This window comes from Echiichthys vipera (assembly GCF_963691815.1).
Source record: "Echiichthys vipera genome assembly, chromosome: 20".
Classification (NCBI taxonomy): Eukaryota; Metazoa; Chordata; class Actinopteri; order Perciformes; family Trachinidae; genus Echiichthys; species Echiichthys vipera.
The window spans coordinates 17711325-17855503 of NC_139845.1; the positions used below are offsets into that span (position 1 = coordinate 17711325).

A 144179-nucleotide genomic window follows, 5' to 3' on the forward strand; every position below is an offset into this window, starting at 1 on the left:
GTAATATTTGGGACGAATAACCACTTAATATCTGTCTATAAAAAAGAGAAATATCCTTCAAAGGAGGTTAAAGGTGCACTTTTTCAGTGGTTTATGGTTAAAGCTGTATTGTTTTTATTTATTTATATAATATGTTAAATGCACTATGTGCTGCACTGCTGTAAGGTTGTGCATTTTGTAATGGACTTTTGTGATGCACCCTTGTGATGTATTTTGTAATGTTTGTATAATGTATTTTTACTGTTAAGTTGATGGAATGTGGACCCCAGGAAGACTAGCGAACTGCTATGGCATAAGCCAATGGGGCTCCTTTAATCTAAACTAAACTAAAGTGCAATTCAGCTAGTTAAGATTAGAGCGGTCCCCACTTAGTTAACTACTCAATTTTATGCTTTTTTCAGGTTGGATGACTTTACTTGTAACTTATGAGCACATCTCTGGAAAAGACAATATTTAAAGATGTGCTTTTGCATTAAACTTTGAGGAGAAACGCAGTTTTTGCAGATCTGCCGATTAAATCGATGAATCAATTAGTCGAAGAAATGGGGAGTGTTAGTTGACTAAGATTTTTTTTTTTTTTTTTAAACAAGGACCGCCCTACTAAAGATGGAGCTGAATTTTGTCATATGTTCACATATATTTCCCAACAAAGGCCACTTAAATAGAGTGTGTGTCGCTCTCCTCTTACCTCCCAGAGACTACCAGCGTGCCATCGTCCAGTAGGTAATCTATTACATTCTGAGGCAGTGGGAGAATCAGACTGCAAGGAAGAAGAATATCCCCTTTTAATACATAAAATACATAAATAAAAAGAACCAAAAACAAACAGACACACGTGAGAGGGAGACAGGAGGTTTTAGGAAATGCTTAAGGATTAAAACACAGTTATTAAGTAATACATAGGATCAAATACATATATAACACTAGGCAGGGGGGTAGAGGTGACAGCTCGCGTTAGCTGCTTCTGTTTGTTTATCCACCGCTATCTGTTGGATGAATTTAATGTTTTACAGCAACAACAATGACCACAATTCCTCTTGTCTTTGTACAAACGCCAGATATCTACCTTTTAATCGTGTGTTTCTTGAATATCGGATACCAAACCGAAAACTGACAGTTGACAACTTGCTCCTTCTTCATGCTGCAATATCCTGTAACGGAAAAGAGTCCGTCGGTAAATATCTTCCGGACTCCCTGATAGTTTGGAAATTGAAAATAAAGAAAGAAAGAAAGAAAGAATACTGCTCTCGGTTTGCCCTGTTATGAATTGACTGTAATCTCTTATAACCCCATTGGTAAACAGTGAAAGCGTTGTTGCAACAGGGTTACAGAGCAGAGGGGGAAGCTTTAGTGGGGTGCACATGTGGGCGTGATGCGTAAAACCCGCTGAGCTGCGACAAAGATCGTTTAGTGAAAAGATGAATGACTCAAAGTAATAATGCCGCAGTGTAGAAATACTCTGTTACACGTAAAAGTCCTGCAATCATGCATGTTACTTTAGTAAAAAGCATCAAAATGTACTTAAAGTACACAAAGTAAACGTAGTCAATATGCAGAATGGCCAGTTTCAGCACATTATTACTAGTTTATAAATATTGATAGATTAATGTAAATATAACTTGAATATTGTAGCTGATTAAAGTGGGGCTAATTGTCTTTACTTTATATACTGCTGTGTAGCTTAATCTATAACAATATATGTTATTTAATTTGTTATATAGTATCTTTAATATGCATTGATAATCAGAATCTGTAAAGTCGCCAGATTAATATAGTAGAATATTTTATTATTATTATTATCAGAATTTCCTCTGAAATGTAGTGGAATAAAAGTAGATTAAAATGGAATTACTCAAGTAAAGTACAAGTAACTCAGAATTGTACTTAATTAAATGTGCTTAATAACTTTCCTCCACTCAAGTAGTAATACCACAGTGTAGAAATTTAAAAGTCCTGCATTACAAAGTGTATGAAAGAACGAGGTCGCGGGTACAAGCGGCTGAAATGGGTTTTCTCAGGAGGGTGGCTGGAGTCTCCCTTAGAGAGAGGGTGAGAAGTTCAGCATCTGTGAGGAACTCGGAGTAGAGCTGCTGCTCCTTTGCATTGAAAGGAGCCAGTTGAGGTGGTTCGGGCATCTAGTAAGGATGCTCCCTGGGCGCCTCCCTAGGGAGGTGTTCCAGGCACGTCCAGCTGGGAGGAGGCCACGGGGAAGACCCAGGACCAGGTGGAGAGATTATATTTCCACACAGGCCTGGGAACGCCTCGGGATCCCCCAGTTAGAGCTGGTTAATGTGGCCCGGGAAAGGGAAGTTTGGGGTCCTCTGCTAAAGCTGCTGCCCCCGCGACCCGACCCCGGATAAGCGGATGAAGATGAGATGAGATGAGATGTAAAAGTAAAAGTAGCCTATACTCATCATGCAGGATGCTATATATTATATCATTGAATCATGTTATTGATGCATTAATGTGTTCATCACTAATGTTTTATTACATATGCTGCTGGGTAGTTATTAATTGACTTGCCCACAGTTTGACTCTACAAAGTAACGAATGTTGTCAGATAAATGCCGTAAAGTAAAAAGTACCAGTAGTAATAGTGGAGTAGAGGCAGAAAATGGAAATACTCAAGTGAAGTAGAAGTACCTCATGTTCCACCCCTGATTCTGACAGTTCACACATCAATATTTTCAAATGTAACATAGTTGACCTTGCTAACAGAGTAAATAAGAATAACCAATAAGACGGGCATGCACATTCGTTTATTCATTATTGTAAAGTATTACAAACCCATGCAGTATCCCCAAAAATGTATTAGCATGTTATTGAATTTATTTAATCTACAAATGACGTGTTAGTTGTTACTTAATGAAATCATTAACGATTGAATAAATTATAAAGTCTTATTAATAAAAACAAAAAAACTTTCCTTAGTGTAATAGAAAATAAAAAGAGGACAAAAACAAAATGTCATTTACAATTGATAATGCCATAGTTTGTGTTATAAAGATTGTATTTTAATTGTTCGATTACTTAAAGATCTGAAAAGCTTTTTTGGATTTAAATATTAGACAGCCTGGAGCTTTATTATTTAAATGTATTAATAAAGGAAAGTTGGTTTAGTTTCAGAGCTTTTATTTCATGAACGTTACAGTCATCTACTTTGATGACATAACATGGGTAAACTTAAGAAGAGTGAATATTTAAATACAAAATAAGAGAAAAAGGAGCAGAAAATAAAACAAGAAATATAGCGTAAATAAATAAACATGGTATGAAATGAATGGTAGACAATATAATCACATGTCCTTAAACATATTGCAGTATATCAGCTGTATATATACTTTTCTTATTAATAATCATTTGGATGGACTCAAAATAATTCTGAATCTTTTTGTGTGTGAAATGTTCCTTGTGGAATTAAAACTACGCCCGGGGGACGGTGCCCGGAAGTGGCGACAGAGTGAGCCCTCGCTGCTTTTTTCCCATCTCTGCTAACGTTACTACACTCTGTTGGGGTTTCACGTGAGTTAAGTTTAATTTTGCTCATTTTTAATCATTGTTTAACGTTTAAAATACACGAGCTCCGACACCCGTTTGTTTTGCTAGGCGCGAAACAGCGCGTTGGCTTTAAACGAACAAAGATACGAAGATAAAAGCCAAAAGTGTAAATATAAGGCGGGCATTTGAACTTCGTTAGCGTGGACTGGCTGAAAGTTAGCCGCTAATTGAGTAACTCCTGATCAGAAAGGGCTCGTCTCTTCAGCAGGAAATGCTCAAAACTCTGCGTGTTGTTTTCCAGCTGAGCTCGGAGTAAACCCGTTTGGATCTAGAGCTCTCTGACTCCACTTTCCTCCTTTTTAATTGTCCAGATATACAAGATGAGCAACTGTGAGGAGCCCAAAGTGACTGCCGCCCCACACATAGTGAAGGAAGAGGTAACGGTATTTTGGTTTATTTGATTATTTATCCGACAAAATTGTGACTGAAGCTTTCAAATGTTCCACATGGACTCTGACTTGAAGCTGTGTTTTACACGGACAGTTCTGTGAAGTTAAAGGTCCCATGTTATGCTCATTTTCAGGTTCATACTGCTATTTTGGGTTCCTACTAGAACATGTTTACATGCTTGATTGTTCTCATACTGACTGTTTGAATGTACCTCTATTCACCCTCCGTCTAGTTTGTCTCACTGCATGTAAACTGTTTAGTCCAGGGGTCGTCAACGTGTTTAGGCCAAGGACCCCTTAGCTGAACAAAAGATGAAGCAGGGACCCCCTACTACAAATACTGTGTCAAAGTGAAGTGAATAGTAAACTGGTCCCAACAGCTAGGGCGGCCTGGAGCCTATACACACAGCTTTTTATGGTGCATACAACACTAAGCTATTACAATTATCAATAATAACATATTCATATGTTTCAACATAATATGTTAAACGTATCTGTGCATCGCTACCTTAGTGGCCACCTTAGTGGCTACCATAATGACTACCTTAGTGGCTACCTTAGTGACTACCTCAGTGGCTACCTCAGTGGCCACCTTAGGGGCTACCTTAGTGGCCACCTTAGGGGCTTCCTTAGTGACCACCTTAGGAGCTACCTTAGTGGCTACCTTAGTAACCACCATAGTGACTACCTTAGTGGCTACCTTAGGAGCTACCTTAGTGGCTACCTTAGTGGCTACCTTAGTGGCTACCTTAGTGGCTACCTTATTGGCTACCTTAGTGGCTACCTTACCTTTGGCGCACCCCTGCAGTAACTCTGAGGACCCCCCGTTGAAGATCTCTGTGGTGGACATTGGCTGCCCCTTCTCATCCTTCCACTAAGCTAGCTATTACAAGGGCACCATCGCTGCGTCCATTTTTGAAGAAAAAAAAAAATTCAATGATTAATCAATTATTAGAATAGTTGCAGATAATTTTTCTGTCAATCCACCAAGCGTTGCAGCTCTATATGAATCTCTCATCCCAATGCAAACACACATTATGAAGCAGTGCTGTTAAACATCGTTCTGATTATTCATGAGAGAGATTTTAGTATAAGTTCTACAGCACATCATACACCACTCGGATGATTATTAAGTTTGATATTTATTAAGTGAAATGTTCGTATTTGATTCGTTTTTTTGCAGAATACCCTTGAAGTTTACCACATGAATGCTTCTCTGTAAGCTAGTTTCCACTCTTGGTTGTTGTAGCTGGGAGAGATTAGTAAAGTAGTAGCCCACATACTTTATGTTTCTTTACCGAGCTGTTGAGTATTGGGTTTTTTTAGCAGCATGTTGGATTTGGTGCTATTCAGATCATCTTAGCTCAATGTGTTCACTCTCCGTGTTGCAGCTCATGGCAGCGGGAAAGTGGGTGAAGCTGGAGAAGACGACATATGTGGACCATACTGGAAGCACCAGGTACCGTTCTGTCTTGGACTGAAGCCATTTCACAAAAACACACACACACACACACACACACACACACACACACGCATGGTTTCACCCCCCGTTTGTTTACATCCACCAGAACCTGGGAGACCGCGAAGAGGACGACGAGGCAGACCAACACAGAAGCAGATGGTGAGGGCTGCTCAGTGGAGCTTGCATTGACAGTGTGGTCAGAAATGGAGGTGAGCAGGCTGTGACGCGCTTTCCCTGCAGGTGTTGGAATTATCGCTCTGCTGAAGCGGACGCTCCATAAAGACTGCGTAGTGATGGTGAAGCAGTTCCGCCCTCCTTTGGGATGCTACACTCTGGAGTTTCCCGCAGGTCAGAAGGTTCTCTGCGGATTGGGCGCAACTTTTCGCATCACACAGTTTTGTTTGTCTCCAGAACATTTGACATCTTTTGTTATTGTCTGTTGGGACTTTTGTTAACTCTTAATGCCACGTCTGTGTTTTCCGTCTGTGCTGTCCTCAGGATTGATTGACGAGGGGGAAACTGCAGAGGCTGCTGCACTGAGGGAGCTAAAAGAAGAAACCGGCTACAAAGGGGAAGTAGTAGGAGTCACTCCAGGTAACCTCACGAAACTGAAGCTGCAGATGTAGTTGCTTTCTAACAACACGTCCGCGTACACAACCGGCTGCGTTGTGAACAGAGGGGTGTTGTGTACTTTTATTGACTACCTTAGTAGGTGGGGGGGTGATCTAATCATTCTTCTTACTATTTTATTATTCCACCTACCTGCCCAGGGACTACGATCGGAAAATAGCATTTTGATAAAAGAAACAGTACAGTACATCTCTCCTTGTTAGCTCCACGAAGGAGGTCATGTTTTTGGCCCAGTTTGCGTGTTTGTCAGCAGGATTACAGAAACACTACTGGCCTGGTTTTCATGAAACATGGTGGAAGGGGGTGTAGCATGGGCCAAGTAAGAACCCATTACATTTCGGAGCGGATTCCAATCACGGGACGAAGCCACAAATTATTTTTCACTCTCGTTATCATCGCAACATAGGGCGAGGGAAAGGAAAATGAGTTCCTGACTGGAAACTTACACTGCATCATGCGCCTAGTTTTATATAAGTGAATGTTTTTTGTGCCTCGTCCCTGTACAGATCAAGTAATCTGACGTAATGGCTCACTATGCACTACGCCAGAGGGCACTCCAGCGAACTCGGGCCGCATCCAACTTCTTGATTTGCACGATTTGAACAATAAACATGGCGATACTCGAGGAGGTTGCTATTCTGAATTCACGGCAGAAAAGGCGATAGTGGCAACATTTCAAATGGCATGTTTCCATTTAAATCAATCATGTCTCGTTCATTTCTGTACACACGATTGCATAAGCTGCCTCTGTTGGCTGTATCTTATCTGTGCATGTGTGTGCTTGAGGGGTTCAGAGGTTAGTGGTACAAAGTGAAAATAAGTTCAATACCCCTTTTTACTTTAGGAACATACAATGCAAGTAGGAATGCTATTTTTTTTTTTGTCACAGTGACCTGTCTGGACCCCGGTCTGTCTAACTGCACCACCCAGATCATCATGGTCAACATCAACGGAGATGAAGGGGAGAATATCAACCCAACGCAGCAGCTCGGTGAGAAGACAGGATCCATTCATCTACACCCCCACTCACATCATCATATCCTCTTTTGTTCTTTCTCAAATGGAGCAATTCATTTATTCACTCATTCAGTTGTTCACGCTGTGCATCATCCAGTCCTTTAATTGCTTCGGTTGGTCCCTTTCACTCGTTGGTCCTTCTGCAAAATCACTTGAAAACTAATTTTTCCTTGAATGGCACAGAAGAAGGATTTAAGAGAACATGTCGCCACCATCAGTTTTACAAGTAGTTTGTCTGTAATGTGAAACAGATGTTGATTAATCTTGTTCTTGTTTCTTCTTCCACAGGCGATGGAGGTGAGTTTTTGTTCCTTATTCTATCAGAAATAATCCTCGTCTCTCAAAAAAGCACTCACACAATCCTCTTTTTGCAGAGTTTGTCGAAGTGATTCTTCTACCTCTCGATGAGTTCCAGAGGTCAATAGATGGTGAGTGATGTTGTTGTTATGAGAGCGATACGAGCACCCTGACCAAAGTAAAACACACCGACTAACGCTTGTTCCTCCGGCAGATCTGCTGAAGAAAGAAAAAATCGTGGTGGACTCTAAAGTGTACATCTTCGCCATGGGGATGGTCCAGGCCTTCTTTAAGCCGAGGGAGCTGCCTGTCCTGAAGCAGTGAAGGAAAGCGTTCCTGCATGAGAACGAGAGAAGAAGAAATCGTCTTTTCTATTACGTAGGGCTCCTGCACGGGACGGGAACATCTGGACTGAAAAGGACATGGAGGACCTCAAAATTGTCATAAGAATTCGTCTGAAAAAGTGATTTTAGACGCCATAATATTTGTTTGCATGAAGTAAAATGAACATCCAGAGAGCAATATGGAAATTAGAAGATGCATTACAGCTTTGTGTGTTAATCATTCTGAACAAAAACATCAAATTATGAATTCAAAGCCTTGGATTTAGAAGGTGAACCTATGAAGGAGCCCTGTTTACGCAGCATGTCCTGGACCACTGGAGCTAACATACACCTCAAGGCCCGAAACACACTCTGGTGGACAACAGTTCATTGCTCTTACACCTAACACAGAATATGTTTCAGCCTTTAATCTTGAGCGTGCTACTTGACAGTAATTTCCAGGTTTTTTATGAGATTACGTGTAGTTTGATGAGATGCAGTCTGTTTTAATTTTTATTTAGTGATCGTACGACATTCCTAACATGCTGTTTTGAGGAGAAACGGATCGACCTCGAAACCCTTTTCCTGTTCAAAGTACAATGCCCGCTTCGTTTAGCTCGACGTATGCCTTTTCTCTTAATTTAAACCATACCTTTAAACAAGCTTGGTGCTGATACACACACTAACTTATAACATTTAGTGTTTGGTTGGTATGTTAACAATAGCTTTTTTCCCAGTGGAACTCCACTGTACTCTACGACAGAAATGCTGCCGTGATAATAAGGATTAATTCATGTTGCGCCTCCAAACGTGTTGCGGTGCAATTAACTGGACATTGATGCTGTTCTTAACCTGGTAACTAGAAATAATTAACCTGATTGACCGATGAATAAATGTGGTACTACTCACACTCTTAACTGAATCTGTGTTTCTGTCTCTGTGGTCAGCAAACACTGTACAAGCAAATGTTTGTTTTGCTATTTTTGCTCTTTGGCATTCTAGGAAGGAAGAAACTTCTCCATACTCACTAAGGATAATTGCCGTGACCTTGAGAGTAGGGCAGAGATTGTGCATTATAGAGAGGGGATCCATTTTCTGGCAGGTCGAAAATGCAGTCTGACAATTTTTGTGCAGTGGCTCAGAAGGTAGAGAAGAGGAGCATTAATGTTGGAGCTTGTTGGTTTGATCCCTCCACCCTGCAGTCTATGTTTGAATTGAGTTGTCTTTCTTGTCATTGTACCAGTACAACGAAATGTACAGTACAATCCCTTAAATTTCAGCAATAATTTAACATTAAAAGCATCAAAAAGAATAGGCTAGACCTTTAAAAGACACATTTAAAATGACAAGCTTACACACCAACACACACACACACACACACACACACACACACACACACACACACACACACACCGTAGCAGCTTAGGGAGACAAAACAAAAAGCAGTAGATTGCAGAGACCTTGAGCAAAGATCATCATCAGAGAGAGAAACAGTAGAGTGCACATTTGGTGATTATAAGAAAAAGGTGGTGTTGAGTGCATGTACTTTGCATGTCAATACTATAACACAGATGGAGATTTATAGGTAAAGGTATTTGCGGTGTTGAGCACTGTTATAGCTGTTGGATAAAAACTGAAACGTCTAAATAACTCAAAGTGTTGGTGGCCTGGGTGGGACGATTCCCTTAGGATGTTTTTAGATCTACTAAGACAGCCAGAGCTGCACAGTTCTTCCAGGGAGGGGAGTGAACAACCAGTGATCTTTGGGCTGTGTTAACAACCCTTTGGAGGGCTTTCTGCTCAGCCACTGTGCAGCTGGCAAACCACACACACATGCAGTAAGTCAGGATGCTTTCTATGGAGCAACGATAGAAAGACACCAAACGTTTCTGAGTCAGACTGTACTTCCTGAGAACTCTCAGGAAGTACAGTCTCTGTTGTGCTTTCTTGATGGTGGTTGTGGTCGCTAGGGCCAGAGGTAATAAAGATAATGTTTTCACATTGTGGGACGGTTTGTGGCAGACTGGATCATTACTGAAATTGTATCCCCTTTTATCTTTAGCTAGGAAAGTAGATTTATCTTAGGTTGATCATTTTTTACCCATCACTGTACTCTGTTTAACAGACTCGGTAGTTTCCCTTAGACAAAAGACGTCAATTTCATTTTTACACTTTTTTGTTTAAATATGTTCATTTTGACTATCCCTAATGCCTCAAACGATTTTTTTGTTCCCTAAACATCTAGATTGTGTTCAGCTCTGCTCAATCGCTTTTTACAGTTCCGTACACTTATAAACTATCTGGTTAAATCTGAATCTAAAAAGCAGCACAATAATACAGACACAAAACATTATACAAACATTATACAAACATAATAAGACAGATTAAAAAAAAGATCAATGATTAATAAAACATAGACCTGCATATAAGAATAAGCATAAACATAGACCGTGACGTATATATATATATAAATATATATATATCCACCCAGGATATTAGGCATGGCTTGAATACGCCACTTGATAGAGCAATGTCTGCATTTTAGAAAGAGGATACATCTTTTGGCAGGCTGAAATTACAGTCTGACAGAATTTGTATCCCCTGTAACTTTTGGTAAGAGAATATTTCATAAGTGGTTGAGACCATTTTATTTATTTTTTTTACCAAGAAGACAAAAACATCTGGTTTTCACTGTCCAATGAAACAATCTTGAGCTCATCAGTGGTCACTTCTCCATTGCACTGACACTTTACTTTATATCTTTATTGTGTATGCAAGTTATTACCACCTGCGCGTGTATGTATTACTTCTCATTATGCATATACATTTACTACACACCTGTATACATTCAGTTTTTTCCTTTGTAAATACTGTCGACACAAATGTAGATTACTTTATTCATACATAATTCAACTGTGCTATTATGTCTAGGATTCTTATTTTGCTTTTACTTGTGTGATATTCTTTTTTTTTTTAAACATGTACATATAAAGTATTTGTATTTAAATATTAGATTATTATATGTTTTTTAATTTTCCTGTAACGCAAGTACTGAAAACCATGCTTTAACTTTTGGGTTAAATAGGGTGCAGAGTATTTGCACCCTTATATCGTGTTTATTGTAACGTCGCACTAATTGTCGTTGTCCCCCCATTTTAGTCCAACAGGTGGCGATAACGCGCCATGAAGATGCTTTGTAATCCACCAATAAGATGAGACGAAGAAGAATAGCCGGCCAATCACGTGGCTCAGTGAGCAACACACAAACAGTTGGGAACTTCTTGAGTTATTGCTAGCTACAGCTAACTTCTAAACGTTTTATAAACACGACAGGAATAAATGTCAGCGTTTGTAAATTAATTGCCTGTTGTGGGCGGTACATTTGAGTTGTGTCTACCAACTTGTGTGAGAAATAACGTTAGCACAAGTATAAATGAGCTCGCAGCAGTCGTTGTTTACTGTTAGCATTGTTAGCATCGACGGTTTGACTCCGTATGTGTGCGTTAAGTTACGACGACAGCCTTTGTACCCCACCAAGTTTGAATTTGCCTCAGCAAACCAAATGATGGGTCCTTGACGCTAAGTCACGTATGCTTGTGACTTAAAGACGGATGCACCTGACACGAAGATGGAGCTGGCTCGCAAACGTGAGTTCAAAGTTGAATCGAGGGGCTACAAACAGCTGCATGTTCCAACGTTACATGATGAATGTGTGATGTAGTGTTAGCCATTAAAGGACAAATGAAGTGCTTCATTTCATAACTCGAACTTTTGGGCTGAAAAGGCATTTGGCACCACATTTAGATTAAAATGTGACTGTTCTTCCTTTATTTACGCATAACTCATAGGTTTTGTAGATTATAGTTGATTGGCACTCCTTAATAGGATCTTTAAGGGGAAACCAGGAGACACAACGCAGGGTAGAGGCCAAATGAATGTCTAAGCTTACACTCACGTTCGTACGCACGCACACAGTCGCTCCCTAATATGTGTTGGGACATTTCCTATATGGGGTCATATTTGAATGGGAGCAGGAATCAAAATGGAGGGAAACTGTATGGCCAGTTTTACACCTCAAGAACAGGAAACATTCTAGGGAAAGTGCTGGTAAGGCTGTGTTGTGAATACCACCAGGAACATTAGAATGATAAGCACCTTTGCCCCCCACCCCGCCCCCTTTATCCTGGCATTGCCATTGCAGATGTGAAAAGGTACACACAGCGGGAATCATCCTAACTGTGGCTACATATGTGGATAGCGAAAATCACTTGTGGTACCTTAAAGGGTAACCCAGCTATTCACTGGGATCTATGTGTAATAGAGGTTAAAACCCTAGCACTTCAAATAACACATACCACTACAGATAGGAAATGAAAAGAGTGGCATTCATTGAGCATGGACAATACCAGTTTCGTTTTTTTAGAGATTATTTTTTGGCAGTTTTCAGGCCAGATTCAGTAGGACAGACAGGAAATGGGGTGAGTGAGAGGGGGAGACGTGCAGCAAGGGGCCGAGTTGAACCTGCGGTTGCTCCCTTGGGAACCTTCTGACTCTTAACATGGGGCAACTGCTCTAACCACTCAGCCACTGGCCATACCCAATACAGTGGTTTTTGTTGTGCTGACATGACTTGTTGTCATTTTCCAGGAAAGGCCAAAAGGAGGCACCTAAATGCAGAGGAGTGTGATGAAATGAGTGCAGAAGGCACTAAAGCCCTCACCCAGCCCCACACCGTCAACCACGCACAAGGCAATCGTGATCCCAACTGGAGGCTTTACCCCAAGACGCCCACCAAGCGACACAAGTGTGGTAATCTGCTGTAATCCTTCTGCTACAAACATTTTGACAAATGAGTGTTCTCAGGGTAACACTGAAGACAGACATCTGTGCATGAACATATTAGTGTTAGCATGATACCAAAATTATGCCCTGCCTAAAATATCTCTATATACCGACACTGAAACGATACCATGGGGGGGGGGGACTAAAACAAAAGTAATGGAATTTAAGTTATTCGTTTCTTTTTATTAGTTTAGACACTTAAACTTAAAAAGTCAAAATAAAAAAATATTTTTGTAAAAGCTGCAGAGCTTTATAGCTACTTAACACGTTCTAACAAAAATGAAATGATTCTGTCGCAGCTGTTTATTTGTCTGTGTGGGCTGGGGAGGACAGACAAGGATACATTGCTTATATTTCAATACTATTATTATTATTATTATTATTATTGTTATTATTATTATTATTTCCGTTTGATAGGAAACTTAACTGCCAATGTGATTCCAAGCATCTCTGTATCCAAGTGTCTTCTTGTTTTGTTCATTGTCTTGTTTGCGCTCAGAGATTATTAAATGACCTGATTTTACATTAAAAGCTGGGAAAAAATTAACAACACGTTAACTACGATTTTATTCAGCATAAAAATAATTACTCTAAATACCATTAACTGCATGTCTGGCAATTCATAAAATAAGATAACAAAGGTGCAATGTGCATTTCATGTTGAAAAAGATCAAACCTGGCAAACTACAGTAGTGCACTACAGTACAACACAAATGACCCAGACCTGAAGGAGGTCTGTGCTCTAATCAGACCATTTTCTACTAATATAAATTACAATATATAATATACTTTTTTTTTTTACAACAATGTACATACTATGATTATATTACCAGCACTGATCCACTTAAAATTGATCATTTTTAAGTGGTGTTGTGGATGAGCATACTTTTGAACACAAGTGCATTTTATGGTAACGTTAATGTCACCAGTGTTAACTGTTTGCATACAGAGATGTGTGAACCACATCGGACAAATAAACAGTTAGCTTTACCCCTGACTGCCTCGTGCAACTTTTTTATAGTGAAAAAGTTCACTTCACATCTGGGGGATATTTATGTTATCTATCGCCAACCTGCAGCCCTCTGAACTCTTTGAACTCTTTGAACAAGTCCCCATGTCTGTCAGCTGGATGTTTTCCCAAATTGATCTGTATCGATTTAAAGCATCGTTTACAGATGGGCTTACTGTCTGCTACGTTTTCGCTCCGTACGTCTGTTTATAAACAAGCCTAGGACGGTTGACAGGAGCACTCGTGCCACTTCCAACCATTTCTGTCTTGCTCTGTGACTGTCCCTCTAACGTTTCAGAAATGGCGGCAGGCAGTGATGAAGCAGATAGTAGTTGAACAGAGACACGCTGCCCCGCTGTCGCACAGAGTTCATATATTACCGATACTAATAAAACGTGAAAAAGTATAGTTTTTTACGGTTGGGTACCACGGTACCTTTCTAGTATCGGTTTGCCATGCAACACTGTAAGTACATGTGTATAGTTATTATGTTGTTCAGTGAAAGTCCTGACTCGCCCATTTTTGACAGTGATACTTTCTTTCTCTCTCTTATACCATCAGCGTCTGCCTCAGGAAGTCTTGCTGGGCAACAGAAGGCCATCAACAACTTCTTCTCGGTGAAAGGAGTCATCAGTTCCAGTCCGAACAAATCCTCCCAGCCCTGCTCGTCCACACATACAAATAGACCCAATGGAGAACTTTTTCCAGAAGAAGAGTCAAAGGTTGTGGAAGAGGAGGAGGAGGATGACGACGACGATGTGAGCCTGTTAGCTGCCCCATTGGCGGCAGAACCTGCATCAGAGGAGGAGGTTGAGGATTTAAGCCTGTTAGCTGCCCAGAAGATTCCAGTACCTGCGACAAAGAAGGAGGAAGTGGGGGATTATCTGGAGGGAATGACTGCAGAGATGTTTGGGGATGATGATGAGTTTGACCAATGTGACAATCATAATGTGGAAGATGAGGTGGAGGCTCTCCCTGACGCCCACTATGGGCTCCTGGGTAGCAGCAAGGTCCTGCTGCAACCCCAGGGCTGTATGGATGATCTTCCAGACGAGGTGCTGAGACAAATACTGTGCCTCATCCCTGCCCAGGACCTTTACCACAGCGTCAGCCTTGTCTGCCATCACTGGAAGAACATCGTCAAGGACACCAAGGTTAAACAAACCACAAAATTACATTAAGTTATATATCAGCAGCAGGGTCAGGACGCTAATGTTGGAATACGTAATATTATTTTAGTGCAAGCGATGTGGGTACTTGCTGCAGAAATGAGTTTCAAAAATGAGTGCCTAACTTTGTGTTTACGCCGTTGATTCTTCAGAGAGTATTTTAACATTGCCGTTCTAGTCCAGGCTTTGAGGTAAATTATAGCTCAACAAATGAGCATAGTGTTTTTGTCTTGCAGTTTGTGCCCTTCAAGAAACAATATTACCGCTACATGTTGAGGGAGAAGGAAACTGTGCAGGAGATGAGCTCCCTCCTGAAGAACAGCAGCATAACGGAGCCAAAATCATTACAGCACAGCATACGACACCTTGTTCTGTAAGTCTGCCTTTCCTTTCTCTAACATTTCATAGGTAAAGACGAGTCCCTGCAGTGTTTTGTATTAGAGTTGCACCGATGTGGCATTTCAGGGCTCTTTTTTTTCTTTCTCTGTGACATGAAGCCTCCTTCAAGTGTGCTCGGAAATGTCGAGATCATAACAACGACCCAATGGAAAACAATAATTGTGAAATATATAAAGTCTGCTAGTGTGCTACATTAGGGGGTTAAAGAACACAATAGGTTGTCACACAGACAGGCCGCTGCCGCACAACGCAAATTGCCAGCGCTGGCTGAGGCTGTGTGAATGCGACCTAAAGCATACCGGCTGTTGTTGCGGGGGGGACTGGGAGTGGAATGCGATCAAAGTTGCATGTTTACGTTCAACAGTGGTCGGATGTTGAGCTCACCATTATGTTAAAACAGAGCTGCTTAGTATTATGGCTCAAGTGTAAGCTCATGACAACTGTAGTCATTTCTTTATTTTATTTTGAAGCTTTTTTGTCGAATCTTAGTATCATTGCAAGTGGAATGAATTAATATGATTAATCAGTAAAATGACCGATAACAAAAGTACATGAAGGCAGAAGTGCGTAAATTTTTAAAAGTTCACAGTGGTAATGTTCTCGTCTGTGTGTGTTTTGGTCAGATTAATGGCCCAGCATAAGGTGGGAGAGCGAGTGAGGCCGGAGGACGTTCTGGAGTGTATAAAGAAGCATCGTCTTTTTCCCCAGGCTGAGGCCTCCATCAGATTACGTATTCCTGATATTCAGAAGTTCTTTAACCTTGGCATTGAGGTATATCTCACACACAAATACCCACAGCTCCTCCTGTAATGACATGGAGAAAATGGAGTGCACAAGCACTGTGGAAGTTCCTGACATCATTTGTGTCCGATCTCCAGGGTCCCAACCCGTATGCAGCCATGGCTGTCATACTGATCCTGAGCGAGAGTGTCGGTGACGTGCAGGCCTTTGTGTCTTTGCTCACCGGCTGCATGTCGCACACCGCCATTACAGAGTACCTGAGCCACATGGCCATGATGCTGCTTGCCATAAAGAGGAGCGACATCAAGCTCAGTAACAGGTAAGAGCTCTGAAAGTGTCAGCACGTTTTTTTTTAACTGCAGCATTCTCATCAGTCTCTTATACGATTATTCTCTTTCCGCTCTATCCAGGTTGCATTACAACATCTACTACGTGCTTCACCTGATGGAGAACGGACCCTTTTCTGTCTGCTCCAATCAGAGCGGGTGAGGACCAAAATGCATTAGTTTGACTCATGTGCATCTTCTTTCTTTATCACCTTTAATTTCTGAATAATGATGGACCCATTTAAGAGTCTATAGCGTGATACAGGTCAAGGACCGAAGAACAGTTTCTCATTTTGTTTGTGTGACATTGAATAAAAGTGATGATATCTTAGGACTTGACAGCAATTTGTGTGTGTGTTTCTGCTAGGAAGCCTCAGATTCATCTCACACGTGAACAGCGGCAGATCCTCAGCCACGACATCCAAAAAGACCATGTGGTCAAGATCGTGGCTTTTGCAGGTACAGTGATAGCGGCTCATGGCAACATTACATCCACATACTATAAAGTCATTTTTATAAAGCATTCATTTTGCTAAGTTTACGCCTGGCGTCCACATTACTCTGGCGTCCCTAAGCTCTTAAGACGGAGACTTTTTGAAAAGCTGCAGACCATGTTTAATTTGAAAACTCTAGGGTTGAGTTTTGGTGTGGATGGACCTTTGAAAGCAATTATGCAGACACCCATGTTTGCTTCATGATTGGGTCTTTTCAGTCACTGTCCGTCAGTCTCATCAGTTAGGTAGGCTGACATAGGCTGCTCCTTTCTTTTTTCCATGGCTTCCTCAAGCGATGGATAATGCTCCCGTTACCACTTTAATATGTTGTTGTATTTGCTTTGCAAGAACTCCCAATCTTTGTTTTCTGCCGCTGTTCCCTCCTTATTCTTGTGTTACTTTAAATACAAGCGCTGCCTCATCGTCGGTGCAAGTAAAGAAATCTCTGGTCTTACTTTTCCCCAATCTGCTTGCAGTTTACTGGCACATGCATGCCCAGTGTACATGAAAGGTCTGTAATGTGCATTCTGATACAGTGCTAAAATGCTCATGTGGACGGGGATCATTTTTAGGAGGTATTAGTGTGGATGTAGCCTTAGTCAAGACAATCTAATGTAAAATAATGAAATAAATAATGCTGAGTAAAAGACGATCACAAATGTCAGTATACATTTTACATTATTATTGTTATTTACACCTAACCTGGCTCCACCATATGTATTGATTCGCATATTACGCATTTGCTCGATCTGCGAGTAAAATACAATGAAGCTATTTTACACAGACTCAGACACACTATTAGCCCTCCTCCACATTTAAAGTATGTGTACATAAATGTGAAGTGTCTGGAACATCACCAGGGGGAACCCTTTCTCTAGATAGTTTTAAAATAATTTCACTTTTTCACTTTTCCAGGAACCCAAAAGGTTCAATGACCTATTTCTTTAGATTGCTTTGACGTTAATTAAGAATATGTTTTATGATATTTTTAAATACAATGTGGTTTCATTATATCCCCGATTAGTTACATTGTTTCTTCTAAACTCTTCTTGAATACAACTGATTGTTTTTAAGATTAATGATGTATTTTGTCAGTGTTGCTGTGTATATGAGAGGTGCTGCTGTATGCCTCAGGCACAGGGAAGACGACCACGTTGGTGAAGTACGCTGAGCAGCGGCCACACCTCCGCTTCCTGTATGTGGCCTTCAACAAGTCAGTGGCCAATGAGGCACTGCGCCGTTTCCCCAGCAACGTGGCCTGCAAGACTGTCCACTCATTGGCCTTCAGTGAGGTTGGGAGGAGGTGAGTTTCCCCTTAGGTGCTTTTGAATTTTTGCTATGGCACTTAAATCTGTGATATCATATGTTACAAATATACCGAGTGCTGTTCAGTATTTCTTATAGTCTAACCCAGAGCACCGAGATTTAAAGTAGACTCAAGTCTACTTCATTCGAACTTGCGGTGTCTATGAGGCCTTTCCAGATTTAACAGATTTCTGCCTATGACATTTTGCATGTTGGCATCTAGAAGAACAGTAAACCCCTCTTCACCCCATGATACATCTGTGATTATATCTATGGTCAACAGTAGTACCTTTTATGTAGAAACTTCTGTTTTCCTCCAGTTATTAGTTATTAGAGTTGCACCGATATGGCATTTCAGGGCTCTTTTTTTTCTTTCTCTGTGACATGAAGCCTCCTTCAAGTGTGCTCGGAAATGTCGAGATCATAACAACGACCCAATGGAAAACAATAATTGTGAAATATATAAAGTCTGCTAGTGTGCTACATTAGGGGGTTAACGAACACAATAGGGTGTCACACAGACAGGCCGCTGCCGCACAACGCGCTGGCTGAGGCTGTGTGAATGCGACCTAAAGCATACCGGCTGTTGTTGCGGGGGGGGACTGGGAGTGGAATGCGATCAAAGTTGTTTACACTTCTGCATGTTTACGTTCAACAGTGGTCGGATGTTGAGCTCACCAGTTATGTTAAAACAGAGCTGCTTAGTATTATGGCTCAAGTGTAAGCTCATGACAACTGTAGTCATTTCTACAAACAGTCAAACAGTAAACCCCTCTTCACCCCATGATACATCTGTGATAATATCCATGGTCAACAGTAGTACCTTTTATGTAGAAACTTCTGTTTTCCTCCAGTTATATCAGGTGTTTGCTATTTTAAAACGGCATCCCTTGTTGTGCTTCTGTGATCTTCCCTGCTGCAGATACCATAATCGTCAGAAGCTGACCTTTATCTTGAAACCATTCGCCATCAGCTCTGTTCTGCCGAAGGGCCACGGTGGCTTTGCCAAGGCCAAGTTGGTGACCACAACGCTCAGCACCTTTATGGCTTCAGCAGACGAGACTATATCTCTCAGACACGTCCCAGAAACCCGTAGGAGCAAGGATGGCTGGGAGTCTATACGAGAAGAGGAAAGAGCGGTAGGAACACATTGAAGGCCCCTACACACGATTCATTCATTGATCTTCAACCGCTTGTCCCTGTCGGGGTCACAGGGGGCTTGAGCCCATCCCAGGTAATAAACGCTTTGCGCTGGGTGTTCCATTCATTTCCTATGGAAGAGGCTATGTCACCCAAGGTAGCGTCGCGCGCCGCTCAGATTTGCCTCTCTGCCGCTGCGCTCAAAGTTCAAATCAGTTGAACTTTGACCTAGTTGCCGCTGACCTCTCAAAGGCGCAACCAATGAGATAGAAGCTTTGAGCGTGACGATAACGTTTCCTAGGCGGCCAGAAAGAGGACAAACTTATTTTGTGTGCGAGTTTCCCCGAACTATTTAACATTACATTAAAATCGTAGCAAGATCTGGGAAGAAAACGTAATGCTTGGAGGTTTATAAGCATCACACCAGGTTTGTGAATAGGCAGTTTACAAGCTAATGGTTGTCATAATACTAACGTTGATTTAGTCGTTTACTGGATCTCTGTGCCCAACCTTGTGGTGAGCCCAGCGCAAAACGCTTATCATGTGAAGGCCCCTTAACGTTTACAAGGGACACACTGCATCCCTTTAGTTCGAATAAATAAGAACATTAAACATATGTCTTTTATTGTGCAAACCTAGGTATGTCTGCATGAATCACAGAAGATCTGGAACAAAATGAAGGATCTCAATGAGACAAAATCGGACGCCTATTACATGACCCACGATGGTATGCCAACTGCAAATGAATGAAATAAACATGAGTAGTTCTCTTCTAATAGTAGATGGAATGTTGCACAGGTGGTCAACAGATTTTTTTCATTCCCAGGTTACCTTAAGCTGTGGCAGCTCCAAGTCCCAAAGCCCTGCCTGTCTGACCACTACGATGCCATTTTCATCGATGAGGCCCAGGACTGCACTCCAGGTAACGATGCAGTAACTGTTTCAGTCCTGTGGATTGTGGAAAGCATGTTTTTGATTATTTTGCTTAACTTTTGTGATGGTGATCTTCCTTCTCCCCCCCTCTCCAGCCATCATGGATGTGCTTCTGTCACAGCGCTGCGGGAGAATCCTGGTTGGAGATCCTCATCAGCAGATCTACACCTTCAAAGGAGCAGTCAATGCTCTGAACGCCGCTGGAAACACGCATATCTTCTACCTGACACAGGTATACACAATCGCACAAACCAATAAAGGTAACATTTGCACAGAAGCGAGCAAAACAAGCCAACTTATCTTTTTCTGCTCATTGAGTTGGATAAAAAATGTTGATTGAGGTATTTTCGTCAAATATCTGTCATAAATTGGAACATACTTACATCATACATAAGCATCTGGAATCAGATCGCCTTACTATCCAGTTTCTAAGTCTTTCCAGTAATATTAAGTTGTAATAGTAATAGCATTCAAAACATGTCCAACTCTTCTTTTCCTAGTTAAACAAAGTAAGCCACAGGGGATAAAGAGGTTGTATTTAGTCTCGGACATGAATTACAAGTGTCACCTTCCATTGGGAGTGTACGTGCGTTGTGAACCCATCTATGTACGTGCATCTTGCTCTCTAAATAATTCGCCCTTTAAATAGCAGGAAAAAACTGGATCGCTGGCTTTAGAGCAGGTTTCTGTTGGTCAATGGTGCAGTCTGAGAATATTGAAACAATAAAATGTCCAGCCCAGAGTCCAAATTTTAACCCCATAGAGAATCTCTGGAAAATCCTTGGCAACAAAGTAATGGCTAAGAAACCCACTCCAGTTACTGAACTGTGGAAGAGACTGAGTCAGAATGGACCAAGATCAAACCAGAGCAGTGTGAGAAACGAGTGATGTCCTGTGGGCGCAGCTGTGCTGAAGTCATTCAAAGCTGTGGCCTCTACACTTCCTATTCAATTTTGAATCCTATAGCCCAAGGAAATCATTGTTTAAATCTTCTCTTCTGACACACTTTTCTATAGTTTTTCTCACTGTTTTTTTCCTGCCTTGGTTATAGTACAGCAGTACAGCAGTGGTATAGCCACAGTGGAAATTCTATCAAATTATGAACAGTAAAAAACAATATTTCAGAATAAATAAAAAATGTATAATTCGTTCTCTAATTTTGATCTCAAGTGTATGTGCAATATCTCAAGTGCAATAATATGTATTAGTGATCTCGTATTTGTAATTACTGACATTATTATTGATTTATTTCAGTTTGTAAATATATTCATCCATTCATTCATCTGGTGGGGTCTGAGATTGCCTAGAGTTGAACTCTCTGCAGTTTATTGTTAATCAGAAAAATGACCCCCCCTTGCTGCTATTGTCTTTGTTCAGAGTTTTCGGTTCGGCGCTGAGATCGCCTACGTGGGCGCCACCATCCTCAAAGTGTGCAAGGGAGTGGAGAAGATTCTAGTGGGAGGAAGGCAAAAGGGTAATGACTGCAAAACCGTTAACAAGGTTGTCTACATACAGATACAAGAAGAACAATCTAGATGCTTTTACCGACCTGGAAACCGATGTAAAATATTAGACTTTCATCATCAGCATGTGTGTGTGTGCTACATGTCCATCTATAGGCGGTGTGTGTGATGCAACTGCAGACCAGATTAGAGCATCTATAAGGACGGGTGTCAGTATTCACCAGGGGACAGTGGCCATCTTGTCAAGATGCAATGTCAGTGTGTTCAACGAAGCCGTTCGGCTTACCGATGCCAACCCGCACTGCCGGATCCACTTCATAGGAGTGAGTGTATTTACGTATATCTTATTAACAACCAAAAACCCATATTGATCAGCACTGACAGTTCTGACTCCTCCTTCAGGGGGTAAGCGGTATTGGTCTGAACAGGATCATGGACATCTGGCAACTGATGGAAGGGACACAATGTGAGATTCATACACATTCTCCCTTTTATTTTTATCTTTATTTTTTAATCCTGACACTTTGAAATTAACGTTGACTTTGCTCTGCCTTCAGTGATTAAGGATCCCATGATTCGTTCCTTCGCCAAGAAAAATCAGAGTGGCGCCTTCTGGGCGCTGAAGCACTACGTCACACAGACTGAGGACAAAGAGCTGGATGCCAAAGTCAGCATCGTTGAAAAATATGGAAAGCGCATCCCCGAATTGGTAAAGCGCCTGGAAGAGTGCTTTGAAGGTGACCTTTGTGAAGCAGGTATGACATTTTTTTTTAAATGGTAATGACACGTTGGTTAAAGTTAAGTTTGTTATCTATGAACCCTTGGTATTTGAAACTGTTGACCTGTTCATCTGGTTGGTATGTACCTCGGCTTTGGGATCATTGTGGTTTCAGACAACATTTTTTCATTTTATTTGAGAAGTGTAATCATTCAACAGTTGCTCATTGGCCATTATTAGTACTTTAACAGTTAAGAAACTCAAATTCTGGCATATTGTTAGCAAGACAAGATATTCAGTAATCTCCCGTCATAAGACGACTCCAGCCTGTGCTTGTTTATACAGAGCTGGCACAGCGGACTGGTTGAAAAGTCAAATATACACTCACACAGTCTTCCAGTCTGTTCTTGTTTCATACCACTATTCAAAACATTTGGTTGATGCTGTCATAAATAAAAAGTTTGAAGTGTTTATGGGGGCTGGGCCATACGGCCAAAACGCGATTTCACAAGATTTCTGGGAATTTTCACAATATCGATATCATTGGCGATATCTCCCCAAAGCTATTTCAGTCAAAGTCAGCTCATGTACGCATCCTGGTCAGATGCGTACATGAGCTGATGGAGTAGATTGGAGTAGAGGTGAAACGTCGTCCTAGACAAATAACGAAGTCCAGTTGCTTTTGACTGAACTTGCTTTGGGGATAACGATGACCTGGAAAATTGAGAACATTCACAGGCTTATTGTTTTTTTTCTTGTTCTTTTCTTATTCATTTAAAGAACATACTTGATCAATAGGCCAGCATGAATGTAATCATTTAACTTCAACACATCCAGTTAAAACAAACATTCTGTTTCAAATATTACAATATATATAAACCACCACATCTTAAAAGCACTGCACAGTTTATAAACACAATTTCCCTGAAACTAATTGTAATTAGTGGTGGATACAAAACCAAAACATAACCGTTCATATCCACTAAAAGCTAAGAGAAAAATTCTCTTTCAATTCACTGGCAAAACTTTCCAGGTAAAATGGTGCTTCAGTATTTTTGTAGTAGACATAACATTGTTGAAGCAGAGCAGCCATTATTGGCAGCAGAGCAACAATTTGGGGGTCTGCTGAGTCGCAGCTCAGTGCTATCCACCCAGCCCCACTGAGTACAAATGGAAACGCTGTGCTGCGACACGTCTTTCGGTTTAATTAAAGGCTTTATTTTTGGCAAAAACACCAAAATTGAAAACGGAATACCCACCCAACGGACAAATATCCGAATAGTCTTGTCCAGCACTAACTGATTCAGTTTTGTCCTGTACCGTTTTCAGCCCTAGTTGTTACTGATGTTTGTGTTTTGTTCCAGACTTCATTGTTGGAACAGTCCACAAGTCTAAAGGTCTGGAATTCGACAATGTGATGGTCACCGATGACTTTACCAAGGTTCCTGCTTCAAAGCACAACCTGCGCTACAGTCCCAGCTTCTCGTTTGGTATGTTTCTTTGCACAAACCTTTCTTTTTCTCTTTTTTTTAAACATATTTTGCATTGTCCTCCAAAAACCTACACTCTTGGCTATTCTATACAAGAGGAACTGTATCTGTTTCTGACAACTCATGCTATCACTTGCATTTTGGGGTCGCTTTCCAGTTAGTTAGTTAGTTAGTTTGTTTGTTGAATGGTGCTTAGCAAGACTGCTAATTGAGCCTGGCTAATATATCAATAATTGTCTTCCCTGCTCAGATGATATTCATGATGATGAGTGGAACCTGCTCTATGTGGCCGTGACTCGTGCCAGGACCTCACTGATCATCACTAACACCGTCCGTCGCATCCTCACAATGGCCGGGGTAAGACTTAATCACACCACAGGCTTCTGCTGGTTCATTTATGTCTAAACATGGCCACTGTTAAAACGCAATGATGCACAAACATCAGCACATTATCACTCATCACATTATTTCAAGGTTTTTATTTCACTTTTGATCTCGTCTTATCTCGCAGTTATTCCTCTTGTTAAATAAAGTGTGAGCATCTGATTTTTTAAAACCTGTCACTCTGTTTTCTTCAGCAGTCTTCTCGTGTAGCTATCAGGATGTTGTTGTTGTGTTAGAGATAAGTGAGCTGATGCTGTGGTTCTTAATGCAACATGATCTACACTAACTTTCTACTCATTATCTGCTCATCATCACCCACTTCCTGCTCCAAAATCTTCAAACTTGTTGTGTGGCTATGGACTGCATTCAATTTAAAGTGTTTTATAGTGTTTCAGTGCTTGTAATGGGAGTCAACGTTTGGTAATTTCATAAAATCTTACAATTCTGCAGGATTAAAACCGAACTGGGTTGGCTTATTGTTTGCATTGTAAAATTGGTGTTATAAACCAGGAGAAAGGAGCTTAATGAGGTGCTCTTATTCAGGGATTTTATTGGGATCAGTAGCATAGCCACCGCAGAAGCAGTGAGTCAAACACATCTTGCTGTTTAGACTGTAAGATTTATCCACCAAGAGGTGCTTTAAGAAAGTGGACTTTTTGCCAGCTGGATTCACCGTCCAGTTTGTAACATCCAACAAGCAGCTGTGGTCAATCAAGCCACGCTCAAAGCTAAAAAAAAACAACGGAAGCGAGGGCCACACTGAAGTGTTTTGGACTCTTTTCTGGGTTCCATTATTGTCATGCATATTTCAACGAACTGCTGTTGTTGGCGCCTGAACAGTGCAGAAAAAAACAGCCACCACAGCCGTATCCGTAGTTATTATCCCCCATTAAAGATGCACATGAAGGACAAAAATGAGCTCTGCACTTACTTACCTACTGAAAAACGATTTAAAAAAACAAAAACATTTCTCCCTGGACCACAAGCTTCCAACATGGATTGATTTTCTGTCAATGGACTAAAGGATTAATCAACTAACAATCATTGCAGCTCTACTTGGAAGTCTGCGGAGGCTCAATGTATGAGAATGGTCAGAGCCTGTGTAGGACAAACGTCTTTCTCACAGAAATGTGTGAGAACTATGTTTGAGAACAATAATACACTCAGATGCATCTGCAGGAAAACATTAGACACATTAGTCAACAGGCCCACCAGCTGGTTCCTCCTATGAAGCCTGCGTGTAATCCGAGCTAAAGACCAAAAGCCTTTTGGAATATGAAAAGCATGATGTTGGATTCTTGAGGCTTAGGTTGGAACAGAAACGGTGCCATATCAGAAATATGTGTCGCAATAATAATCATTACTTCCTGTCATTTCCAGGAATACTTTATGAAGTCGGAGATGCCCAGCACCTTGATGAAGGCGGGCGATCCTCTCCCATGCTGCGTCGAAGACTGTCCCAACTGCACCACACCCGGCTCAGCATTCATCATGTGCAAACAAGAGATGATATGCGTAAGAAGAGATCAACTCCTAGATATTACAACCGATATTCAAATGCTTTTTTATACAATACAGCACAGTTGCTGTCATGGACACACTGTATTTAAAGGGTCACAGACAGCCTGTAGCCAACGAGGAAGGGCCTTAAACCTTCATTCTCACTTCTGTCCAACAGAGGGCTGGCTCCAAAAAGAAATGTGACTGTATGGAAGTCAATGAGGAAACGACTCTATTCTCACTTGATTTATTACCTCAGTAAACATGTTATTAATAGGTTTATGGTCTCAATCGCTAGTTTTAAGTCTTCTTCAATAAAGCACGGTGTTCATTTAGTAAATTATGCTCCCATTTGGAGTAAAATAGATTATTGTCCACATATACTGTATTTTCCGCACTATAAGGCGCACCACATTATAAGGTGCACCTTCAATTAATGGCTTATTTTGAAACTTTTTTCATATATAAGGCGCACCACATTATAAGGCGCATAGAATAGACGCTACAGGCTGGGGTTACGTTATGCATCCATTAGATGAAGCTGCGCTAAAGGGAATGTCAACAAAACAGTCAGATGGTTGTTGCTTCCTCCACTTCCGCACCATTGATTCGTTAATGTTAAACTCTCTGGCTGCTGCTCTATTCCCGTGTTCTACTGCGTGACTATGGCCTTAAGTTTAAACTCTGCGTCGTAAGCGTGTCTCTTAATAGGAGCCATTTTAGGGTCTTTACACAAAAACACAAATGAAAATGAAACGCCACGCTTCGCGCAGTCATATATCTTAACATGCACGCTTCGCGCAGTCATATACCTGTATCTCAACATGCATGTTACTTCTTCTACAGGGGAAAATAGAGAAAATAGAGTCGGCGGCTGCTTACCGTAGTTGCGAGACCTGTTGTGGCTCAATATTGGTCCATATATAACGCGCACCGGATTATAAGGCGCACTGTCAGCTTTTGAGCAATTTGAAGGTTTTTAGGTGCGCCTTATAGTGCGGAAAATACGGTACTTTGTAGTTTTGGTCAGTCAGAAACAGAAATTCACAACAGCTCTAGTCCCCTCAGACACCGCTTGCTATGATTTTTAAGTGTCCCTCTTTTTTTCTTTGTCCAGGCTGACCACGTGTCTGCCGGGGGCCCGTTGTGTGAGAGGTGTGTGTGGACACGCATCGGGCCGACCGCCTTTCTCATGACCGACGACGTGCTCTCGATGGCTGAAATACCACGAAGACTGGGCCAGCATGTCCACCACGTGATGCTCCTGGCACTTTTCTAACGCCGCTCGTCTCCAAGGACTTAGAATAAAAAAACGTCTTCTTTTGAGCATTGTTGAAAAAGGACTCAACAGCCAGGCATAATGTTCGCTCACCCAGATACTCTGAAAACAGACTAAAGACGTGTTTTAAATTGTCTCTGTAACAGACAAAAAATGTTTGCAATGTGACTGTTTTTATTACAACTTTTCTCTGTGAGATGAAGGGAATTAGATGTTGGAATATCCAGCTGAGATGTCCCTTAGAAAGGCGATTAAAAGCCTATAGCTCCCAGTGGGCGTCAGTAGGAGGACTGACGTTTAACCCGAGAGCAACGTGTGATTGTGTGACAGCTTGAAATCATAAAAAAAAACAAAAGAAAACTGCTGGCAGACTTGTAAGTTGTGTGTGTCCTTCCTTAATCAAGCATGATAGTTGTTTTTGTAACATGTATGCAGTTCATGGTAAATTATGACCTTTTTAGAGTATCAAACAAGAAAAACCTTGTCATCACCACACACAAAACTCTTGGGTGGTGCTAAACCCCGGCTGTTGCAACAGTGCTCTGGAGGAACAGGGGACAAATGTCCGGCTTTACACCCGCTCTGCACATCCGGTAATACAGCTCAGTGCAAGGCAGACAATCAACAGTCGACTGCACTCAAACTTCCTGAAGTTCTTCTGCCAAACAGCTGCTACCAATCAGCCTCAGCCTCTTTGGAACAAAGTCAAACAGCATTAAGCTAAATAACGGCACATCACAACAAATTTACATCTACATTTAAATGCTATGTCTTGTTCTAGAGGCTACCCTGAACTGTTTGACCAGAAGAAAGTATAACACCTCTTCACCAATGCAATTCTCTGTCACTGTATTGTATTTCTATCATGACTTATGTTTCAGTGTTAACAAGAGTCGCAGGAGATTAGAGGAACTGTTGCCTGGAAAATGTTTTAGTGTTACTTCATACTTGCTTACTGGGAACCGGAAATGTAAAAGAACCCTTTATTCCAGAGGAAATGAACACCATGTGCTGCTACTACGTGTACACATACACAGCTCTACATCGTTCTAAAGTGAATGTTGAATCTTTAATCAGGAGCTATAGAGGTCACTGTCCTTTTATTCACAACACTGGACTCAATTATTTCAAAGAATATTTTTTAATACATAAATGGGACACTTGGGAGCAAAAGAAAATTACAGGAAAAGATGATTGATGAGAAACAAAGGCCCATAATTGAGTTTTAGCCCAGGGTGAGATAATGCCACTAAAGTTATCCACACTGCTGACCCCTGCATATTTCATCAGTGAGGTTTCAGCAGAAGTTGTGTAAGGGGAGTATTTTTTCACACAGACCATTAAACAACTGAGGATAAATATTTAGATTTGCATAGAAATGGGAAGTAGAGCTCATAAGTAGGCACACAGAAAAACATTCACACAAAACATAAAACGGTTGATTGAACAAGTCCATAAATATCAGGTCTCTGGAAAATGACACATATTTCAGTTATTCAGTCAATATTTAAACACCTCAATCTCAAAGGGGACATATTATGCTCATTTTCAGCTTCATACGGTTAATAAGTTTATTTTCTGTTTTCTGTCTTTTTGTATTGTGGAACAATCCGATCACAACTGTTCCGAGGTTCATATCCGATCATACTGGCTTGATCTTACATTGAGATTATTCTGAAAGCAGTTCTGTGTGCCAAGAGAGAAAAGTGACACTAAGCATGTAAACACAACACACATGTTCAGCTCTTCCCTATAATAAACAGAGATAAGAAAGGGGCACCAGGAAGAGAGAACTGGGTAAACACAGAGATAACAGGAGCAGGAGTGAAACAGAAAATGTATGTCCCGCAGTGTGGTGAGGCCACACTTAGTGAGAATATTCAGTGTACAAAGCATGGAATGTTTACAAGTATTCCTATCGTTATAATGATTTTTCTCACACGGTCCGTCTGAATATACCTATATTCAGCCTCTGTCTGAAACACAAGTGCCTGTCTCTTGAAGCTGTATGTGTTGGCCAGCGTTTCAACGTCTTCCTTATCTGTGCTATCTGCGTCTCAGCACCATCATTGCAGTCAGGGAATGGCTGTAATGGCACTGTGCATTTTCACAGTCTCTATATAGCTTAATCTGCTTAATAAAACAGTAAAAAAACCAACAACTGTTGGATGTACTGTTGTAAAAGCTAAGAATCCACATCTTACATGATCAGAATTTAAAAAAAGGAAGCTTTCAGTGTGAGACAATATCCAAAACAAACATAGTGTATCATTAAGGTTTTGTCTGGGGAAGTGGGGCACTTTGTGGGGGTGTTCACTTCCCTCTGCATTAACTTTGTACATCCATTGTGCTAATGGTCACTATCTAAATTATGCATGAACAAACCACTGACTGACATCAGTCATTGCTCTAACCACAAGCAGAGTTGCTTCTTCTTTTTCTCTCGCACCCAGGATTTTTGTTTTGTTTCCCCCTGAGAATTGTTTTTTTAAACGACCTGGAGACTATTCATTTTCAATAATGAAAAAAAAGAATTCCCCTATCTTTCTGAGTGGTTAAATTACATTACTACAGCCCAGCTATTCACAGAAAGCCACATCTGCCTGTGGAAACCCTGATTTGACATTTGAAAAGACACCTTTGATAACCCTTTTCGACTGACTGGGACTGGGTTTCGTTCCGGTTTGCGCACAAGAATTTGATCTGTTTGGAGCATTTCCAACAAAAAATACGGCTGAAAACCTGAAAAGTTGGTTCCAGACTGGAACCGGAAAATTTGCTGTTTTTTTTTCAGTTTCAAACTGGTTCAACGATGACGGCATCAGTGGTGTGCATTGTGCATCGCCCTCAGTAGCTGACGCATTGAAGTTGCAGAACCCGTCCTGTCAGTCGAAAAGTGCTACTGTTGAGTTTTTCTAATGCTCTTTTTGGTGCTCTTGGCACACAAAAAAAAATCCTTTAATCTCCATTGTACTGAAATGGCGGCAAAGTTTGAAGCTGGGTACTTCAAAATCTGAGATAAGTACTAGGACTATGGCTAGTCCCCATTAATAATAATTTGGGGGAACTGGGTTGCAGTGCCCCACCCCTGCTAATCCGGCTGTTAAGTCGTGACGTAACGCCCTTTCAAAATATGATTCCCGGGTCCAAGCCTTTTATTTCTACAACGCCGCAGTGCCATGTTCCCCGTTGTTTGAACAGATCTGAGTTTTTAAAAAACAACGTAATTTTCATTTTACCTCTTTCTCATCATTTAAAAAGGTGTTTAACAGACGAAAGAGGTGATGTAATGGTTCACATGTTTGACCTTTGTGTCTGTTTTGTTTCAACGGAGCATTTGGACCCAGAAATCTTATTTTGAAAGGGTGTTACGTCAGACTTAACAGCCGGATAGGTAAAGCTGCTCAACAAAATAATCAGGGGGAGTGTACCTATGTTCCAAGGGTCCTATGTTCCCCAATTTGTATGTGACTGGGAAACATTGGACCCTACCCTATTTTTTCCACAATCATTGCCGAATTCCACGGCAAACAGGCCTATGTGGACCCTATCACTACCCCCTAACCCTGACCCTTACAAAATGCTGACTTAATTCCGCGAAGGCACGGGTGTACGCAACCGCAGAACATAGGGATAACCCCTAAGTGGGTCTCTGGTTCAGCAATAAGCCCAGGGATAACATTTTGACACTAAAGATATATATATATGTTTGCTAAGCTAAGCCTTTGGCTATTTAGGTAGCTACTATTGTTTTATATATATATATATATATATATATATATATTGTTTTGTTCTTTGCTACATTTATTTTCAGTTCTACATCTGACAAGTGGTGTACTTCTCTGTTGCCTATAATATCAGTCAGAGATCAGTCTTTTAATTTCCTATGTCTAATGGAAATACCTCTTAACTGTTAAATACTCCAGTTTATTTATTTCCAAAGACACAACTACAGTGCAGACTATCCATGGCCTCAATACCGTCCCAGTATGCTGCACAATAAACACTGGATAAGGTTGGAGATAAAAGTAAATAAGTCTGACTCTCAGTACTTTCCAACTTCACAACTTACACACAACGTAAGATGCAAATCTTGAAAAAGACGTCAGGGATTCTCTCAGATCAGGCCGAAAAACTCCATCAAACTGCTGAGAAAACTTGAGTAAATTGTGTTTTAGTTTGGGGCTATTCTCAGATGCAGATTTGTCAAATGGGGACCATTTAAAGCAGCAGGAATGTTCATTGTAATGAAAGACACATGTCCAGGATAAAGGTGCGGCCAAGTGAAGTTTTCAATAGTTTGTAGAGAACAATGGATCCCCATGGTACAACAGAATAAGAGGCTAAACAGACCATACTTGTCGGAAGGGTTAATTCATATTTGGCTCTGGTATTTTTTCATGGGATTTGATGACAACGAGAAACATACAGAGAATCGCCAGATGTATCCTTCGAGAGTAGAAAAAAAAAGGACTAGCTGTTGTAACACCAGATGGTCACAGGGTGTTAAAAAGTAAAGTTCCTTAAGTGCAAATGTATTGGCGAGATCTGCTCGGAAAAAGGTTGTAAGTTCAACTTCTTGGCAATGTGCAAACAACAAATGTCAGAACAACAAATGTTCTCGGACGGAGGCGACCACGTGTCTAATAAGAGCTCTTCGGGGCGAGGGGGTGGTCCCTCCCGTGAGCTCCAGTATGTGTGTATCATGTGTCACTGATCTGTGTGACAGTGGCAGGTCAAACTCTACAGCGCCTGTTCGCATGGTTCTTGATTCATGGGTATCTCTTCTCCTGCTGATTCCTGTGGTGGGGTGTAGTTTTTTGTCCTCCTAAGGCATTAAGGAAATAGTGAATAAAAAAATGATGAGTGCGCACAGTTTCACCCACTGTGATCTCTGATGGATAAACATGCAAAAGAAGGTTCAAGGCACAACAAGCTGCCCTCTTACCTTTTATAACAAAAGATGCTGATCCCGATCGACGCGCAGACGATCACCAATGAAGCACAGCCGATCACCGCTGTCGATGTGCTGCCGAGTACTGCCAATGAGAGAGAAATACTCAACCAGACATTGTCTACATTGTTGTAGAAACAATGCAATTATAGGGCTACGACTGCTACATCACCAGTCTGACTTCTATAACCGTGGACGCTCACTTAGGGCAGCGGGCTGGATCACAGAAGGATTCACTGTGCTGCTGTTTGGAGGCTCAGCGGTGATTGACGTCGATGTTGTCTCTGTGGTCTCCTTCAAAACATATTCTTTTCCTGCTGTGAAAACAAAAAAAAAAAATATATACCGTAATTTCCGGACTTTAAAGCGCACCTGACTATAAGCCTCACCAGCTAAATTTAGGGGAAAATACAGATTGCTCCATATAAAAGCCGCACCCGACTATAAACCGCAGGCGTTTTGATGTGTAATTACCGTAGTATATAGGGGTTCCTGCTACCACGGAGGGGATTGTCGGGACAGAGATGACTGTTTGGGAACGCAAAGCGTCCCATTTATTAACAATAAATCTTTCAATCATTCAATCAAACGTTCACATCTTTGACATGGCGAACAGCATTCGTGCAGAGTACAAATAATACAACGGTGCAAAGTAATACAAAGTGCTCGCCTGTAACACGGCAGTAAAAGTGCAGTCCCGCGGCCGTTTACGTTATCAAAATAACCAGCCATTCAATGATGTCAAGGGTACGTGCAGCAGCTCTATTTCCTTCTTTGACAGCCAGATCGATTGCCTTTAACTTAAAAGCAGCATCATATGCACTTCTCCGTTTGTTTTCCATGTTGAGGGTGTTTGCATGAACACTTCCTTCGCGCAAACTGTCGCTGACGCTCTCCTACTCTTTGTTTTGCTCTCGTTACCTGGCGCCAGATGTCTGCCTCGGTCTCGCGCATCCTCGGTAGTGCGCGCCCCTGGTTACCGTAAGCCGTAGAAAAGCTGCACCGTTGTATAAGCCTCAGGGACCAGAACGAGGGAAAAAAGTAGCGGCTTATAGTCCGGAAATGACGGTATATATATATTTACCTGTGGAACACTGACTGAAGAGTTTTGATGAAGAAGCCTGAGTTGCACATTCCCAACATCATCCCAGTTTTCTATCCTTTTAAAACCCATATCATAAAACAACAGGTTCCATTTATGTTCTGTTTTGTACCATTTTACAAATTTGAGTAGAGCGATGTATAAAGCTAAACACTCGCAAACCAGCCGAATAAATATGAAGTAGATCTGATCACGTGTAGGGCTGGGTACAAAACTGAGATACTTTTGAGCACGGACGGAACTGCCTCCAAAGTACTGAGTATTGGAAAATGTCATTCAATACAAAAAATCAATACCTGAGGATTAAATCTCATCAGCGTCAGCAGGCCAGTAATTATAAAGCGAGCTTCTACGAAGATCTAATAATGCTGCTGATTGGAAAAACTCAATGTTACACACAGAGACAGGACTCACATGTGTGTGTGCGTGTGTGTGTGTGTGTGTGTGTGTGTGTTAAAAAGGTATAAAAAACGCTGGAAAATAAAAAATAAGGATTTGCACTGTAGTGTGTAATGTTCTTCCTTTATTATTAATATCCAAAACTGGATACAGTGACTGATGGGTAATCTTGTGCATGAACCTTAAGACTCTTTCATAGAGGCTTTACAGTTATTAGCAACATACAGTGCTATCAGTATAGCATGCATGACAATAAGCTGTTTACCCTGTAAGTGATCTGACAGGCCCTGCAGACCAGACTCTGCCCTGTCTGTTACTGCAGTCCCTGAAGCTGAGGGCCGTATACCCTGGCTCTTCTGTGGGCCGGAGGAAGCTGCTGCTAATAAAAAAAGACATTTACTTCTCCCAACTACACTGCTGAGAGACTCCTTCTGCTAATACTACTTATACTACAAATACTACCTCTGTGCCTACTTTATAAAACTACTGTTGAAGAAAACATACTCATACTGTGATCTTAGGGGGGTCCAGGTGTATGGATGTCTGTGCGCATGCATGGACAGAAGTGATGTTAGTACATTCTCCACACGCATTTGTTATGATATTTACTCTGAAATAATATGCCACACAACTAATAACAAAAGATGCAAACCACATGCAGGGTTTTGTGTTAGTTTCTTACACTGTTTAATATTGTTACCACGGATACAACTGCTTTTCCTACTTCTGCTAATAGTGCTAGTGCTACGACAAAAGCCTCTGCTGCTAATGTATATCTAGAGTCATTAAAACTACAAAAAGATTATTCAATTTATTACATTTTCCATTTAGATGTACAGTTAGTCATTCAGTCAGTCTATTTGGCATTTATTAAATTCTCTCTCCACTCAAAAATGTATTTTTATTATGTGTATGTCCTCTAAAATGTCTGACCTTGATTATACTGACTTGTATAAGTTTGTCACTAGAGGTGTTTTACCATTCCCATCGTTAAGAGGAAGATGTCTGTGCACTGAAATCTGAGATTCTAACAGATTGTGGGCTGGCTTCATTAGGTGCGACTCTAAACCATAAACCAACCGCTAAAGGTGCACGGTAGCCTGTTTACTTTGTTGGCCAGTGGTCATTGAGAGAAATTGATAACTGCTAGTGCAGCTAGCGTCAAGCGTCCAATGCTGGGGTGAGTGTCAACCTGGTGCAGGCAGCGGTAGGTGGGACGAGGCCAGATCCAAAATTTCTCAATGAAGGAGGAAGAGCAGATGTGCTTCCAGCCCAACTTTTAAAGTATTTTTCTAAAACTTTTAATGTGGGCAAACCATTTTGGACAAATTCTTAATAACATAACAAAGTAGTTTGTGACGTACTTCAAAATCGTGTCTGCGTGACCATTTTTTGGTGAACATGTTGACTTTTGAAACATGGGTGTAATTAATGACATTAATGCAGCGGTGGAAGAAGTACTCATTGCTTTGACTTCAGTAAAAGTAGTCAAACCACACCGAAATAAGTCCTGCATTCAAAATGTTGCTTAAGTCAAAACACAAACGTATTAACTACTTAAAGTATAACAAGTAAAAGCACTCATTATGCAGAATGGCCCATTTCAGAATATTATATCATTAAATTATAATTACTGATAGATTAATGTAAATATAACTTTAATGTTGCAGCTGATAAAGGTGTGGACACTTTTGTTTACTTTATATACTGCTGTGTAGCTTTATCTATAACAATACATGATATTTAATTAACAACTAAAGTTACCAAATAAATGTAATGGAATAAAAAGTACAATATTCCTTCTGAAATGTAGTGGAGTAAAAGTTTAAAGTAGATTCAAATGGAATTACTCAAATTACAAGTGCTTGAAAAAGGACAGTACTTGAGTACAGGTACTTCCACCACTGCATTACTATAACGACATAGTTCTGGTACTACGTGAACTGTGAATGCTCTAGATAGATGTATTTTTTTTTTTTTCATCATTAGTACTTATTTACTGTTAGTTTGTTAGTATTATTGTGGTATTTTTTCTGTTCATTCATGCATGCGATATCGAACTCACTGACTGGGGTGGTGACGGTGGAGACATGGGGAATACCAGTGTGTCCCTCTGCAAGATCAGACCATTAATCACAAAAAGTGAGGAAAAAAAACAACTTCTCTGCGGCTCATATCAAAACTGTGCTGTGTACAACTATTCTAGAGTTTTGTGTTAGCGTACACTTACTTGTTTCTGTGATTTTTGGAGTTTGCGCTGGGGGTCTTTTTGGGTCCACTGAAACACAACAAATAACCAAATGAGCAGTTTGCTCATCATCTGAAACTTGACAGTATGAACAAACTACATATAAACATTGCCTTCAACTATATATATATATATATATATATATATATATATATATATATTTTTTTTTTTTTTTTAAGTTGAAGAACTTGCAAATCTAGTATAGATCGAGCTCAAATCTGCGGATCCTCCTCTTCCCATGCTGCAAGTTATGGCATTTTTAAACCAGTAGTCATCGTTTGAAAAACAGGCTTTCTATAAATGTGTTCACATGGAAAAGAACATCCTGTTCATGCTATTCTTCGAGGACCGACGTGTAGGATCATGTGAGAGATGCCTCAATAGTGTTACAGTATTTCCCCCACCCAGGTAGTTGGCACTGGCTGTCAGGGCTAAAGAGAAATAGGATGATTATGGAGCTTGAGGCTTGAGTTATAGCTGATGTTTCCATGAACTGCTTTCATACTGGATTCAGTATTTGGCAGGACTCTGGTCTTGAGCCCTATGGTCCTATTATCTGAGCCCTAGGGTAGCATATCGTCATATAGATCCTACTCAAAAAGCTCAATGTATCTGCACAATGCATTTGGAATTTGTACTTGAGTCTGTAAAGACAAACAACAAATAAATCTTACCTATACACTGCAGAGTCGGGGGGTTCGGAGACCACTGTAGAGGACCACCGTCGGTTTGCCTGCATCGGATGAGATTAGAAGTTCCCACCTTCCTCACGTAGCCTCCTATGCACTTGTAGCGGAAACTGTCGTTCATGTGGAAGCAGGTCTCTGGAGGTGGAGGTTCAGTTAGAGGCCTCTGAGGGATCTTTGGACATGGACAGTTGATTTGGTCTGGAAGAAAAAAACATCAAGTTAATTACAACATGAATTCAGAGATTGATCAACATAGAGATAGCAACAAGAGAGCATTAAAAAGCTTCACCTTGGTAAAATCATGTTGTTTTTGTAAGGCAAGTGTCCCAATTTTTGGTTTTATTAACCTTTTGCTTTATTGCAACTCTGTAGTCTGTTTTTATATTAGGCCTGCAGGGCTAGATTAACACATGAACACAGGTAAACAGAGCAACATACACACATCATCCATCTGGTTGAGGCAACGGCTAATATTCTGGGCTTTACAGTGTAACCAGGGGCTATCCAAAAACTTAATTAGCAACGGGTCGTATATTATACGTATACAGGTCCTCATTATTTTATTGAGTGTTGCTGCTTTCCTAATAGACTATCAAGAATACACCTTTCCTTTATAATATGATGTGGAGTTCAAAAACCTCCTGATCTGAAGATAAAGATAAAGGTGTGTTCAGGGGAAATTAAATAATTTTTTGTAATTGGTGAAACTAATAATAGTATATAATAAATATATATGTATATCAGGATTTTTTCTCAGAGCTACATGGAGCTTGTTAAAAAAGCAAACAAACAAAAAGGAGGCAGGGGCTGGGCTTTCATGCTGAAAATGAATGGTGCGTGAATCTGAAATATCAATATGAAAGAGGGCTAGTTCTCCTTGACCTCACCACTTCAAATGTGTGTTGCTTCTGCACATAGGTCTATTTTGTTATCATAGTGTGTGTGTGTGTTAGGTTAAAATATGTGTGTTTGTTTTTTCTACAAAGTTGCAGTCACGGACAACACAAATCCTCTCAGATGGCAGACACTGGAAAGGAAAGTGAAAATAATAATAATAATAAAAATAATAATAATAATAATAAAAATATGATAATAGCCTAGTAAGGATGCCCCCTGGGCGCCCCCCTAGGGAGGACTTTCAGGCACGTCCAGCTGGGAGGAGGCCTCGGGGAAGACCCAGGACCAGGTGGAGAGATTATATCTCCACACTGGCCTGGGAACGCCTCGGGATCCCCCAGTTAGAGCTGGTTAATGTGGCCCGGGAAAGGGAAGTTTGGGGTCCCCTGATAAAGCTGCTGCCCCCGCGACCCGACCCCGGATAAGTGAAGTAAGTTGAAGATGAGATAAGATGAGATGATAATAGCAAAAAAAAAGAAGAAGAAGAAGAAGAAGAATTCCTTTATTAGTCCCGCGAATGGGGAAATTCTATACTAAAAAAGCAAATAACATGATTGTTTTCTAAGGCTATAATTTTTGTATTGCAGTGCAGTGGTTTGGACCAAAGTAGAGTCAAAGTTAAGACTATGTAAAGGAAGTTGTAAACATTAATGTATGTGTTAAGTGGGGTTTTGCACTTACTGGTGTCGCAGAGCGCCGCTCGGAGCAGACAGACCATCATAAGGCAGAGAGAGAACGGAGGGGGACACGGATCCATCTGGCAGCTCTGTGGGGACCACGGACCGTCTACGGTGGAGACTTAACTCATGTTCGCAGAGGAAACCCGGACCCGTGAAGACCATCCTCTCAGCGCGACGGCCCGCTGCAACTGGAGTCCGACACGCTCCAGAGTGCGCTTTCACTTTCACCTGACACTCCTCTCACACTGGCGCGTCACGTGGTCTGCGCTCGTTCGTCTGCAGGCGCCATGTTTGTAGTTTTATTACAATACATGTACTATCCACATCAAAGAGCCTATAATAATTATTATTATATTATAAAAACATATATAGTGGGGATAGATAAACTCTAATAATACAAAATTATGACAAATGGAAACATGAAATAGACACAAATATCCAGTGAAATTGGAGGTAACTTTTTATTTTGCATTTTATTTTGTAAAAATGACATTTGATTCAATGTTTTCGTGTTCAGTATGTTAAATAGCATTTTTACACTCAATTTTGATATTACGATTAGTTTTGCACAATATATAACGTAGCCTTCGGGTCCAAAAAGTAACTGAATGGATTCAATGATAAATCAAATGTATCTTAAGATCTGGACCTGGTTCTTCAACAATTACTTTTGCTTTCATGATCTAAGAATTTGGAGAATTATAAGGATATATAGGATGCCAGGAGGTTGATGATTAGTTTTTACACAATATATCATGTATTCGAGTCCAAAAAGTAACTAAATGTATGCAATGGTAAATTCAATGCTTCTAAAGATTCTGGGCTGAGGGTAGAGAGGAGACAGAGATCAGCAGCCTAACAGCCTGGTGGACGAAGCTGTTATGGAGGGTCCTGTACCTCTTTCCAGAGGGCAGTAGGCTGAACAGTTTGTGTGGGGTGGCTTGGATCGCTCACTATTGTGACCGCTTTCCGGGTGAGGTGGGTGGTGTACAAGTCTCTGAGGAATGGGAGTGGGGCACCAATGATTTCCCCCCACTGTATTCATTATGCGCTGCAGCTCCCGCCCCATTAATACAGCTGGAAATGATGCTCTCAATGGTGCCTCTGTAGAAGGTCGTCAGGATGGGCGGTGGGCAGTAATTTCAAGAATCAGATTTCGACACACTGAAGAAGAAGAAGAAAAAGAAGAAGAATTCCTTTATTAGTCCCGCGAATGGGGAAATTCAATTTTCACTCTATTATTTTTTCATTTTACACACACACAGGCCTGAAATATATACATATACATGCAACCAATGCCAGTGACCGGCGCCCCGAGCAGTTGGGGGTTCGGTGCCTTGCTCAACAGCACCTCAGCAGTGCCCAGGAGATGAACTGGCACCTCTCCAGCAACCAGTCCACGCTCCATTCATGGTTCACACAGGGACTTGAACCAGCAACCCTCCGGTTCCCAGCTCAGTCACCTATGGACTGAGCCCCTGGTCTGAACTTCACACCTTTATTATAATAGGCACACATAATAGAGGCAGATGTGAACACGGTGCGCAAGAAGGGACTATAGAGCATGTCATTTTACACTGTGAGAGGTATGAGGAAGAAAGGGGACAAATGACTGAAGGATTACAATCATTTCCCTCGGGATAAATAAAGCTTCTTGAATCTTGAATCTTGATTCAGAAAAGAAAGGGTACGGTTTGATTTAGATATTTTACAAAATAGTTGAAAATTGAAAAAAATGCTCTCAAACTATACTGCATTTTCTCAGGGTAAATTATAATTATTTATTTTTTTTGTTTTGTACTAAAACATAGCTAAAAAGAGTGCAGGGGTGACAGTGGTGCAGTCATCCAGCCACTAGATGGAGCAAGCGCGGGAAAAGTCTCCTAAAGTCGTTGACTACTCAACTATTCTGTTGTTGTTGTTTCCGCCTCCTGACGCGAGGAGGCAGCTAACGCTATGAACGTGCCGCTAAACCTCTTTATTTGACAGAAACGTACATTTACTTCTTGTCCGGGTGTTTTTAAAACCGACAGTTCAAAGGTAGGTTAAACCCGAGCTGAAACCGTGTGTTTGTTTTAAACACAGTTCGTTTTGGAGCCGACAGGGAAGTAGCCATGTTAGCATGTAACGCTAACCTAGCGTCCCTACCTAAACACACAGGGTGCTGGAAACCACTGGAAACAGTTTATGTGTAATGTGGTGTTTTCAAATGTTGAAAATACTTCTATTTTGAATAAAGTGCTTGAAATATATGTTATATAAGGCGCCAAGTCTCCTTACAAACATGATGTGACGTGTTTCCCTTTAATTTGGCACCATAATGATACAGAAATCAAAGAAAATGACTAAATAAATAAAAAAACATTAACAATAATATACAGAAATAGGATCAATACAACTTACATATTACAAAATTAAAATAAGGGGAACACATGGAAAAGAGGATGACACAAAAATCCAGTGAAATCGGGGTGCCTTTTTTTGGCATTTTGATAGTAAAATTTAATTCAGCGTTATATTTCTCATGCTTAATTTGAAAAATATCATTTTTACACTCAATTTTGATATTATGATTCACACAGTATCTAATATATCCTCCAAGTCCAAAAAGTCACTGAGCACTTACACGGGTAAAATAAATTCGTCAGAAGATTAATCAATGTCATTTCTTTAAATCTACGTTAATTAACTGAAACAAATGTAATGTGGTGTTTTCAAGGGTTGAAAATGCTTGGATTTTGGAAAAAGTGCTTGACTTGTTATTGTTGTATAGAGCAACAAGCCGGCTTACAAACAGGTGATGTGACGTGTTTTCCTTAAATCTGGCACTCCTGTAGAATGCTGCCATGAAGCATAATTTGATCAGTGCAATAATCAGTATACTTTATATACTGCATTTACCATATTAAAGTATGTAATTTACCACGGAAGAAGCATGAAAAAGTACCCTGAAATGAATTTAACTTCGGGAAAGCTGTAGGAACCCTGAATATGGCGAAGGTCAAGTGACAAGCATTTAATGAATAAACCACTGAGTACAATAAAAGAAAACCAGCATTTCAATGAGCCTCCTGCCACATCCTTAAATTAAATCTCAGATATTGCAGAACGTAATGATGCTCCTGAAGCCAGTTCAACGTTAAATTAACATCTGTTTACATCTGTTTGCAGGATTCAGAGGCACAGACGGGCAGCGATGTCGCTGTATGATGACCTCGGTGTGGGTGCCAGTGACACCAAGACCGAAGGCTGGTCCAAGAACTTCAAGCTCCTGCAGTCCCAGCTGAAGGTGAAGAAGGCGGCTCTGACCCAGGCCAAGGTAGGTAATAAAATATAATACTGCGTAGGATTCATACAGTCCTTTCAAAGTATTCAAAGACACGTTACAACTGTAGGATACACACATAAATACAAAAAGGTACATGCATTACAGGTACAAAACACAGGTAAGATACATGGACGTGTGGCACATTGAGTAGGATAAACACATCTGTCATAGAGAGGACACTTCATTGATTCTGATGAAACAAGAGAGTGCATACAGCAGAGATTTATAAGCAATAAAGAATAACATGAAATGTGTGTGTGTGCGTGCGTGCGTGCATGCATGCATGCATGCGTGCATGCTTGCTTGCGTCTGTGTCTGTGTGTGTGTGTGTGTGTGTGTGTGTGTGCGTGCGCGTGTAGACCCAGCGGATGAAGCAGACCACCGTCTTGGCTCCAGTTATTGATCTAAAGAGAGGAGGCTCCAGTGATGACAGGCAGATCATAGACACGCCTCCACATGCTGTCGCTGCAATTAAGGTGTTTTATTCAGTGAACCTGCTCATCAGTGTTTATGAAATCTTCTACGTTTATAAAATGCTTACAATATTCAAGCTCCTTGATTTGAATCGTCTAGATCTTAGCCAAAGATGCAGAGGGAAAATATTAGTATATAATGTTAATAATGTAATACAGAGCAGTGTTTGGGGGGTGTGATGCAGCCATACATTTTCTGCTAAAAAATAAATGTAAAAATCCTTATTAAAATAACTTCACAGCTACGTCTGTGGATGCACTCTCTGTCTCATTATTATAATTTGGACTGGTCCTGTGTGCTTCAGGACACTGTGGTGTCCAGCGGTTTCTCCTCTGGCGATGTGCTGATCCCGTTGGCAGATGAGTACGATCCGATGTTCCCCAACGACTATGAGAAGGTGGTGAAGCGGCACAGAGAAGAACGACAGCGTCAGAGGGAGAACGAGCGGCAGAAAGAGATCGAGGAGAGAGAAAAGTACTGTCCTGATTGTTCACTCAAATCATTTGTTGTCTTTTCCTACTTATTGCTATTCAGAGTCCTGGGGCATGTTGATGCATCTGTAATTGCATGCTTGTAACTCGGAACCAAACCCAGAAAAGTGCTGTAGGCTTAAGCTATTCGTCTGCTGCACTGAATATTTATAGGAACGCAGGACCCCCGTTTAAAGCTTGAACTTGGTGTGTTGCAGGAAAAGGAAAGACAGGCACGATGGTGCCGCTCCAAGTGGTTTCTCCCGTTTCCCTGCAGCAGAGGGCGAGTCGGATGAGGAGGAGGACTTTGAGACGGAGCGAAGGAAACGAAGTGAGTGTTTGACTCCACTTTGCTGACATATAGAGCGCCTGTAGAAATATTAACCATCTTTGGATGTTTAAATGTGTTCAGAGCTGTAGCCTGAAGGCCATCTTTGCAAAGACGACCTTGTCATCATCTGAGTTAAAACCTAAGTACCTCCAGATGATTTTGGTCCACTTTTAGAAAGATATCCGTTTTAAACATGGGGGCTAGTCTTTCCAAAGATTTTGAGTGTGAACTTTACATGTTTTTCTTTTGTCAGAGGTTGAGAGTAGGTATATAAATGAATATACCAAACATTTGAGCATTGATGATTACGGATCGTCCGATAATGTTTTTTTAGGGCCGATGCAGATACCGATTTTTTTTCCACAGCCTTGGCCGATGGCCAATAGGGACTGCCGATATTTGAAGCCGATTCTATTTTTTCTCCCTCAATTTACATCATAAAATTTACTCAATGATGACAACAAATGTTACGAGTCTCAATTAAAAAAAATAAGGAACATTTCTTGAACTTAAAAAAGGTGAGGTAGAACAAGTAAACCATATTTAACAAATATTAACAAGAGGTGAGGTAGAACAAGTAAAGGGGTGAGTCTAAAGTCCTTAAAGCAGCGGGCCGGGTTTGATTCCCACCTGTGGCCCTTTGCTGCATGTCACCCCCTCTTTCCCTTGTTTCCAGTCACTATCAATTAAACCCACGAAAACGCCCCAAAAATAAACTTTAAAAAAACTGTATTAACATCGTGTTCAGCTTCGCCGGCTGTTTTAGTTTACGTGTTAAGTGACTGCAGGTGAAGCCCATTTCCTGATTTTGCTGCTTCACAATAAAAGCATTTGAAAATAAAACAACGGGGGTCTTTTATTGTGAAAAATGTATAGGAAATAAATGTTTATCAATTACTAAAACAGTCATACTACAGTCAATATCAACGGCTAATGTTACAATAAAAGTACAGGAATATCTGGCGTTGGTCATGGTTTGGAATGAAGACGTTAGTTAAGGTGGCAGGTGTGTGTCGCTTAGGCGGCTGCCTAAAAGTGCTGCGGGAATCCCTGATTTCGCAGAGTTTTAAAAGCTCTCCTCCAGTTATATACGTGGTAATGTTTGTGTCCCACTGAGTTAGACGCGCACACACACACACAAACACACACACACACACACACTTCTGACCGAAAAATGTAACCACCATTGAACTGGATTGCTAACGCCAACGTGTGCTAAGGGCTCTAAACCATACTCTAGTAAGGCCACCATGGTGCACTTATCTGCTGCATGATAAATGTTAACACAAATTAATATTCAATTAACTATCTCTCATCGTTAAAGCTCCACTTGAGGAGGGGTTACAGTGTGTGTGTGAGTCTGCATTACTTAATCCTATGACCAGTTTTCGGTAACAGCTACCGTATAAATACAAAGAGACACAATGGCAGCGGTTTTATAGACGAGGCTTTTTGGCATTCATGTTTACATTTGGACCCACAAACTAGCTTAGCTATAGTTTCAAACAAAACACATACAAAGCATGCATTTGGCATTCGTGTTTCCACTTTTAAAGTGTATGGCAATATGTCAGCTAAATTAGACAGTTAAAAGATACTTTGAAAGTTTAAAACTTACAGTTGTTTTGAAGAGCAGACTTCCAGCACTCTACTAGTGGGGGAGGGGCAAGTGAACTGCAGCGTCTCCAGCAACACAGCGCTGCCTGTGGACGCATGTCTGTGAATAATGCTGGAAAAAACTATCGGCGAACGCAGCAGCCCGCATCGGCCGATACGATACACGTAAAAATGAACGAAAGAAGTGCGATGTATGATGTGATACATTACATTTAGCAGCGGTGTATCACAGTCATCATATTTCAACCAAGACAAAAACTAAACTTCTTTTCTCTAACTTGATGGATCTCCTGTTTCTCTCTCCCAGACGTGATGGGAGCAGCTATCGCCCCACCTTCTTCACTTGTGGACAAGGATGGTAAGTATGACCAGCTGGTTTTAAACCATTGAATAATTTTAAGAAAACCAAAAAGAACAGGGACAGCAGTCTGCTTCATGGTTATGCTGTGTGATCCATGTTCCTAGGATTCAAATAGTTTGTGTTAAATTAGGCTTGTTATATTGTAAGAATCAAACAACCAGAGCTCGTGTGAGGAACACGTGAGCACTGTAGCCTGCAGTGTCAATATGAAGTATTAAATTGCCTGGATCCACAGTCAAACTATCAGCCTCTGTTAGTGATGTTAATGGTCAAATAGCATTTTTAATTAGCATTACTTTGTACAGCAGAGGGCAGCATTGTCTACCCTATCACCGCATGAGGTGTCTTTTTGCTTCAGTATCTTTAGTTCTTCACAGAGGTGCTGTGATGTTACACCAATGAGGAACCACAGAATACAAAATATATGCAAAGAATAACAGTCTCGAGGTATGAATTTCATGTAGCTTTTGTGCTTTTCTGTGTGTTTAGGCTCATACAACTACGAGGATGAAGGCCGTCCTCCCAGAGGCTCAAAGGCCGCCATCCCTCCGCCTATGTACGAGGACTCGGAACGGCCACGTTCACCGCCCGCGCCGACCAGCTCCTTCCTGGCCAACATGGGGTTAGTGGGACGCACACACACACACACACACACACACACACACACACACACAACCGACGGATGAGGAATTAATGACTTAAATTAACTTCCAATAGAATATTAAAAAGTACTGTCATAGGGGGAACATTTTCATTTTGAGTATTCAGTACGTGTTGAAGCTGTATGTTATGTATATGAGTTTTCTTTGTCAAAAGATTGTAGATTTGTTGCAGTCAGCAACAGTTTAAGAGAGATGATTCAAAGAACAATTTGAGACAACGTGGACCAATACCTTTAATATTACAACCAATCACACTTTCCATATCTCCACCCACAGAGGTACGGTGGCCCATAAGATTATGCAGAAATACGGCTTCAAAGAAGGCCAGGGCCTGGGGAAGCACGAGCAGGGCCTCAGCACGGCGCTGTCTGTGGAGAAGACCAGCAAGAGAGGAGGAAAGATCATCATAGGTGACGCTGCAGAAAAACGTAAGTACTCCCTTTATGTGTGTTTAATTTTTCTCCATTGATTAATGCTGCGAATGACACACAGTTTTTTAAGTTTCACTGTGCTATTCTTCAAGTGTTTTTTTCCTGCATTGACTTTAGGTTGCAACTGAAACGTTTGTTCATTTTGATGCTTTGAGTTTTTATAAAGATTTATTGTCTCTTTGTGTGCACGTCTTTGTATTTATTAATTGTGTTTGTGTGTGCGTGTGTGTGCGTGTGTATGTGTGTGTGTGACTGAGCAGCAGGGTCCAGCCAGGCAGGTGCTGCTGAGACTTCGGTCGGAGGCTTTTCAGGTTAGCCTTCAATTCCATTTTCTCTCTCTTCCAATACGCAGACTGTACTGTCCTGCTAGTATTTTATTCACGAGGAGTGTGTGTTCGCATGTCTTTTTATCCATGTTAAAGAGATGGGCACCAGTAGTTCATTCCAAGATCGAGGGATCGCATCAATGAATGCCGCATCAAGGGCCAATCGAGTACTCGTTTTTCCAATTCTATTTTTAGAACACAACGCATCTTCCTGCAGGAATAATGATGCACAGAAATACAGCCTACATAACACCTAATGCTTATTCTCAATCAAAACAGTCACAGTTCCTCTTTAAGGATTTACTTTTCACAACCACAACACCAAAACATTGTTTCCTGACAAAAACGTAATTAAATTCGTGTTCACATTCTGGTAATGATCCGCCCTGCTGTGGAGAACAGGTGCTCCGCTGGCACAGAGGTGGCAGGTATCAGCAGGTGCTGCTTTGCCAGAATGCTCAGTTTTTTGTAACTGGTGACTGTTGGATTTCCACCACTCCAGTGGGTTTTTCTGAGGACCAATGCATGGTTCACTGAAACAAGCTTCTGGACTTTTTTTCTAGATGCAGTGTTTGCTTTTGGCCACTAGATATTGTAGTTGGATCACCACTGCTTTTTTTTCTGAGTTTTTTTTTTTGAAGGGATTTAAAGCCAATCAGCGGGAATCCCTGTTATCAGTACTGTATACTGTACAGAACAAGAGTTTAGATGAGAATACAGTCAAACACTCATTTTCTCCTTGTTGGTCTTAGTGTTAGTTCAAGGGCCGTCCACACCAAGAATGATAACTTTAATGACAACGATGTGAGCATCCACACTGTCAAACGCTAAAGTTCTGTAAACAATGGCATTCCAACTGATGATAATACTACACTAATACAGCAGACGCTGTGATGTAAGAGTACAGGAATGTCTAGTAATATCCTACATAGACGTACTACCTCCATGCTGCAGACACTGCTATTCACAGAGCCTCAGAGAGCAGGGGATAAGAGCAGGTGGGCTGGTGTCAGATCTGTGCAGAGCACTGGAACACAGACATATCACAGACAGTCTGATAATAACATCCAAAAAAACAAGAATTCACGGAAAATGAAATCAGATAAGTTAAATGTAGAGAAAATGTATAAGTATGCTAACGTGGACCTGCCAGGATTCACTGCCGTTTTAGTTGTGGACTTTAGTTTAGTTGAGATGTAATATGCACTTTGTATCAAAGCCTTGTATCTCTCTGCTGCTTTGCGCTTAAGTGCTTCCCCAGCAACACAGGTAACACAATAAAAGCAGTGCTTTAAAATATGACTGTTGTATGCTAATGTGAAGGACGCATACACCTCCACGTCCCTTCCCCCCCTGGGGAGATCAGATCACAACCTGGTGCTTCTCACCCCCTGCTATGTGCCTCTAGTGAAGAGGCTGCCTGTGACCACAAAGACAGTGAGGACATGGTCAGAGGACTGCTATGAGGCACTGCAGGGCTGTTTTGAGGTGACAGACTGGAATGCACTCTGTGAGCCGCATGGAGAGGACATTGATGGGCTTACTGAATGCATCACAGACTACATCAATTTCTGTGTGGACGGCATTGTCCCAGCTCGGTCTGTGCGTTGTTACCCAAACAACAAGCCCTGGGTAACCAAAGACATCAAAGCCACTCTGAACCAGAAGAAGAGGGCCTTCAGAGGTGGCAACAGGGAGGAGCTTCGGGACGTTCAGAGGGAGCTTAACAACAAGATCAGAGAGGCTAAGGACAGCTACAGGAGGAAGCTGGAGATGAAACTCCAGCAAAACAACATGAGGGAGGTCTGGAGTGGCATGAAGACCATCACAGGCTTCAGACCAGCTAGCGGTGGATCCGATGGCAGTGGGGCTGGGGCTAATGAGTTGAATCTGTTCTTCAACAGGTTTGACACTGCAGCCCAGGCCCCTGCTGTCTCTCCTGCTGACTGTCTACAGCCATCACTGCTTCTGACCCCCCCTCCTCCTCCTGTTAGCACCTCATTCAACGTCATGAGACCCTCACACCCATCCCCCTCTCTTCACACCTCTCCTGGCTCCCCTGCTACCTGCCCTCCTCTCACTCTGGACTTCAAACCTCCCCCTGCTCAACCTGCACAGTTTACACCGCTTCAGGTACGGAGACAACTGAGCAAACTCCACGCCGGTAAGGCTGCAGGCCCTGATGGTGTCAGTCCACGGGTTCTCAGAGCCTGCGCCGAACAGCTATGTGGAGTTCTACACCGCGTCTTCGAGATGAGCCTGAGCCTCCAGAGGGTCCCTGTGATATGGAAGACGTCCTGCCTCGTTCCAGTGCCAAAGACGCCGCAGCCCAGCGGTCTCTCAGACTACCGACCGGTGGCACTGACGTCTCATATCATGAAGACCCTGGAGAGACTCGTCCTGGAGCAGCTCAGGCCTATGGTCAGGCCACACCTGGACCCCCTGCAGTTCGCCTATCAGCCCCGGATTGGAGTTGAGGATGCCATCATCTACCTGCTTAACCGTGCCTACACCCACCTGGACAAGCCGAGGAGCACTGTGAGGGTCACTTTCTTTGACTTCTCCAGCGCATTCAACACCATCAGGCCTGCTCTACTGGGTGACAAGATGACGGCGATGCTGGTGGACCCCCCCCTTGTTTCCTGGATTGTGGACTACCTCACTGGTCGACCACAGTACGTGCGCCTGCGTCACTGTGTGTCAGATACAGTGGTTAGCAGCACTGGCGCACCACAAGGGACTGTTCTCTCTCCTTTCCTCTTCACCCTTTACACCACGGACTTCAGCTACCAGACAGAGTCTTGCCATCTTCAGAAGTTTTCTGATGACTCTGCTGTAGTGGGATGTATCAGTAAGGGTGAGGAGGCTGAATACAGGGCTGTGGTTGACAACTTTGTCACATGGTGTGAGCTGAACCACCTGCAGCTCAACACAGCAAAAACCAAAGAGCTGGTGGTGGATCTGAGGAGGACAAAGACACCAGTGACCCCAGTTTCCATCCGGGGGCATAACGTGGACATTGTAGAACACTACAAATATCTGGGGGTGTTCATTGACAATAAACTGGACTGGACTAAGAACACTGAAGTCCTTTACAAGAAGGGACAGAGCCGCCTCTATTTTCTGAGGAGGCTCCGCTCCTTCAACATCTGTCGGACCATGCTGAGGATGTTTTATGAGTCTGTGGTGGCTAGTGCTTTTATGTTTGCTGTAGTGTGCTGGGGCAGCAGACTGAAGGTTGCAGATGCCAACAGACTCAATAAACTGATCAGAAAGGCCAGTGACATTGTGGGGGTGGAGCTGGACACCTTGGCTGCAGTGTCAGACAGGAGGATGCTGTTGAAGGTGCGGGCGATACTGCAGCATGGCTCTCACCCTCTCCACAACACTCTGGCTGAACTGAGGAGCACCTTCAGCCAGAGACTGATTGCTCCTAAATGCACCACTGAGCGCCACAGGAGGTCATTCTTACCTGTGGCCATTAAACTGTACAACTCATCTCTTTAATTACTGGACTCTTGACTACTTCAAAACAAAACAAAACAAAATATAAATATCTGTTCTCATTTCATTTCATTTGCCATAATAACCTAATTGTACAGTGTATATATCTCAGATTGTATTTTCACACTCACCTCAGATTGTTTACTTGATTGTTTATTATTTATTTGTACTGTATTTTATTGGCTATTTATTAGCTACTTTAGATTTATCTTAATTGTATTTTATTTGAATCCTTACTTTATTTTATTCTACTTATTCATCTTTATGGCTTGTTTCTACTGTGCACGGAGCATTCGAACAAAAGAATTTCCCCCCGGGGATCAATAAAGTATTCTGATTCTGATTCTGATTCTGAAACAGCAAGACTTGACAGAAAAATCATGTTGAACACAGAAGAGCTTTTGAACAAAAGATTAGCCACAAAAGTGTTAAATATACAGTATCATGTGTATTGACCAAGTTCAATACAATACGATATAACTTACAGTTAGAAACCTTCAGTTGCTCCAGCAGCTCACCAGCAGCCTGTGAATACTCTAAAGAAAACATGACCCTCATCTATGTTTCCATCCAAACAGACTCTTCCAAGAAGTCCGACGCCAACCCGCTCACAGAGATCCTCAAAAACCCGACCAAAGTGGTCCTACTCAGGGTATGTTTGTATGCGTGCGTGTGTTTGTGTGTGCGCGTGTGTGTGTGTGTTAAATGCTGTTTTCTAGATTGGATCAGTATCAAAGATTAACATGCAAAAACATTCTTTTCATTGTGTGTTAGCGATGAGTCCTCACCTTACGTTTCAACATTGTCAATTGTGATCCAATTCTGCAGACGAGTCAGAAATTGGAGACAATACAAGACCTTTTTAATGCAGTTTGAGTTGCCAGTGGCTACATCAAATTTCATTATCTGATGTCTCTTTGTTTTTTAGAACATGGTGGGCCGAGGAGAAGTGGACGAAGACTTGGAGGGAGAGACGAAAGAAGAGTGCGAGAAATATGGCAAAGTAGTTAAATGTGTCATTTTTGAGGTGAGTGAAGAAAATCACAAAGAGTCAAGTGAATTTATTGATCAAACAAACAATCACAAAAACACACTTTGCTCCTCAGATCGCAGTCGTGCCAGATGAAGACGCTGTCAGGATATTTCTGGAGTTTGAGAGGGTGGAGTCAGCCATCAAAGGTTAGTATTTTCCTGTTTTGTTATGTACAAAATCCTGATTGATGCTTCTGCTGATCACACACTTAAATCTGCACATTTGTCTCTACAACAACACCTGCATAGGGTCATGTTGCCTCAAAATGCGTTAAATGTCACAGGAGCTTCAGAAACTCACCTTTGTTGATGCTCCAAACTTAAGTCTGCGTTTGTTTTCAGTGACAACTTCATCACAGAAAAATCATCATCTACCACATTACTATTGTAACTCTGCTTTTAGCAGGTCATTTCTGCACTTAGGCAAGTGGGGTTTTTTTGCGGGGGGCGTTTTATGTAACTGCTTCACTTTCTTCCTACCGTTGTATAACTGCTCTAATAATGTGGGTGAAAGTGTGTCCTGTTTTAAATGGGTCGGCCCAGATCAGAAACAAGGTGAGACTCCCTGTGGTGTTACATCATCATGTGGCCCAGCGATCCGGCCGTCTCCTCGCGGTACGGCACCACCGCGTTTACATCACTGCTCTCAGAAAGCAGGACAGACATTCAAAGAATAATACAGAGACCTCATTCATGATGAATTGTCTTATAAGTGTTGCACTGTGATCTACTTCTATAGATGATGATGAAACATGTCATTGCTCCCAGGAGGGATGGTCTTGTGCATTTCCTTGATAAGGGGGTCAGAGGTCATGGTCACATGTATTAAGTTTCTCTTCTAGTGACCAAATCACTTGGGTTTGTACCCATTTACCCCCGTGACTACGTGAAATTTCTCTGAACTTCATCGAGTCTTAAGGAGCCTTCACATGATAAGCATTTTGCGCTGGGCTCACTGTGAGGTTGGGCGCAGAGACCCAGTAAGCGGCTAAATCAACATTAGTATTAAAACAACCATAAGTTCATAAACTGCCTATTAACAAACCTGGCGTGACGGCTTATAAACCTCCAAGCATCAAGTTTTCTTGAAACGACTTTAATGTAACGTTAAATAGTTCGGGAAATTCGGACAAACGATACGTTTTTCCTCCCATCTTTCTAGCCGGCTTGATGTCGCTCTCTGGTTGCCTAGGAAATGTAAACGTCACACTCAAACCTTCTATGTCATTGGTTGCGCTTTTGAAAGATAATCGGCAACTAGGTCATGTGATGAGTGATGTCTGAGTCTGCTGTTGCTGCTGTACGTAACGGAGAAGACACTTTAACATTGGCAATGATACACAAACATTAATCAAATGGCTTTTTATTTCTATTAAAAAGAAGCATAACAGCAACGGGTGATGGGCAAGTAATGTAATCGGTGTATTTAAAGGACCTCTGCTACAAACCTAGTCTCTATACACTCATGAGATTCAGGATGTGATAAGATTAACAGCTAAACAATCTTGCCGTGACAGCGACATTAGACCTAACAAGTCACATTTTGTCTTGTACATCCAGTGTAAGCATGTCAGAAGTGATGTGTACACACACACACACACACACACACACACACAAACACACAATTGAAAAGCACTGCATGAAATGTCCTGGTAACAAGTGGATTGGACTTATTGTTCGAGTTGAGCACAAATAAATATGAGGTTGTTAATTTCATTGATTGAAGGTTAATAACTTAATTCTGCCAGACAGGACAGAAAGAATGCTTCAGTCGTCCTTTTTAAAGGAAGGACGGTTACCTTGCTCTGTGTGAACTTTAGAAAAGCATTTATCTGCGGAAGCAAACAAGACACACATCTTAGGAAACAACTGGTGTCATGTTTTTCCTTCTTTCCCAGAATTGTGCAAGCTAAATCAAAGTTGTTTTTCTCTATAGTGGTTTTATCACTTGTTGTTCTCTGATCACTCATCTGCTTTCCATGACGGTTTGTTCCACACAAATCATATATTTCTTCTGCTATTCAGAGAGGGCCACAGCCTTGGATACCTTTTGACCTTAACTGTCTCTCCCCTTTGCAGCTGTGGTGGATCTGAACGGACGTTATTTCGGTGGGCGAGTGGTCAAGGCCTGCTTCTACAATCTAGATAAATTTTGGATTTTGGACCTCGGCGAGCAGGTCTGATGTCTCCCTGGCCATCGACACACACTATGAGCACACAGCATCTCCTCACTTGTACATAAACCTTTTTTTATAATTCCTGAACAGCAGTGATATCTTTATGTTGTAGTGAGTCCATCTTGTAGATTTTTTTTGTCATGAAAAAAACAATAAAGGGTATGTGAACTATGTCTAGTTTACAGTTTACTTTATTCATGTGTCATTAATCCATGTAAATATAATTTGTTGATTTTCTGAGATTAACATTATTAACATTTATTAGAGTCATTATAGCTAAGTGTTATCTGAAATTCCCTATTAAGAATCAACCTTGTCATGGTTATGTGAAATATTGTGAAATGTGAAATATTTCATCCTGATATAAACACTTTCTATCAAACTCATCACTTAAACTAAAAGCTTACACATATCCTGTCATTGAGCAGCTTCTAATGTCTAAGAAGCCTAGTTTCCTTCTCAGAATTGTGTCTGATATAATGACAGTTCCACAGTCATGTTAACACATCCCCAGGGCGTGAAATTCTTAACTTAGCCCTGATGGATTATGGGAAGGGGACTAGGATGATGAACGCAGCCCCAGCCTCATTCAGAACTTATGTAAGTGCGACAGAAGTGTCCTGAAGGTGCCAGTGAAGAACGTCAGGAAGGATCCCACCGGAGCAGGTTTAATTCAGATCAGATAAATGAGCTTGATAGAAAAACAGAAGGGAGGAGAGAGGCCCCTTTGAGAGATTTTATTCCCTCATTAATAGTGCACAAAAAAAGCAGTATAAAAATCATAGTACCGGTATATGTCCTAAAAAATCATAGCGTAGTATGTCAAAAAAGGTCATGATACAGTATGGTGAAAAAAAGTCCAAAAGGTCACAGCAATTCTAAAAAGCTATAGTCCTCACATCACAGCATAATATCAGTCATTGCCGGGATAGAATCTCTAAAACAATCAACCTAGTTTGTTGAAAAAAGTAATGCCATAAAATAGTGTTAAAAAAGTCATAGTATAGTATGACGAAAGTATAATATGGACAAAAAAATGCTTAAATTAGTCATAGGATAGCCTGTCTAAAACAGTCATGGCATAGTTTGTTGAAAAAAGACAGGAAAAGTCATAGTTTAGTGTGTCCAAAAAATAAGCCACAAAGAAAGCTGTCCTCATCCTCAAGCAGCTGCAGCCTTTCACAGGTTTGAAAGTTATCAGAATCAGGTGTGTTAGAGCAGAGAGAAACATAAAAGAGTATAGAGTGTCCCAAAAATGAGCCCCCCAAAAAAGTCATATGTCGAAGAAATCAAAATAAGTCAAAATTGGCCAATGTCCAAAAATGCTTAAATGCGTCATAGGATAGCCTGTCTAAACCAGTCATAGCATAGAAACAAGTCTAGAAAAGTCATAGTGTGGCAAAAAAATAATCTAAAAGAAAAAAGTCATAGCATGTCCAAAAAGGCAAGTCGTGCTTTAGTGTGTCCAAACATTGCTTAGACTGTCTAAAGCAGTCATAGCATAGTTTGTTGAAAAAAGTAAAGTAAAGTCATAGTGTGTCCAAACCCCCCCCCCCCCCCCCCAAAAAAAAAGACGTCATAGTATGGCGAAAAGTAAAAAACGTCAAAACCTAATATGTCCAATAAATGCTTAAATCAGCCATAGGATAGCCTGTCAAAGCATTTATTGCATAATTAGTTGAAAAAAAGTCTAGCATTTCCAAAAAAGAAGCCCAAAAAAGTCATAGTATAGTTAGTGGGAAAAAAGTCAAAATTAAGTCAAAATATAATATGGACACAAAGGCAAGTCATGCTTTAGTGTGTCCCAAAAAAAATCCCAAAAGGTGATAGTATAGCATGTCAAAGAAGTGACAAAATGCTCCGTGCCATGAAAAAGCCATGGTAGCATTTCATATTTATTGTGACATGTAATTTTGTCAAAAAGGTAAATGTGATTATAAGAAGTCATTATAGTATATCATTCAAAAATGTCATTCAAAAAGTCATGAAATCCTAAAAAGTCATAGCGCTGTATATGTTGAAAAAAGTAATAGGTTACCGGTAGTATGTTACCAAGACAATCATTTTTCAGATGTCATAAAGAAGTAATTGTAAAGTGCAAATTAAAATTATCGGAAAGTCGGAAAAAGTCATAGTATAGTATTTCTAGTATAGTACGTTGACAAAAAGTCATAGCATAGTATGTAAAAAGTGGGATAATTCACCAGACCCACCTGCTGCGTTGGGTTGCAGACACGTGCAGGAACCAGGTGTGAAAGTGATGGCGTGAGCGTGTCGTGAACGTGCAGAGCAGGGTGGTGTGATTGGCTGTCAGTGACCTACTGACCTAAATACCAGAGGGTGGGACTTGAGAGTGAATTCAGAGGTTACAACGCATGTGGCTTAAAGTGGCTGGTCCCTGTCTGTCTGTAAGGTGAGAAGGCTGACCTGGATATGTTGTGTGGCCGGGCCAGTTAATGAACAACCTGCTCGTGGGTTATTTCTAATGGAGCCTATTTGTATCTCTGTGGTTACTTTCACTTTATTGCACAGCGGTGACATTTCTCTGACCACTGCACTGTTTACGTTCAGTCACTGTGGATACGCTGTTCTAATGCATTTCAAACTTATGGACCATGCATTATTCAGTTCCTTAGAAGTACCAATGCAACCATGTATTACACCAAACGTAAAAAAGGAAGTACTAGGAGTATCAAAAGTAACTTGTTATGCTAAAAAGAAATGTCCACACTGACTGATATGTGACCCCATCTTAGAGTTGAGAGGCTGGTCGATGTGGAGCTACTACAGATGAACTACTTTATAACCAGGGTCACAAGATAAACGTGAGGAGTTGTGAGATGATTAATAGGGTATAGTAGAGAAACGAGTTCAGCTTCACAGTTGTGCTTCTACCTCTCACCTCGGCCCTGGAACAGTTATTTCAAATGAAACCAGCTGAAAGGTTTTCTTTGGTGGATCAACCGACCGCCAGACATTTTAGAGTCTGTCGGGGTCACGGCCAAAATTCACGGGGAGCCCCTCGGACCAGTGTTCATCACCGTGATGTTATAAATAAACGGACACCAACAAAACAATTGGGAAATGTAAATGTTTTTTTATTTTAAATGTACACATTTTAAGTTATTTTCCAAATATGAGTATAAACATTCAAAACTTTGTTATTCAAACATATGAATATGAAGAACATTTTAAAACAGGCCCAAACAGATCAATTAAACCTGGGTTGAGTCAGGTGGGGCCCCTTTAGGGGGGTCCGGTGTCCTACTGTCATTGCAAACTTTGGGCGTTGTCACTGCTGTAGTTTAAAGAAACTGTTAGAAAATCAAGACCAGTTTGGAATCAAAATCAAGTAATAATAAAAGAACGAGGTCGCGGGTACAAGCGGCCGAAATGTGTTTTCTCAGGAGGGTGGCTGGAGTCTCCCTTAGAGAGAGGGGGAGAAGTTCAGCCATCCGTGAGGAACTCGGAGTAGAGCCGCTGCTCCTTTGCGTTGAAAGGAGCCAGTTGAGGTGGTTCAGGATCATCTAGTAAGGATGCCCCCTGGGCGCCTTCCTAGGGAGGTGTTCCAGGCACGTCCAGCTGGGAGGAGGCCTTTGGGGAAGACCAAGGACTAGGTGGAGAGATTATATCTCCACACTGGCCTGGGAACACCTCGGGATCCCCCAGTTAGAGCTGGTTAATGTGGCCCAGGAAAGGGAAGTTTGGGGTCCACTGCTAGAGCTGCTGCCCCCGGATAAGCGGATGAAGATGAGATGAGAAGTTATTGTAGCACAAGAAGAGATCAGACGGGTCACACCTTATATCCATCATCAACCACTTGTCCCTATCGGGGCCGCTGGGTTGGGGGGTGGGTGGACTCGATCCAGTAACCGTCTTGCTGTGAAGCGACAGTGCTTACCACCAAACCACCGTGCCGCCCTCCAGTCACACCTTATAGTATTATAGTATTCTGAATTTCTGTATGTGGCCACAAGCCAAGGAGGTTGGACACCACTGGCTTAATCTTAAACAATGTATTCCATTTAACAGGCTTATCATTTACTTTGTATGTAAAATATTAATGTGAAAAGTAACTGTTAAAATATAGCTACCACATAAATAGCAGAACACGTAGAATAGAAATATCTATGTAAATGTGTAGTTCTTTGTCTTTTCAAAGTCACTACGTACTGTACTTTTATTTAATAACACTTCACACAAGAAAGCGTGAAGTAAATGTTGCACATCTTGTATATCTGGTTTCTTATCCGTTTACAAGCATTATAACTTTATCACTTCATACCTTGAAGAGGGAAATCCATTGTTGACGCTTGGGTAGAATACATTTCTCTACTTCTGTGTATATATTATTCAAAAGCAGGAAGATGGAAGCGTTTTACGTTGAGACGTCAATCAAAGCACGTTTCGTTACAGACTTGAATTAATCAAGTGTTTTCCTCCCAAATATGATTTTAATCACCTCATACTCAGCCTAGCCCTGTTTGCATTTACAGCTGTTTTTAGGGAAAGTTGGCCAAGAAGACAGACGAGCGGTTTATTTGCAAGAGACACAGTACTATCTAAATCACTGTCAAAGTATCAGCATTTGCAGCATATGAAACATGAAAGCAATCTTTGTTTTTAGACTTAAGAAAACAAGAATGCTGACTCTTCACAAGCCTCAGCTGAGTCAGCAGCAGCTTTTATCCAACAGGCACGTTTTCCTTCTCTCCAATAAAGGAGATCACTTTGAACTTACAGTAAGAAATGTTACGAAGTTCAAGGCGACACTCCTATCTGATAAAAAAAAACCTAGACACTGTAACTGTGTCCCTATATACTTTATCTTTCCTGCACTTTTTTTTCTTTGGAAGGCAAAGTTTGAAAAGCGCCTCACTATCATCATAAACATCAGAAACAAACCACACGTGGTTTCACAAGTACAGTTTCTCCAGCAGAACACTTCCAGACTGTGACACGTCTGATACCATCGGATAAAAACATCAGAACCTGACCTTATACAAACTTGCTTTTATACTGCTTACTAAAAAAGCTACTAGAAGAAGTAGATCACAACTACCAACTTAAGAAAATAACTGCAGTTATGTTTAATGTTTTAAGGAGGATGCTCAATATATAAATGCCCTCATTTGTCATCTGTCATTTTGATTAATAAACCCAATTGAATAAAGAGGATATTAGGCGTAGTGCCATTAATTAGGCTTTTGGAAATGGGTCGGATAGAGCTCAGAGAGTTTTTAAAGTGCACGTCCAAACTGAGGCAACACAGGAATTTTAGCACACTGTAAAAAGTTCAAGAACCACAGTAGTTGGTAATTTTGATTAGCATATCTATTTTTTACAGCGTAGGATACATAAATCAATGCTGTAGACGGAAAGTACAAGTCACTTATAGTTTAATGAGTAAATCTTTGCCTGGAGCACTTTTGAGGAGGTTATAAGTCTATTAACAGAACAATAATATAAAGAAAACACTGCAAACAGAATGAGGTCATCATAAAGTTAGTTATAAGCATCATAGATGGACTTAGGTGACTTGCAAGTAACAATTTTGCTGATGAGATAGTGTGGGTGTGTGTGTGTGTGTGTGCGTGTGTGCTTGTGTGCGTGTGTGCGTGTGCGTGTGTGTGTGTGTGTGTGTGTGTGTGTGTGTGTGTGTGTTCTCATCTCATCTGAACTCTCATTTCCAGCCTGGTGGCAAAGGGTTGAGGCTGAAACTGCAGAAGCTCGGTGAGCTGTTATATTTAGTCTGTGCAGAGATGCTGTAGAAAGCTGCTGCAATTTAAAAAATAACAAAATTCAGTTGGTTTACATATTTGATATTAATAATAATAATAATAATAACATAAATGTAATTTTACAGGAGGACATAACAGCTCCCCAGGTCCCTCAACTAACAACACTCTGTGGGCTTTAGATTTAGTATCTAATGTAGCTTATTTTAATTGGATTTATCAAGGGAGTGTGGTTCTCTTCCATTGTCATTCATCATTCTTTAAACATGTTTGTTCAGTGTGGACTTTTGGATATTCATGCCAAATCACTATACAACCATGCCCATTATGACTCAATGGGACAGCCCAGTGTGAGGTGATGTGACCCTGTGCACATTTCCTCTAGGTTTCATCTCAGAAGAGACGACAGCAGCAGGCGTGGACGTGGGGGAAGTGTCCATTAACAGTGATATTACAATCAAGCACCACTTCTGTTCAACTCATAACTAAATACAGACATTCATCACATTTAGAATAAATACACTGGAGATCAAAACTAGAGAACAAATTATCAAGGATTTATTCTGAAATACTGTTATTTTTCTATTTGAAAAGAATTTGATAGAATATTGCTGTCCAAGCATCATATGACTACAGCTTTCTATCACTCAAACCTTAGATAAGATAAAAACAATTAGCCTAATAAAAGATTAAAAATAAATACATTTAAACAGCAATTAAAAAAAATAAAATAATAATAATATAAACTTAATATAAATTACTCGGAATGCTATTCCTTAAAGAAGAAAGAAACTAATTTAAATAGGAAATTATTATTCTCTCTCTATATATATATATACACTGTGTATTATATTGTATTATATTATTATCCTGTCATAAATAAATAAATAGATAACATTCGTCATTACATTAGACTACCACAGACAGGCGCTGTCACTGCTGTATGTATGTGGGCGTGTCCGTGTGAGCGTGTGTCGTCACGCAGTCACGTTGCTCGCGGTTGACCGGGCGGGGTTAAATAGCGGATGTGTGCAGCAAACCGGCAGATTAGCCCGGCTCAGCTCTGTACAGCTCGGTTCATTCAACTAAACGGACGGCGGCTCTTTTCGTCCTTTATTCCCCGGGATATAAGCGGCTCGGTTCTCGTGTCTGTGCGGCTCTTCGGTCGTTCAGGAATGCCCAGAGAGCTGACCCAGAACAGGATCCAAAAGATCTGGGTGCCCACCAAAGATGACAGACCGGCACCCCGGAGAGGTAAAACCCTTTAATATGCATGATATTCGTATAGTTTAATGCGTTTCATCTCATATCGTCGCCACAGAACGATATTGTAGTGTTTCTGTCGTCGTTTCTCCTAACATTTCCGCCGGGGGCACACATTAAGCTAGTTCTGCTGATGTACAGTCATTAGTGCACCTGTCCTCCACAGCTCCTCTGACATTCACTGTCGCTCCTCATCAGCACGCGCGGCACGTCACAGCCTGAAGCGTGACGAAGCTCCGCTCACCATGGCAACCGCTGTGCCCGTAACCAAGGGGTACCGTTTTCTCGGCCGGAAACGCGTGTGCGTGGTGCGACCCCGCCGCTCTGTCGTTTCTTGCTCTTTGTCAAAGAGGCCGCAGAGAAGACATTATTGTTGCACTTTATAGTCCGTAAGGCAGCTTCTAATCGGTTTGATATTGTCGGGCAGCTTTCTCCCTTTGTCTTCTACTCCTGGAGGATCTTTTGGCTGCTACTTTACAGACAGAGGTCAAATTTACAATAAACCTTTATTGTCACTGTAGTGCAGTGAAAACGAATTAGGAGCAAGCCTAAAGATGGAAACTATAACACTATACAAGTAGTAACACTGAGTATACGGTTAAAAATATATATAACATAAGATACATATAACTAAATAAATACAGTACATACACAGGAAAAAGTGAAATCAAACCAACGAAAGAAAAACAACACATGGACAGCTCCTATTAGCCCCTCAAACTTGGTTCAATGGGTTTTTTAGTGCTTCATTTTGAGTCGTACATCTAGAGAATATTTAAATCCAATGACAAATATTAGAGCAACTATCAAATAAAGATGTAAGACAGGAGGGATGTCTTTGTATTTAAAATAATTTTCCAAAATGATTGAGAAAATCACACAATAAAACTCATAAATAGAATAATGCCAAAAGAGTGGCCGCACATCTGGATTCACATTGGCCTTAGCTGAGACCTTTCTCAAATGTGTCCTGGATCTTCTTCTATAAAGAGGAGAGGTAAATGGATCTTAATGGTATGGCTGTTTGAAGCACAGAGCTGGAATGCTGTACAGTATTTATGATGGAGATGGACAAGACTAGAGCAGAGGTTGGGGGGGGGGGGGTGAACCAGCTGTCTGAGGATCCACTTAGAGTATGATCTGTTTTTCCATTCAAGCAGCGTGGCTCTTTTGTTATGGAAACAGGATTAGCAAGTAAAAATGAGCTCTCAGGGCGTTACCAGCTAAACTAAAGACTAAGGTTGCCACGTGGTATCAGAAAAGTATTGAAGTCTCTGCCCTTTTTTGATACCATATATTTAAAATGATGTGACCTATGTTAGTTTTGCATTTTATAGTATTGGAAGTACCAAAGATATAAAAACCCCCCTTACAATCAAATCAATCCATCCAAATATTACAAATGTGTCGTTACACGTTCAGTGACTTTTTCTGTACCACAGTGGTAAGAGCAGTCTCCCCAAGTAAAGAGGCTGAAGGTCCTCGAGGCAGTGGCCGTGGGCTCAACTCCGACCTGTGGGCCTTTGCTGCATGTCTCCCCATCTCTCTTTCACCCAATTTCCTGTCTGTCCTATATAATAAAGGCTTGAAAAAACTGCCAAAAAATAATCTTAAAAAAAAAAATAGAAATAGTTGGCCATTAATCAAATAGCTGGACTGAGACTTAGACTTCTCTTTATTGATCCCTTGGGAATGACTCCCGCAAGGAACTTGAATTTCCAGCAGCTTACAAAAACAAATGGGGAGGTATAAAAAAAATACAGTATAGTATACAGTAATCGATTAATCTTTACAAATCTACTACAGAACACATTTTTCATGTAGAATAAACGCCCCGCATTCCTCTGCCCTGCCACCCACTCAGGCCTCAGGGGAGGAGGGGTTACTATGGTCAAGTGAAAACAACAAGGGTTGCCCAGTTCAGAGCGTGCAGAAGTGGGTCAGATGTGCAGCGAGTTGAAGTAAAAGGCGAGTGTGGCAACAGCAGACAGCCACGTGCCCGCTGGGAGTGTGTCAGCATGGAGAGAAATGGAGATTATAGGTGCAGAGGTTGTTTTAATGAATGGATTGGAAGTACACTGCAGCTCTTAATGACTGGTTGTTATTTGTGCAGCTCCCTAGCAGCTGTATGGGCCCTCTCAGGTTGCAGAGCATAAGATACATTCAAGATGCTGATTCTGTCCTTGATTTTTTTTTCTTGCTCCTTCGCTTCATTCATTACATATCCCCTTCTCTGCAGCGGCTGGCGCCCCCCACTTCGCCAACCCCCCCACCGTCATTGTGATGGTGGGTCTTCCGGCTCGAGGGAAGACGTACATGTCCAAGAAACTCACTCGCTACCTCAACTGGATCGGCATGCCCACCAAAGGTACGCAGCACACAATAACATGCACAGTTTGTTCCGTAGCTTATCAGGTAAAGGATGACACACTGTTCCTTCAGGTTTTAGAGGCAGCATCAACTCATGTTTCTACCTCCAGGACATTGTGTTCATGCTTGTTGCTTCTTCCTCTGTGTGCCTGTTGTAGTCTTCAATGTGGGGGAGTACCGCAGGGAGGCAGTGAAGAACTACAGCTCCTATGACTTCTTCAAGCCTGATAATGAGTGTGCTGTGAAAATCAGGCAGTAGGTTCAACACAAATGCAAACACACGCATGATTAGAGTCTTCCGCTGTGTGTGTTTTGTTTTGATAACACAAAACAAAAATCCCTGTCTTTGCTCTTCAGGCAGTGTGCCTTAGCAGCCTTGAGGGATGTCAAGTCTTATTTGAAGGATGAGGGAGGCCAAGTGGCGGTGAGTTTCCCATCATGCATCACACGCGTTTCTAAAACTTTGACATGATGAAAACTCAGCGTCTTACAAGGTTGTTTCGTGGTCCCTTTTAGGTCTTCGATGCGACAAACACGACGAGAGAAAGACGAGAGATCATCCTCCAGTTTGGCAGTGAGAATGGCTTCAAGGTGTGTGTTACCGCGGCGACCTGAGGAATCAAGTTATGGCATCATCCGCAATGCTGCGACCTTTAACCACTTTTCCGTTTTTTGCCCAGATCTTTTTCATTGAGTCTGTGTGTGACGACCCCAGCGTCATCGCGTCCAACATCATGGTGAGTCCCAAACATGACCTAACGATGCACGCTGGTGCTGTATGAAATAACGGTTTATGATACATATATAACGTTCATCTGGCATCAGGCGTGTTGTCTGTCGTCTGACAATCCTACTCCCTGTGCAGGAAGTCAAGGTGTCGTGTCCCGACTACCGGGACTGCAATAAGACTGAAGCCATGTTGGATTTCCAGCGGAGAATTGAATGCTACAAAACCAGCTACCAACCTCTGGACCCTGATCAGCATGACAGGTGAATGATCAACGTTGATACTCTCAGGACATCTGCAATATCCAATACGCGCTCCCATGTTTATCACTAACCCCTTCCTGTTCTTCCTCCAGGGATCTCTCCTTCATCAAGGTGATAGATGTGGGTCGGCGTTTCCTCGTCAACCGGATCCAGGATCACATCCAGAGTAAGATAGTCTACTACCTGATGAACATCCATGTCCAGCCCCGCACAATCTACCTGTGTCGGCACGGAGAGAGCACCGACAACCTGGAGGGACGGCTGGGCGGTGATGCAGGCCTCTCGCCGCGGGGAAAACAGGTACAAAGAGATGCAAACGGCACCTTTTTAAAAAATACAAGACTTTTTAAATATCATATTGGATAAACTTCACATGCTGATGTTAATAATGTTCCCTCACTGCTGTAGTTTTCAGCTGCCCTGGCTCAGTTTATGGAGGAGCAGCAGCTGAAGGATCTGAAGGTTTGGACCAGCCAGCTGTGTCGCTGTATCCAGACCGCAGAGCACCTGGGAGTCCAGTACGAACAGTGGAAGGCTCTCAACGAGATAGATGCCGTGAGTAAAACTTCAACATTCACTATTACACCACATCACAGCAACTTCATATTTATAATTAATATTATACCAATTCTTCGTTCTTTTTAGGGAGTCTGTGAAGAGATGACGTATAACGAGATGAAGGAGAAATTCCCGGAGGAGCTGGCTTTGAGAGATGAAGATAAATATTACTATCGCTACCCTGCTGGAGAGGTACAACCACTGACAGCTTCAAAGTTAGAGCACATAAAAAATACAAACAACCATGATTCAGCTAAATAATCACTGCATCTTGATGACAGTCCTACCAGGACCTGGTCCAGCGGGTGGAGCCGGTCATCATGGACCTGGAGAGGCAAGAGAACGTCCTGGTTATCTGCCACCAGGCCGTCATGCGCTGCCTACTTGCCTACTTCCTAGATAAGAGTGCAGGTGGGTACTACAACTCCCATAAGCCTTCTGTTTTAGTGTCACAGTCTAAATAATGATTGCTTAAACTCCACTCTGCTGTGCTCAACTCGTTATCCTCGCGTTTGTTTGTTCCAGAGGAGATGCCCTACCTGAAGTGTCCCCTCCACACAGTGCTGAAGCTCACCCCTGTCGCCTATGGGTGCAAAGTGGAGTCCATCTCTCTGAATGTGGAGGCGGTGAACACCCACAGAGACAGACCTGAGGTAACGCTTGATAAACTGATTACTGGAAATGTTCTGCTCGTCCCTACAGAACTGACGTCAATGTCACATCCTGTGTAACTATTGTGGGTGACAGTTCATAAAAAAAGGAAAAGTTGTACAGTACTGGTTATAGCTTATCTTTTTGAACAACTGCACATTTTTTCAGAACTGCACATTATTTAGCTATTAGGATAATGAAGTGTCTACTTGATTTCTAAGCATCTAAATATTCCTGACCCTGCAGGAGGTGAGGAGGGGTCCTGGCACCTTGATCAGACGGAACAGTGTGACTCCTCTGACCAGCCCCGAGTCAAACATCAAGAAGCCCCGCATCGATGACCTAGACGAGCCTCCGATCCAGGAGCTGCCTCCATCTGTTGCCTCAGTGGCACTCTGCAGCCCCTCACACCTCCCTCTCACCTTTCCCGGACAGGTAGGTCCTTTACAAACACAAACAAACACACTTTAAGGTCATTGAAATTCAAACATTATATATTTAGAGCTACTGAAACTCAACTTATGAGTTTCTTAAAGCCAGAACTGATGCCTGATTAGACAGTTTTTATGATAAATTTAGCAAGAGGTTTTTTTTTAGTCAGGATTGAAAACCCTCTGATTAGCATCTAGGACATCATGAGGCACATTTCCTCCATCTGTTTCCTTTCTGACAGCCTCTATACAGACTGGTAGTTGTTTACTCACTTGTTTCCCGTCCTCTTTTGCTCTGCTCCGTACAGCACTGGCTGGGGAAAGTTTGCCTGTAAGTATTCTCTCAGTATCTCTGGCTGTCTCATCCCTCCTCTCTCTTCCTGTGTCTTCTTTTACATTGTGCTCACTGCTCAAGGACAGCTAAATCTAAATCTAAATATCACCCTCTATTACCTCCTATTTATTCCATTTGTGGGCATTTATGATGATGAATGCATGAGTAGAGTGAATGAGCTCTTAAAGTAAGTCTGTACTGTTCCAGACTTGACTCACAGGAAATGAGCCTGTGTAATAAGGAGTAGCAGAACTTTTTCCTCTGGGTTAGTGAGGGCAAAGACATTCATATTGTATTTGTTTTTAGGGAACCTTCAAATTCCAGTTTCCATTCCTATGATTCCTGCCTGCTGTCGTCATTGTTGTTGTCGTCAGCACAATCTGCTTGTTATTCTACTTCGCTGATTCACGCTCACTGTCCTGTTCTTGTCTCTGTGTTTGGTTTATTTTTGGCCTGTCTTGTCCTGCTTAAAGACGAACCATCCTCCAATATCTGAAAGTGGTTTCGCTCTTAGTCTTTCAAAGGTAAACACACTGTAGAGGCTTTGCAGTTGCTTCATACAGTAGTTTTGCCAGCAGCCAAATCTGACACGAATTGCTCCAGATGATGTTTGCCAGCCAGACTTAACCAGACTAATGTTGCACAGTTAACTCTTTACACGATTCTATTCCTTAACAAGGCGAGTTATTGAAGAGATAATCTAACTATTAACAACTTTGATTGTTCCGACACCATGTGAATGCAGCACAAATGCCCTCACAATGTCAACGAAAGTGGAAACTAGTTAATGTGTCCTCCCTGTGATTTGGAACCATACCAAATTCCCATTCCGTGGCCCATGCTACACCCTTCCTAACATAACTCTCGCCAGATGAATTTCGTTCCACCTTGACTCTGCCTATGAGTGAAGCAAAGCGTAACGAACTTAATCTGGCGAGAGTCAGGTTACACCCTTCCACCAAGTTTCATAATTATAATTTCAAAATCAAGCCAGTAGTTTTTCCGTAACCATGCTAACAAACAGACAAACTGGGCCAAAAAAATATGAAGACCTTGGTGTAGGTGATACTAACTAGCGTAAAGAATAATTTAGCAAAGACACGAATGTAACATGCTAACGTTAGCATCCACTTGAAGTGCTTGTTTTGTGCTAATCAACTGTGTTAACAACAAAAAACAATGATGGTTAGCTAGTTAGCATGCTAACGAGCCAACAATATTCAGCAACAAAATTAAAAGGGTCACTTGTATAAAACCCTTTTCCACTCAAAAACGAACTGAAATGTTTTCTTTGGACGGACAATTTTAAGGAGAATTTTTGAAAAGCAGCCGTTGACTGCATATCTTCCAAAATTCACTTTTCTATTTCTGTTGAGAAAGACATCGGCTGTGTCTCTACCATTAAAAACCAAATTGTTCTCAAGTAGGTTGTTAAACATGCTATGCCTTCATTTACTGCATTTCTGCGCTACTTTTGCTGGCACACTGGAAAAGAGTGGATAACGCTTTTGGGTATGTGAGTGAGGATCTTGTTACTTCATTCATAATCACCTGAGGATTAACTCGGTACACACACACAGTCAGCAACTGTTCACACAGTCATGAACTCTAAAAATATCATTGAGGAAATCAGGGCCTGAGAAAGCACAGGTGATGTAAGCTCTGTGGTTTAGGGATTACACTACATGAGAGTATCATTTAGCCACAGGCAATTTATGCAAGAGCACCGTCTTTTGTGTTGTTGTTGAACTTCTGGCACTTGCAAAGTCAAAAGTTGCCGCAATTAAGAAGTCATCTAAAGACGTAACGCTATTGTTGGCTTTTTTTGTGCTTACAGAACCTGAGGGGAAACTCATCAGGCCTCCGTGACCTCCTACAGCCCTGCCAATAAAGCTGCACTGATGTGTCACGTGGCTCAAGAGGCCGGGAGGTGAAAGAATCGCTGAAGGCAACAACAGGAGACAAGAAGAAAGAGTTAAAACAAATTATTTTTCCGGTAAATGTTGTATGATTTTTGTTCAGCCATGGACACAAGTAACCTTTTAATATTCAAAAAGGATCATGATTGTTTAATTGCCTACCTATTGGATATTTCTGTTCAAAGATATGTCATTACAAAGCAAGACCTTTCTTGCCACTGAAGAATCTGTGTTTTCTGTATATATAATTCATTCAAACTGAAAGAGGTGAACTGTGACTCGTTCCTTCCTGTTACATCTCACAGCTCAGATGGCTCTCTGGGAAACCAGTTTCTCCTGGCTTATTATTGGGGAGGGATTAATCAAGAACAACCCTCACGCCTAGATACGTCTTTCAGGCCATCCTTTTTTCAACCTAGTGTTGCACTGTTCATGTTAAGAAGGATATAGTGTTTAGTTTACATTGTAAACTCTTGGGCACTTCTTTGGAAGCACTGGCGTTTTTTCTAAAACGTGTGCAAAAGAAGAGCACCTTGATTTAATTGACTCCTATTGAATGCTGACACTATAAAATAAGTGATAAAGTTGCACAGTGAGGATACATCTGCACTTTTTTGTGTCATGTATTTTTCATGTCACGTTACTTCACGGTAATGGATGATATTTTTGCCGTAGAGTGCCTGTAGTGCTTGTTTTGCAAGCCTTACGCCGCTTCTCTTGATTGCTTGAGAGGGGGCACCACCCATCACCTAATAACTCCACATATCACTTCAATATTTTACTTTTCACTGTTTTTAATATTTATTTTTTCATTGTTTTTAGTTTCTGTGCTACAGAGCATGCTGATCATTTAACTGAGTTCTCAATTTCCAAGTAAATTTTCCTTAATGTCCTTTTGCTGTCATTGTCTGCGACGCACAAATGTAAGCACCTATATTTTTATTATAACAATGCGTGCGGTAAAAATATCTTTATAAATGTTAGTGTACATACAGCCTAACTGGAGATGCATGGGAGATGAAAATGTGTGTGTAGAAGTATTTTTGTACTAATGGAAGGTGTTGAGAAAGAAGCTGCTGCTTACATCTCTCAGTAAAACTTTTGTTAACATGTTTGCTTGAGATACTTGAAATTTGTTTTTTGTAAAAACTGTTTTATTATATTCTTTATTTATTTCAATTTAGTTTTGGATGATTGGAGCGAAAGGCACCTTGTGTTAATCTGAGGGCGATGCATGAGAGGACTGTATGTTGTACAGTTAATTTTGCATCTGCTGGACCAATAAATTAACTTCCTGGAAATGATGTGTTTGTTGTTTGCTTATAGTCTAACATTAGTATTACGTCCACCCTTTGTGTTTCCTTTTATGGAGCTAATCTGCAGTGGACACAGTGTGTCCTGGCACTCCTGCCTTCACTATCTCACCCATTCACACAAATCATGAGTAACGCACTGGGAGACGCATGCTGCTTATCAGACTAATGTAGACTGGATTCATTCAGGATGTTGCTGTAAAATTGCATCAGGGTGGATAATATAATAACTCTGTAAGAAGATTAAGCACAAAATTACATTATTTTACTAGCAAATATGTTGGTAAAGTTCTGTGGCAGATTAAAAAAAATAGGCCTATTTTTATGGGTGGTGTGCTTGGGGAAATAAGTTACTGATAACTTCACAAGATATTTTAAAAACAAAGAATTTTAGAATTAAAAACTGAAATGGTCCAAGAAGTGGCAACATTTACAACATTATAGTCTATTGTCATCACAAACAACACAAACGGCAACACGTGGTTTGGCTGTAAATTTCAATTATTTCATTGTTCGCCATGCTATTTTAATGACTTTTGTAATCTCCTGACTTCCTAAAGCACTGCCATGAAATTGAGACTTATGGTTTTGAAGATTGCCATGTAATTTGGTACATCCATGTCCCCCTCAGGGCGAACTATAACAGCTTATCATCTAGGCTAGCAAATTAAATTAAGTTTGTCCAATACATTTTAGCAAATGTTAGCATGCTAACACACTAAACTGAAATGGCGAACATGGTAAACAACGTGGTGAACATGCGGATATTAGCATTTAGCTCAAAGCCCTGCGGTGCCTAACTACCTCACAAAGTCGCTAGCTGCAGACTGTAGACTTTTACTTTGACACAAGCTACTTTAGTAGACAGCTGGGCATTTAGTGCAGAGGTACGTACAACCTGTTTGACGTTTTTGATCGGACCCTTCTTTTTTTTTTTTTTACAAAAATTGAAGTCTTAAAATGTTGGCGGACATTATGGATCCTAGAAGAAAATGTTCATTATTCACATGACTGCTAAGCTGCTGATACACTTGCGGTGTTTTTGGTCCTCTAGCATAGTCTACTGCTGTTGAAATGATTCATTTAAAACACCAGAAGTTAACCGTCAGTGCTACTTGTTTAAGAGACTTTGTCTGTTTTTACAAGAAATTTCCATTTTGGCGGTCGATATACCATTCAAATATCCAATGTTGTTACATATGCAGTCCGAGGGACGGTTCCAGTTTCATGTATTTTGAACATTGTAGCTGACAAGCATGCGATTGAGACGTGAACCGGCAGCCTCTGCTCAGGCTTTGGGGGCATCTGAAAGCTGCCAATTACATTTTTTTTGAAGGTTTATGTTACGATGCAAGTATGTATATTATGGCCATTGCCATGCTCACAGGAGTTATTGAAGCAATTTTTGGGGTGATATAATTTGATACATGCATATGGTGCAACCCTTTTGACCATTCAAGATATGATTAAAAAATGGTCAAAAAGCCCTCCAAAATGCCACACTGAGACACCCAGAGGAACATCATAACAAAATCCATGCTGTGATTTGGTATCAAAACCTTTTGACGGTTGGAAATTTCTGCAAGACTTGACTGCAGTAAGTGGAAGGTTGGCACTTCCGTTGTGTAAACTGCTAAGAGGCCCCCTTCAAGATTCAGGGTTGTTTAATGACCACACAGCCAAGCTGGTGGAATTCATATTCAATACAGGATTTTATACATACGCTGGTTCCAGTCATACACACATACAATTTGTGGCACAGAAAAACACACAGTGAGCAGTACATAACATAACACAAAGCACAGACAACAGTATACAGTACACACAGTACTTATTGGCAGTATACCTAGGGAAGCCGTACCTCTAAATACCGTTTATCTATAGTTTGTGGTCGTAAAGTTCCACGAGGCTGTGATTATCCTCGAGGGATTTGATCATGTGAGGTCAAGTTTAAAAAAAATGGGACCACTATAATGAAATGGCTACGACAGTATGGGGACTAACATCAGTCTTTGTAGGTGCCAATACCTGTATTCTTTTCTGCCATATTTTTATATGTGTGCTCACAAGTTTGTGGCCTTTTCACCATTTTGCATATGTAAATGCTCTGGTACTTTCACTGCTTCCTGTTTTGCAAATTGCATTTTCCAAAGAAGTGAACATTTCCCAGTTCAACTTCTGCTATTGATGCAGAGCGGTCTAACACAATGAGTTCTATTTTTTGCACACTAACTACCAAAATAGTGCACTATCATCATTTGCCATTCCCTTCCCTCCTCCTCCTCGTCCCCCTCCAACTTACTCACTTATTCACACACCCACACACACATAGGCACTCTGCATTTGCCAGCTGAATGTGGTATTTCCTAAAGTCTGGACCATGGGTAGACTCAGTGTCTTGGCTGAGACTAGTCATCCTGTGGCCAGATTGGCTATGTGACTGCTGTCAGGTACACCACTTACTGCTCTCCCTCTCTCTCTCTCTCTCTCTCACACACACACACACACACACACACAGACACACACACACAGACACACACACACACACACAGACAGACACACACACACACACACACACACACACACACACAGACAGACAGACAGACACACACACACACACACACACACACACACACACACACACACACACACACACACACACACACACACACACACACACACACACACACACACGTGTATGTGACCCAGCACTCAGCATGTCACTGAAACTCTAAAACCTACTTTGCATTCTAACTTTGCATATTGTTCATATTGAGTCGCTTTACCTATGCAAGTTTTCTTGTTGTTAACATGCAGAATGTTTGCCTCGCACCGTGTATTTTTTATGTTTTACATGTTTTTATCTACAGTATCTTTATGAACTGAATAAAAAGCACAATATTATTCAGCCATGTATCATGTAGAAACCATCTTGAGCTGAGCTATAGCTGCTGAATAGAGCCACACTCTGTTTGGAGACTAATAACAAGGGAAACATACATTCAGATAAAAATATCAGTCAACATTACAGAATGTGTATTATTTGTATTTTTGGGAAATGTGTTTCAGTAACAATGAAACACAGATATGATGGGTTCTAGACCTTTTCAATGGATTTCCATTGCTAGGCAACAGCCTTAGTCCTTGGTAACTTCCTGTCAGCTGATATCATTCACATACACTGAAAGAGGAAATAAACTAGGACTGTTTTGGAATGTTTATGTTAAATTGTTTGAAAAGGTACATGCCATGCTCACCACATTAACGTCAACAGAACTGGCACCAAAGTCTGGCACCAATGCAAAATTCTAATGCTGTCATGATTTCCTTGAAATAGATTTGCATGTGGTCTGATGTTAGAAGGTCTACTGGTCTGTGGCTTTTTATGTAGTGGCTCCTCGCCTCTGAAATAACCTGCTGCAAGCCATTAGACAGGCTGAGTCACTCACAGGCTCACTGTAAGACCCAATTGTGTTTTATCAGTTTTTCTGTTTTTATTTGATACCTGGGTTTAAATTATGCTTAAACTTGTTTCTATTTTAATTTTCCACAACAATTTCCACAACAATCTATGCACATACTGTACATGTCTTTATGCTATGTATGTCTTTCTTTGTAAAGCACTTTGGTGCTAAACTTTTTTGCTTTTAAAAGTGTGTGTGTGTGTGTGTGTGTGTGTGTGTGGGGGTGGGGGTGGGGGGGGGTGGGGGTGTAATATCTGTGGGAGAGAAGAGTTGCTGTATCAGGCGTATGAATAGTACGGGCTTGGTGTTAGTGAGCGTTAAGCCAGCAGCTCCACAAATAGCTGACTAATTCTGCGCTGACGAAGGATTCTGTACCTTCCCAATCACTCAGGTTGAACGTATACAAAGAGTATAATAGAGACTGGCCCAGTTGGTCAGTGGTGGAGAGTTTTTTATTGGGTCTTTTTAATTATAACAAACATTACATGTTAATACATTGGTCAGTCTGGCCAGCTAATGCAGTATACCAAAAAGTCCGGTCTATGAAAAACTCAGGGCCTAATGTCAACATGTGCACCTGTAAACATCTACACACACTGTTTGGAGACCGAACGTCATGTCTCACACTCTATCTTTATCGCTCCTTATCATGACTCATCAGCTCGTCCTCTACCGGCTTAGCTTCTCCTTATTAGCCGGTCATGTGTCCCGGTCCCATTTGAGCTCAAAGTAATCTACTTGTACCCTTCACATACAGAGTATATACAAATGCATGTACAGCTGTGTACAGATACACAAGTACTGCACACCCCATACACATACAACACACATTCACCGTAGCCTACATCACTTGCACTTGTACCCAAGGAGCTACTTCTGCAGATGAAAAAATTGTGAGTGGCTCAACTGTTTTGAAAAAATATGCAAATACAATAAAACAGACAGAGTCGGCTACAACACCTGAACACCATGTGTCAGTGAGCTAATGAACTCTCTGAGACCCAAGGCACCACTGACGATCTCAGCTGACATCATTGTCTACAGCTATGGGCGTAATTTTAAGCTAGAAGTTGTGTGGTCAAGGTATTGTTATAATATGAATCTAAATAGCCTTAGGCACATGGTACCAACCATGCAATACTAGCTTGTTGAGAAGAGGGTAAATAATTCTCCAAATTTAGGCTAAGTATTGGTGAAGGAAAACTGGCATCGTCATTTTTAAAGTGGTCCCTTGACCTCTAACCTCATGATATTGGATTGAAAATGAATTATATGGGTACCCACGTGTCTCCGCTTTAAAGACACACCATTGTCTTTATGATAATCCCATGCCGTTTGGGACAAAAAACCTGTAGTTTTTCTCATGCAGTACAAATGTGTTATAGTATAGTATAGGTGAATGTATGTTTTCGCATACTGGGGACTAGAAAGCTGAGACTCTTGTGGCTTCAAGGAGTCCAACTGTATTCATGTGTGATATTGTAAGTCTCCATATTAGTCATTGAAGTGAATTGAAATGTATCATACGTATCGTATTGTCAGATTCTTGCCAATTCATAGCACTAGTTGAAATAGGCAAAAGTAATGGACAAATGGATGAAACTTCCACCTTAATGTGCCACTCGAAGCGGTTGTTATATGAATGAGAACTTGATCAAACTGTCCTTAACACTGAGAGATTAGTTGTAGGAAAAGGTACTGTAACAAAACCCACTTTTATATCATTAATAGTTAACATCCAATTTATCAAATGAACATAATTGGAACATGATGGATAGTGTTGATGAAGGGGTAGTTGAGTTCATCTGAAAAAAGGCTGTGTGGAGACACTGTACTTCTGAAAAAATGGGTTGGGAACTACTGGCCCACATACCTTTGTACCTACATTGCATCACTGTCCAGTAAATGCAAATCTATGTCTTTATGGCTGTTGGACATCAGAAATGACATGCTCACACACTCATTCCCTGAAGCGACAGAGAAACGTCACACATTCCTGTCAGGCTTGTGGGTGGAAGTTTACCAATTCAAACCCCTGGAAAGATTTACAAAACTAAAAGACCTGCTAGTTGCCCTCTAGAGACCTGGCTGGTCCCTGCTTTCAAATGGACCAAACCGGTTGAACTTGAATCTGTAAATTGACAGGATAGTCATGGTTGAAGGTTTTCAAATCATACTTTCTTTTGAGAGTGAATCATAAGTGCATGAAGTTTTGTTGCATAAATGAGCCAAAGGGAAATTATAGCTCAAAATCTTTGGACTTTTTTTTGGCCTCTTTCGGCCTGTCAAAAGAACCCAATTAAACATAAGAAATACAACAGGAAACCCCCCGGTCTACAGTCCCTGAGCTGTGAAAGTGTTTTACGTATTTCTACAAACTGTGGTTGACCTTGCGTTTGTTATTTCTGTTTTGTAAAGAATGCATTACCTCCATTATTCTTGTGGTGGAGTGAAAACTCATCCCTTTCTCTTTGTGCAGAGGCCATTGATGGGGAGATTTTGCTTTGAATGGAGAGGATAAGTTACTCAGCTGGCCTTGAATGGAGCAGAGCAGATTAAATAGACCGTGTGTTATCCCTGATTACAGTGGGGCTGAGATAAAAGCCCTTTTATGGGATCCTCTGCATAGTTCCATCATTATCAAAAAATGTCTTACTGTAGTGACTCATCCTAGCCTTTTGTGTTTTTCATTGCTTTAGTAGATTATGGATTTCATCGGCAGCCTATTTTTTCAATGCTTTAATAGTATTTTATTTATCTTTAACTCTTTAAAAAGCTGTAATCCGTAAGATTTGAGATATATTGTCTTCTGTCTACGGCTTCTTTAGCGGTAAGATGTAATTGTAGGTGTAGCTGTTCTTTCAGAGCCCTCCATCATCTCACGTCACAGTCACTAAAGAAGAGAACAGAGATGCTATGACTTTTTTGTTTTGTTTTTAAGTAAACATGATTGACACACATTCACCTCTCTACTTCCAGTCCGTCCCCTATAAGTTACCCTCTTAAATCCATGCACACACATGTTCCTATTACACTTCTGCACTTACTATAAGCCTGACTCAGAAGTTGGAAGTTCCCAATTTCTGAGTACAAGTGAATGCATCACCCGCAGTGAGGAGCTCCACGGGCAGACCAACTGCTGCTGACTGAGTAAACAGAGGGAATGTCTCCACAGGCATGCAGATTGGAAAACTCGGCAAAGAGGAAAGTACTAGTGCTCACATGAGTGGGTCATATAATTTTTAACTCACTCTTTGAACTAGATGAAAATCTTATGGATAATATCTTTAACATTATAAGCGAGTATGCTAAATGATAGAATTACAATGAAGAAAATGGTAAATATATACAATTTGTCACTATGTGAATAAAGTTACAGTGAAGTTGCTTTGAATTTTAAGTGTCATTACATTTTATTGTATTGACACTTTTTTAATGTCAGAATAAAACAAGGTCTTTCTTTTGTGTCATTTAGTTTCTCTCATAACCCACTGAATCATATCCTATCTTACATCGTACATCCTCTACATTCTGTCATACATTCCATGCTACTGTACTCAAAATACTGTACAAGAAATAGTGGCTTTTTTGTCTGAAATACCAATAAGCACATAGGTTTGTTCAACATGGGCAGTCTGTGTGTTAAGACCTAAATTCTGAGACATTTAAAAGGTAACAACTTGCTAGGGTATGGGTGTGTCTAGCAGCTACAAGTCACAACGTTTAGAAGCAAAAAAAGCAGTAGACAATGTGCTGGCTGGATAACAGTTAATCTCTTAATACTTTTATAGCTTCCCTCAAGGATCTGTACTCAATCCACAAACTACTCATGTTCTATTTATTCTCTCATGGTTGCCTACATAGTTTGCAGCAAAAATCTTCACTTCTATGTGGATGATACTCATCTCTATGTTTCAGGTGATCCATTTGATTGCTCACAGCTCTCCACTTTACGATGTATACAGACAGAACGCCAAATAAATTTTAGAGGTGGTGCAGTTGCATTTGATGGAAAGACACAAAAAGATGCATTTTTCTCATCTTAACCAAGAGTTAAGAAAATGGTCATGCTTTGACTTAGTACTTTGGGGACATGAATGGTCCAACAGGTGAAAGTGGTATTTTGGGATCCATCCACCACACATTCATTCACAGATTTTGGCGTTATTGCAGTTATAACTACTTGGATTACCTACAAATTACAGTGCATTACTTTTTGTAGGTATATGTACAAACAGAGAATGAGGACAGCCTGAATAAACATATTACTAATATATCTGGGTCGTTCACAAGGAGGCTTAGGAAGAGCACTGTGATGCTTTTGTCTGTACAGTAGAGATCAGCGGTAGGACGTTTGTTGAGGATGAGAGGTGACAAAGTCCCTGTCTTGAATTGAAACCAGCATTTTGTGGTTACATTGGATGTGATTTACACTGTAGGGAGCCCAGGATCTCCACCACAAAAAACTTCAACTTAAAAATAGCAAATTTTAAAGTAGATTTATGGGTGCAATGGAAAGTAAAAGAATTCTTCCAACAAGCATTGGAACTTAACTTATTTGAACTGCAATACAGTACATGGAATAATGTTAACATTTTAGGAAATACAAGTTATTGTATTTGATGATGATGATGATGATGATGATGATGATGATGATGATGATGATGATGGTGATGATGATGATGATGATGATAATGGTGATGATGATGATGAAGTAAGTAATTAAATAATTTTCTGAGTAACTGCCCCATCATGTTGGTTTGTGAAGCTAAACGTTATATGCCAACATTAGTGGAAAGAAGAACTCAATTATTGCAACATATATCTTCGTAGGGTATGACTTCCTATTACCTGTGTTGCTAACCAAGCCTTAAACATGTTTGTGAGGATGGCTGCAGAGGATAAATCAGATTTGACTACATTAACATCATTGCCTTTGGGCCCAAATAGACACTAGATTAGATGAGCGATTGAAAAAGAGCTAAAACTCCAAAGAAGAAAAGTTGCCAAAGTAGCTACAGCACCTCAGAGGGCTCTTAGACAACAGCGGTTTACTTCCTGTTATATCAGTGTCCCGAGTCTTCCTAATTCCTTGCCAGGTTAATGGGTTGGAGATGGCTGACTAATAGGATAGTCCCAGGCTGCAGACACGCCAACATGAGGACAGAGAGGAGAGGATGAAGTGAGACAAGGGGAAGGAAAGAAGTGAGAAAAACACACGGGCAGAATAGAAAAAGCAAGTAGGAAGATCAGAGAAGTCAGATGGCAAGGAAAGGAAGAGAAAGGAAAGGCAAGATGAGAGAAGGAGGAGAGGCAAAGAGCTGGAAAAAAGTAATGAGAAGAAAAGACAAGGAATTCAGGTGAAGGGGAAAGGATAAACTGGAGATAAAAATCACACTGGAGTGTGAGTTAAGTCATGTCCACCTTCTACCCTCCATCTTTTTTTCTCCTCCCCCTCCTTTTTTTCTTTCCCCTCTGCATGAGTAATTGAGAAAGTGATGTGTGGAGGCTCACGTAGTCTCAGCATTACAGAGAGGAGAAAAAAACTCAAGGCGGAGTAATACCACTGGTGCAGAGGGGCAACTACATGTTCACTCTCTCTCTCACTCTCATCTTCAACCGCTTATCTTGGGTCGGGTCGCGGGGGCAGCAGCTCTAGCAGGGGACCCCATTAACCAGCTCCAACAGGGGGATCCAGAGGCGTTCCCAGGCCAGTGTGGAGATATAATCTCTCCACCTAGTCCTGGGTCTAGGCCTAGGCCTCCTACCAGCTTGACGTGCCTGGAACACCTCTCTAGGGAGGCGCCCAGGGAGCATCCTTAACAGATGCCCGAAACCACCTCAACTGGCTCTTTTCAATGCAAAGGAGCAGTGGCTCTACTCCGAGTTCCTTACGGGTGGCCAAACTTCTCCCCCTACCTCTAAGGGAGACTCCAGCCACCCTCCTGAGAAAACCAATTTCGGCTGCTTATACCCACGAAACCCTCAGGAACTTAGCTGTCATGTTGATAAATCTATTTCCTCCACTCTGAAGTCAAAACAGTAAGAAAGATGATGAAAACATGCAGTTGTCCACCGACATCTGGACGGAACTCATGGTGGGGGGTATATGGCAATGTTCGAACATTTAAAAAAATCTGCAGCAGTGCGCCACACTGGGAATATTTGCATAGGTAAAAGTACAATTGGCCAAATGACAAACATTCTACTAAGTACGCATACATGTGCGTGTAGTGTAGACATTTCTGGGGAAAATGAAGGACAATGCAGTTTGCATTTATTTCTTTAGTGCTTTTCACAAAAACGTTAAAAGACAGAAACTGGAAAAGTACCGCCTCCCCCAAAGGACCGGGGTGTGGGTGTGGACAGGGCTCACTGTGTTCTGAGAGAGAGGAAAAACACTGGAATTTGTCTCAGTTGGTTGACCCAGACAGACAAAGTGATGTTTCCTCAATGCACCAACAGCTCATTGATTCTTAGTGGCCTCCAGCTATTGTGTTTGTATCTGTGTGCATCTGTGTGTGTGTGTGTGTGCATGTGGCCAAGTCCATGGATTACACGAAAATTTCACAACCACATATTCAAGCACGTTTGATGATGTTTTCCCTCAAAGCTTCACACAAGCTTAATTCTGTTTTAATGAAATTAAACTCCCGAATCACAGTCATGCAAACCTCTGCAGCAGAAATGAATGAAATTTCATGCCACCAGAGCTGCCAAACTTTTCCTCTAACCTGACCTATAAGTACAGAGGAGGGTGAGGAGGATGGCAGTGAGCTGCCTTATGTCACAAGTCAACAAGTCAGCACACATGGAGCCAATTGTGCCACCTGATTCTGTGTACCAACACTGGCTTGCTGTTTACACTTCAGGCTTTTAGTTAATGATCTTATGCAACTGTAGGGCGACAGGAGGTTCAGGTCGTCCATTTTGACATGAACCTACTGGTAGGGCTTTCACAAACACAGTAGCTTACAGTATAGTGGAAGGGGAACTTAATTGCTCTCCTGGTACTGCCTGTCTTATTGTTAAATCATTTTCATCCAGTTAACAGATGGTGAACATTAAAGGTTCAGAAAGGTAACGTTCAGAAAATCCTTGTTTAGGAAACCAGTGGCCATTAAGGGCGCACTCACACTTTCCATCCGTACCGTGCCCCAGGACGTTTCACGGCTAAAGTCTAGTTCGTTTGACCAGTATGAGTGCAACCGCCCCCAGGCCAGTGTGGAGATATAATCTCTCCACCTAGTCCTGGGACTTCCCCGAGGCCTCCTCCCAGCTGGACGTGCCTGGAACACCTCCCTAGGGAGGCGCCCAGGGGGCATCCTTACTAGGTGCCGTACCACCTCAACTGGCTCCTTTCAACACAAAGGAGCAGCGGTTCCTCACGGATGACCAAACTTCTCACCCTATCTCTAAGGGAGACTCCAGCCACCCTCCTGCGAAAACCAATTTTAGCTGCTTGTACCCGCGACCTTCTTCTTTCGGTCATGACCCAGCTTTCATGACCATAGGTGAGGGTAGGAACGAAGATTGACCGGTAGATCGAGAGCTTTGCCTTCCAGCACAGCTCTCTTTTCATCACAACGATGCAGTAGAGCAACTGCAATAGAGATTTAGAGGTGCTGATCCTCATCCCAGCCGTGTCACACTCAGCTGCAAACCGACCCAGTGAGTGCTGAAGGTCACTGACCGACGATACCATCAGGACCACATCATCTGCAAAAAGCAGGGACGAGATCCTCAGCCCACCGAATTACAACACCTCCCTCCACGACTACGCCTCGATATCCTGTCCGTGAAAATCACAAACAGGATTGGTGACAAAGCGCACCCCTGGCGGAGGACAACCCCCACCGGGAACGAATCCGACTTGCCGAGGATCCGGACACACCTCTCGCCTCAGGTGTACAAAGATTGGATGGCCCTCAGAAGTGACCCCCTCACCCCATACTCCCGCAGCACCTCCCACAGTATCTAATTGCAATCATAATAAGAATAATACTAGAGCGCTGTTTGCAAATCATTCCATCAGCCAACACCATAAGGCACCCAAAAACAGATTCATGTCACACAGCCAAGCCACAGGTGATCGAACAAAGGTAATGTGTGTGAGGAGTATGTACATGTGAGCCTCAATAATATGAGAGTATTGACTGGTGACCCTGAGGTCCTCTGTTCTTCAAACTTCACTTCTGACACATGGGAAGCTTTGAATGACTGCAATCAACTTCTTTATTTGAAATTTGCTGTAATGGGATTTTGTAATAAGCCATCAATTGCTAAACTCATTCAAACTGTAGCTCACAGTATTCACCACTCTTCCACTTCATGTGAGGAGGATCTACAATACATACAAGAAATTGAAAAGCATTGCTTGATCTATACCACCCATCATTTTCCAGATGTGGTCATTTTAATAGATTTTTAGCTGGATTTCACTAAACAATTACTTTAAAAGTGGATTACAATGCTGTATTCATACACATTTGCATTCATACTGATAATACTTAGTGTGAGAGAACTATATGTTTTAACTATTTATTCATTACGTTTCACTTATTATCTTGACTCCTCTGCTCACTTGCAAACAGATTTCACACTCTCCTAATCACTTATTTTTTATTTCAAATTTTTTAACTGAGTTAAGCTACTCCACAATCTTTCCATTTACCATGTTCCTTTCACACACAAAAACTGCATTTCAGGTAACTAAAAATTCCTTCCAGGGCGAAGATGTTCAGAAACTCAGTTGTCGGTGTGTAGACGGGGAGTTTTGGTCTTGCAATGTGTGCGTGCGCCGTTATCTCTTATGTGAGACCTCACAACTAAGTTGACATTTCCTGCAATGGTGGACATGTCTGAAATAGTGCTGGCTCTAACAGCTAACAGGATTTTATAAATGTTTACATATAAATGTACAGTGTTTTCTCAACTATATAGAGGAATAGAGGTGCCAGAAGGCTACGGTGCGATCAATGCTCCATTGCAGGGGTTAGGGTTGTATTGCTGAAAAAAACCCTATTTTCAAAAAGACATGTGAACGAGCCCTGACATTAAAATGCCTTTTTTACAGTTTCACTCAGATCTAAACAAATAAAATAAAAAAATCAAATTTGAACTATGCCCTGAAGAATAACTGAGAAGTCAGTGGAAATCACAGAGAACTTCACTGTCATAAATACGTCTAATAAATGCGTGTCCCAAAAATTCACACACTCGCCACAAATTGACACCCAAATTGAGCTCCAGGGTCCTGCTGTCTGCGTCAGAGGTGCAAATCCCCAAATCAATCTTAGTTATTACAAAAGTGCTGTATTGTTCTGAACTACAATGCATCACTATTTTTGAGGAAGTAGTTCATCTGAAAGGGCCTGAGTCTCACGTACTGCATAAACTGTGATTTCTTTATAGGTGAAATAAGTGATAATTCTATTGTACAATTTCTTTTGCAACATGAATTTCTCTAGTTGCATATAAAGTTCCCAGTGTTGCAACGACACTTCTGCAAATGTGAACTCTCAGCCTGACCTTTTTCTGCTCACAGCCACTTATCCCTCCCTGAGAAGTTATCATGGGTTTAATCTTTGTGGCTTTCAAGCTTATTTCAGGTGAAGAATAATGCAGTTTTCTATGTTTGGAGAGGAGTTTTTTCCCCTTTGTGCTTACACACACATTTGTACCAAATAAACCAAAGATAAAACTAACCATAGCTGCAGTGCTGTGTGTGATGACAGACTCCTTCAGCGTCAGAAGGTGAATCTTTCCGGGAATCTTTTAACCTCTCTGATCTTCTGTCCTCTCAGCAGGGCAGCTCTAATGGTCTTACCCTGGATCCTTTACAAACCTCCTCTCTATTTTCATTTCTCTGCTGCACATCTACTCTTCTTCCCTCATTGTGAAATTCTGAATCTGGCCTGGTCCTACCCACCGCTGCTTGTGCTAGTTTGAGGCTGTTTGGTGACTACATTCTAGCTTTTCTTTGTGGTTAACTGGTGAGATGTCATCGCCGTTCTGAACGCAGCGTCAGTCAGACCCAGACTCAGATGAGGTGTCACTAAAATCGGCCGCTACCAGACTATCAGACGTATCAGAAAGTGTAGTTAGCATTAGTTTCTGTTGTATGTTAGCTTCTAACTGTCAGAAGCTGACAGCTCTGATGACAGCGTGTTTTCAATCTGTTCTGACAGTCTGATCTGAGCTGGAGGTTTCAGGTTCCTTTGCCAATGTTCAGCCATTGAATAGTGTTTCAGACAGCGATTGATTTATGGATTAATGATGTACCAACTATAGCTTTCCTGGAATACGTTGTTTGAATCTCAAATTTCAGTAAGTGCACAGGCATCGCCTCGTTCAGGAGAGGAATGTGAAAACACCTCTCAAATGACTTTGACATGACATGGTTAGGGTAAGGCATATGAGGGGACATAAATAAATAAGAAAATTGTGAGTGAAGGGGGACTTTATTTGGTGGTCCAATTGTCTTTATCATTAATGCATTAAAGTTTGAGCCAATGAAGACACTGATGGTAAATACAGAAATCAATAGCAGCTTTTCACACCAAAGAAAAAAACAAACTTAAACCAGACCACTCACTCTGCAAAGTGACATCAGGGTTAACTCTGCAGTTAGCTGCTCTCTAATCCATCAGAGCACCGTGTGAGAGAAGGCCTAATGCTGAACATATCATGAGGGTTTGGGCTCTTAGCTGCTCTATATCCTCTTGACCCTAACCCTGATCTCTATACGATGCATTAAGTGCAACATACCATTGTGCAAATCCGATATTAAGCTTGAATTATTTATGCTGCAGTCACTTCATCAAGGTTAGAAACTGTCACAGCATGAATGAAACTGCTACGTCCTTAAAATCCTCGCAGTCCATCAGTCCAAATATATCTTCTGACATTATTGTGCAATTTGCCAATTTATCAAAATCTAGAAATGACAGACTATACCCACGGAGTCTAGGTTACTTGAAAATCCATGTACCGTACAATACTTTTTCTTTTCTTTAGGACTCCAAGTGCAGCAGGGTCTTTATGTGTAACAGATAAACCGAACTTCTCTCAAATTCTGCATCTATGACGTGCAAATCTAAAAATATAATTAGCATTTGATCTTCAAGTTATTTCTTTTACTGTACCTGTCAATCATGTTATTGACACTGCATTTCTGTCCAGTCCACAGCTACAAATCTCAGGACAACATGACGTGTGTTGATGCAGGTGTTTTAACATCACACTTCAACACCTTGGCTGTTGTCACCGCATGTGTGGAGTAGGGTGGGTTAGAGGAACATTAATGAAGGTTTGGTCATAAAGTTATGGTTTTCTGTGATAAAATTGCGGCTAAGCCCCCTTAATGTCATTACTCGGGCTTCAGTGCAGGTATTTTCTTCCTCGATGCTCTAAATGGCATTAGAGGTTTCCCATTATAAGACACAAACTGCGGTTGAATCAAATTGTTTTGTTTTTGTTTTGGGCAAAAATTGCTGGGCTACCTACTACAAGTTTGTATGTGATGTTGAATGTGCACTAAGAGCTGATAAATGTCACATCAGCGGACTGTACAGAGAATAAACCTTCCGAACATCTGCATGTGGTTAAAAAACTCACATGGCAAGAACAGCAACAGAACAGTGAAAACATTACATGTAAAGGGAAGGGACAGTTCATCCAATAATGCTTAGGTTATACAATATTTGATATATTTCACATATTTACCTAAAGTAAGTAAATATCGGGGGAAGAAAAATAGAAAAATAGGGTGAGTAGAGATCAAAGTTCATACTGGTTTGACTTTCTCAAGTCTGCTTATTTTATTAGGTATATATGTGTCTTTATGTTAAGTAATGAGAGGGTAAGACGCACCTACACTTGGCAGCAACAGGATTGAATTTAAAAAAAGATGAAGGCTTTCTAGCACGTATTATTATTTAGAGCAATCGCCACTAATGCCTAAAATGCTCTCATCCATGCATACTATATGACAGTGCTAAGGTAATGTTTAAGTATGATATTTTGTAAGCCATTATTAAAATAAAAAAGTAATAAAAAGCAGGCTTATATATAGCCAGGAAAGAGGAGTGTGTTAGTGGATCATCACCTTCAGTTCATTTCACATCACTGATTAAATAGCATGTGTTTTATAATGATCAACATCCCATCCTTCGTTAGCTTCACTGGTTTCCCATACAGCAATGCATCAACTTTAGGATCCTCCTCACCACCTACAAATCCCTAGACAACCTTGCAACCTCATACCTGACTGATCTCCTCCACTCGCTGCCTCCGCTCCGCTGACGTCAACCTTCTCACCCCCATCACGGAAACCAAATATCGCAGCCTGGGGGACCGAGCCTTTGCCATCGCCGCCCCTCGCCATCCGGAAATCAGAAACACTCCCATCATTCAAGAGTCAGCTTAAATCCCATCTCTTCAGGATCACCTATAACAACTACAAATCCACCATCTTCCACCCTTTGTGTTCTCTTAATATAATGTTCTTTTGTTCGAATTTTGTTTTACTTGCATTCTGTTAGTTTGTTCCCGTTTTTTAAGGTGTATTACCTGTAAAGCGCAATAAAACTGCTCTATTATTATTATTGTTATTATTATTATTATTATCATTGTTATTAACATGTCTACTTGTCCGTTTGCATTGTTTTGTATTTTTAAACATTAAATAACTGTTTGTCTGCGGGTGGAAAGTGATGCAGACAAGCTGTCATTTACTTCAGAACTGTGATATTCCTTTTCATTGTGTGGTGCAGGGCCTGTGTGCTGCTGTGTGGGATGATTGCAGGTTGGTGTGTGTGATAAACACATGACCGTTTGGATGACATCATGTCTTGTCTTTGACTCTCTCAAAGGAATAATTCAACATTTTGGAGAATATGCTTGTGTGTTTTCTTGCCAAGGGTAAAGTGAAACGTTTTATACCACTCAACCTTGTCATATAGGTTTTTGCAAGAAAGATTTACCAACACGTTGAACTACTCTCCTTACAGTGTGTGCTTGTGTTTAAATTTCACAATTAGTGTTAAAAAACAATCTCGGCTAAAGTTTGAGTCCAATTTGTGTCACAGGCCCCATAGCTTTCTAGCTTCTGCCTTCTAAAAGGAACAAGCATTTAACAGTAAATTCATAGGTTTTTGGAAAGAACCATGTTATTTCGTACTCATCAACAGATTATAATTAGCAAACTTCCTATCTAACGGTGCCAAGTGTGCTGAGCATGCAAAAATTCAAATATGGAGTATACAGTTTGAATAATTAATGTAAAGTAAATCTGGGCTCAAATGGAGCTGTTCATTTAGGAAATTCCTCTAAAATCAGATTGCCTGATTCCATAGTTCCAAAGAAAATATCAGAACATTATGTACCTGTAAAATAAAGGAAAAACATACATTTGTATCTGTATATACTTAGTTAATAAGTTGATTGTAGTATTTGTGTAATACAGTGACTCAACAGCAGGATGTTCTATGACACAGCAACCGGATAACCACACTGTACTGTCTACTGTACGGTACAACTACACTGTAGGTACACGTTATCTGTGACCCCACCCTTGTGTGTGTGCGTCTGGAGGAGGGTCATGTGTATAATCTGTCTGCGTGACCGTCTGATGGTCTGTCTGTGTTGAGATCAGTGCGTCCTGTTAAATTTATAATGCCATCTAATCTGAACTGAAAGCCGTTCCTCTCATCTGCACAGGATGGAGATTACAACCAAATAACATGAAAAACCACTACACACACATGCACACACACACACACACACACACACACACACACACACACACACACACAAACAAAGCATTCAGCATGACTCACTTTCACTGACCACACAGATGCATGACTCAGACACTCATGTGACAGGATGGAAAGACCAGCGTTCTCCTTATTTCCCTTCATATAAAGAGAATGAGCTCCCTCCTCAGGAGAGAGAGTGTAAAAACAGATCAACTAGTGCTGGACTTGCATCAGACCAAACTAATCCACCGATGTCAGCATTCACAGATGGCACAAATCCTCACCAAATGTTGCAGCATATTCATAATCATATTCATATTCATGTGGGTGATCCAAAGACTTTAACAAATTGCTTTCCAAGTTGCAACATGATGTCATTCTGTTCATTTTCTGCTGCTTTTACAATGTGAAGGTGGTAGAATAACTACAAAACATAAAAAAATAAAGGTCCTGAATTCAAACTGTTATTTAAAGTCCGCCCCTCTACTCCAAAATATCTAGTTCGTCCTGTTCTTACAATTGTTGGAGCTTCGCTGTGCAGAATAATAACACAGAACACTGTGTGTGTTTGACACTCGAAGGCTGTTTTCAAATGAATTTACTGAAAGTAGAAGGTTTCTCTGTGCACACTGAACATTTAAGTGGTGGGCCTGTTCGAGTATGCCTTGTGACATCACAAATAGTTTGAAAGCCAATCCTGATCCAATATTTAACACAGGTTTTTACTTTGGCTGTTGTGAAATACTTTGTTACTATGTTTTGAACGGTGTTACACAAATGAAATGTTTTATTATTATTATTATTATTATTATTATTATTATTATTATTATTATTATTATTATTATTATTATTATTATTATTATTATTATTACTACACGTGTGATATAGAAGTTTGAAGCCTCCAGTGCACATAGTAGGAGATAAAGGAAACATGTTTAACCCAACAATTCAACTACTGAAATGAACAATATTTGTATATTCATAGAGTTTGGATTTTTAATGTGGGAAAATTAGTCAATGTAAGGAGACACAAATGATTATTCAAAATAGAGAGTATTTTAACATGTGCAGTTTGTTACGTTTGTAAGTATACCAACAATACAAATACAGATTAGTTGATTGACAAAACTACTTTTTATTTGTTTTTTTCATGTAAAAATATTGATTTAAATTTAATTAATATTAATTCATATTTTTACCTTGTGGTATTAGTACTTTTACTTTAGAAAAAGATCTGAACACTTCCTACACCACTGTCACTAAACCATTGTGCTGCCCCATATATCATGTTTTTTTTTTTTTTTCTAAATGTAAAAGGTAAGTCCATCCATCCATCTTCAACTGCTTGTTCCTAACGGGCCCGCCGCAACATCGGGTGTGAGGCGGGGTACACCCTGGACAGGACGCCAGTCTATTGCAGAGCACATGTAAGTACACATAGAGACCATCACACTCACATTCAAACCTACGGGCAATTTCAAACCTAACACGTGCATGTTTTTGGACTGTGGGAGGAAGCCGGAGAACCTGGAGTAAACCCAGGCAGCCATGGGGAGAACATGCAAACTCCACACAGAAGGGCCCCAGCCGGGATTCGAAACCAGAAACCCTCCTGCTGTGAGGCTTTCTACTACTTTATATAAACTACTCCACTACACATCTGTGTAGTGGAGTAGTTTATATAAAGTAGTAGAAAGCTCAAGTATGTCAAAATTGTACTGTACATCGAATTGTACAGTACTTGACTATATAAACTTTACTTACTTTCCACCACTGCTAAAATCTATCCAGATCCAGTGTAAGTTCACCTTATTTGAAAGAGAAACACTGTTGTTAATGAGGGTACAGTGCTAATAGAGCCGGTGTCACAATTAATAGTTGAACATGATATTTATTATTCAATTTAAACTTAAACTAATGTGTGAAAAAATTCCGGATTTGATAAAACAAAAACGTGTTGGTATGACTTTCAATTTTAGGAGACAAGTCTATTAAACACAGCCGGAAATGTGCACATCTGGAAATGAGGCAACATCCTGGCAATGCTGCAGTCACCGTGGCAGCACGATCTCTGCACCACGATAAATGAGGTGCACCTTGGCTGCATACAAGAATACAAAGAGGAAATGTGCTGATTAAATAGGATTATGGGTTAGCTGCATGGAGGAGTGCAGTGAGCAGTGCAGTGAGCAGTGCAATGTACGTGCGTTGTGAGTGTATCTCTGTCAGAATGACTCTTGTTTTTTTTTCTTTTATCATCATTTTCACATTGAAAATGTGATTTTCAGACACAATGATTTTCAGACTCAGGCTACTTGCTGCCCCCTCTTTCTCCTACTGTTTTTTTTATTTTATTTTAAAAAGCTCAGACATTTTTAACAGAGTCATAGGGGGGTTTCTTTTAAGTATTTTATTTTCAGTTGGTGAATATGAAGAAGCTATTTCTTTCGTAGCAAAAGATAAAAAAAAAAATTCTGTGAGAGTGCACTTCAGTCTCCAGCTCCATTGTATTTTATGCAGAGCAAACGCGAATTATAAGAATCAATCCGTCAATCCGTCAATCCGAGTCAAGTTATTTCCAGTCTGCCACAAAATGTATCCCCCCTCTATACTGCACAAGTGATGCCCTACCACAGTGTGTTTTATTCTGAAAATATTTAAGCTCACGCCTAATAACAATTAGGAGAAGCAGCTTCTCACCTGCTACACAATGTGTACTCTCTCTACACAGCAAAATAGAAAGTGATAGATTTCCAGTGTTGGTGTTAAAAATACAGTCAGTTCCAAACTTGTTCTGTCTAATTCAACTATGTGAGAGTTAGCTCCTCAAAAGAGTTGTTGTTAACCAAGTGAGTTAAATCCAAGCAACTCTGTTCAGTGCTGATTTTAAACTTGACACTGAACAGAGTTGCTCCCAGAATTCCAACGTATCTGTGAACTTGTTTTTCCATGTTGTTTGACTCAACCGAGTATCTTTGTGTAATGTAAATGAAACGCAGCATGTCTATTTAATAATGCTTTTTCATGCATGTAGTATGTCTCACAGAGTCCTGTCTGCACCGTGACCATAAACTGTGATCAAGTCCCATGTTAAGGTGAGCATGATTGTTGTATGCCATGTTTAGATCGGTGCATTCATGTTCCTTTTGCACAAAAATGGCGATGAATATACATCATTTGCTTAACGTAAGTATACATGTTTGGATAACAGTAGTGTTTTTAAAATGAGCTCAACTATGAAAGCTTTCTATGTTGAATTATATGTAACACTCTCCACAGTGTTATTAAATTTGAACCTTATTCAGTGTTGAAAAAACACACTGATAGTGTTAACTATCGACACTAGTGTAATCTGTTAAATTTCAACTCTTGAGAGTGTTTATCCAACTCTGTCACAGTGTTAACTGTTTGAAAGTGTTGAATTTAACACCCAGGGAGCTTCCAAATTTGCTGTGTATGATGCAAAATGATGCCCTACCACCAAATGTTTTGCAGACTGAATGGGTGCTCCAGTAGCTCAAAATGAATTTTGTCAGTCATTTGAATGACAAAAAAGTGGCATAATCACCTGACTTCTCACTGGAACCGCATAATGTTACTTAAGGAGTGTACCCTATGAACCCAGTTAACATTCCCTGCTGTGTCAATTTGTCAAAGCTTGCAGAATGGTGCTACCTGCTGGTCATAGAAAATAATACTTCTAGATCTGATATTCAAACAACAGCTACTGGAATAGATGTTTTTTGACATGACACAGCAGGAAAAGCACATGGATCACAGTGATACTCAAGTATGGAGAACTTGTCTGCTGTAGGCGTGGGCAGGGCTGTTTTATCCCTAATGGAAAATAAATCTTTATGGGGTTCATCTCTATGTTCCGAGTGTCCTATACTGTTCCAAAGGTACTACAACTAACATTGTAGGAGTTTGGTAAGGGCTGGCTTTATAGTTCTTATTGCAAAATACTAAAGGGAGATGGGTGTTTCTAAAGCAGATTGAACAATCTGTTCAGCCACTGTGGTGAAGCTAATATCTAAAGTCAAGGAAACTGTCTGTCTGCAAATTTGATGGTGTAGATTTCAAGTAGTACACCATCAGTGGTCTATGGTTGATTTCAACATTTTGACCCAGGGATATAAATACTCAACAATTGATCCAAACAAAAACTTTGCTGAGTACATAAAACAGTTTGAAGAGCTTTTTAATGTGTCATGTTAAGAGGATGTTAGGGGGAACATAGGACCCTGAGAACATAGATATGCTCCGAGCTTAACACACAAAGAAACTACTAAAACACTGTTCCAGTGCATTTCACTCCACTCGTAATCTGTATGTCCTAAACGCCCATATTTGAATAAACATGTTTGAATACACAGGACAAAAGTGTCTCAGTACCCGTACGGTAAATAGAGGATTGACATGAAATTGACGTAAACTGTTGCAGCATCAAACCAAATGCCTTTTTTTTTTCAAAATTGGTGTTATTGGGTCTTTGGGAACGTCGTCTGTGAAAAAGACCTATTGAGTTCAGCTTGGTTCTGACTAATAAAACAATATTTATGTATCTCTAGTTCATTCTGGGGACTATGAACATTTTCCATTTTCCAGCAGATTTGTCTTCATATTTAGGGGAAGCCTATATGATCATGCTATGTGGCATAAGGTGGTGAGTCAGTGGTTTCCTGCAAAACTAACTGGAGCCTCATCACTTAATTGTTATTGACAGTCAGTCTGGTCATGTGAGGTCATGACCTGTTTGCACTTTGAGCTTCTAATTGTTCTGCTTCGCTAACAGCAGTAGAGGGCAGCAGTAGTTCAGTCAGTAAGGCAGGGGTGTCAAACTGATCCAGTAAAGGGCCGTGTGGCTGCAGGTTTTCATTCCAACCAAGCAAGAACACACCTGACTCGACTTACTCAATCCCCTGAACTGTCTTCACACGGTTGATTTGTTGGACCAGGTGTGTTTTTGATTGGTTGGAATCAAAACCTGCAGCCACACGGCCCTTTACTGGATCAGTTTGACACCCTTGCAGTAAGGGATTTGGCTTGGGAACCAGGTTGTTGCTAGTGCAAGTCCCATACACTGGCCAAATATGGAGGTGGACTGATAGCTGGTGTCAGCGCACCTCATGGGCACTGCAGAGGTACCCTTGAGCAAGGCACTGAACACCCAGCTGCTTGGAGCACCCTTCTCCTGCCAGCCCAGCATTTGTAATTCAGGCCTAAGTAGCATGTTCTTCTTCTAAATAATGAACAAAGTAACAGTTTGTAAGAAATCAAACTGTATGGTGGTTGTAGCTTAAGTCTGTCAATAGCTCCATCTGAGATACTGACAGTACAGAAGAAGGGAGGAGTTTTCTAGGCACAGAAATATGACAAAAATAGGTCATTACTACCAGTGTACACTAGATGGAGCTTTAGGGTTTTAAAATTTGAGCAAGATCCAGATTTACAGCTATTATATATAGATGTCATTTAAATGTTACGGATTATATGAAAATAAAAAAGTAAAACCCTTGACAGAGACAAACTGCAACGAATAAGTGTATAAATTCTGTGACAAGCCATCAAATTAAGAATATTATCAGAAAATAATACTTCTAAATACTGATTTCTATCTACACTAAATAATACTTATTAAGACAAAACAATTTTAATTTATGAGATATTTAGACTCAATCAACCTTAAACATGACAACTGAGCTGATGGTGTCAAGACATGGGCTGAAGTCCCAACACTGTCAGATTGATGATGGTATCAAGAGAACCAAGAGAGCCAAAAAAACACAAGAACCACTTCATTTCCTGTAAGCAGACTTTTGTAAGTGGGGCATGATTAAGAGGTTGATTTACAGAAGGACAATCAGGGAACATTACAGGCTGTAGGTGAGGGGTCAAAACATGTTCTGCCTCTCAGGGAAATAAATGTCTTTCTATTTCTGTCATGAGAGCACAGGAGTTCTAGGTTGTGAGAACAATGATAAAAGTGATATTAATCATGTTTTGATATTCTCTATTTCGGTCTGTATGGCAGGTGTGGTCAGTGCTCTGTATATAAAAATCAAGTGGTTGGAAGCTGGCCTGTATATTGTTTAAAGAGTTACATGAGGACTCTGCGCCAGAAATATCTCCATCTTTTGCACGTTTTTTTTCTGTCAAGCACCTAGAATTGATATTTGTTTGGATGTGTGTGCTTTTGTAAACACTTTTAGCACACTAGCCCATTCAGAAATTGACAGTATTTAGCATGCATTTTGTCTGGTTTGAGTACAACTAACTAAATAACTTAGTATCAGTGTGTAGTTAAGATTTGGAACCATCAGTCCAGTAAACAAGCTCCTTATGAGTCACATAACTATTGTTTATAATCTCTGATGACCCCATTACAAAAAGTTCAAATGTTTAACCTTTAAATCATCAATTATCATGTTTCCAGGGCATTACTGTAAATTCAATCAGGTTGGACTGCATGCTGCAGAAACTTTCTTAGTAGATTATTATGAATGTAATGCTGTTACATATTATAAAACGGATGGCTCGAATCAAGCTCCAAGATTGGTTGTTAGATATGGTATAATTCTCGTATACAACGGCTATGAGGTCCAATTCCTTGTCGCTATTCTATATCACTCCGCTTTCATCTTTTTATACAGTGTAGGGACTTAAACATAAACTTGCAGAAGATTTCAACATATTTATAAAGTGAGTGGTTATCCTTATTTCGAACAACACTCTCTGTTGTTGGAAATATCAATCAGCTGTGCAGGTGTGTCGCTAACAAGGTGTTGAGAGAATGCTATCTTTAGCTTACGCTAACACTACATGTTCACGAACGGAGTGGCTAAATCGGTCCACAGAAAAATTGTTTTTTTATGCAGATATCTTAAGCATATAGGCAGTTTAGTGTTTATACAGTATGTGGGACATTTGAGAAACTTCATGGTGTCTACAAGTGTCTAATGCTAGGCTACGCTCGGTTAAGCTAACAGGGTAGCAGCATGCTAAGCTTGTTACTATCAGACAGTACGTTCCATAGCAACAGGAGGGCCTATTTTCTTGGTAAGAATAATAATTTATGGATGATCTTTGTTAATAGACTGTTTAAACTGGAAAATATCCATCACTTCAATATTGCCATAGTTGGTAAGTGTTTTATGAAAGCAATAGCTCACTTCAAACTGGGATATGTTAGGATTATATCACGGCTAAGGGGCGTTGTTAGAACCATGGTTTACCTGATCACAATTCCCACATTGTCGCGACACAAACCCGGATTAAATTGAGTCAAAATATCTTGCAAAGTAGATTAATTAAAAAATATTTATTTAAATACTATTTTTGGTGGAAGGCCGGATTTGGCACACACACCACTACTTTCCTACCACTGACCTAAAGCTTTTGAAGTAGAAGAATGAAGAAATGAAGAAAAAACATTCACAAAATGTGAATTATTACTGTACATGCAGGATTTATAATGTCACAAGCTTTTGATGAGCAATTTGACCAACACTGTTTCACTGCTGTTTTGTTATCTGCCCTCTCCCTCTTAATCTCTTCCTCCTCTTCATTAGTTGCCTCCAGAAAGACTGGAGTTATTTGATTAGAGTTCATTCTGTTGCTATGGATGAGGACACAGTGTGACAATATATTAGGTTGAATATGCTCGATTATTGAATGCGTCTGTCTTGGTAGCCAGTTTGGAACCGTAGTTTAATCTCAATTGTTTCTTTCCATCTGCAATCAAACTCCATTTTGTTCATGAAGCATTAATAATAATCACTGAACCCGTAAACTAGAACCAAATCTATAACTACAACAGTGTTGTTAAGGACTGAAACTCCTGGCGGGTGTCAGGCCTGCTGCAAGTGAAATGCAGCGTGACCCAGAAGAGTATTTTCCTCATGTACTGCTGCACAAGAGGAACAAGTGGCAGAACGAGCTGACAGATGTATTGCTTTTGGCTCTGAGCCCACAGCTTCCTACTATGTTCCCGTTGGATAATAATCACTCAATAGTTGAATGACTTCCAGTAGAAAAAGTTGGATCTCATCTCTATTCCCTTTTCTTCACATGAGCTCCAAGGACAGTGGCCCAGACAAATTTGGGAAAATAAAGCCAAATTTGACATTTCATTATTTTTCTCTGTGTACTGATGACAAAAAAAAGTATTTACCATAACTGGGCCTTTTGGATTATACAGCAGCAAATAAAGTACATCAGGAATAGCAACATTGTGAAATGTAGGCAGAAGATAGAGTTAAATAAAGAGATGCTGCGCTATAATTGGATAAAGGTCGTAGAAACTCGTCTCCTTTTTGATGAGTTCATGTTTGCTTTCATTCGAGAGGTCAAAGGCTGCTGTGTTCACATGAGGATGAGTGGTGCCATATTAGTGTAAGCTGATGTAACTGAATGGTATGAAAACAAATGACTGTTTGGACCGTGATGCCCCAGCTTTAGTGCCTCAGCTTCAAACTGGTTTCTTGGGAAAAAATACAGAGAAAAGGCACCATATGAGCTACAGACAGCTGATGTATCAACATTACTGACGCCATTGGCTGTGTGTTATACACATGATATCAACATTATATTTATTACCAATGTGTAGCACAACAGTATAATCAGTTCCAGTTCCCATTGAGGATGCTCTGCGGTCCAACCTCTGTGCTAGTGGAATAATTTGTTTAAAGACAATTTTTTTTTGGTAAAACAACAACTGAAACAATAATTACCTGCTTAGCATGGTCGATACCAATAAGATGAGTGATAATTACACATAACCTGTAGCTCATGCACACCTGAAGGTAAGAAAGGCTCAGAAAGATGTAGTGAGCAAAGATGGATGATTTAATATTTTCTGATAACCAAATCCAACAAAAAACAAACAGCAGTTCCGGACTCTTTAGATGTTCATAGATTTTTCTAGTAAAGTACACCAAAAGACTTCACAAACATACAATACTTTGGTGTTTATTGGGCATTTCCCCCAACTATTCAAATGAAATGATTTGATATAATCTGTCAAATCAGACATGTATTAAATACTGAATATGTGTGTATTGTTGGATTGCAAACCAACTTTAAAAGGTGCATACCACCACCTTCTGTATTGGAGTAACAGAAGCTGCTTTGTATCATCAGCTGTAAATTTATTCATTTATTTATGAATTATTATTTAATTATCGGAATATTACATAATTATGCAAATATCCTATTATACTGTATCGGTAGCGATACTGTAGGTATTGTGCATCGCTATCTTAAAACTACATTTAACTTGTACATTTTTTTAAACACACAAGTTACATAACTGTTTCAGTGATATTTCAAAGTGTTTTGACACTGAAGCAAACTCAAACTGCGTATTTTAAGAAATAGATACAGTCACTTGGAAATCCCCAATCAACAAAGATAGTCTTTCTATTCTCCTCAGCTTTGTAAAGGCTGTCCCCTAAATGCTATCGCAGTCATAGTTATTACACCTAAACATAGTTTGAGAGTCCTGCCATGAATAAATGAGACTATCAGCTGGTATAACCACAAAATCTCAAAGGGGTTCAAAAGAAACTCTGTTCATCGCCGTATATAACCTTTGTTATGTAACCTTGTAAACTATGACTGTTTAACCAACAACAGTCTTGACTTGAAAGAATGTCTATTTAGTGGCAGCCACACTCTCCAGCATAGTGTTTCTATGGTATGAAAAAGGAATACATTATTTGAATTTTACCAGATAATCAAGCATAATGAATCAGTTATACATATCAAATGTCAAAGTAAGATGAAAAAATCTTTGTACGTACTCTGAATCGTAGCTCAGAGCCCATCAGCTATCTGTCTGACGTCAATTTAGCCTCTTGGGGGCAACGGCAAATGTTTGAGGCTTTCTAGTGTAGCCAGCGGAGTAGTAGTGGCGGTTGTAGTTTACAGTCTGACTAACAACTTGAGACGCAATAATGGAAATGGGGTTGAGAGAGGTCAGGTCTCTAAACAGATAACTATATAGGAATGGAGATGAGTTATAATAAAACGCTAATGAAAAGCTAAATTGTCATCAGACAATAGCCAATGTGTTCTGTGCATCGTTTGCTCTCTTCATAGTCAGTTTTCATGCAGGCATCGAAATCCTGCTTAAACGTGATTGGTCAATACAACTCGGACTACATACATACAACCCTGTCTCCACAAAGGTTGGGACACTGTGTAAAATGTAAATAGAAATAGAATGTGATGAATTGAAAAACACTGAAACCCTATACTTAATGGAAAATATAACAAAGACAACATATCAAATGTTGAAACTGAGTTTCAAGTTTTTTAAAAGTGATACGCCCATTTTGAATTTGATGTCTGCAAAATGTTTCAAAAAAGTTGGGACAGTGGCAAAAAAAAAAAAAAGACTGGAAAAGTTGTGAAATGCTACAAGAAAACACCTGGTGGAACATCTCACAATTAATATGTTTACTGGCAAATTGTTCTTAACATGATAGGGTATAAAAAGAGCATCCAGAGAGTCTTTCTGAGGTAAAGAGGGTGAGGGCTTCCCCACTCTGTGAAAGAGTTTAAAATATTGCTTCATTGCTCAATGAAAAATTGCTAAGAATTTGGGGATTTCTTTGCCTACAATACATCATTAAAATATTTAACAAATCTGCATTAAAAACAGAAATGATTCTGTAGTGGACATGAATGCATGGGCTTAGGAACATTTGTAAAAAACATTGTCTATGAATACAGCGTGTTGTTGCATCCACAAATGACAGCTGAAACTCTACCATGCAAAGAGGAAACCGGATATCAACCAGATCCAGAAACGCTGCGGCCTTCTCTGGGCCTGAGTTCACTTCAGATGGACTGAGGTCTAAACTACTGAGTTAAAATATGAAATTCTTTTTGAAAATCACTCTGTACTTGTTCCATATGTAATCATTAGTAGGTAGAATTGCAAACACATATATCCATCCTAAAATCCTCATCACTTGAACACAATATTTTAGCACAACCTCACTCAGGAAATTAGGGTTGGTGTTATACTAAACTATACCACCAAATACTGTACAGCAGTCTCTTTTCATTTCAAAATGTTATCTATCAGTGGAACATGGGGAATTAAAGCTCTGCAAAACACTTTAGCTGGAACAATCATGGATAAAGATGCTGTTTGTTGTCCAAAGTACATTTATATTACGGTTTGAACATTTTAATGACAGAACCCTGTCTATATTTATCAATGAATGGATTACAGTTGCTTGGAAATCTCCGATCACCAAAAGAAGAATTTCTGTCCTCAACCTTTTCTCTGGACCAAGGCTTTCTGTAAAAGGGTACCACAGAAATATGTTTTACACTTAAAGGCTGTTTACAGTCCTGTAATGAATAAATGAGACAGATCAGGCGGTATAACCACCAAGCATTCGACAGACCAAGAGCACTCCCCTCTATTACCAAGAGCAATCTTTGTTATGTAACTTTTTGCTGTGGGCTATCCTCTGCAAACTTTGACCATTAAACCACCAGCAGCAGTCTGGATGACAAGATGAATGTGGACCAATTACAGCCCCATCTGTCAACGATGGACATATATCATCTCCTGCAGCAAATACTCTCCAACCTGAACAACAAATGAGCAGCAACAGAACAGAAACATTTTGAAATAACTGGGATGAGCCTATATTCTGTAACCCCAAAAGTCTGACAAATGTCCCATTGGACAGAAAGCTCAAGAGTCAGTCCAGTAATTTCCGGCCACACTACTTTCCAGACTTCTTCAGAATAATGCGAAGAGCAATGGGATGGCACTGAAATATGGATGCAACAATATGTACCGTATATGAAATTAGTCAAAACTGTTTCATACAGGAGATTAGTTCTAGTCAGAGTAATAAAGTTGTTCAAAATCAAAATAAACAGTTTATAAGTGCAACAGATTTCTTAAAATACACTGTCCAACCCATTGCATGCACTGCAGCCCTGTCAGTTGGGCTAGAGTTGGGCTTCCGGCGCGCCTGCCCCCTGCTACAGAAATCCTCCTGTATCATTGCCTTTATCATAGGGAAAGGCAGCCTGTATGGTATGATCCAGACGCTTTGACGTCATGTTCGGAAGGCTTGGACAAATGTAAGAGGATATTGCTATGACGCGCAAAGCACTTTATGAATGGACGTCTGTTGTTCAGTGCCCGCATCCCCTTGATCTTCCCTCCTCCTCCGTCCTCTTCACACTCTTCCTCTTTAAGCGTGTAGGTCAATGGAAAGCCCAAACGGATGTGTTCACTCCTGTGGGGGGCAGGAGGCTGTGATGGTGGGGGCTTCCTGATGATGCTGTAGGAGGATTACCGGGCCTCTGCCACCTCTCTGCTAGATTATGGCCTTTGGATTATGTCTGCATTTACCCGGGGGTGGTGGTGGTGGTGGTGGGGGTGATCTGACCTTTAACTCTTTGTGGCCCAGCTGTGGCTCATTGAAATGAGAGTGAGTCTTGTGGGCTTGTTGCTGTGGTGAAATCAGTCAAATCTATGTCTTTATGTCATTTTTTTGAGTCTCAATTTTTCTGATGTACTCTTATGGCTTAATTGCTGGATTAACACTGTATATAATAACTTTAATAATTATTACTACTTTTATTAAAGATAGTGCGACCTGTTGCTGCTCATGGGGGAATTGTTGGGTCTCTGTAAATCATAAATTACTCATAGAGTGTGGTCTTGCCCTGCTCTATATGTAAAGTGTCTTGAGATAACTTTTGTTATGATTTGGCACTGTAAATAAATTATACTGATGGGCTGTTTTTAAATGCTCACATTAGTCTTAGTGTGATAAAGCAGAATCTATGTATGTGACATGAACACATGTATTTGCGTTTGAGAGTGTGTGATCTGGGTGGCACGGTGGGATGGTGGCCCTTCTGTGTGGAGTTTGCATGTTCTCCCTGTGTCTGCATGGGTTTTCTCAGGGTTCCATAGGTTTGTTGTAGTTAACTGATGACTCTAAATTGACTCTAAATTCTAATTGTGAGTGTGAGTGGTTGTCTCTATGTGCCCTGTGATAGACTGGCATCCTGTCCAGGGATTGGCTCTAGCCCCCCCGCGACCCCGATAGGGACAAGCGGTTGAAGATGGATGAATGGATGGGTGAAGTGTGTAATCTGTGCGTGCCGTCAGAGGAGCAGTGCTTAACGCTCATCTCTACTTCCTGCTGGATTAGTCTCCTAGCATCGTGTGTATTGTCACGACAACGCGTTATGGGGACAGTGCCCAACCCCTCGTCCATTTCAGAGTGGATGGTTTGAAATAAGAGCATGGTACTGGCCTTTTCAAAAACATGAAATGTGTGCCAGTCCGTGAAATTGTCCTTCCATGGCTGTAAGATTCTAATAAAGATAGAATAGAGAAGACAGAATCTTTATTAGACATGAGATGTAACCAGAGTGATAAAAGAGAGTGTGATGCGTCTCTCGTCACCATGCCTTACAAAAAGAAGTGTTTTAGGGGGAGTAGGGTGAGTGGCCTGGTAATCTTCAGACAACACTGCATCTCTTCCCAGCCATGACACGTGACAGGAGGAACAGTGAAAGTGGAGTTTTTTCAGGCTTCGGATGTTTTTAAGCTTGTTATAGAAAGAGTCTGATATGTGAGCAAATTCGAGATGGAGACTTGGACATGCAACTTGGACTCGAGATTCCACTCAGACTTGAGATTTGGTAAACTTTTGAACAATATATATATTTTTTTTTTACTACATTTTTGGCACATTAACATTAAACCAATGTCTGACGATCTCTCGGGGAAATACAATCAGTTTGCTGCCAAACCCAGTCATGTGAAAGGATGGACCTGGCATCCAATAGAAATCCACAGGGAGTAAATGAATATCATACATCTAGGGAAAACATCAGGCATATTTCACAAAATGTTACATTTGTTCATGTGGACAGTCTGGGAGGGGTGCCGCTGATCAGCACCCTGTGTCACAAAGCAGATTTAAAGGTTCTCTGTGTAACTTTCGGAAGACCGTTGTTATCAGCGTCAGCATCAGTGTCCTAATGCGCACGAGCGAAAGTTGCATGCTGTCTGTTACTGCTCCAGCCTTTGAGTTAAACAATTTCCCCCTGGGATTATTAGCGAAAGTTGCATGCTGTCTGTTACTGCTCCAGCCTTTGAGTTAAACAATTTCCCCCTGGGATTATTAGTAAGTATTTCTGATTATGATTCTGATCCTATCGCCCGTGCCTGCGTGCTCGCACACTCCATAGCTGTGAAGGAGGAAAGACCAAAACAGCGAAACTGAATATAACTGACTTGCATCTCTCGAGTGTGATATTTCTGAATAAACTCATAAAGTCCACTGCGGTGGTTAAACCCTAGGTAGGCGGTTTATTTTTGTCGATGTTGGGCAAGAAAATCCTTAATAATCTTTTAACACATTGTAATTCAAGTGTTCTGAGAGAAAACAAGACTCCTCTTGGCTCTGTTTTCGCACTTTAGAAAATCTAGCCCCTGAGAGGAGACTTAGGCCAAAGTCAGTTCTGAGAGAGGGAGAGCTTCTATTGGCTCAGGAAAGAGGGGGAGAGCTGCAAGAAGAGGTCTCATTGGGATTCAAATCTATCTAATTTATTTAGTGCAACTTTAAGATGCATACCTCAAACCAAATAAAAACAATTCAGGTCCAACACAATTGACAACAACCAGACAGTCAGCGAGATACAGTTTATCCAACCAGATTCTGCCACCAAATTAAGTTTGGCGTGCTTAATGCTGTTTTATGTGAATCTGATGACTCAAGAAACATTTTGAAGGCGGACTCTATGGGCTCGGTGTAATCCCAGCCTGAGGACAGTACTGCATGTATTTATGAAAAATGCTTTTTATTACCAGGTTGATTTAAAATGCTTTAATGTCAACTTAACCCACCACAGGCACAAAACATGATTTCAATATTCTCATGTGGTGTGTAGATGAAACAGAAGTTGTGATACTTTGGAGGCAGAAGAAGTTATAAACAAGTAAAAGACAACAAGACAGATCACTTTTAGAAGCAGGTTTTCTTTGCTCTACATGATAGCTTTCAATGGGGTGGGTTTTTGAAAAACTTGATTACATAACACCACAGTTCAGTCATTACTGATGCGTATATAACCCATCATACTGTGGGCATCAGAGTCCTGTGATGTTAAGACACTTAACTTCTAAAAATACAGTTTTACTGCAGCTGTTATGAAATTCTGAGACCGTTTTGACACCTAAGGTCAAACCAACCACGAGGTCCAGGAATGGTTGATAACAGAGTCTCATTGTAACAGCCCTGAACACAGACCAGCTTTTATGTAAACACTAAAATTTCACTGTGTATATTTATTATACGACTCAACCTTTTTTTTTATTTAAATAAATGTACTAATACTGAAACTACTAGAACTGATCTCATCACATCACTTATCCTATCAGACATTTGTGTGAAACTTCGTCATAGTATGAATTCACTGTGACCTTCACAAAATGACCTTGACCACCAAAATATGGTCAGCTCATCCTTGAGTCCAAGTGGACGTTTTTGCCAAATTGAGAGAAATTCCCTCCCCACTGAGGCAGAAAGGGGGTGTAGGTGGGTGACCTGGGCCACCCCTGAAATCTGATTGGCCATCCCAGTCAGAGACCCACAGGGGCATCTTTAAGAGGCAACAGCAGGGTTTAGCTTTAAGTTAGAGTGCATATAATCATCATTAGAAACTAAACAATCTAAGGAAACTAGTAGTCCCAGCCATGTAATGCTAAAATGCTCTAATGTTGGGCTAAGTTTTGGCAACAGAAAAACTGACATTGCAATTTTAAAGGGGTCCCTTGAACTCTGACTTCAAGATATATTAACAAAAAGGGTTCTATGGGTTTTTGAAACTTGATCTCAATGTGGAACATTAAGATGTTAAAGGTTGAATATGTAGAATCTTTATTAAAAACTATATATTTAAAAAAAAATAAAACACCTTAAGATCTGTGGACACATTATGACTGGCAGCATGCATGGGGATGAATTTCAATATAATATATTCTCACTTTTTCTCTGATACAGTCTGTGTTTTAATCTATCCAGCTGTCTGCAGCTCGGTGCTGTGCAGGCTCATGCCTCAGCTGTTTCAGTTGTGTAAACACGTCCTCAAGTTTTTATTTACGCAGATGTGACGTTTGTAGTCTAAATGAGGGGTTAGTTGTCAAAATAGTTGCTAATTGCTTTATAGAAATAAAGTCGCTAAGAGGGTCAGCAATATTATACGTTAGCAATATTTTATAATGGAGAAATCAGCAGATAAAGACACAGACATCTCCCTCAGAAATAAGCAGGGTTGGAGCACAAACATGCCTCCAATTAAATGCTACTGTTTCTCTGTGGAAGAAAAACAACATTTCATATGAAAAAACAACACGATGATTTGAAGACTGAACCTCAAAGGTCACCTCTGTCAGCAGACAAGGTTGATCCTGAGTGAGGCCACAGGGCCTTTGAATGATGGTGGTTCACTAGTAAAAAGCTGATTACATAACAGACTAGAGGCTCCTCTTTCATCCCCAAGACGTCACAGAGCTATCAAACATTTGGCATCAGCGGTTTAACACCAAGAATCTAACAAAAAAAATCCCCAGAAATGTTGTGAAGCGGTTATCGTAACCTTTCTGCATCCTTGAAGTCACCAGGTTTGTGTGTGTTTGATTTACTGTAGGGGAATTTGGAGAGCTCAGCGTTAAACACTTGTTTAATTGGAGTTTGTTTTCCCCCGGAGGTCAGAGATATTACCAACAGAAGTAAGGTAGGAATTCAAAGGCTTTAGAAGCACAAATGCTTCCTAAAACAGGTCTTGAGTCTAAACCATTTGTACAAACTCCTGGCTCTTGCATGCATTTGTTCCCAGATGATACTGCAGTGGTTGACCTGGAGCTTCATTAGTTTGTCTCTCACTCTACTTATTCCACTATCTTAATGCAGATTTTGCTTTCTTGCACAGGTTGATACCACTATGTCAGGGGGAACAGCTAGCCTGGCTCTGTTCACCAGCACTTCCAAAGCTCACTTATTATTTTGTAATATCTCATTTGTTTTATTCAAATGAAAACCTGAGTGTAAGTATCATTTGTTGTGGTAGTCCTGACAACCACTCACCACGCAAGAGGCCGCGGGATAAGAGTAAATCTCCGACTGGCTTTTAATTGGTGGTGAGAGCATCATGAAACAAAAGGCTGCAGACAGATGGCGAGCTGGACTTGTTGCTGTTGGATAAGTAAGTAATATTAGCTGGCTTGCTATAGAAGAGAACAACCCTACGTCATGTAAAGGGCAGCGCCCCCCTCACAGGTGAAAACAGAGGAGAAGACCTCAGTGTTCTGTAAGAATACGAAAAACAGGAGTGAGTTCTCCACTATTGATATAATGTTTGTGTAAGAGAGCAAAAGACAGGCAGCTGCCTCCAGAAAGAAAACCAAAGTGGTTGAGAAAGAAAAAGATAACAGGAGAAACAACATAGTCATCCCATATGTGGCTGGGGTATCAGAGAAACTCAGGAGGATTTTCTCAGACAGAGACTAGTACATCCGAAGGACAGAACACCACACCACCACAAAAGCAACCTGGTTTATGCTGTCCAATGCAACGAGGAATGCAAAGATCTTTACATTGGAGAAACAAAACAACCACTGCATAAACGCATGGCCCAACACAGGAGAGCTAACTCCTCAGGCCTGGACTCGGCTGTCCACTTACACCTCAAGGAGAAAGCCCACTCCTTTGATGACAGCAATGTCCAAATCTTGGACAGAGAGGACAGATGGTTTGAAAGAGGAGTAAAAGAAGCCATCTATGTTAAAGTGGAGAAACCATCGCTAAACAGAGGAGGAGGTCTGAGACACCACTTATCTCCAATTTACAATGCTGCCCTTTCATCCCTTCCCAGGAGATTCAACAATCTAACCTCAAAGGACAACGGTTCACACATGGCCCGGGTGACCCCAACGACTGTCGTTCAGACTCAATAGAGCACTAACGAAGTCGAAACCAACTGCCCACCAACGACTGTCACTCTAACGACGGGCGTGGGCACTTGGAGCACAAAGGGTGTCAGTGACATCATCAGCCTTGTGAGAGGTTAAATACCTGGATCTCCACACCAGTTAGTTGGACCAGTCCCAGCCTGGTAAGATGCGTACATGAACTGATGAAGCCTCTTGGATGAGAGGTGAAACGTCTTCCTAGACAAACAACCAGTCTTTTTGACTGAAATTGCTTTGAGGATAACGATGACCTGGACGAATGAGAACATTCACAGGCCAAAAGACAGTACATTTTCACCCTTATTTAGTGGACAGAGCCTTGACTGTTTGCTCTGTTTCACAGAGCCTACTAAAACAACAGTATATTAAGGACAGAGAAAGGGATTGTTGCTGCATTACCTGGTGATTCAATGAGGTAGGAACAACTGTGTGGAGATGTTACCTCTGGCCACTGAGTGGGCTCGTTTATCCACTTCTCCTCTGTTAAGCTGTATGGACAAACATTCCCTAACTCTTTCATTTTTTACATATAACCATCATCGGAAACAACGTCATATAGCTGTCTGCCTGACTAATGTTAGTCATTGAAAGAGGTTTCCAGGCCGGTTAACGTAAAATAGGTGAATTAAGGACTAATTAAGGCAGATTTGTATTTACCTCCTGTCAAGCCGGCAGTTTGTTTTCACTGGAATGGGGGTGTGGATTCATGTGTTACTGTCTTCTATGTTGTGTGTTGTTGCACTGGCTTGATTTTTGGCTGTGTTAGCAAAGTTGTTGTCTATATGTAAACTGTAAACTTTATGGACACCAAATCTCTAAAGTAAATGATTACTTTATGTTGATTTAACCAAGCAACCAGCAGAAGGCACATGAACTTCTGTAAAAGCAGAATATGTAAGCTAGTCTTTGGTTTTTGTACAGATGACACAAACAAGTTATATGTAAGTAATGTGTAAAGTGTGTATTTGTTACATTTTATGAAGCCTGTCTAGTTGATTTCTGAGACAAAATCTGTGGACATTTTTGGTTCAGAGGCGGAAAAACCTCCAACTTTGAAAAACTAAAACAGAGACATTTCTCTCACCCTGTTTCTCCTAAATTGCAAAGGAATTGATTAACAATTAATCAAATTAGCTGATAAGAACATCCATAAAATCAGCTGTAATAAACAGGTATCAGACAGACACTCACCCAAACTAAGGCCTCCTCCTTACACCATATCGTTCTCACAAGATGTTTGGGAAGAGCCACAGTTTATGTTGAATGACAACATGGGGTATATGGTTTTAAGGTGGTTTAATCCGTTTTCTGTTAATGTGAGTGGAAAATAGCAAACAGCTTGCCACTGCTGCCTCAACATAAAAATAACAACCGGTTTTGCCAATACTCAGTTTATTGGAAGTGCATTTTTAACAGTAGCGTCAACAATGTATCTCCTGACATTTTACGTTGAACTTAAAAACTATTTTCTGAAAAAATATATTCATTGTATTAATATTGTCTGTTTCAAGGCATAATTTGAATGTTATGATAGGCCTTAAATATGGGCCTAAGTGGCATAACTTGCTTGCCAGGCCATCCCAACACATTAGACTAGCCTGCTAGTTACTGCAAAAAAAAAGTAGTCGGATTAGAGTAGCGTTACTAAGTAGGCTAACAGGTTATTCGTATCATTCCGTGCGTTTACAATCACATCATTTACCCAAAAATGGCCTTACCCCGGTTAAGGGAATAATCGGATTAAGTTCCCCATGTATACACAAAGTAACTCAACCTCCGGTACAGTAGGTGGTGCTCCACCACGTACAACTGGTCAGAATACAGCTTTTTTCTGGTTCACCTTTGTCAAAATCACAAGCGGCCGACTTTTGGACAAAATTAATTGGTAGTGATGTTACTTTCCATGGCGTTGGCACCGATTCTCGTTGATTCTATTTCCGGGTCAAAAGCCACTACCCCAGAGTGGAGAGGAGGAGCTATAACCGACGGACCATGTGCAGATGCGAAACCTGGTAGTAACCTGAGAAGGCTTTTACTTGCACGAATGATTGGGGAATTGAAGGAGTTCTCTAGGTCTGTTAACCGGAGTATGACCGGGTACTGTCAAATACCATGTTTTACATGGTATTTGAGAAAACAGAGTATACCCTTAACCCAAATATAATCAGGGTTTTTAAACTGCATGTAAACGCACTGACTGGTCACCACTGACACTGACAGGCTGGCACAAGTTTGTGATGAATAGTTTATATTAAAATTCTACCTCTAAGGAGCTAGAGTGACACTGAAATGTTATAATAATAAAACCGTGTGCCATAGAGTAGTACTAAACAGTTGTTAGTTGCATCGCTACTGATAATGTTAGCTGACAGAAAAAGTGATCACACACATTGTAGATAATAAATAGGTGTATAAATCAAACTAAATAACATATAACATAGATGATAAACAGTAACACTTACAAAAACACCCTTGGTTCATCTATCCAATCAATGATATTTCTGCTGTGTGTAATATAGCTGGCTGAATGGATGCATGAATTCCATGAAAGAATCTTGTACATTTAGCTACCTCTCGCGCAGCTATTCTACCAACCAAAATACCAGAAATATGGACAGTCTAGATGGGCATTCTAGAGGTACTTGTTCTGGATGGCTTCAGTATTTGCGAGCAGTAGGGTGCGCAACTATACATCGTCGTTTGGTCAACATTTTGCGTTCTTACTAAGCTAAGCTAACCAGCTGTGGGCAGTACCTTCAAGTATTTACTGTACAGACATAAAAAGTATAAATATAACTCTCGGCAAGAAAGTGAATTGGCTTTTTTCCAAAACTGTCGAACCATCAAATATTTGTTCCCAGCTTCTGTTTCCAATATTTCCTGTGCTTCCCAGAATGTTATTTGACAGCCCTCTGAGAACTTGCCTCCAGTAGGGTGGAGGTTATAGCGATGGTGAAGGCAACTTGTTCCTGATAATGAGAAACAGGTCATGGCTTTCATTAAAAACTCTGTATTTCTCCGTGGTTATTTAATGTCAGTGAGCATTATGGCTCTAGTAAGAGCTCTCTGTTACGAAAGACTCACAAAAACTGATGGTTAGTGTTGATCAAACATCACAGTAGCTGCCCTCAGTACCCTGGAGTTCCTACACAAATCAGAGGACTTACTCGATTAGCATGGTAAACAAGGAAACAGCAGCAGGCCCATTCTGGTCATTTACATGGGAAATAATTTAGAAACTATTCCACAGTGTCGTTGCAGTAATTGGTTGTAAAACACTAAAGCAGTTCATCTAAAACAGATGTTCTGCTGTCTGATGTCACACTAATATTTTGATGTGGATTCCAGATGACTCTGTCAACAGTAGGAAGACTAACTTTAGCTCCTGGTCCCATAGCGTCTTTTTAGAATGCACATTGAATGAATATTTCTCTCTTGGGAAAGAAAAGCTCCATAGCAGGCTACTGCTTTACACGCACATTAAAGCAGATGTATGGCTATCTGCAGTGGCTGCTGAGACAGTTTTTTCCCCCAGTTTCATTGAAAATATTGATGTTTGACAGACCACTATACAAAACCAACAGTGGGCGCATGGGTCACACAAGATCAAAATTATCTTACCAACCACCGCAAAGACTCTGGTTTCAATTCTAAACAGGAGATTTTAAGCTTAAGTTGGTTGTTTCAGGCATCCACATGTTGAGGGATACAATGTGAACCTTTTCCTTCATGTGACTTGTTGAAACTCCTCATTAGCCAGCCTAGTGTTTGTAGGAATAACATCCAACGGGTGCCATTTTCAGTCCTCCATCCAGGTCAAACAATACATTTATGCCTTCTTGTAGAAAAATATGGTCGAGGTGGTGGATGGCCTCTTCACTCTCTATGCTTTGTTTCATGCAGGAGACATCACACAGACGCAGGACACAGGTAACAGGTCACAGACCTTCACTCAGCTTTTGCCTTTTTAACAGTAACCATAGTCTTTCCCAGTTGTGTGTGTGTCCCAAGTGTTTTAATTGCCCTAACCATACCTCAATCAGTTTATTTGCCATAATGATAATACTTGTGATAAATAAAAAGGATATTACCTTAGTTCTGCCTTTCTGCTGCTGTCAGTATACAGTTAAATACAATGCAGTTCTTATTGAATAAGAAAACTTGAAATTATTTCAACCATTTTTTGTTGAACACGTTGAGCTAAGCACAAAAGGCACCATTAAAATTAAATGATAGTTACATTGGAAAGTACAGTTTTGGACTTATACTCTCAACCAGTGTAGTGGCTGAACGCGTTCTGGTGTCTGTGAATGGCACGCTCTCTCAGTGTAACTTCGTTCAGTAGGGCACCAGATTTCTATAAAGCCTTCCAGGCGAAACCCAGGCTAAAACACAATGTATACAGGCTTATATGTAGCATAAAAAAAAACAAAATCTGGCAACAACAGCCGCCAGTGTCGCACCGCCACATGCGTCATCAAAACAAAAAAAAAAGACAGCATGGAGGCGATAGCAAAGTGTAGGGGACAGAGCAGCAAGAGGGCCTCGTATTCTCCTTTAAACGAGTTGTATGACAAGTTCAGTGAGGATAGGAAAAACATTACACATCTGTGCACACTTTGCCCGCTGGCTTTCAAAAAGAAAATCTGCACTTCATTCACATCAACAGCAAACCTGAAATGCAAATTGATCTGAAGCGCCCGCCATTTCAAGGCATATGCAAGCAAAAAAAAATCAAAAGACTATCAAGACAGATCCTCGACCCTAATCCAATTGACTCATACTGTAGCAGCTCAATTGTCATCTCCCAGCCACAGCTGGACAACCTTGTGGTGCAGTATATTGTCAGAGACCTGCAGCCTTTCATAAAATTAATGAATGGGATGCAGCCATCCAAAATGGTGGCATCAGTTCTGTGGTAACCCGAGTGCAATAATGCAGGCACACTTTCCATGCAGTTCTGTGTACTTTACTGAACTTTGGTGTAGCCAGCCATCCATGTGTACAAGTGAGGAGCAACCACAATAACAGTCCTACAGGGTGCAAAAACCCAACACAAAGGTTCCGGAGTGCAAACCTCTAATAAAGTACTGACACACCGTTAAGGCTATAACAAGTTCAAAGTTAAAACTGTTAAAATAATTGCCTGCAGCAACATATTGAAAAAAATAACTATAAACTAGTCCATTTTTGGAACTGTGAACTGAACTAGTTCACTTTAAAATGTGTGATCTGAACTTTGAACTAGTTCATGTAGAACACATTGGTTTACGCTGGTGGATAGACAGAAACAGCTAAATGTCAGATGAAATGTCTGACCAACTGTTAGCAATTATACAGGTACAAAGAAGGAGCAGAACGAGAACAGAATGCACCTCAGCATTGTTTGAATAACCCAAAACATGAATGCCATCCAAACATACCAAACATAAGAACTTTTGCAAAGTCTTCCTGTAGTACAAGAAGAATACACAGTAGTGCAGATAAGGTAGGGTGAAAATGAGTTCACAAAAAAGTAATTAAGTACTATGTAGCTACTAAATTTTGTTATTTTCCTCCTGTGTAAATTCAGCATATAGTTTTCGTGCTGTTGTCCATAAATTAAATGTGCGTGTTGAAATCTCTGACATTTCTCCTTGTGGTGAACTGAAATCAGATCCCCTGTCTCTCATCACATGGGCTTCTGAGGCACTTGGCTCCATAAGCAATAACAAACATTTATTCCATTAAAAAAAACAGCTCACCCGGAGAAATCAAGAAAACATTTGGAGTAAAACCAAAAACTCAGGACACATGAAACTGAGAAATGTAACAACTTTCTCACATGTGAACTATCAAAATTGTCAAAGGAGAATGGCAATGAAAGATGAATGAGGGCAGCCTTAGAAAACAAAACTCCCATCCTCGTAAGTGAGAGCCATAACCCTACTCTTTTTCTCTTTCTATCCATCATTTCCCCATCAGACAAAGTTTTGACATTGCTATCTACCAGCCGCCCCAATGCTTCACTTCCCCTTCATTATCTCTCTTTTCCCTCATCACATCCCTACACTATGCTAACACTTCTCTTTCTGCCTCGTCCATGCTCCAGTTTTGATGTGCCACAAACTGTGTGACTCAGAGAATTTAGCATTTTGAGACTTGATTCACCACATTCAGTGAATATTTATCAAGAAAGCTTTGGTGCACAAATGCAAAAATGCTAGGGGTCTTAATTGTCTGACAAAACTTTAAAAATCTGAATCCGACCAGGTCGTGACATCAAACTGTGATTTCTTTCTTTTTGGAAAGTCTAGAAGAGCCACACCACTGAATTGTTTTACACCCATTCAAGCTAGCATAGCGCTTAACCGAAAGTAAGCCGGCACTTGTGATAAAAAAAAGAAATGAGATCACCTCCCTCATGAAAATCAGGCAGGGCGCACTCACACTGGCCATTCGTACCGTGCCCCGTACTTTAGGGTGATTGGGCCCCCCTCCCTCTTCCATCACGGCCCAGGTCCGCTTGTACCCGCATTGATCTGGGCCGCGGCTTGAATGCCTCTTGCTTATCATCCCTCGGAGATTTCATTTTGTCTGACTGTTTCTGAATATTTTCATCTGACCAAATCTGCAGTAAACACTCCACCTCCGCATCAAACCGCTCGGCATATCTTTTAATGTCAGTCGCGGAGAACAGGCTTATATAAATAGTCTCTGGAGTGCCGTCAATGCTTGCTTGCGCGTGTTTGCATGCTTGCATATGTGCATCCATGTTTTACAACAGCCCAACTTTCTCAACGGGGCCTTGGCCGGCAACCTTGCTGTGCCTGGTTGCGGAACAGTTGTACTCACACAGGTCAAACGAACTAGACTTTAGCCGTGAAGCCCGCTTGGGCACGGTACGCATGGGCATTGTGAGTGCGCCTTCAGAGTGCAGACAATGTCAGACTGAAGATGTAATGTAAAGTAGTTAAATCTCGCTTGAAAATTCATTCGATGTTGCTAGGTTACGTCTAATGCTAACTTGCATATTTAGTGACATCGGCAGGTCAATATTTAGTACATACACACTATTCTTTTTTTTTTAAATTGGGGAAAAAAAAATCAAGTTAAAGTTAACTGACTAACTGGATTTTTAAGTTGCTATATTCTCATCAATATGCATCTAAATCCACCTTTAATTTCAAAATATTTTTTTGGGCTTTTGTATAGATAAATACAATAGATACTTGGACAAACAATTTGTCGTTAGGTATGCACATAAAGGTTAGGAAAATAGTTGTGTGAGTAATGAAATGAACCCTGCCTTCTTTATCGAAATGCTGCATGAAGGGCGAATGTTTTCCTTTTCCATGCCAACATTGTTAAGGTGTTAGAGAAGAGGGTTTTAGACCATGTTTGACCATTTGACTAGCAATCCTGGGAGTGCCAGGTAGATTTAGGACTAAATTGAATTACGTGTTTCAAGTTTTTTGAACTACTAAACAAAAAAAGGCCTTTTTAAATGTGATATAGAGGATGTGGAAGATGTGAAGGGAATCTGCTGTCCTGAATCCTTCCCTCTGCCTCCTCATAAAGGACAGGACTGTGGAAATAATTCATGTTGTGTATCCTCCCTGGGAAAAAATGCTGCCAACATGTCTGGGACGAGAGATGAGAGGAGAGCGACGTCTGAAAATAGAGGAAGGGTTGACAGAGGGAGGGATGGACGGCCAGAGTGAAAGGGTGAAGCAGAAAAGAGCGTGTGTGGGACTGAGAGGGACTTGTCAAAACATGGCCTCTTCGCTGCCTCGCCAACTGCTTTTAGCATGCCGCTCTGACTCAAGGCAGCATATGTGTGTGTGTGTGCGTGTGTGTGTGTGTGCATGCTTAAAGACTCAACACCCTGCTATCTCCCATCTGATACTCAACTCTGGCAACAGTTGGAAGTCAAGAAAACTTAATTCTTAAATAAACCTAAGCAGATAAACATACTTGACAGATATTATGTACATAAGATAGACATCGAACAGCATGCCTAAAAAATTCACCGAAATCTTATCATCATTGTCTCACACACATACTGTACACATAAAACACAACACAACACATGCTCATATCCTGAAGCCCATACCAGAGATTTGGTGATATGTGAATGTGTGTATACACTATATGTGCATGCGAAACCATGGGCTGCCAAAAAACATCCGGGAAGGTCCAAGAACTATGACAGCTAGGACCTTTTCAAGTGAGCTTAACCACTTTATGCTCACTTTGAGGCCATCAGGAGTCAACAAGCGGAAACAGCTGAAGCAGAGGTTGAAGTGTGGTGGGCCTGATCACAGGCAACAATGAAACTACCTACCTGAAAGAAGTAGAGGATTTGACCCACTAATGTCAGGACAACAACCTACTCATGAAGGTCAGCAAGACTGAGGAGATGGTAGTGGACTTTGGGAAGAAGCAGGGAAGGAACTTAATGTCTACGGGGCCTCAGTGGCAAGGGTGGACTGCTACAAGTACCTTGGTGCCTATGACTCGGTGGTGAGAAAGGCAAGGTTGAGACTGACTGCTTTACACACCTTGGTTTCAGTCATTCCCTAGTCCTACGCCAAACAATGTTTACTATCACCCCCAAATAAATTGAACTTTAAAGTCATGTCATGGTTTGGGGGATGTTTTCTGCAGCAGGAGTTGGGCCTCTGGTACAGCTACATGGCAGAATGAATGAAAATGTTTATGTGAACCTCCTTCAGCAACATGCCATACCTTCACTGCAATTGTCTCCCAATCAACCCCCCAATTTTCATACAAGACAATGCCCCCTGTCACACTGCAAACAGGTGAAGCAGTTCCATGAAGCTAAGAATATTGAAACAATGAAATGCCCAGCCCAGAGTCCAGATCTAAACCCCATAGAGAATCTCTGGAAAATCCTTGGTAACAAAGTAATGTCTAAGAAACCCACTACAGTTAGTGAACTGTGGAAGAGACTGAGTCAGAATGGACCAAGATCAAACCAGAGCCGTGTGAGAAACTAGTGATGTCCTGTGGGCGCAGATGTGCTGAAGTCATTCAAAGCTGTGGCCTCTACACTTCCTGTTCAATTTTGAATCCTATAGCCCGAAGAAAACATTGTTGAAATCTTCTCTTCTGACACAGTGGTTACTGTTCTCTAAGTTTGCTCAGTGTTTTTTTTTTCCACAAAATAAAGGTTTTTGTTGTGTCTTAGTTATTTTAAAAAACATGCTATTTAAACAGTGGCATATCCACAGCTGATATTCTATCAAATTCAGAATGATAAAAGATAACAGTACTTCACAAAAAAATCAAGTATTAATAGTTTGTTCTCTAATTTTGATCTTCAGTGTAGGACCCCTGCACATTCCCAGACCCCAGTATGAGAAGGACTGCACTGTGATTGGGAGGTTGTTGTAGCCGTAATCCCTTAAACAAATGTATAAACTCATTACAACCCAATAATGTGGGAGATAATGTTCACACACACACACACACACACACACACACACACACACACACACACACACACACACACACACACACACACACACACACACACACACGCACACAGACACACAGACACACACACACACTTCTAGCTTCTATAGGGGCATGATACAATACATTAGATTAAACAGGAATAGGTTCATGTTACTGTCAAAAAATCACATGGCTCTGGTTACAGGCCAGACTGTCTGTGTGTGTGTATGTGGGTGTGTGTGTGTGTGTGTTTATGTGTGTACGTGTGAATCTAGTCAGTCTTCTTAAATAGTAAATCACTTTTTGTCTACTTATGGCGTGGTATTTTTTGCATCTTTGAATAAGAATACTCAATAATTTTCCTGCATTCCTGCCAAAAATGGATGCATCTAATGAAATTCAGTTTTTATTATAATTCAGCTGTTAGACTACGCCAAGAATTGTTTTCATCTTCACATATGTCAAAAAGCAGGCTGCAGCAAGAGACAGATGTAGGAGAGGGATGTTACGAGGGAAACAATAATGGAAGGGAAGGAATGATAAAAAAATTATCTCTGTTGTTCTCACTCCCATTCTGTTCCTGGCACTCCAGTCTGAGATGCTAATTCAGTAATTGATCCTGAGACGCTCCGCTGAGGTTACTCTGTCTGTCTATGTGTATGTGTGAGTCTGGGGTTACAGCCCTTCTTGTTCTGAATCAGGGATGTGGAAGAGGAGGAAGGGTTACCCCCTGGGAAAGCAAAGTGGGAGAGGAGGAAATTTCAGATTGAAAGGAAACAGAAAGAGCTAAGTCTCTTAGAGAACTGAGCTGCCCGGCAGACTTAATGTGAAACTACAGAATAGGAGGGAGGGATGAATGTGGAAAGGGGATGTGATTTTAAAAGTGGCAAAGGTTTGGCGTAACGTGGTGGTATAGGGGTTAAAAGGCGGCGACCATGAACTTAAACAACCCTGGTTCAAGTTTGGCTGGAGAAATTAATTGCACATCGTTCCACATGTCTGATCATTTGTTACAATGATGTCTGCCCCCCCCCCCCCCACACACACACGTACAGCAAACCTGAAATTAGTTTGCACTGACCTAACATTTCCTGCACTGTATCATTCAGTCAGTAATCAGTCATGATCTGCAGTGACCTAGAAAGGAAAGCCTTTTATCCAACCTACATAACTATTAGATTTTATAAGCCCCAAAACTTTCTACTGACCCTTTTTTTGTCAGATCAAATTCATGAAATTATATTAAAAAAATATGACCCGGCATATGTGTTTGTGCTCTTGTGCAGGTCTGGACTAAAGAGGGAGTTCAGATTTTTCTGTGCTTGTATGAGGTACTTATCTACATAGTCAGTGTGTTACCTACAGTATATGGCAGTCGGTGCATCCCCAGTTTGGAAAAGCGGAGGTAAATTGTACTGTTGTGGATGAGAGTAGCAGCTAAACACATTTTAGATACATAAAAAAATCAATATCAGTTTAAGCGTATGTCATATTTATAATACTCTCCCCACTTTACCTTGCGTTTACACAACCCTTTATACAAGAACTAGAGCTCTCTCCAAAGCCAACAGAGTTCTTCAATAAAAACAGTAATTTTCCCTCATAGAGCATGGGAGTTGTTACAAACTAACCGATTGAGGTTAGTATTCGTTTAGGAAACACAGTGACTATGGATAAGAACCTCATTCAAACCATTACAAAAATTCAGAACTATTCTTTTTATCTTCAGACTAAAGGGTGTGTGTCTATATCATAGACTTTATAAAAAATGGACGTAGCCCCTCAGTCTAGGTCTGTTCTCTCAACTTGATCCAATCGTACTCGTCTACGGGAGTCGCCATCTTGTGAGATTTTAACTCCGCCTCATTTCCTCTTACCAAAAAACGGCATTGTATGTGACGTTGGGGGGAAGGGAGATAGTTTCTGGCACTTCCGTATTGGATCAACCAGGAAGTCGCTGTGTTGGGGGCTTGGTCCATATAGTGTCTTTTTCTGACTAAAAGGCACTGGCATGGCGCTGTGGCCCGTTTCATCCCAGCACCTCGAAACACTGCCGGTGGGTTTTGTTACTGTGACGATATTATTGTTGGCTAGGTAGCTATGCAGCGGACAACAAACTAACAATGGTACGGTGATAAAAGCACAACACTCACCGGCAACAATCAGTTTCCGGTCGATCTGCTCTGACAAATGGGCTTTTCTGTCTTTGATGTGATAGAGATTTTTCAACTAGAAGCTCTCGGAGTAGTCGCACAAAAAAGGCAAAGCACACGGAAGAAAGACTCTGGGTCCAGCACCTTTTCTCTAGCATGTCGCATAATCCCTCTCCTCACTGGGAACAAACTTGAAAGAGTTAAAAGGAAGATGATTCTCACAGGGCACAGGGATGAAGGGGTTTGATAATCATTGTTTGTGTATTATTTGTTTATTTATTTAGAGTTTTATTTATTCTTTCTTAATTTCCCTTTTTTCATTCTATTTCATTTACTTATTATTTGTTATGTTTTTGCTTTTTTTTAAAAATTCATTTATGTTTTTCATAATGAAGTCAGCTTTTTAAAAAACCAACATGGCTCAGATCAAAATTTTGATTAAATTAAATAAATAAGCAAGAAATATAAGTTTGATTTGAATATATGAAGAAATAATTTGTAAATAAACTATACAAGAGTAATTCAGAGATAATGTGATGTTTATGTGGTAAAGTGAGACTGAAAAAGTGACCGTGGTGGGATTATTAGCAGCAGAGTCAACTGGTCTGCATTGTAGTTAATTGTAGTTTAAAAAAAACGTTGTTGAGTTTAAAAAAATAAAAAATAAATAAATATATATACACACACACATATATATATATATATAATAAATTAATTAAATACATAATAAAATAAATGTATGGCAGAGGAAGCTGTTAACTAACCTATACGAAGTGAAGGAGAAGGGTTGGGTTTAAATAAATGCATACTTTTTTCCACTCCTCAGACATGTCAAAAAGAGAGGAAAAATAGTAATGTGTTACTTTGCCACTTCTGTTCTTTTTTTTTCACATTTTAAATCAATCACTCAATTAAAAACAGAGAAACATTTTCTTCATGTGGAGTCGACCTGATGCAGTCCAATATTCACTTTCTTTTTGGCCTCGATCAACTCCTGAGGGAAGCATCTGTCTCTCTAGCTGAAAAATGCTCCACTATGTTCACCAGCTAGTCTCCTACTAGGTCTGTCAGTTAGTTAGTTAGTTTTTGGAGCTTTTTCACTGAAAACGGCTGCCTACTGGGGCTGATAAAAACAGGATGAAAGTGAAACCATTAAATTAAGAAACAGGCAACTTAACAATGAGCTGAAACTCAGAATAAAGCTCTGTAAAACTGAGAGGAGCTGAAGATTCATATGGAGCTGAAGATTCATATATGTGAATATTAGGATTTTTTTTCTATATGTGCTGCAGTGTTACACACCCACTACACATAACTGCAGATTAATGCAAAGCAGATCATGATCCAGAGGTCAATGAGTTACTGAGCTTGTCTAGAGGCCCTGGAGGGTCAGCGATCAGTGTCAGAGTTAAGGTTACGGTAGAGTTAGTTAAGGTGCATGGTCACCTGCAGGGGGTCGAAATGACATATGACAACCAGCACTTTATGTAGTTGGGTGTAAGCAATCACATGTGAAAGTCATTGAAAAGCAATAAGGAGGTCGGTATTTAGGCTAGATGACAATAACTCTGCTTTCAATTTACTGCCCCTGAGAAATCTGTGTCTGGTATTGGCCAACATCATGTGTGTGTGTGTGTGTGTGTGTTTGTGTGCGTGTGTGTGTGTGTATGTGTGTGTGAGAGAGAGAGAGAGAAACCTGAATCTTGACGGACAGCCAAAGTAATGATGGAGGTCAGACTTGAAAAGCGTCGTTTGGGTTTCCTATTCATGTATTCACATGCACGCTGTGGGTCAAGCAACCTATGCAACACGTACTTGTGTATGTGTGTGTGTGTGTGTGTGTGTGTGTGTGAGTCTAATGCCTTGGAAGATGGCTTTTAAAGTGACCTTATTGATTCCGATTCCATTTTCATTTTGCTGCTTCTCATAAATAATATTTACCACATGTATCTTCAGTCTGAAAGTATGCTGTGACTTTAACTTGTGTTTTTAATGTTAATGTCTTGCCATCAGTCATTTTTTGTAAGCCAGTGTTTCTTTTTAAACGGTCAATGTTTTACTTTGGACTTAAACTCTTCCAACACTCATTCATCTCCTTGTATGGTTGTTTAATTTGAACAGAGTTCTCAAACATGATTTAAGATAACAGCAGAAAGACAGATGTATGGTGGAAAAAAAGCTTGAGAGGCAGTGTGTCTGTTTTTTTGACAGCTGAACCCCCAAGTTGAGAAATGTCTGTTTTTCATCATTTTGGCTCCAGTGTCAACCCGGGCAGTGCAGCACCGAGGGTAACAGGTCAGTTGAAAGCAGCAACCGGTCAAATCATCAGCAACAAAATCCCACTGGGCAGAGCTGAGAACTAACAGGAGTAACTGGTCTGACGCAAACTGGGGCTGCTGTAATGTTCAGATCTTAGCTAAGGGATGATGGAATGCAATGACTTGATTAGTGACAGGAGAAAGCTGAAATAACTTTGTTAATGTGATGCGTCTACATTCAAATCCAAACAAGGCCTCAAAAAAACCTCAGTGAAGTCAAGCAGGCATTGTGTCAACAACTTCATCTTGCTGACAATTCATGCACACTTGCACTTTAAAGACTCTTTTGGAAGGAATATTTTTTGGGAAATGTGCTCAAACGCCTTCTTACAGATGAGAAGATCAAGACCTTAGGGAAGCTAGAGCCAGCAAATCTAGTATAATGATTAGAAACAGATTACCAGGCTCAGAACAAAGGTTAAAATTATTCAGCATATGAGCAACTTTAATTTGTCATGGTTCAAGGCTACATATTCGATATTCAGAGCATTAATAGAATAGCAGCAAACAATTATTTTCTGTGTAAAGCTATAGTGGTATATAGTGAGTAATGGCGCCCTGAGCAAAAGAACAAAGTCATTCTCCCTCTATGTGTGTTGTAATCCGGGTTTTATCTGTGTATTTTGATGGATGGTCTGGTTGTGCATGCATGTTTGTGTAGGTGGCTTTGAAAAACATTGTTATTTCACGTATTTGGGGTGAGAACCATGTGGAGGCAACCCCAGTCCACTTTTTTCCGTAGTATTTCGAGTAGAGCACCTTTAACAAATTAGATCTTTTTTAATGTAATTTGTTCACAAACAGAAGTATAATGGACAGTGCCAGGTTAGCAGGTTTCCCCTGTCGTCATTATGTGAAGCTAAGCTAATCACTTACTTTACCTTTAACAGACTTCTTCTCAATACCCAGCTAATCTTGAAGGCAGAGTCTTTAGGCAACAGGACAAGATTTTGATACCTAAATTGTAAATTTTCTGATTGTAGCCTGTTCGTACACATTTGAGCATACTTTGGTTGCATGCGGGTAAACAGTCCGTATAGGTATTGTCTGACAATGATTTAGCTTTTTATTAGCTGTAGGCTTTGGCGGTATCTATTTTTTCACACCTTTATACCATCCTGACATTTCATGGGGGTATACGACTAGCCTGGCATTATCAGACTAACCGCAAATGTGTATTAGTCTGTGCCCTCTCAGTTCCTTTTCAATTACCAAGGGCTGCTGTCAGCGGTATAGAGTAAAATGCCTTTGGACAAAATGCAATAGATCTACAGAGCAATCAGAGCCAAAAAACATGAGCATACTGTCAGACAGATACACAAATGATTTTTCAAACTGCCTTAACATTGTGAGATATGACAGGCCTTGGCGGAGGTTTGCCCTGGCTCGACGTTCCAGATTTAGCTGTAACAGAAAGCAAATTTGCATTCCCTTTTCCACAACATATGTGCTCACTTTGTTTTTGCTTTCTGGGTTCGAATTATATCTTATCCGATCCTGGGCATTGGGATCGCGTGACTCCAGGCGTCAGTACTTGTAGATCTCCACATGTTGAACAGGGACACATGCAGCCACTTTAGGGATAAGAGGACAACAACAGATTGATAGGAGTCACACAGGGACAAAAATAACTCATATTTTCACTGAAGGAATAAATTGGATTTTTAACCTACACATGACCCATGTCTGATCTTTTTCATCTTGTCTGTAAATCCCCACATAGATTACAAATGCTAATCTAATTTCTCCACACAAAAAAATGTTCCGGGGGGCAGACTGACCCCATATTGACCCATTATTATTGGTTCTGTCTTTGCTGATCTCACCCCGTGTGCATGTGTGTTGTGCTGAAATTACTGGTGGGACAGCAGCCAACCTGTTCATCTGAAGAGGGAAACAATGCAGTAATGTATTTGTTTTTACTTAGAATGTCAGTAAGGTGGTATTGTTCCGTCAAGGTTAATGAGATGACGGATCACCGGGGCGGTTAGCTCTGAGCTCCACTCCCTCGTCTTCATTCAGCAGCCATGTCGGAGGAAGATGTCGAACCGCTGCACTGGGGAGTGGTTCTGCCTTCCGGACTCAATTATAGTAATGTCTTTATCTTTATAGCACTTAATAAGTTTGTAAATCGTCTCATAACACAGACTAAACGAAACACTCCGGATTATATCAGGAAAAAAATGTGAGCTACAGCATACAGAAATGTTATGACACTGGGAAATTATATAATAAAGGTCCCCCTTATAAAGGCAATGCTTTAAAGCAAAATGCCACTTGTTTTAATTCAAAATGAATTAACAATGAATGAAAATACCTCAACAATTATTGGTTAGATTACCGTAATTATTTCCATTATTCTGTGCAGATGTTCATGGTCCCCAGAGGATGAAGCCTAATGATTTCGATGACTCTGATCTTTCCTCTAGCGGCACCATGAGGTTCACATTTGCAGTTTTGAGTGAAATGTCTTTTGGATGTATAATTACATTTGCTACACACATTCATGTCCCCCTCAGGATGAACATTTGCTTATCCTTTTCTGTAAAAATGTCAATGTTCCCAACACTGGAAAACTAATGACATTACCATCATCTTCTGCTGTACTTTGTGTTTTGTTCTAATTAGCAAATGTTAGCAAAACGCAGACATCAGCAGCCTTATTCTTTAGTTAGCCTAAAATCAGTTAGATATGAATAATGATGAGGCTACTAAGTGCCAGCAGTGTCCCATTGTTAAGTAAAATAAAAATGGTTGGGAATATGCAGTAGTTGTTGCTCCTAAAAAGTGACTAATATAAAACAAATTCCAAGTTCTGCAGATTTCCCCAAAGCTATTATCTCTTTCATTTTCATTGGCTTTCATAATCTCCCCTAAAATTATCTTTGACTGACTGAGTTGGCTGCCAGTTAATCAATTTTTCCTACTGAAAAAAATGTAATGTACTCTGCTGGCATGGAATGCATTTTCTTCCCTATTCTGTTTCTCTCCCCCTCTCTGCCAACTGTAATGACATAATACATGTTGACTGTAGGGGGTAGCCCACCCAGGCATTTATCCTCAATCAATCCCAATTGCTCAGGGCAAGCTTTCACAAGTATTCCAAGCCAGACCTGAAACAGCCAATCATAAAACTCCATGTACGGTCTGACTCCTGGAATAATTTATATAAAAGGTGTTTCCAAACCATGTCTCTTTTTGGAGATGGATCAAAAACACAGCAGCGTTTTGGGGAGTATTTAATGAATAAAACAGCAAAGAAATACCAAAGCTGCAAACACTGACTGACCTCTGTAAAATTTTTAAAAGGATAGGACAGTTTTGGGGATTACACTTATTCCAGGTGGAAATGTACTGTAAGTCATTAAATAGAAGTTTCTTTTTCTCAGTGTTTCACTAAAACAAGCCCAATGCCCAAGAAAACATTGGCTTCCTGCTCATGCACTGAGTCATTGAGAGTTACAGTTGATTGTAGCATTGGCTTCCTTCCTAAAACAATAGGATATGATTTTGGCACCACTGACAGGCAAAAAAAAAAAAGCAAAAACAAACAAGAAGTACTGTCTCCAAGCCTTTTTCTGTAACATTCATGGTATCACACCACAGAGCCTTGTATGCTAGTTGGTGAACAACTGTAGTCATCGAGATAACAGCTAAACATGCTACTGCTAAAATTGTGTTGCTTTTTTTGTTAACGGTCTTGAAGGTAGGCGGTTGTCAGAATGGTTGCTGTGCGGTGTTGCTAATCCAGCTATATACTTTATTCCAGACCGAATTATTGAAAAGGCGAGGAAAAGCTCTGGAGAGCTAGCTAGCTTGCTAACTCTCAGTTTAGCTCATTAGCTCAGCTATGAGATGGAAAGTCAGTTCCCAGTTTATTCAAAAGTCACGTTTATACCGCTAACTCCTGTCTCATAAGAAATACACGCCTCTTTTGTAGAGCAGTTTGTACTTCGACAAAGGAGGGTAAAATAAAAGTGAATGGTGCAACACAGCTAATAAGCTACAATAGCTAAATCCATTTTGAACTCTGTGGCTCACCATTTCTTATCTACCTGGGCTAGTGGTGAACTTCTTTGGAACAGGGTTTTAAGTTGTTGCTCTAAGTGTTTCCACCTCATCAACAGAGCAGACAGAGCGTTCATCCGCATCAAAGACATGCTCCACTTGTCCTGGTTTACAGATGGGAAAGACAAGATAACATTCTGCTGAAATGTCCTGAGCAGTAGCATGCTGTTCTCAATGAGCCGAAGACAGATATGTTGATGAAAGTTATTATGAGTGGAGGGGTTCAGTTTGACTGGGGGAGGAGGAGGGGGGTTATTAAGAGGAAACATTTACAATAGAGTTTGGACGTGTGTGACATGTCGCTTTTGCGTGTGGAGGTGAGTACTTTTAAGTGTTCTCTCCCCTCGTCTGCTGTCTCAGCCAGCCTTAGGTTCATGTTCCTGACCCATTGCAAATCAGTCAAGTGAGGAGACACAACCTCATTACTGGATTTGTCGCTTTTAGATCATACAACAATTAGGGTTGACACACTACATGTCGGCATGTTTGGATGAAACTACACTTGAAATATTTTAAAATGCCAACCAGAGACTTTAAAAAATAAAAAAAGCCAATAGACTACCCACCATTAGCAGAGCCGTAGGTGGCGTTGTTGGACCAAGTGAAATCTTTTAAAAACACTGTCTTTCCAATCACCCCTGAAGTTTTTTGATGAGTCCTTCTCAAATGTCAACTGAATTATTGATATATCAGGATCTGATTTTTTTTTTACCACCTCAGCAATGAACTTGAGGCTGGGCTCAGACATGTTCTGTTGCAATCCTGTTTCTTCACTGTGCACATCTGCCTGGTTGATGTTAATCTGTCAGAGCAGTGTGGATAGATCATCAATCCATTGGAGAATAACTAAGACTGTAGAGATGACATCTTGTAACTAGATGTCCCAACCAACGTTGGTCCAGATGCTGTGTTGGGCTTCTAGGTGCCTTAATCTCTTGGTGATAAAAACATGCAATTGCCCGACATGAGCATTCTTTATTGCTCGAGGAAAGGTGTGCAGGAAAGTTGTTCATGATTACTGAGAAGAGGTCCTGTAGCTAACCCTGCAAGCATGAATGCAGGCCTCAGTTTGGTTATTCTTTACATCAGGCTGGCCTGAAAAGATTCATCTGTACTGCCCATTTCACTCTGAAGCTCTCCTCTGATGACTTAGCTACATTTAGCAGCCCCCTCACTCTGACATCTCTCCATTAATTGCATGTATATAGGTCCTGTTTGTGCATGTGTGTGTATTTCAGGCCTGTGTGTGTAACATGTATAATAACAGAGTGAAAAAATTTAATTTACCTTTGCGGGATTAATAAAGTAATTCTTCTTCTATCCATATCATTGTTAGCAAGTCTAACTTTGGGGACAAGGGTAGGCACAGGTTACTCGGTTATAAAAAACAATTAATAATAATGCAATGAGAGCTGTGAGACTGAACCAAAGCAAAAAGGTTGTGGGCTGTAAACCACAACAATGAACTGACACACGCTATATATAGTACAGTAAATTTCAATAAAGAAGTAATTTTTTTCTGGGTCAGTGCTCTACAAATCTGGTTGTCTGATGACCAGTTTTCCAATCTTTGGGTTTTCAGAGCAGGATACGATCATAGAGGCAAAAACCACAGAGAAGGTCACTGGATCATTCAGCCAGCAACATATAAAACACATAAACAGCATACTTAACGGTAAGTGTATCTGGGTCGTTCAGGAAGCTACTGTGTGGGCAGGGAGAATGTCAGCTACCAATGGTTCAAAGAGCGAGAGAGAAGGGGGGACGATGACGCAATTTAATGCACAATGCATCAATCCCCCTTAATCACTGATAAGGACCAGTGTTGCAGCTGTGTGTGTGTCTGTGTGTGTGCGTGTGTGTGTAGGCTCAAGGTCGATCACTCTCAATCTGTTGGTTCAACCTCTTGATTCCATGTCTCTATCTCAGCATCCCTCCCATCACCTAAAGCTCTGCTCTCTTTACCTGACAGTGAATAACTGACATTCAGATGTGTATCAATTAATTAAATCTACACGCTAATCTATTGGTAATTTAAAACAGGGGTGCTCCCACAGGGTTCACCTGTTGTTAAGGCTTAAGGTCAAAGATATCTTGTTGTCATATCATAATAGACAAACATTAGAATTACTTTGTTGTCTCAACACAATAAATAAACAAAAAACGGTCATGGTGTCATTGACAGTGGTCTTGTTTTGGCTCCAGTTTTGGCTGTACAGTTACAGAAAAACAAGTAAAGTAAATACTATTTATAGAAGTCAACTACTCTCAAATGTGGTCAACACACTTTGGACAACACAGTCTTTGTGTTGCCATAAAAAAACACCCAGTTGGGATCAACCACTGGTGAGCCTCCATCCTACTTTTCTGTTGCCTCTGTTACACGAGCCAAACCTGGTTCCTGAGAATGTTTTTCCTCACATTTGGCCCAGATGATCTGCGCTTGATTGTCCCCCCTCCCTCCTTCCCCGTGGCCATGGCATGGCCTGCACTCAAAATACTTCTTGCTTATACGTCAGAGTTTTTGTTTTATCCAACTGCTTTTGAATATTTTCATCTGACAAAAATGCAGAAAACACTCCAACACTCAGACCACCGCAAACCTGTGGGAAGCTGTTGCATATACTGTAAATAGTCGTCAGGACCGCCATCAGTGTGCATGCTCTTGCACGGTACATTTGTACTTATACTGGTCAAATTAACTAGACTTTAGTCGTGAATCATGCTTGGGCACGGTACTATTGGTAAGTGTGAGTAGGCCCTAAGGGGCCATGTAAGTGTCTCTGTGAGGTACACAGCGGTGGTTTGAGCTAAATGCTAATGTCACCATGCTAACAAGATCACAAGGACAATGGACACAGGACAGGTATAATGCTTACCTTATCACTATCTTAGTTTAGAGTTTTGGCCATATACTGTACATACAGTAAAGATGGACGGCACATCTCACACTGTACAAAAGTGAATCCAAAATATTCCAGATACAGGCATTACCATCTTGCTCATTTGGAGCCAAAGTCTGCACAGCACATCTGCTCCACCACAGCTGTCAATCATGTCATTACACCCCGTTTTTATAGCATTAAATTACCAATTACAAACACTAAACTTATCAGAAGAATTAACACTCGAACTAACATCAGTGTGATAAGAACAACCTTGTTAGCTTGTTAGCTTAAATTCTAGGATGCATAGCATGCTTTGAACCTCAACAGACTTTTGGCACAGATTCATGTTAGTTGGAAACTCATCATCTTTGTGGTATTTGGCAAGACTTTTCACACATTCATATAAATTCTATTTAATTATGGTTGCAACATACCTGAAGTATGCTTAATCAAATTAATGAAACTTTCTGTATAGAGAGACAAAGCCCCTCCCCTTTCGTTGGACCCCATAGGATCCTATTTCTCAAAAAGTAGGCACGTTAGTGAGCTGTGAGGGACAAATCATTTTGATCCCATTTGAACTGTGCCAGGAATTACACATATGATGTTTGTTAATTTAAAAGATAATTTTGAAAGTCAAGAAGGTCAGTGTTTGTAGTACAATGTAGTTTAGTTTTTTGACATTTCATGTCTCACATAATATAAGTCACCTTTGCTCACATCGCTCAGTTTGCTCATAAGCTAACTAGCTACCTTAGCTATGTTGCACAACACATATAGCATTATCTTACCTGATGTGTTTATCCAGCGTCTCTTTATCAACCAGGAAAGTTAAAAACTAACATTGCTTGTGTAAATAGCGATACATCCCGGTACAAAATACACACACAGTCATCTTAGTTTCAGCGGGACGTCACTTCGACGACTTTGCGATGAGTACTCTTTCTTATGCAGTCTTAAACGTCAAAAATTTTACAACAAACTGTGGCTTTCTAAATTTGAAAAAAAAATCCCATGGTGGTCCACAGTAAAATAAAGGACTTCACCTCTTTATTGGTATTAACATTATTCTTTTGAATACAGCTTAAATAGAACCAGGACAGCTGTGGAGGCTTTATATAAGAAAGCTACATGTTGCTCACGCCCAGGTTAGGCTGTGAAGAAACTTTGTGTTAGAAGCAGGGCGGTGCTGGCAAAAGCTCACTGAGTAAATAATGCTTGAAAAGATATCTGACGATGTGACATAAAAACTCTCCACTGAGGCAGACACGGCTGGGATGACAGCGCTGAATACGAAGGTTCAGCCGCCTTCTTTCATTAGCGATGGAAAAAAAAAATAGTTCTGTGGGCCTTCAAAGACCGCTGCCAGGGACACTGGAGGGTAAAAAAACAGTGCAAAGAAAATAAACTCAAAGTGCTTTTAAAAAAGCACTACAGATTATCGCTAGCCAAAACACTGCAGAGAACACAACGTGACAGATAATGAGCCACAAAGAAAACATTGTGGTTGGATGAAAGCATAGTGAAGATGCTTCTTGACTTAGTCACTAGGTGTATTATATGTCGAAGGAATTCCTCACACATACACAGTTGACATCAACAAGGTATGGTGGTGATTGTTTTTTTCTCAATATAACTACCAGGCCATAAGCGATACACAATGACTGCAGTGTGCTCTGTTGTTTACCACTACTTTTACCACTACATCTGCTTCAAATGTTATTACTACATTAGTCTTGCATACAAGGCCGGATTAACCATATGGGCAACTGGGCAGTTGCTCAGGGGCCCACGACCTCTAAAGGGCCCAGGGCAGTGAGGGCACAAGCAAATATTTGCTTATATCTCGCTTATATGTTTAACTGTCCACCGGAGCTGTTGAGCTGCAATTATACGGTCTATGCGTTGCACATAATCTCTGCCCCTGGCTGACCATGAGCTGAGACCCTCCCCTTATTGGTCAGTCTGTATGAGGCAGGCATAGGCAGCTCAAGGGTGACGCCAATCAACGTGCACTGAGCAGGTTGCGTGACCCGTGTGCGTGTGTGCGCACTGTTGAACCTGCGCTCCTGCTCTGTAGCAGGGTTTGCCAGCGGGGTTATTAGGTATTCTGTTAGAGGATAACCTTTGTCACCTACAAGAACCATACCAAGATGTTAATCATCTGATACCTTGTTTGATTTAATGCAATTTATCGAGGGTAGCCACCAACCGAGGAGATGACTTTGGCTCTGCAGTGCGCATTCCTGCAGCTGCGCGCCAACACATTCATTCATTCATCTTGTTTGCCACCGTAATTGTTATAATCATTGTCATATTCTGTCGCCTTAGCTGTGCTTGTTTCTTACTTTTCTGCCATACCATCTGACAACAGATATTATTATCGTTACTGTTACTTTTGTGGTTGCCTGCAAATTTGTCTTTGTCTGTCTGTCTTTGTCTCTCTCTGTCCATCTGTCTGTCTCTTCTCTCTTTCTCTCTCCTTTCTTCCTCCCAAATTGGTCAAGACAGATGTCCGTCCTCCATAGAGCTAGGTAGACGTTTCTGCCTGTTATAGGGAAGGTTTTCTTTGCCACCATACTCAATGGGGGAATTGTTGGGTCTATGTAAATCATAAATAAGTGGCCTCTACAGTACCTACTCTGTAAAGTGTCCTGACATAACTTTTTTTTTATGATTTGGCACTGTAAATAAAATTGAATTGAATTGAATTGACAGATTTCCAAATGCTTATCTTGCACTAAAATGTTTACCCCTTGCCTTTCTTGTTAAACTTTGATATGACAGGTTGTTTCTGTTTTAAAACAAGTAAAAAATTAGTTTAGGAGCAGATGATACTGCATTTTATTTATTTTTTTCCTTGTGATGGCTCCATGAACATGCTGTAAAGAACTGAAGATGCCCATTTAATCGTCTAACAATGGTTAAGTTGGCTGATTACTACTACCTCTACTACGACTACAACTACTGCCTCTACTAGTAGTGCTTCTACCACGGTACCAGAACATCAAATTAATAAGCAAATGGCTGCGCATGAAAATGACCTTGGGACCTCTAGAGGTATCCCTCCTGAAATCTGCACTGACTGATTTTAGGATCATTTGGGGGCAGCTCAACAAGCTGTAAACACAACTCCTTGTAATAAATATGGTCAAGTTGTCAGAAAACCATTGTATGTTTACACATACAGCAACAATAGTTTTAATTTGAAGACGTATTCCTGGCCATAGATTATAGATGCTTTAAAGTATGTTTCAGTCCCTGACAGGGTTAATGTTGCAAACACTAGCAGTTCACTCAAAGTTAACCAACCTGAATCCAGAGAACAGGATGTACATTTGTATTTGGATGTCAACTGTGTCATTTGTCAAATTCGCCTGTCCTGCTAGGACTTGCCAAACAGCGTGTGTAGGAACCCACGCACGCACCAACGCACTCACGCACGCACGCACGCATGCACGCACGCACGCACGCACATGCACACACACACACACACACACACACACACACACACACACACAAACAATGATTAACACATGCGAGCGCACACACAAACACTTTAATTACACATGAACACTTTTGGATTTTGATTTGGAGATCTCCTCTTCTTCAGTATCTCTCTGAAGTGATGGAGCGCTTGTCAGAATATAATAAAGAGTTTACGTTAATACATATATTTTACATACATTTTTCAAGCAAGAGAAAAAAAAAACCTTTTTGACATAATAGTGGAAGTAACATGTAAGCTGAGATGTTTTAACCTGTATGTGGATGTTTGCCATGAAATCTGAGAGCCGGAGACGCACTGTCAACTACACTTAGAGTAGTACTGTAAGTTGGCCTACTTTGATTTACTTGGCATGGACCAGCATGGATGTCATATCCTGCAGTGATACCAATCAAAAACATACCCTGAAGATATGTTGACTTTTGCTTTAATTCTTTTTTTTTAAATTTCTGAATTCATTTAATCATATTAAAGTCCCACTCCAGTCACGTTTAAAGTATGTAAAAACTACTCAGCTATGATGAAAATTTTATTTAACGTGGTTATCCTGCATAGGAAGTTTTAAAAAACTCAGTGAAGGAGCTGAAAGCACATCTACTCTTTCTCTCTTATTGAGACTTTCTGCATCTGGTCTGGCCCTGCCTGCTCGTACCCACGCTCGGTTGAGACTCTTTGGTTTCTGCGTTCTACTAGCTTCTCCTCAAGGTTGACGATCAGGCCCAGACATCTCCTCCTTCAGTAGAGGAATGTGAAAACACCTCTCTAGTGACAATTCAAATACAAGACCCAATAGTCAATGTGAGACAATTTAGAGGACAGAAACAGAAGACAAACATTTTTCAGTGGATGGGGACTTTAAATGAAATATATTGTTGTTTGATATTGGAGAGCAATGGGCTTCCCTCACATGAATTAGAACATTACAGTCACAACTAGTTTTAATAATGATCCTAGAAGTCCATTTTGTAACAAAGATTAATGAACAAATGAATTAATGATTGCAGTGCTCAACTCAGAGCAGATAAATGTATCAACAAGGTCTCAGCAATACAATTTGGGCGTTGGCTTCAACCCTGTGACCCCATCCTATACCCTGAGAGGAAATTTCCCTCTGACCCTCCAGCAGGTGAAAACACCACACTGCCGTGAGAACAAGAGGCGGAATATCAAGTCGACAATGAAAGCCTGTTCATTTCGCTCTTCCTTTCTCCTTGAGGTTAACGTTCTTTCTCTGCTGTATCACTTTACTCTCTTATCTGGAAACATGCACAGTTGTTGCCAGTTTTAGCTCTACCTACACTGCAGCAACTTTGTCCAACTTTGATGCTCCCTCCTGCCAAGTATTTGAAGGGAAATGTGATAATGTATGTAATAATGTGGGGTCATGGACATGTTTTGAGTGTGACTGTCTTACAGGATGTAATCTCATAACCAATCAAGTGCACTATTTTGAAATAGTTTCAGCCTCAATGTTTGACTGTTTAAATGTAACAATTTTACAGAAGTTTTATCTATCCACCAATGTTTTGGTGCTGGGGTTATTGGGGCAGTTAACCCTATCATCTACGGAACTGAAATTCAAATTAAATTGGCTAACGTATATCAGTGTATCCTTTATGTTAGTTTTGTTGGTCTGTAATTTCCAAAAAGAAGAGACTTTAATCATTTTTTTCTGCAGTGTTGCTCCCCCTACGTTAAAGTTGTCCAAAGGGCATCCTAAGGGCCCATGTTATTAGCAGATGCTTTGCACTGTCTGTCATCTAGCTATTTACCATTGCCACAATTGGACCAATTAGAGAAAGCTACTGCTAAACCCTGTCCTTTGTATAAGGTCGGACACACGCACAGCCACGGCAACTGAGTGTGAACATAAGTCCTATGTAGTGGGAATTAATGCTAAAGTTAGAAAGAACCTAGACTTCCACTCAGAATGTGGACCAGGCCTCCAGGAAGTGTGCCGGGCTTTGAAGCCAATTTGACATAGAGGCCAAACGGCGGGATTGCAACTACCGGGTCGGTCATGTCATGCCTATCTTTCCTACTGATAACCCTTACGAAATAACATTTGACCAAGCAACATTTTAAGTCCAGAAGAGCCGCACGCTTAAATAATTGAATCCCCATTCAAGTTAGCAGGAGGACTAAACAGGAAATAACCGTCTCAGCTGGCGAATGTCTCTGGTGCGCCTGCTTTGGAGCAGTGCCGATCATCCGGGTATCTTTTATGGCTTCCGTGATGTGGACAATAGGTTCTTAGCTTCTACTTTCCTTGTGGAATACAAATTCAACAGCATGATAAAATGAAAGACTGTATTAAATATGGACAACGTCTCTGTGATGTCCCACATAGCTTTCTGTAGAGCCAAAATAAAGCTCAAAGTGGTCGGCTCCCAGTGGCTCCAGATGTCGTGAACATGGCAGTGTCTGACCACGGCTAACTACTGGCTTATTAAAAAATGGACAAAGAGGTGGAGCGTGGATGGAGTTGTGTCAACATTAATGCACTATACAGTCTCTACAATCAGTAACACATCTCCACGGAAGTTGATAGTGTTTAGATGTCAGTCAACCACTGCAATGGGAATCGTCCAACACGTTGTTGAACGCTTTGAAGCTTATCAGCATAGGTTGATTCTTATTCTGTAGCTATTTTCCTACATCCTAGGAAGCTTCCTAGGAAGCTTCACTACGTTTAACTGACATAAATGTTAGATGAGCAACATTACATTTAAAACACAATGGCAGCCCACCACACTGTCACGCTCCCCTCGGGGTGAGGCCCCAATCAGCCACACCCTGCAACAGACCCCAGATGGCCGGCATCACTCACCCTGAGGTGACACGCATGCAAAAACAACACGGGACAAAACAACAGGTGCTTTATGTACAGGTGTAATTCAGTCAGAGTTGTTTTTGTTTTCTTTTCAAGTGAACCTTTGGGAATATTTTTGTGAATGCTTTAGAAATTGGGTTTCAAAATATATGAACTTCCAAAAAAGGAGAATTTCAGGAAAATTAAAAATTCCTTTCTTAATGGCATGCAAAAACATCTTTTGATTAACAGAGTTCACAATACCCCACCTTGTGATTTCCAGAAATCTATAGAATCTATTTTTGGTTCAACCGAGCAGCCAATGAGGACCGCTATCCCGCACGTTGCAGCTTGTTACAATAAAATGAACACATAAATTCATAAATGAATAAAACCCTTCCCGTCTGTCCTTAAGGGCTGAGGCTACACAACATACTTTGTCCTCATGCATTACACCCTTCCTGTCTACATTTACCTCAACTGTTGATTGCCTACTGTTTTGTCACTCTCAATTCCCATGTAATTCTTCACAGGCAACACCCTTTTCCTCTCCATTGTATGTTTCCCCCGTTCTCAGCATGCACTTTACAGCCTGTTGCTTAATGAGACCCAGTGTCATTGTATGAAAGCATGCTGCTGTGCGGTTATGGTGATAGTAAACACTGATGCAGTTAATGGCAGTATAGAGCAGTTTTATAGGTCTGTGCTTCCTCAAGTTTACAAGCCGAACTCTCTGCTCCCATCAATGCTGTCCTCGACTCCACTGAATAGAAAGATCTGGCTAAGATACAAGGAACAACATCAACACAATTGATTATTAATATATCTGTTAATAGTTGTGGGACTTATTTGCAACAATTAAAATATGAGAATAAATGAGACAAAATTTCAAACAAAATAAATCCTTAACACAAATATAAATTATTACTCAGAAGACCTTGCATGCAAAGTCATTCAGCTTCTGTCCAGAAACCAATATGTTTCTTACATGTTTTACAAGCCATGTGTTTTCTCTGGTTTGTGTGTGTGTGTGTGTGTTCTGCACTGCAGTTCTGTTTCAGTCATAAAAGTATAATGTGAAACAACATGGTGCGGTTGAGATGGTCTGTGTTTGACCTTAAATCACAGTGCTTATTGACAGTTTTTGGTCTGTACTGTACAGGGCTGGACCAGTATTTGTATTTGTGACAACAACGTAGTTTACCGCCACCATGTGTGAATGAATGGAACCTGGACTCTGTAAAGCGCCTTGAGCACTGAGAAATACGCTATATAAATCGAAGCCATAATAATAATAATAATATGATTTGATAGGCTTGGATGTAATAAGGTTCCATTGTTTATACTGCAGTTTATAGTTTCTTTATTTTGTGTATTCATTATGGGTTTTTTACTGCTTACTTCACTTAATTTCCCAATAACATTTTGATACAAACAATACTAAAACACCACAATGCCAACACCGCAAACGGTATTGCATAAGTTTACTTCATTCATGTTGTTTTGAGCTCATAAAATCAACAGTGTCACTTTAAGATTAATCTTTATTTTGTAAAGGACGCTGTTTAAGATCCGTCTGACTGAAATTCAGTTTTTTTTTTTAATTGATTCACTCACGTTTTCTTCATCTTGACTCCAGGTTGAACTAGAATTACCACCTCATGGTTGTATGCCTCCACCAACCAGTCAAGTTGCAGTTGACATCCAGATTTCTGCAAAAAGTATCAACACTTGAAATGTTCTACATTCATCAACTCAAAGAAACGGATTCTGTGAAAAGAATCAGTCCGCCCATCATTACTTCAGTGGCAAAATGCACTTCTAGCAATCTGCTAGGCTGTTTGTTGCAGGCCACATATTTCCTGGTTGTGGCTCAAAACTGACATCTATAGAAATGTTTGGTCTAAATTGTAATTTTTCTATTCCCTAAATATTATGATCCACCAAAGTTAGCTGATATGAGATGAACCAGTCCCTACTTTTGTTATCCCCGCCGGGAAATTATCTTGCAAAGCAGTCAAATTCTCGCGACATGAGAATTGTGTTCACGTCACACGAAAATCCATCTTGTCAGCCTCCAAGTGATGTGTTTCTGCTTTGGATAGAAGTCATCTGGCCAATCAGCATACTGTGAGGAGCTACTGGCTGTTGAGGGGTGAGCGGGGGTGAGCGGGGGTTTTCTCGATGGAAAAGATGTTTTCTCTCTTTTCCTGATTGACTTAGGCGGGAGTATGAAAGACAGATGGTTCATCCAATCACCTGCCAGGTATGATTTGAAAGCGCCTGCCCTTTCTCAATCAGGTTTCATGGAAGCCTGCTCAGCTGATTCTTTGTAGCAAACCATCTGACAAGTTAGGTTAGCCAGAAGGTATAAGCAGGAAGTAGATTTTTTTTTTCAGCGATGCAAGGCTGGAAATAGGAGTGTACATGGAAAATGTCTTGCATGCCATTCTGTGGCGTTGTAGAGAATTAACTTTTCTTTGTTGTGAGACACACCTGGCAGAGATCTGCACAGTTCATTTTAGTGTATGAATTCTTGTTGAATTAAAACCATAAACATATTTTGTGAGGTCACAGTGACCTTGACCTTTGACCACCAAAATCTGGTCAGTTCATCCTTGAATCCACAAAGACATTTTTGCAATGTGTGTGTCATAAAAAAACAAAAAATAAAACTCAGTTAAGCCAACTTGAAACATTTACAATCTCGAAATGTAATGGTCATTATTCACAATATGTCATGCCGGCTAAGCATAAATCCACAGTAGTAATATTTTTATTAGCTGCATTTTCCAGTTTTGGCTCTGGGGAATGCACTGTAAATTCTTCCTGAGCTCATAGAGCTCAAAGTATCTGGAACACATTTGACTTGGTTCAGTTTGTCAGGGATGAGAAAAAGTGCCAGCTGACATATGTATTGAGTAAGACACTTGTCCCTCTTTTAACCTTGGTACAAAATCTTCCATGGATCTTCTTTAAAAAAGAAAAAAACATTGAATTCAAAACATGAAGAACCAAATTAGGTTCTGCTTTCTTTTATCAGCCGTTACTCTGACTGTCAGACACTGGAAGCAGCCAAGCAGTGAAACTCAACTAAACAAAACTTGTCTTGTTCGGCCATGACTTTGTTCCCATATATCAGATTTAAGTGCTGTGAGAACAATGACACAGGTTTACAATAAGTCAGACACTTAAAAGTGCTACTGAAAGAAAACATTCCAACCAATTCAACCACCAGCCCCTCCCTTCACATATAATTTTCTAAATCTTTTATTTTATTCATCTTTTTATCAAAATTATATTCCCTACAGGGCCATACCACCTAATATCTTGATTTAATAGACACAATCGTTGATCCACATGGCTGAACTCCCATGGCTGAACTCCCATGGCTGAACTCCCATGCCACCATTTTTTTTAACAGGAGCCATATCGTGTCATTTTAGAAGATGATACTGCCATGCCACAGATAAAAAGTGTTGTCAGATTCACATCTGCATCGTATTAACTGGTCGCCTAATTCTACTAAATGTTTTGTTTCTGGAAAGCAATCGGAACACTGTTCTCAAACACAACAGGAAGTCAGCCTATTCAACCAAACTGCACCTAAATGGATTTTTTCATCAATTACTGCCTTTAATTCTTGCGAATGGCGATACACTAAGTCTGCGTCATTCTCGTGTAGGCCCGCGTTGAAATATTTCAACTCGAACAGCGCTAATGACCCGAATAACAGAAAGCAAAGCAAGTTTACGCGCCCACTGTAAACGCAATATTACTCTTTTCTCAACACTTTTCTTTTATATCCTTTGTTGTTCATTTGCAAATTACCTTCTGTAACAGAATTTTTTTTTTTATCAAGGCCACTTGATTTAATTTAAATATGCTGTCCTTAATCCTTTGTTACTTCAAACCCCTCAAATCTGAGGCTCACTCAACAGCTCACCTTAGCTCTATAAACGTTTCAATTGCCGTCCCTATTCCCCTTACCTTTTCATTGAAGAGAGGCCTTTATTTATTCCAGGAGGACCACTTATTCTAGTGTTACCTGTTACCTTCATACTCCCATATGGGAACTGCAGACTTATCGGACTTGGGAATCTAACCCGACAACTCTCTTGTGCTCTTGTACCCTCTTGTGTACACACACACACACACACACACACACACACACACACACACACACACACACACACACACACACACACACACACACACACACACACACACACACACACACACACACACACACACACACACACACACACACCTCTGTCTTTCCCTTTCCCCGTATCTGGCAGAGTGATCTAATGCAGCAGCTCTCCTGCCGTCTGGTAAAGGTAAACTAAACCTGCGGCCTTGAATTACCCTCTTCCCTTTCTCCTCTTTTTCCTGTCTTCTCCTTTCCTCTCCTCCTTCCCTCCTTCCCTCCTCCTGCTTCCCTTCTTCCCCCTCTTTCTGTCCTCTCCCATTTCTACGTCCTGCTACATGGTCTCACGCTTTAGGTTAGCGATGCATGGTATTGAACTTGCCCTTACGACAGATGGTCTGTGTGTGTGTGTATGTGTGTGTGTGTGTGTATGTGTGTGTGTAGATAGCGAGAGAGAGAGAGAGAGAGAGAGAGAGAGAGAGAGAGAGAGAGAGAGAGAGAGAGAGAGAGAGAGAGAGAGAGAGAGAGAGAGAGAGAGAGAGAGAGAGAGAGAGAGAGGGAGAGAGAGAGAGAGAGGGAGAGAGAGAGAGAGAGAGAGAGGTAATTGAGACAAAGCAAATTCTCAAACTGCAAACTTGACTGGTCGAGTTTAGGCCTCGGCTGTCACTCATCTAGATTAGCTGTCATTTGAACTCAATGAAGCATCTGTAAAGTTTCTAAATCAATCTATCTTTGAAATGTTTCGTGCCTCACTTCATGCTATATTCACTTGTTTTTAACAACTTTAGTGTCTGTTCATGAATTGTATTCCTAGAAAGCATGCAGACATATGGGTGTCACTTAGGTAAAGAGAGGCCTGAGGTTGCATTAAAGGGATATTGCAAAGAGGAGATATTTGTTCAAAAGAACTTCTGGAAGGAGAGCTCCTGGTGTTAGCTCATTTACAGCTATATGAAAGCATCGTTCGATTATCTGATAAACTGTCACATCTGTAGCAGATGAAGAGTGAAATGCTGTGTGTCGCAACAATATTGTGTCTCTGCTTTGATTTTTATTTGTTAAAACATTTTACCGTTTGTTAGCAATAAATTGCTGCTTTGTTTTCCCTCAGGCAGAATCTGCCTTGCAGCACTTTACAACTGCTTTGGTTGCCGAGTTTGAGGACAAGGAATTTGTTAAATGAGCCACTTTAAGAAATGAAATACTGTAAATGGGAAAGTTTTAAAGTGGATGCTTGGTCTCAAAATAGACTGAAATTATGTTTTATTTAGTTGTGTCCTGAAAGAACAGATTGAATTCAAACACTAGTTGTCAGGTCTGAACAGAGTCTTTTAAACATGCAAGTCCGTTTGTTTTAGACGAGGGGTGCCTGGGTAAAGCGTGCAGGAGGAAGGACATGGCGTGGATTACACTACGCTGACATGGCGGGTCATTAACCACCAAGTCTCTTGCCATTCCTTGAATTTGCAAAAATTTTGGATGCTGGCTCTCACTGACAGAAGTTCCTGAAACCCTTTGTCTCTCCAGTTCAACGTTTTATATGCAGTTGCCCTTCTTCTTCACCTTTGGAAATTTGTTTTCTTCTGGTGACAGAAACATCCTCAACACGCCCACTTGCTGGCTGTGAATATACCTGAGAATAGGCGGCTCTATTCACACGTGGTCTTACTCAGGTAGCTGGAAGGGTAAACTCCTGGACATTTGCGTTCTCACATAAAGCCGCAGTTCTACAGTGTACGCGTGAAAGGGACTTACCTATGTGTGCAGTTTGTTACAGAATGACAGCTATAGAGACAAGAGACACTGTGTACAAACATGCAGAAACCCCCTAAAGGGGTGGAAGATCCCTCTGAGACTATCATATGAGCGGGTGCCCATGGATGTTTCTCTGTGTGTGGTTTTATACAAAATCTATACACTTTAGGTTTGTGTCAATGTGTGCTGAAAGTTTTGTTTTTGAGTGTTTTCTGTTTGTGGTCACTATACCGTGAAGCCTTTGATGACATGTTGTGTGTAAGCATTTTTTCCTTAGAGATTAAATGTTGCCCGTGTAAGTGAGAGCATGTGTGTGTAAGCAAAAGAAAGCAAGATAGGAAGATGAAGGCGGCGTGTGAGTGAAAGTGTGTGTGTTGGAAAAGTGTAAATATGAGACTGAGCCAACAACTGAGCCAAGGAATCGAGAGGCCCCGAGGGAAAAGTCACAAACTTATTGCTGGGAAAAACTTCAACTGAGCAGCCCTGGGATATTGTACGTGTTTTATTTCTTCTTTTTAAAATTAATTGTGATCGCTTTCCTTTTATTATTCCTTTGTGTTTTTTCCCTACTTACTACTACTACTGTGTGTGTGTGTGTGTGTGTGTGTGTGTGCGTGTGTGTGTGAAATTGGGGTTTAAAAGGTAAGCGATGACCCATCAAACTGGGTAGAAATCTGATCCAGACAGGAGTAAAATTTATTCTCGTCCTTTTCCTCTCTCCTTCCCTTTTCCTATCTGTTTTCCTTTTCTTTTTCCCACCATACTTTTTCTCCTCTATCCTCTTTGTCCATGCCACATCTCCTTTATTTCTATGTACCTTTTCTTTTTCCACCTTCATCCCGGTGCTTCTTCCTCCCTTCTTTCTTTTCTCCTCAGCACATCTCCTCCTATTCAGCTCCAGGCCATGGATCACTGTCACACATGCATACACACAGAAGAATGCTGTAAGGGGAGAAGAGGGTTGGGGTTAAGTAAAAAAAAAAAAAAAAAGACACAGAGAGATAGTGAGAGAGAGAGAGAGGGTGTCCCAAAAAATGTACACACACTTTAAATAATTGTTAAATAGGTGTTTATTAGAATTCATTGAATTTTCAAAATGTAATAGAATTAACAAACATTTTCTAGTTCTGTCATCGCCTGTTCTCAAACTGACGTCTTTTCTGGTCCAGACACTGCTGACAAGGCGAAGCAATTGAATCACACACATCACAAAACAATTCCCTTGGTATTTGCGTGCATTCACGTTAAATGGCTGCTCTTTATAGTATATGTACTGGTCAGAAATATTACTGACTGAACCCACTCAGATCGAACACGATACATAAATGAACCAATTTAATTACAATTGCATTATGTCAAAATGAAATACAAAATATGCTATTATGGATCCAAACAGATGATATGATTATTTGATATCATCTGTGTTTCAATAGAACATCAAAGGTTGCCTTATGCAGGCGGCGAGACGAAGATGCTCACCAAGTAAACCGCAACTTTTCCTGTTCAATTCCGTTCAGCGACCTTTGTTGACAGTTGTTCAGCTTTCTCTCTCCACATTTTTTGTCTGCCTGAAAGTATGAAAAGCTAGAGCAGTGTTTACCATGTTTATTAAGAATGACTTTGATTGAGATGAGCTGGCAAAGTAAAATTTACACTGCTTAAGGTCTTCAGTCATCAAGGACAGAGTCACCAGTGAGAGTTGACTGATTTTACGCATTCGATTAGTGTGTATAACATTGATAACGTGTTGTAGTGTACAATGGTGGAAGTTTCTGTAAATAAAGAAAGAAAAGGAAAAGTGTTACATGACTATCCACAGCCAAATAAAATACACAGGTTGCTAGTATTACCACATGACACAGCTAGCTAGTTACACACAGTAAACATTAACCTCATAATTATCATGCTGGTTCAATTAGCTTATCACAGTTAACACACACACAACAACATAACAAACCAATAAGTCAGCTTTAACATACAGCCATCCAAACTAGTAAATGCATTTTAAGAGATAAACAGCGGATTAATAACTCATATCGTCAATGACTTCCAACATGCTCATCGGAGAATGAACAGAACTGGTGGTGCACAATTATGTTAGTTACAGTAAGTAACTGCGTCAGTAGTTACATAAACTACTTATGACGTCAATACCTGATGTAACAAAGACGCTAACACTAAACAAACAGACGGTACTTAGAGAATTTACAACAATGTTATGGATATCTGGAGCTCAAAAAAACTCTCAGTCAACATCAAAATACACATCTTTAACTCAAACATGAAGCAGGTGATGCTGTATGGATCAGAGATATGGAAAAAAAAGAGCATATTGCGGTGGGATCACACCAAATAGGACACCATCTTAGGGACCAGGAACATGAAGTGCAGTGGTGCTAATTACTAATATTATTTTAATATACTGCAATATATAAACATATAGAAAGTTATATGAGAAAGACTTGAAACATCTACTGATATACTTTTATTGTGTTACATTTAATATTATTAATGATCTAATGTGCAATAATCCTGTTTCATTGTGCTATGTGTGATATATTTTTTTTAGAATATCCTATTTATTCTTTACCTTAAAAAGACAAATGTACTGCTTAATTTAAAGGTGCAGGTTTATTGTAATCAAAAACAGAGAAAGCAGGCACATTCTCTTCATTGTCTGAAAATATAACACAAGCAGCGTAGCAGCTAACGTTAGCATTAGCAACGTAACTCATGTTGCAAAAAATTTAAAAAGTAAAAAGCATACAGCAGTGCTGTTACTGTTACTGGGGCTGTAGCACCTTCTGGAATTTAAAAATCACATGTCATGATGCATATTTCCCCTCCCTCTTTCTTTTTTTTTTACTAAAGAAATTATAACTTACTTACTCACAGATAATCTTCTTCTTCCCAACCTTCTACACCCCACTACCTGTGCCCTTGCTCGGTTCACACCCACCTTTGAACTTGATCTTCATTTTGATTTTGATTACATTTTTTGTCACTGTTTCTTGCATAGTTGTGATGCTATCATGAAAGACATATAAACACCTGGCAAAATCCTTAAAATCTCCTCTGTGTTAGTTCCTGTGACAGAAGTTGTCCCCAGGACCACATTCACACAAGGTGAAAACAATACCAGCATCGCCGTCGTGGCTGGTAACAACTAAATACACAACAAACAGGCTGCAAACATTTGTTAAAACTTGCCTCATGAGAATACTAAACATTTGGTGGAGAGAAAATAACAATGTGGAAAAGAACAAGCCAGGATCCCATTGACTTACAAAATGAAGTTTGATGGGAAACACCCTCAGAAAACCTGCCACAAACGTTTACAGACGAGCCCTGAAATGGAACCCCCGAGGAGAAAGGAAACCCCAGGAACAGCTGGAGATGAGGTGTCCAGGCAAAAATGGGCTATCTGATTCTTGGTTATTGTAGACTGATAATTACGAGGTTTCTTACATGGATACCTGCTAATGGTTAACAAGCTGCACATATACTGGACTTGTCAGTAGCCTGTATTATTCTTGGTTTCCTACAGTATTTCTATCAAGAATTCACTGCCAGCAGCCAAAAATAACCCAAGACCCAAGACAGACAAACACAGTTTCATGAAGCATGACATCATCCATTGCAATAGGGTAAACCCTGCCCTTTCAGAATAAGAATGAGAAAAATACTTTATTAATCCTGTGGTGGAAATTGTTTAAAATAAATTTCTAATAGCTTAATAAGCTAAATCACAGCCCTCGGACCTCCCTCCTGTTACGCCTGTGAATATTCTTATTTGTCCAGGTCTTCGTTATCCCATAAAGAGAATTAAGTCAAAAGCAACTGGACTTGGTTATTTGAAGACGTTTCACCTCTCATCCAAGAGACTTCATCAGTTCATGTAAGCAACTAACCAGGCTGGGACTGGTCCAACAGTCTGATGTGGAGACAACGAGACAGTCGTTGGAGTCACATGAGGCCATTTGTTAACAGTTGTTCTCTGAGGTTAGATTGTTGAATCTCCTGAAGGGATGAAAGGGCAGCATTGTAGATTGGAGACAAGTGGTGTCTCAGACCTCCTCCTCTGTTCAAGGATGGTTTCTCTACTTTTACTTCTTTTACTCCTCTTTCAAATCATCTGTCCTCGCTGTCAAGGATGTGGACACCCCAAAGGAGTGGGCTTTCTCCTTGAGATGTAAGTGGACAGCGATGTCCAGGCCTGAGGAGTTAGCTCTCCTGTGTTGGGCCATGTGTTTATGTAGTGGTTGTTAAGTTTCTCCAATGTAGAGATCTTTGCATTCCTCGTTGCATTGGACAGCATAAACCAGATTGCTTTTGTGTGTGTGTGGTGTTCTGTCCTTGGGATGTACTAGTCTCTGTCTGAGTGTGATACCGGGTTTGAAATACACAGGGATGCAGTGTTTTGTTGAAGATCCTCCTGAGTTTCTCTGATACCCCAGTCACATACGGAATGACTATGTTGTTTCTCTTGTTTTCTTTTTCTTTCTCAACCACTTTGGTTTTCTTTCTGGAAGCAGCTGCCGTTTTCACATAGGTCCAGCTGGGGTAGCCACCAGTTGTGAGGGCGCCTCTCAGGTGCTTGGTTCTTCCCCCTGGGCCTGTGAGCTGGTGGGTACGTTATCAGCTCTGCGTTGCAGGGTTCTGAAAACCCTTCCCCATGTTACCCCTTTGCAAGGCTCTGATTGAATCTGTGTCTCAACATAAATATCTGGGAATTATAATTGACCATTCTCTCTGATTTAAACTCATATCCAATGAAAACTAAAGATAAATTAAGGTTTTTACTTTAGAAACAAATCTTGTTTTTCTTTTTAAGCAAAACTTGTTGCTGGCATATCCCTATTTAAGTCTATCCTCTGTGTTTTTCCTTTATACCTGCAGAAGTATGTCACTCGAAAAAGCACAGGAACCTCAGCTCTGCTCTGAGGATTTGTTCTTACTAACTGTACCTAGAGTCTGTACTGAACTGGGGAAAAGGGCATTTAGTTATGCAGCGCTGGGAACCAGCTGCAGAATGGACTGAAACTTAAGGAGCTGGTTTATCTAAACAGATTTAGATCCCATCTTAATGTTGAAGAGGGCTCTTCTCTCTGTACATGCTTTGTTTTATGTTGATGATGTTCTTACTGGGACTATTTATATGTTCTCGTTCTCTTATTCTGTCTTGTTTTTAATTATTGTCTCTAACTATGGAACTGTCTTGGCCAGGACTCTCTTGTAAAATTGATTTTTAATCTTAATGAGACTTTTCCTGGTTAAATAAAGGTTAAATGAAATAAATACTTCTCTTTACTTAATACTTAAGTGCTATCTAGAAGTCCCCCAAGTGGTGAGATAAAATGTTTTGGGAATACGGGCCCAGATCCAGAAAGTCCAAAACTTTTTTACTTCACATTGTTGGCATCAAATTCAAAATGTGCTGATCACTTTTAAAATAATATTTGATATGTTGTCTTTGTGCTATTTTAAATATAATATGTGGTTTCAATGTTTTGCAAATCATCACATTCTGTTTCTATTTACATTTTACACGGGATACTGGAGCTGGTCCCAGCTGACTTAACTTAATTTTATGTCCACTCAAACTGAATCGGACATTTTTGTTCAAACACACAGCTCCGCCGGTTAATGCCCAGTTAATTTCAGGATAGCAGTGAAAGGGGCTTGGGGAACTGCTGTAATGGCTAACTGCAAAGTATACCCTCATGTAGTCAGTCATAAAATAAATTTGGGTTTGATCATTTCACAAAAAATGTATAGAATTTGGGAAACAGGACCATAACTTTACAGTTTATTAAAAGATGTTCCATCGACTCCTGTCTGATAACTATTTGTGGTTATTGTATTTAATGCAGTCCAAACAATTGCTTTTTATGTAGAAGTTTGCACTGAAAGAGAAAATTAAATAAAAGTGGACGGTGCAACACAGTGATGATACCTTCCTCCATTTTGGACTTTCTGGCTCTCAATTCCCCTTTAAAGATCAGCACTGTCAAGATGTCAAGACGACTGTGAAGATGGTTGGCTATTTGTCATGGAGTTTATATCACCCCTTTGGGTGATTTTGGCAATTCATGAGCAAAGGTTGCTGTTTTATACACTGGTGTGGTCTGAGTCATCCATTGTCAGATCAATATCTACAGCCCTGAGTCAGTGCTGGATGAGGTCTGGCTTTACCGGCTTATCATTCTGGGACAGGGGGAAAAAGGTTCTGGCTGTACATCAGTAAGCCGGACTAGTGTGTTTGACCTTATTTAAGATCTCCGTTTTTTCTTGCTCATACGGTGGGTTTTCAGTCACTACATGAGACACAAATTAAATTAGTTTAAAGAAAATCAAAATAATTGATGCAGATACCTGAAAACATTTTCCTCAGGACAACCAATCTGTTAACTGACCACAACAGCTTTATGAACTTTAATTCAATTCAGTTGGATGATTGAAGTGGCCTGATTTCTACATAATAACAGATCTGTTACATATAGATGTAAATCCTTTGAGAGCCCAACAGTACACAGAGTAAACCCTTACTTATCATAGGAGAGGCCAAATCCCCATGTCTCAGTTTGAATTTAAGTAACCAGATTATTGTTTGCGCTCAGTGGTAACAAGATTTCCTAATGGCCACCTTAATAAGAAACATATATTTTTTAAGTAGGGTAAAGGATTGAAAAAAAACATGGTAAAAAAAGCTATAGGCTTAATTTCTTGTCACTTAGCACTCCTCTCCGAATTTCTTATTTTTACAAAAACGTGTATGAGCGATAATCAAATGTCACCATGACAGCAATGCAGCAGGATGGAAGAAAACATTACATATCATAAATGTTAAATGGACTGCATTTGTATAGACTATAGAGCCTTTCTATGTTACTGGACAAAGCGCCTCTCATTCTCCCACACATTCTTACACCAACAGAATGACATGCAAGGCGCTGGCCTGCCCTTTGGGAGTAGCTTGGAGTATCGCGTCTTGATCAAGGACACTGTGACATGAAACAGGAGCCGGGAATCGAACTGCCAACCACAGCTGCCCCAGGCATGTCTTATATCCACACAAAAAAAGTTACAAAGTCCCAGAAAAAACAGGACTAAAAAAGCAGAAATACAAAATAATTGAGTAATCTGATAAACTAATCTAATTGTGGGAATTTCTCAAAACCACACATGGTTTTTGGAAAGTCTTTTATTTGCAGTGGAAATTCTAATCAACATTTTAGAGATGTAGATTTGACTCAACATTCATAGAGAAAGGAGACTGTTGTTTGTTAAAATGGGTGTTAACAAACTCAGGTCAACTGACTTCTGTCAAAAACACCCTCCTGGCTTATGTTCCTTTGAATTTATTGAGAGGAACTGAGAAGAAGTAGACCAAGCCGATGGAGGAGAAAGCGCCTCAACCAAAGAAATTATTTCTGTTATGAAAGTATTTTTTTTGTTTGAGAGGTATCTATGGGTGGATTTATCCATAATTCATAGATATAAAATATAAACTAAGTAAATGTATGGCCACTGTTCACTATTCCTGAAGCTTTAAGTCACATTCCAGACAAGTGTTAAAGTACTTAAAAACTACTCTGCTATGATAAATATTTTTGTTTAACATGGATATCCCATGGTGGTGTGATGGTTTGCACTGTTGCCTCACAGCACTGTTGTCTCACAGCAAGAGAGT

The 144179-nt window shown here is 40.6% G+C and overlaps 6 protein-coding genes across 9 annotated transcripts in view; 4 read left to right on the forward strand and 2 right to left on the reverse strand.

Moving 5' to 3' along the window:
* Positions 1-1171, reverse strand: part of cdc123 (cell division cycle 123 homolog) — a 9088-nt gene extending 7917 nt beyond the window's left edge. Inside the window, exons 1-2 of the mRNA XM_083935177.1 lie at positions 1067-1171; positions 689-760 (exon numbers count right to left, since the gene is read on the reverse strand). Of these exons, the coding sequence (XP_083791303.1) occupies positions 689-760; positions 1067-1140 (146 nt within the window). The 5' untranslated portion in view covers positions 1141-1171. The remainder of the gene's footprint in view (positions 1-688; positions 761-1066) is intronic.
* Positions 1172-3734: 2563 nt separating this feature from the next.
* On the forward strand, positions 3735-8565 carry nudt5 (nudix (nucleoside diphosphate linked moiety X)-type motif 5). Its single transcript, XM_083935178.1, has 8 exons — positions 3735-3935; positions 5339-5406; positions 5516-5568; positions 5650-5757; positions 5908-6003; positions 6929-7030; positions 7431-7484; positions 7568-8565. The coding sequence occupies exons 1-8, from the start codon at positions 3879-3881 to the stop codon at positions 7675-7677; spliced, it is 648 nt and encodes a 215-aa protein (XP_083791304.1). The 5' UTR covers positions 3735-3878; the 3' UTR covers positions 7678-8565.
* A 2402-nt stretch (positions 8566-10967) lies between these two features.
* fbxo18 (F-box DNA helicase 1) lies at positions 10968-27018 on the forward strand. Its single transcript, XM_083935167.1, has 21 exons — positions 10968-11323; positions 12324-12485; positions 14089-14681; positions 14933-15069; positions 15719-15866; positions 15974-16155; positions 16247-16321; positions 16530-16621; positions 17791-17959; positions 18884-19100; positions 19741-19828; positions 19928-20023; positions 20130-20266; positions 21412-21508; positions 21654-21820; positions 21900-21963; positions 22055-22252; positions 23580-23705; positions 23956-24062; positions 25470-25604; positions 26707-27018. The coding sequence occupies exons 1-21, from the start codon at positions 11305-11307 to the stop codon at positions 26866-26868; spliced, it is 3171 nt and encodes a 1056-aa protein (XP_083791293.1). The 5' UTR covers positions 10968-11304; the 3' UTR covers positions 26869-27018.
* Positions 27019-28055: 1037 nt separating this feature from the next.
* On the reverse strand, positions 28056-38005 carry il15ra (interleukin 15 receptor subunit alpha). 3 transcript variants are annotated; one of them, XM_083935174.1, is made up of 8 exons: positions 37839-38005; positions 36246-36458; positions 35554-35601; positions 35389-35436; positions 33589-33702; positions 32026-32139; positions 31817-31907; positions 28056-31696 (listed from the first exon to the last, which is right to left on the reverse strand). In XM_083935174.1, exons 1-8 carry the CDS (start codon positions 37912-37914, stop codon positions 31612-31614), a joined length of 789 nt encoding a protein of 262 aa, XP_083791300.1. In that variant the 5' UTR covers positions 37915-38005; the 3' UTR covers positions 28056-31611. The 3 variants fall into 3 exon arrangements, with proteins under 3 accessions (XP_083791300.1, XP_083791302.1, XP_083791301.1); XM_083935176.1 differs by lacking the exon at positions 33589-33702 and having other exon boundaries at positions 32026-32136; XM_083935175.1 differs by lacking the exon at positions 33589-33702.
* Positions 38006-39763: 1758 nt separating this feature from the next.
* Positions 39764-52723, forward strand: rbm17 (RNA binding motif protein 17). The gene is made up of 13 exons (XM_083935173.1): positions 39764-39877; positions 41009-41156; positions 41525-41641; positions 41944-42113; positions 42328-42440; positions 44365-44415; positions 44908-45040; positions 45357-45508; positions 45772-45822; positions 49920-49993; positions 50270-50368; positions 50448-50520; positions 52453-52723. The coding sequence occupies exons 2-13, from the start codon at positions 41034-41036 to the stop codon at positions 52554-52556; spliced, it is 1260 nt and encodes a 419-aa protein (XP_083791299.1). The 5' UTR covers positions 39764-39877; positions 41009-41033; the 3' UTR covers positions 52557-52723.
* A 6687-nt stretch (positions 52724-59410) lies between these two features.
* On the forward strand, positions 59411-67405 carry pfkfb3 (6-phosphofructo-2-kinase/fructose-2,6-biphosphatase 3). Of its 2 annotated transcripts, XM_083935169.1 has the most exons (15): positions 59411-59542; positions 61791-61919; positions 62080-62176; positions 62279-62345; positions 62438-62512; positions 62602-62658; positions 62787-62911; positions 63004-63211; positions 63320-63466; positions 63557-63661; positions 63751-63880; positions 63995-64122; positions 64367-64555; positions 64860-64882; positions 66723-67405. In XM_083935169.1, the coding sequence occupies exons 1-15, from the start codon at positions 59464-59466 to the stop codon at positions 66727-66729; spliced, it is 1566 nt and encodes a 521-aa protein (XP_083791295.1). In that variant the 5' UTR covers positions 59411-59463; the 3' UTR covers positions 66730-67405. The 2 variants fall into 2 exon arrangements, with proteins under 2 accessions (XP_083791295.1, XP_083791294.1); XM_083935168.1 differs by lacking the exon at positions 64860-64882.
* Positions 67406-144179: the final 76774 nt, after the last annotated feature.

Coding starts and splice junctions, on each gene's coding strand:
- nudt5 (XM_083935178.1), top strand. CDS start 3,879: ATGAGCAACTGTGAGGAGCCCAAAGTGACTGCCGCCCCACACATAGTG. Junction 6,004..6,928: donor AGTAGTAGGAGTCACTCCAG/GTAACCTCACGA, acceptor TTTTTGTCACAG/TGACCTGTCTGGACCCCGGT. Junction 7,485..7,567: donor GTTCCAGAGGTCAATAGATG/GTGAGTGATGTT, acceptor TTCCTCCGGCAG/ATCTGCTGAAGAAAGAAAAA.
- fbxo18 (XM_083935167.1), top strand. Junction 15,867..15,973: donor TCTTTAACCTTGGCATTGAG/GTATATCTCACA, acceptor TCCGATCTCCAG/GGTCCCAACCCGTATGCAGC. Junction 21,509..21,653: donor AGTGGGAGGAAGGCAAAAGG/GTAATGACTGCA, acceptor GTCCATCTATAG/GCGGTGTGTGTGATGCAACT.
- il15ra (XM_083935174.1), bottom strand. CDS start 37,914: ATGGATCCGTGTCCCCCTCCGTTCTCTCTCTGCCTTATGATGGTCTGT. Junction 31,908..32,025: donor GATCCAGCCCGCTGCCCTAA/GTGAGCGTCCAC, acceptor TCTCATTGGCAG/TACTCGGCAGCACATCGACA. Junction 31,697..31,816: donor AGCATCTTTTGTTATAAAAG/GTAAGAGGGCAG, acceptor TTAATGCCTTAG/GAGGACAAAAAACTACACCC.
- rbm17 (XM_083935173.1), top strand. CDS start 41,034: ATGTCGCTGTATGATGACCTCGGTGTGGGTGCCAGTGACACCAAGACC. Junction 44,416..44,907: donor TTCACTTGTGGACAAGGATG/GTAAGTATGACC, acceptor CTGTGTGTTTAG/GCTCATACAACTACGAGGAT. Junction 50,369..50,447: donor TTAAATGTGTCATTTTTGAG/GTGAGTGAAGAA, acceptor TTTGCTCCTCAG/ATCGCAGTCGTGCCAGATGA.
- pfkfb3 (XM_083935168.1), top strand. CDS start 59,464: ATGCCCAGAGAGCTGACCCAGAACAGGATCCAAAAGATCTGGGTGCCC. Junction 62,346..62,437: donor ATGAGGGAGGCCAAGTGGCG/GTGAGTTTCCCA, acceptor GGTCCCTTTTAG/GTCTTCGATGCGACAAACAC. Junction 63,662..63,750: donor ATCGCTACCCTGCTGGAGAG/GTACAACCACTG, acceptor TCTTGATGACAG/TCCTACCAGGACCTGGTCCA.